The 143,240-nt window shown below is 40.3% G+C and overlaps 6 protein-coding genes and 3 non-coding genes across 10 annotated transcripts; 5 read left to right on the top strand and 4 right to left on the bottom strand.

The window, feature by feature from the left end:
• Nucleotides 1-18,095: 18,095 nt before the first annotated feature.
• On the bottom strand, nt 18,096-22,118 carry RPS12 (ribosomal protein S12). Of its 2 annotated transcripts, XM_030945733.1 has the most exons (6): nt 22,023-22,118; nt 21,832-21,883; nt 21,299-21,415; nt 19,507-19,609; nt 18,944-19,045; nt 18,096-18,190 (listed from the first exon to the last, which is right to left on the bottom strand). In XM_030945733.1, exons 2-6 carry the CDS (start codon nt 21,843-21,845, stop codon nt 18,128-18,130), a joined length of 399 nt encoding a protein of 132 aa, XP_030801593.1. In that variant the 5' UTR covers nt 21,846-21,883; nt 22,023-22,118; the 3' UTR covers nt 18,096-18,127. The 2 variants fall into 2 exon arrangements, with proteins under 2 accessions (XP_030801593.1, XP_030801594.1); XM_030945734.1 differs by lacking the exon at nt 21,832-21,883 and having other exon boundaries at nt 22,023-22,057.
• On the bottom strand, nt 18,534-18,668 carry LOC115902865. Its single transcript, XR_004060658.1, has one exon. It is a non-coding gene; the product is annotated as a small nucleolar RNA SNORA33 (small nucleolar RNA).
• LOC115902866 lies at nt 19,112-19,198 on the bottom strand. The gene has a single exon (XR_004060659.1). It is a non-coding gene; the product is annotated as a small nucleolar RNA SNORD100 (small nucleolar RNA).
• Nucleotides 20,492-20,566, bottom strand: LOC115902856. The gene has a single exon (XR_004060650.1). It is a non-coding gene; the product is annotated as a small nucleolar RNA SNORD101 (small nucleolar RNA).
• Nucleotides 22,119-28,295: 6,177 nt separating the features above from the next.
• SLC18B1 (solute carrier family 18 member B1) lies at nt 28,296-44,875 on the top strand. Its single transcript, XM_030945709.1, has 14 exons — nt 28,296-28,407; nt 28,794-28,933; nt 30,011-30,106; nt 31,782-31,855; nt 32,611-32,758; nt 35,541-35,697; nt 37,177-37,313; nt 38,799-38,900; nt 39,762-39,853; nt 40,863-40,958; nt 41,546-41,620; nt 43,314-43,407; nt 43,505-43,551; nt 44,357-44,875. The coding sequence occupies exons 1-14, from the start codon at nt 28,371-28,373 to the stop codon at nt 44,427-44,429; spliced, it is 1,368 nt and encodes a 455-aa protein (XP_030801569.1). The 5' UTR covers nt 28,296-28,370; the 3' UTR covers nt 44,430-44,875.
• Nucleotides 44,876-48,175: 3,300 nt separating this feature from the next.
• LOC115902006 (pantetheinase-like) lies at nt 48,176-59,233 on the top strand. Its single transcript, XM_030945162.1, has 8 exons — nt 48,176-48,552; nt 50,252-50,493; nt 50,598-50,728; nt 52,481-52,673; nt 54,117-54,408; nt 55,567-55,940; nt 58,469-58,639; nt 59,001-59,233. Exons 2-8 carry the CDS (start codon nt 50,281-50,283, stop codon nt 59,118-59,120), a joined length of 1,494 nt encoding a protein of 497 aa, XP_030801022.1. The 5' UTR covers nt 48,176-48,552; nt 50,252-50,280; the 3' UTR covers nt 59,121-59,233.
• Nucleotides 59,234-67,313: 8,080 nt separating this feature from the next.
• On the top strand, nt 67,314-73,086 carry LOC115902007 (pantetheinase-like). The gene is made up of 7 exons (XM_030945163.1): nt 67,314-67,431; nt 67,536-67,666; nt 68,719-68,911; nt 69,518-69,809; nt 71,007-71,380; nt 71,537-71,707; nt 72,967-73,086. Exons 1-7 carry the CDS (start codon nt 67,378-67,380, stop codon nt 73,084-73,086), a joined length of 1,335 nt encoding a protein of 444 aa, XP_030801023.1. The 5' UTR covers nt 67,314-67,377.
• A 13,173-nt stretch (nt 73,087-86,259) lies between these two features.
• On the top strand, nt 86,260-87,330 carry LOC115902588 (trace amine-associated receptor 1-like). The gene is given in 1 exon segment (XM_030946216.1): nt 86,260-87,330. A coding segment is annotated over 1 exon segment (1,071 nt).
• A 16,157-nt stretch (nt 87,331-103,487) lies between these two features.
• Nucleotides 103,488-134,792, top strand: STX7 (syntaxin 7). Its single transcript, XM_030946239.1, has 10 exons — nt 103,488-103,591; nt 109,886-110,026; nt 124,350-124,419; nt 125,956-126,046; nt 127,677-127,814; nt 128,470-128,522; nt 129,197-129,287; nt 129,926-129,998; nt 130,747-130,829; nt 133,383-134,792. The coding sequence occupies exons 2-10, from the start codon at nt 109,945-109,947 to the stop codon at nt 133,473-133,475; spliced, it is 774 nt and encodes a 257-aa protein (XP_030802099.1). The 5' UTR covers nt 103,488-103,591; nt 109,886-109,944; the 3' UTR covers nt 133,476-134,792.
• Nucleotides 134,793-143,240: the final 8,448 nt, after the last annotated feature.

Consider the following 143,240-nt stretch of genomic DNA (forward strand, 5'->3'; position numbering starts at 1 on the left):
TTCTCATGAATGGTCTGATAATATGGTATTAAAAATTATATTTATGTTATTACCTGAGTTGCTAGTCTAGTTTTTTTTTAAGATTCCTCATTTCAGGCAATGAAAATACTTTAGTTGGATTTAATTATATCTATGCTGTGGGACCAAAGCATTTCCCTTGCAATTTTGTGGCATCACTACTTTTATAGGATATGAAAGCCAGAACATTGCATTGCCCATGAAGAAAAGTGAACCAGACAAGTCTAGTAATTTCATAGTCTAAACCAAGTCATACAGATACAAATAGGGAAAACTGCAGGTTTACATTTTTTCCTGTAATTCCCAGTCACTAGCAGTGATAGCAGTGGCAGTGCTAAGGGTGGTTTAAAAACCCTGTGAAAAGTAGCATTTTCCTTCAATTCTATTGTAATTAATAGATCAGCCAATCCATGTATGCATTCCCCTGAAAATGAAGCTTATGTTAAGACTCACTTCCCTCTTGTCCTCAAGTAAATGCATTAAAACCTGTGTGAAAAGGAGCTTTCATTCTTCTGCACTTTACTCCCAGTTTGTCTGGATCACCATGGGTTTTAAAAATTTCAGTCATGCAGCCCATTTCTAGCATGGCTTCGCTCTGCTAACTGGTATTTAGTTCACAATGAAATAACTGCACTTAATGACTTCAGCAAAGCCCAGATGCTCTAGGCTGGATGAAAGGGAAATATTTCTGATATGAACTCTTCCACTTACACAAACCACTGGAATGGCCAACACTGCCTGATAGATGACTGGAGGCACTGTCACATCTGATGTCCTTCTGCTTCTGTCCATTGTTCCCTGTGGAAAGGTTATTATCTGCAATACCCCCTGCACTAGATTTTCAGATTTCACTTTTTGCACCAAGCACCACCAGCAGGAAAATCTCAGGGATCTACTGGGTCACAGTAACCCACAGGCACAGGGCACATGGGACAGAAAGCAGCTGCATTCATTGGACTGGATGAACTTTAAAAGTCCCTTCCAACACAAACCATTCTATAATTCCTCCCCTTCCTACTGCTGGCTTTACTGAGTTGCTGCTCACTCAGCACCCACACATCAGCCTCAGGTGCCTTGCTGCTGCTCCCAGACATCCACTCTGTTCACACACAGGAACTCTTGAACGCTGCAAGAGAGTGGATACACACACACACCATCTCCAGTCAGCAAAATTGGGGAAAGAAACTAGGGGATAAAACTGCCCAAAGAGTCAGTGGAAATTGTTCTGAATAATTCTGCTGAAGCCTGCACACTAAGTCATTGTCTGGAGGCTCTGCAGGTGATGAGGATCTACCAGGCACAGGAAGTATTTACAGAGCATCTGCTCTAAAGGCTAAGCTTCCATTTAAAGTGTTAGGAGATGCTGGGGTACATTTGCCTGTTTATCCCCATTTCATGCAGTTTCAGACTCCACTACAGACTAGGAAAACTGAAGTTTCACTTTCAACATAATGGCACTTCCACCCTGTGGCTAGAACCTTCTCCATAGTTCAAAATCTTTGCACACATAGCTTCCACAACGAACTCTGTGAAGATGTGGTGCGTACTGGCAAGAGATGTTTGCTAGCAGTGTTTAAACCAGCTACCCACACGACAGAAGGTAAACCTCTCAACAGAGCATTTTGCTTCTATAAGAACATAGACCAGAACTGATGGTTTAATTAATGCATGTTTCCTTTCTTCTCTTCTGATGCTCTTAGATGACAAGGCTGTATATGCAAAATGTTTGAATGCAGACAAACCTACTTCTTCTGGGGAAGCCACACAACGGCCAGCAAACAGTTCCAGTATTGATGGGAGAGTGGAGGGGGCTGAAGCACTAGAGCTGTGACATGTGGTGAAGCAGCCTTCTCCTGGATCCTGGGCAACACCCAACAGCAACACACAAATCTCTGGGGTGGGATTTAGGGTTGAAGGTTGCTCCTACAGAAATTCTCTGGAGATAGGGTGGAAGGAAACAGAAGGAAACAGAAGGCAATCACCAATGAATCTAGTTTTGCAGTGATTTAAGATGCCTAAATCTTTTCACTCAACATGTGTACTAAATTCTCATTAGTCTTAAAATACAACAATGATCAGAAAAGATTAGTATATGGTTCCTTCCCACCAGGCTGTGTCTTTCTCATCCAGATATATCTCCACATTTGGCCAAACAATACAGATTTTTCCTCTGTTAACAGTCTAAAATTACAGCAATTCCTGTGAGGGCAAGATAGAAAGGGAGGAAGGCTTGAAGGGCCAGTCTTCATGCCCTCTTGCACATCATTAATAACACTGTCAGTGAAATAATGAAGTCATCCTCATTATAAATGCAACAGAGAAAAACCAAAATTATTTAAGGTGGGATCAGTGAATGACACCATCAGTTTTAAAAAATAATATTTAAGGTAGGCAAATTTGATCTGAAACCATTGAAAGAAAACTTTGGGAGACCACAAGGTCATTTTTACAGTACTCCTTTTGTCAATGTAAAGGCACTTTGCCATAGGTTAGGATAGGATGGAGTTAATTTTCTCCTCAGTAGCTGGAAGGGTGCTGTGTCTTGGATTCAGGATGAGAACAATGTTGGTGACACTCTGATGTTCGAGTTGTTGCTGTGCAGTGCTCACTCCAAGTCAGGGAGCATCTGGGGGGCAGCTGGAGTTAAACCACGACACACATTAATGGAAGTTACACTACATACCCATGTAAAAGAGTCAAAATTAGTGTATGCAAGTTATGATACTGTTTTCTGATGAGTACTGAAAAATTCCTGGAAAAACACTTGATAACTATTTAACGGTTTATAATACTTTCAGCTGAGTGATTTCCTGCTCTAAGGGGAAACATGGCCCTGCAATTAATTTCACTGGGCTTGGAGAAAAAGCCATAGAGAAGATTTGTGGTATTTGTTTTTGAAGCTTAGTTTCATCCTAGGATGAGGAACCCTAAGCATTTTTACAATAGCTGAACAAGGAATGTGCCAGACATCATTGGTCGCAACACTATGGGTAATGCAGCTACTAATCATTTATTTGCTTCAGGAGTCACAAATTAAATAATCCAGAAAAAATTAATCAGGGAGCAGAAAGCTAAGACTGAGTAACTCAGGTTCTAGGGCAGGCATAGTATATCTATCAGGATTTTTAGGCCATTTGCAGCTGGAGCTGCCAAGAACAACTAGAAGGTGGTGTCCCGTGGAAGGGGTACAGCCATTCAGCAAACCCCCTTCAGCTCCTTCCTCCTTCTGTCCTTCATGATCAGAGCTGCATCTTCCCCATACGGTGCTGATCTTGGCACTGATCTGGAGGGGAAAGAGTTTAAAGCTTATCTGTTTCACATTTTGTAGAGTCACTTTGTTTCCAACATTTTGCAAAAGCAAAATTTTGTGTCTTTTTTTGGGTTAGACACATTTGTGGTTTTGCCCATATTATATATTGCTATGGCTAGATACAATGCCAAGTCCCAGCAGCTGGTTTGTACAAGGGATAGGGATGTGATTCTGATTCCTTATTATGAAGGAGGGAAGAAATACATGTCTCTATGTCTTTCAGAGTCATTTAGAGGGAAGGAAACACCTTAACAATGACTTTTTAAAATGTACTATTCTAAATAGACATGCTGTGGAGAAGATGGCAAGGATCTTCTCTTGTGTTAGATGTTTCTACTCCAAATAAAATTATTTCTAGGACTTCATAATCTCCAGACCTGATTTAACAGTTTCCACATCACCTTCCACTGAAACCCATAAGAACAAAGGGCCCAAGTGTGTATTTACTAATTCTTCCTTTAAAAATAGAGGCAGCCACAGTGTGTTCACATTTACTCACAGTTATTAAGCTGACTTTCAGCATTGCCAACTGGACACATGGATTTTGCAGTCTCATGGACTGCAATCTGAGCTTTGAGATATATTCAGGTTGCACACTGAGAGCAGAACTGCAGCTTTGGACAGTTTTTAGATGGCTGTGCTCAGGGTAAAGCAGCCATTTGGTACTGTGTACACACTATTTTTAAGCACTGACCTTGCCTTTGATTTCCTTCCAATGCCTACCCCCACATACAGCCCACTAACCAAGCACAATCCACTTCTTTCTGTGTGGTGATTCCTGAGGTTTTGTTGCTGGTCTGCTAGGGGGTTTTTTTGGAGTTTTTTTGGAAGGGAGATTCTCTCTATTCTTACCAAATTTGGAGAACAGATAAATACTAGTGGCTGCTAGTCAGATTCCAGCAGACAAAACCACGGAGGAAGGAAACAAAAGGTTGTTCAACTCAGGCTTTTCCTGTAAAATATTAAGCCAGGCCTACTTAACTGAGGTACTCTGACTTAGCACTGGCCTGAGGTGTCTTTGTTCACAGTACCATGAGGGTCCATGCACAAGAGGCATGCAGGCACCTGGACCAGTCTTCAAGAGCTCCCCTTGCAGATCTGGAGGAGTGGATGCTTCATTTCACTCATCATTTAAATATCTGCTTTAAGATGAGATAAAGTGACCCCATTTGTGTTTTCCATCGGCCACAAGGAGAGTCAGGGGTGCTTACTGTACCTTGTAGAGGTTTGGTAAACCAGTCTTGAAGTCATAAACAGAGACACCAAGGGAGAGATGAGGGACCTTACCAGAGGAATCTCAATAGCCTTCCTGGTATTCTGTCCCATGGACTGCTTCTGCATTTTACTTTAGAGAGTTATTTAAAAACAAATGCAAACAAAGTCTCAAGAAATTACTGGGACATAAAGGACCAAACTTTTCTCCCTATTCCCAGTCCAGGATTGTACACATTAAACTACAGATCTCCAGGCCACCCCTCCTTCTTGCTTCAAGATTTCAACGTTTACACTGCACAGGTCCAGCTTCAGCAGGACTGGGGAGACGCAGCCTACACAGATGGATAGAAAAGGCTGGATTAGTTCAGAAGATAAAGCAGTTAAAATCACTATTACAGAAACTTTCTAACACAGGAAAAATAATAGAATGGATATTTATTTGCTGGAATAAAAATATACCAAATTAAGATACTGTACTACACATCTTAAAGTACTTAAAGATTTCATATTTTTAAGCACAAGGGAGTGTGAAACTCTGACATCATTATTATTAAAGTCAAGAAAGAGGTCGGTAGAGATAATATGAATGTTTGCAAGTACATTACCTTCTTGTAAGAGGGAAAGGTGTATGCACATCTGCACTTATATGTGTGCAAAACATATATAAGTGCAGATGGGGGGGAGTGGGGGAGTTAGGAAAGGAAACAATTTAATTTTTCTAGACTCACCAGAAAAAAAAAATTAGATTATGGTGTATTTTTCCTAAAAAAAAAAAATTAAAAGCTGTAAAATAACAACGGAGAAATTTCTTCTTTGCATCGGCACAGATTTCTAAAGGCTAACTATAGGCTATAGTTTATAATACGATGAATTTGTAAATGTTTTCATGAGTAAAACAAAGAATATTATCTTAATTAATTGGAAAAAAATTAAACTACAGCTAAAAGCAAATATTACCTGCTTGATGCAAATGGCAGCAGTTGGCATGACTTTATGCATAGCTCATATTTAAAAATTAGCTCGTATTTAAAGCTTTAAGGATCTGTTTGTGTTTCTCATAGCCCTCCTGATTGCCTTAATGTTATTCTACCACATCGTTCTAAATATGGGAAGTTTACTTGGAAATGTTTATTTCTTTTTTTCAGTTCACCACAATTTCTTGAGATAATTGTTTTAACATTGCCTTTATGGGTGGGCTGTTCCAAGGTCAGTGTGGCACATCAGAATTTTCTTGAGAGAACCTGTTGAATTTCTTTGTGACTTTTCTCCCAGGGCCCAAAACTTTAAAAATTATGTTCTTTTCTTCCCTGAGGTTAGAAATGAGAGCAATGAAAGCTACTGGCCTTCTATGCAATCTAGTCACAGCTTCTTCAAGGCATTTTCTTTCCCTGTGTTCTTTGTTTTATGAGTTTTCTCTTAGCTACCCAAATAATTTTCAAAAAGTTTCAGCACAATTTCACTAGTAACTGCTCAATAACTATCAGTGAGTGGACTTTAGGTTTTCCAGACCTTTCAGATGGCGCAAACTGCCTTCAGATCCAGGAACCATTGCAGCCAGAAAAAACTGTCTCCTTGGAGATGGAGGCTGTGAGAGAACACAGGGCTTCCTACAGGGACCAGGGAGACATTGCTTGGATAAATTTTTGTAGGTCTGAAGAAAATTAATTCATAATCCAGTTATAAATGAGCTCACCATCTACATAAACCTGCTCAAGGAAACCAGAGTTAGCACACACTGACACTCTCCTAAACCCAGACACTGCAGCAGTCACAACCATGAATCATCAAAACCATGAACCTCTTGTTGGCACATCATATGACTATCAAAGTACAGGATGATGGCAAAGTTGTTTGGAGGTCAATTTATCAAATATTCTGATTAAATTAAATGAAACTTCTGCTCTATTATTAGCAGTAGATGGTGACTTTGTGTACAAATTTTTGATCCATGATACATAAATCTAACACAACATAGTCTGTGTCCTAAAGGTATGTAGAAGAAACCCACCAGAGAAATAAAAAGCCACAATGCCCTCACTACCCTTTGGAGCTGGTGATTTGAGGGACTGATTTTCTCTACACTTCATAGCAGTCACTGGCAAAGCTGGGAAACGATTCAAGACCTGTGTCCTAGCCATAAAACCAGCTTGCTCTCCTGACATGGAAAGAAACAGGAACATGCCAGAGATGCAAAGCAAATGCCAAGTTGTAGAATGGGCCCCTGATGTATTTTTCTCCCTGGAGAGAGATTAAAGCCTTGCAGTACTTATAAACACCTGCCTAATGATGACAGAATTGAATTTATTGCTTCTAGCAGCAAAAATGCCTCAGAAATAAGATACTAGATGCCCTATTGAGATCATCCAAACAGCATGTGTTGTAGTTATCACAAACTTCAGGTGATAGCCCGAGACATCTGCTGCACATGTACAATTTGGTGAACGCTAAGGCACAGCTTGTAGAACTCTGCCTGCAACTCTCCGGAGACTGTAAAGTAGCTGAGACATGATAAGACTTGAAAGAACACCTCACTTCATGATCCTCCATCACTACCCCTGCACAGCAGCTCCAGTGGAAGCACTGCCAAATGCCTAAGCTGTGCACCTTCTCCTTCAGTTTATCACACTCTTAGGTTAGTGAAAACACATTTCTGAGGCTGGGATAATCAGTTTGAACAGTGATCTTAACACAGAACTGCTGCACCTTTTCCTTTGGGAATCAACTGTCCTCCAAAAGCACTTATGCCACAAAGTATTTCTAAAAGAAGGCTGGGCTTCAAAAATGTTAATCAAATGCAACATTTTAAACAAAACTTTCTAATCCCTCTTGACACATGTACAAGGTCAAAAACCAAAGCTGTGCCATAACCAGCATCCATAAGAACAAGTAATATCACACCTATACAAAAAAACTTTCCATCTCTACCATGTGTAAAATTGGTATGAGTAAAGGCAATATCCATTAAACTAAATTTGACAGCGATGTTAAAGGTGAGGAACTATAATTTATATATTGCCTATAACACGGTCAAATTCCTGGTAGAAATGGCAAAACAATCTAAACCACAGCCACCCGATATTGTTGGATTTCTTTTCTCTTATTAGAAAAAAAAGTTTTCATGACTTTTTATTGATAGAAGATGTAATCAAAATGGTCCCTTTTGACTGGAGAGATTTAATCATGCAGGTTGAGGAGCAACCCTCTTTGCAGGTCATAAATTATGTGAAAAAGATCCATGTTTATTTATTTTCATTTCTTCTCCTCTGGACAAAAATCCCTATTTTATTATCTGGAACAACTGGCAAATATTTTAAAATATGGTCCTTACAAATTTAGCTTAATTCCTCAGATGTCAGGCCAACAACAGCTAAAAGAAAAAACCAAATAAATTCTTGCCCCGTTCACCCTTTCACCACCTTCACAATCCTGTTCCTCTCAGGAAAACTTAAGAGAACTGGTGAACATTGCAGTGTGCCAGAGAAGTCAGTACACACAGGCTATTTTAGATCAAAGGGAGAAATGCCTTCTGAAGTGCCAAGAGCTTCCTTGCTATTATACCAAACAGAAGTACCAGTTCATCTTTTCTAATGGATTAAATACTATGGAGAGAGAATGTATCTAATAAGGGCAGAGCTGGGTGACTAAAGACATTATGGGCTGGACAAATACAACTTTCAACTCCTTTTGGAAATAGCCCATCCTGGTGCATGAAAGTGACATATTTGCAGGGCAATAGAGAGCACATGCCAACTTCAGCCCTGGATCAACTTCAGCCGGTAGAAGAAAAGTAGATCCAAAAACGATGTAATTCCCAGGATAACATTGTCACAGAAGGTGCATCCACTACAAAACCAGAGCAAGCTCAGAAAGTAAGAAGCTCAAGGACATTTTAACACAATTTCCCACAAATAAAGATAGAAAGATAATTGCATAGATATATTCATGGTTCTCATATTTTTAATTCAAATGTTAACAAAAAAAGGTTTTTTACTTCTTTTACTTCTGAGCCACCCTCAGTCTGCTAGACTGCACCTTTGAGCTGTTTGCTAATCAAACAGATTCCTAAAAAGTCTTGCTCCCTGACTTCCAAAGGATTGTAACAGCTACCTCCTCTTGACTTGCTTTCTCTGCAAGTACTGGTTTCTTTTGTACCTTTTTAAGTCTGTGGCCTTGAAACCAGAGGCTTTAGGCAGCAATTTGAGCTCTTTTAGCACTCCAAGGGCATGCCCATCTGATCTTTTTCTATCAGAAATGCTCCATGTGGTGAGACCAATGTCCATCACCCAGGCTTCTGTCTCCCACAGTGGCTGTTGCAGAGGTGGCTTAGGGAGAGCACATGAAAAAAGCCACTATCTGAAATCTAACCCTCATGCTCCTTCTGCATCCTGCTGTTAGATTTCAGGTGTTAGAGGGAATATCACTGCCTTCCCAATAGGATCTGGTTTGCACCTTTTATCCATTAATTTGTCTAATCTGTTTTGAAACTCTTGATATGTTCTGACTTCACACTTTCTTGCAGCAGCCAGTTTTAGGAGTTTATTACAGGCTTTGAAGAAAGGCACTTTTAAAAACCTGTTTTAAATTACATCCGATCAGTTTCAATACATGTTCCCTGATCCAGTACTGTAGGATTTGGTAAACAAGTTTAGCACTCATCTTCTGTACTGCCTTCTTGATGATGTAAATCAGCTTCATCCCTCTTCAGCTTTCTCTCCAAACTGAAGTGAAACCATAAGCCTATTACTTTTTTTGCAGCAAATTTAGATGCCCTTTCTTTTATTTTTTGGTTTTTTTTGAGAAAAAATATGCCCTTCTTGAGATGCAGAGACCAATTGTAGGTGATACTCAAGGTGTGAAGGCACAAAGATTTTCTACATTGGCAAAACATACTCTTTGGTCTTGCTCTCAGCACCATTCCTGATATGGGCAATTTTAGCTGCAGGTACACATTGAGACAATGCTGACAGAGAACTGCTAACTCAGCATGGCTTGGACTGTTCTAAACCACCACAGAATTGTTTTGGAGATGTTTAAATTAACTCCAAACAAGAGGCTAGATCACACAGCCAGACAGGGTAATGCCATGCAGAGGCGCTTGCTTAAGCCCTGGAAGATTTACAGCTGCACAAAGGCAGTTGCAAACTCCTCCTAGATTTGGTAGCAGCTTGTCCATCTAGGATGCCTACAATCACAGCACATCAGGTAGAGCAGGCAGGTCAACAGCCCTCCTGTGCATTTGAAATGTCTTCAGAACAGTACCTCTCTTTTTGGGAGCCTTCTCCTCTCTCCTCCCAAGCTCTGTATCCAATGTGAACAACATCTGCACTCCATGTACAACAGCGCTAATAATTACAAGAAAAAAATTACAGACTAGCAAATTCTCCACAATTTAAGACTTGTTTTCAGCCACCAAGAAACCTTACCAGTATCCCATCTGAAGGGCAAGGCATAGCTGTTATGTGATAGTGGAGGATGGAAAGTATGAACAACTTCCTCCTCACCCTGTGCTGCATGTCTTCTCCCTCCCTATGTATGCCACTGATGCACCTCAGAAAATATTTATGAGTTCTCGTTCAAATACTTCAGCTGATAAATTTAATATCATATTCCCTGGGGTAAGCAAAAAATAAAATATTGCATTGGCCTTCGCACATGTGGATATTATATTACTTTACAATGAAACCCAGCAAGCTGCACATTACAGTTTTTACCACAATCTCCTTGGTAGGAATGTTTCAAATACATTGCATATGTGTGAATACAATATAAGCATACTGAAACGCTTTGAACACTGTAATACATCAGACACTTGAGTCAGGGAGGGAAAAGAAAAAAAAAGAAAAAGCCTTCACCAATCTTGGCTCTTATCTCAAGTCTGTGCTGCTCCTATATGTGTTTGACAATGGGGTTCTTGGTCTGATGGATGGCGCTGCTTACAACACACAAAGTGAACTTCCAAACTGGATCCACATCCCCCAAACCTGCTAGCTTGTTCATCAAGCATCTCTGTGAAGGAAAGCAGACGAGAGTGCTTGCCCTGTGTGGTATAGCTCCCACAAAAACGGATTAAAGGTGTCGCAGCTGTACAACAAAGTCCTCGGGTTTAGCAAACACATTTCCACACACCCTAAAAGCCCCAACACCTGACGTGCTGGGGTTTTACAAGGCTGCAACGCTGGAAAGTAGGCATAGAAGCCGGCAGCATTCAAAGGCATTAAAGAGTCACATTCCACATGGGCTTCCTGCGCGGCGAGCCCGCCGGGATGAGCGCGGCCGGCACCTGCTCCCGCCGGCCCGGGCTCCCTCCCGGCCGGGGCTCGGCTGCCACCTCCTGCCCGGCCCGGGAAGCGCCGCCGGGCCCCGCCGATGTGCCCGACGCCAGCCAGCCCCAGCACGGGCACCCGGGACAAGCGGAACGGGGTCTGGGCTCCCCGGCCTCCCAAACGGGACTGCTTCTCCATTCTACACTTTGGGAAATTACAACTCATAAGCTACAAGCACCCGTCCACGCAGACCTCCCGGTCTGAGACTCTTCTAAACTCTGTTTTTCAGGAATAAAGCACTCTTGGTAGCTTTCTATGCTTAAAACATAGAAAGAAGTGAAAAATAGTAGATGTCCATATGTGTGAGCATTATTCATTCCTAAAGAACAAAGCAAAAAAGGCAAAGTTGGTGCATCCAAGGAATGAAAACACATGGTCAATGAACATTTCCAAATGGCTTACCAACCCCCACACAGGAGCTTGGTGGCACAAATATTCATCACCTTTTTTAACCATAAAAAACACAGTCTTTATTTGGGTTTGTTGGGGCTGGTTTTGAGCAGGGGGGTGGTTGTTTGGTGGTATTTCTAATTTTGTTGTTTGGTTTATTTTTATACACTGCAGATTTCATCCCAACAGAACCGTGGGTTGTTCTTAGGGTCTGCTGGTTTGCCTTCAAATTTCCTGATGCAACTGTAGAAAAAACAGCATATAACTGCATGTTTAAATAACACACACGCCAAGAGACTTTAATAGGATGGCACACACAGCCTTTCTTTCCCACCTAATACTATCTTGAGCCTCGTAATCTACCTTTAAAATGGCACACCCATGTGTCTGCATGCGCACATCTTTGCTCTTCCACTCTTCTTGACAGTTGTTCTCTCTATGCCTTGCCACTCATTTTACAGATTTTTATTGGCAAGAAATCAAGGGTGAGAGAGAGAGGGTTACCTCGAGGCTCACAGACAGATTGTCTCTGTCTCATTGACTTAGCCTCTTGCAATTGTTGCTCTGCCTCCACCTGCTACCAACCATGTTGACCAGTCTGCCTCTTCTTAATATAAGAAAAATCACTCAAAATACATGATCAAACAGTAGCTTTAGGGGTGTTTTCACACAATTACAAGTAGAAGAGGCACATATACTTCCAATAACTTTCGTCTGAAAAGGACATGAATGTGGTCTTGAGGGTCAGATAGAATGATGATGCTGTTCACAATGAACAAGAAAGGATCAAGATATACTGGTTTTAAAAGAAATTGTATAAACTGTCATGCTGAAAAACAAAGGGTAGATTACCATGAGGGAAGAGTCAGAACCAGCTGAGATTTTTATTTGGAGGAGTGGAAGTCAGCCTCTGCAGAAACAGGATTTGAATTTACATGGTTTTTTCAAGTACAGTAGCTTGCTAAATTCCGTGCTTGTAAAGGTACTTGTACATGTGCTGACAAACATTCTTTTTTGCTGCTCTGAAAACAGCAAAGCTGAAAGGTCTTACTTGAATTTTGTCCATTCAAATACATGGATGAAAAGGAATACATACCATAGCTCTATTGACATATGAACACTTTTATATATATGGATATCTAAGGGTGTTTCATTTTTTTTGTGGAGGGGTTCTACAAAACATGACCTCAATTCCTTAAACACATAGTCTTAAAACTAGAAATCTTTTGGTTTTTTTCCTCCATTTGCCTTCCTAAACCTGTCCTAAGCATCTGTATTATGTTATCCAACACACTGGCTGCTAACAATACAATCAATACAAAAGGTTACGTAGGGGTCATGGATTTTTTTCTGCCCTCAAAATACAAAGCTTATTTTAACAGGGATTTGACTGCTTTCACTGCAGAAAATGTCTTAGAACCACTCAGGTGAGAAGGAAAAATAAAGCATACTGGAAGTATGATTTTTTTTTAATATGAAAAGAGGTAATTTAATAAACATTTTTCTGCACATCCACATAAAACACATTTTTTTAAGTTTCAAAACTTTATCATAAATTTTAAAGAGCAGGAACCTGGAATGCCAGGAACTGACATAAATACCTTTTTCATCACTTTTGGAAAATAGTATCTGTCTGCTTACACATTAGTGTATTTTAGAACACCAACATACTAACTCTATTGTTCTGCTTCAAAGTGTAAAACTCACCTTACCTCAGACCTTAGTCAGACTACAGCAATGATTCCTGACACTGACTGAGCTATAGGACAAGCTAGGTTAATTTGTACCTAAACATTTACTCCCTTGTAGATATATTTTTATATAACTGTTTTGTGCCTCTTAATCTTTCAGCAATAGGAAATACTAGATATCAATAAAAGAATTTTTAAACAAACCCATCAAGTACAGTCCTGTTGCAGCTTACCAATACAATCCAAATTGTGTCTGTATTGTAAATTTATTTTAAGTTTTTCAAAAGCATACTTGTTACTTTAAGTATCCCCATTTCATGTAATATTGTGTTGCTCAGAGGTCTCAGTGAAAATATTTTAAATACTTCTACTTACAAACTATAAAAAAATCCCTCCTAACTGTTTTTGAGTTGGAGAGGAGGGGAAAAGCTCCTTACAACAAAGTGATTTTCAGATTAGTTTGCATTAGTTCATAGAATATGACTCTGACACTTTCAGAATGGAAAGGAGGAAGCATGGTAACAAATGGCTGAAAGTTTAGATATTTGTATAGTGATTTACTTCTGTAAAAGATTGTATCATAATTTAGAGTAGATCATGTACATGAAGCAGTTGATGTCCATGGTTTTTGTGGGGGACTTTCATACAAAAATAATGCCAGTGCACCAAGAAATTATGAATGCATAATGTGGGATCATTACATACAACACATTCCATCTGCTAAATTTTTTAAAGAGAATCTCAAAACAAACATTTGTTTGCTGACCAATGGCTGAAAACATTTCTGTGTATTTACTTAAATGCCTAAAACCATTGAAAAAATAATTTGCCATTACTTCTGCTTTCCTTAAGGCTGAAAAATACAAACCACATCTGATTTCACCTAACATCTGCTATCTGGTTCAATGGTCTTGATGCCTAAGACTTTTAGCTGTTTGTATTTTTCATATATTTGTAGCTTTGTAGATTGCTAATGCATGGCTGTAGCTCCTAGTAATTTTCCTGTTCTCTTTCCCTACATTTAGGAGCAATAAGCTAACCTCCTAAACACATTCCTAAAATATTGTTTAGTCTTATTCCAATAAGAGAATCAACTACAAGGATGTTCTGTTATACAACCAGAATCTGGACTAGAGATAACAGAACTGGGGCAAAGAAGCAGTGGGCTGCATCCAGTGGGGCAGTACCCTAGGAATTATTAGCGAACCAACCAACCCTTTAACTGGACAATATGTGATAGGTACACTAATCAATTAACCTTATAAAAATAATAGAATTACTGTGCCATGTTCAGTTTTTGCCATATCATGTACTTGAAAGCTTTTAAGTAAAGGTTTGCTTTTATGTTATCACTCTAAAGGTGTTAGGGAAGATTTGTGCTATTTTCCAGGCAACAGTCTAACACAAATTACAAATCTTACTAAGGCTTCACATCCCAAACATATAATGTCCAAGAGATCTTCAAGGCTGACAAATAGATATATGTTTAGAATTCCTTCACATCCTTGGATGAGAGACCTTTGTAAAGTCTTCAGGAAAGGGAGCAGGCTTCAGGGACAATGCTTGCATCAGATTCAGGAACACAGACACCTCAGGAACACTGGCTTGCAGCTTTTTCAAAATGAACAAGGAACAAAATCAGACAGGTAGAGGCAATTCTTAACCAGAAATGTTATTAAACAGAAAATATTGGGGCCTATGCCTAATTTTTAAAGGATATTTTGTGGCTTATTATTAAATATATATGTGGGATTAATTCTCACCCTTCATAAAGTACTTAATGCATTAAATAAGACAGGAACATCACTTAGCAAAGCAAACAATGCTCTCCAGATTAATGGCTGAAGCTCACAAAAGTGCTTGTGCAGCAGCAGATTTGCAGCTGACAAGCCCTGATGACCCACCACTTGTGCTACTGCAAAGCACACCAGCACATTGTGAACAAGCTGTCCTAAAACAAGATTACCTTCAAGTGAGCTCTCAGGCTCACACATCAGAAGCACACACATCCTTTTAACCAGAAGCAGCAGAGCAGCAGTGCCATTATCCCAGACTCCAAGGGACTGCAACAGCGACATATACACTGTCATGGAAACAGGGGAGGTCAAGTATAACCTATTCTCCCTACGGGAGCTGCAGTCAGGCCCCTGACTCCATCAAAGCAGGAACTGTGCAAATGTGGAGCCACTGCTGCTGTACAGATACTCGAGCTTTTGTGATCTACAGCAAAACACACAGACAGAAAATACTAGTGGTCCGGATGACACAGGTGGTTCTAAAAGAAAATGAGCTTAAATGGTTTCAAGACTTTTATGATCATAAAGGATGTTCTCAAATGCTCTCTGGGAGTCTGTTGACACCTTCACAATGACTTACCAGAATTTCTTCAAAGGACTTAATTGGCTTTCTACTTCATGGTGAAACATATTTTAGGCCTGTAAACACCTACCCTTCCATACAAAACCACCCAAGCCTGCTATTTCAGTTCAGAAAACAAAAGATAATTCTGATGCTTTTGCCAACCAAAAGCCACAAAGCATACATCATTGAGCAAACCGTTCTGTGTTATTCCAGTTTCAAAAGGAAAACATTGGGAGTGACATTAAATATGATGAACAGAGGAAAAGTCAGGATCAGACCTGGAACCCTAACTCTGAAGTCTTTATCTTCCATTACTATGTTTAGTGCTGTCCAACCACATCTATTCTGGAGATCATCAATGTACCCCTTTGGGCAGGGGGGTGCAACCTCAAGTAGAATCCCAAAGCCTACTCCTCCAAAATCTTACCTGAAATCCTGCAGCACATATAAAAATCAGTACATCTTCTACAGTTAAACAAAAAATACTCTTTATCAAGAAGGCATGAAGATATTGGCTCTCTTTAGTCTACAAAGCAGAGGCCTCAGAGAAGCATTTAATAAGTGAAGGACTTGCAATCACTTCTTTGCCTCAGCCAGTTTAGAAAAATAAAACATTTATTAAATATCAAGATGAACCAAAACCCTTGGGTGGAATTCCAACCTCAGGAAATTTCTGAAAATAAACCAAACCCTAGGGATAATTTTAAGTAAAAAGCATGAAGCAAACTTAATCAGTTCTCCAATGCTTACTGTGCATAAGTTCCAGGGTCACTTGTAACACTTAATTTCCTGAAAAAGTCCTAATTTGAAACCTAAGCATTTTGATAAGAAAATTTAGATTTCAACCTAAATCCTTCTTTAAAAAAAATTAGGAAGTGTTGATTCTATTCCAATGAAAAAAAATTGGCGTGAAACGAATGAATACTAGGCCATTCCCTAGTATTAACATTCATTGCTATGTAAAATGGTATGGAAACACTAAAATATATAACATTCCTGAATGTTTGCTGAGGTGTCATTCCACTGCAAGAAAAGAAACACTGCCTAACAAACTTGCTTGTAAACTGCAGCTCCCCTTACCTGAATCCCTTCACAGCAATTAAGAGGAAATGCAATAATCAGCTAGCACTAATGTTACCATTACACTGGTATAAATCAAGCACAAAACAACATTTTGATGTTACTTTTTTCACACCAAGTTAAAACATGTTAAATGAGTATTTTGCAAACCCAAATAGTTTTTGTGTTCGCTGGACTCTTCTCAACTTGGTTGCAGGCTTAACACATATGATTTAAATAATGGAACAAATTATGTTGGAAATGATCAAACCATGTTCTCACGTGTCACATCTACAGGGGTTATAACTGCCTTAAAGACTACTGATTCCATTTCCCTGGCATTTTCCAATGCCTGACTGTATTTCCTAATACCTCACCAGGCCATTGTCTCTTAACCTGTAACTTGCTACTTCAGAGACAAGACTCCCACCTCATTACAACCTTTCAGATGGCTGTAGAGTGGCATGGGGTCTCCCAAGCCTCCTCCAGGCTAAATAACCTGCTTCCTAACTGGCCCCAGACCCTTCACAAGATTTGCCATCCTCCTTTGAACAAACTAAAGTATCTTGAGAACATGCATTAGTTTAGCAGGATACAGACCTCACATATTTGATCAGGTGACCTTATTGAGTACACCTGAAAATGTTACTATAGAAACTTTCTCAACAACCCAAGTCACCCAGAACTAGCTACTACAAAGTAGTAGACAGAGCCAAATCTAAAGAGACCCTTCAAGAGCCTACAGAAGAGCTGTAAGAAAAGTGCATCTGAGCCCAGCTGGAGAAGATGCCTGCCTTCACTCTCACACTTATGACTAAGGGTATCAAGAGGGGTTATACACTATAGTAAAAAATCTAAGCTTAAGAGCCTGAAAACAGATAAACATTCCCATCTCCTCAGCCACAGGTGCTCAGTCCCAGATACTCACATTCATATCTTACAAATCAGCATAATCAGCAATTCCTTATGACTCACTCCACTTATGAGCTATTCGGCAGAAAATTTATGACACATGAAACAACTTGCAGGAGGGTAACAAAACACACCAGTCCGAATCCCTTCCTTCCAAAAAACACAAGTTCTGAACTACAGAAACCAAAACACTGGGCAAGTTAGGAGGTTAACACTGCCTAATTTGAGCAAATGAGAAATTAATTACTTGGCTACCCTACCTATTGAGAACTACAGAATCAGATCTACAAGTGCATGACATACTAGTTAGAAGATGCTATCATCCACAATTTGAGGCAGAGGAACAAGTAAAACACATTGTGTCCATTAACTTCCTTGGAGGAATTAAGAAAGCATTTATAGAAATCCTGCAACATCTTAGAAGAATTGGGAAACATTTAAGGCTGTTCTTCTCATTTGTCTTGGTAGGAGGACCCAAATTTTTGTCACAGAGGCAGCAATACTTTAGATAAGTTACTCAAAATCCTAAAAATACAGACCAAAGCACCACCAGGCAAAGACAGTATTAAACTATCTGCATTATTGCAACTTGAATCTGTGCCATGTTCTAGCTGGTAACTTCTGGAGTAGAAAGAGAAAACAAAATTATCCTAAAACAGGAATAGTGGCAGGGATCCCCATGATCTTTTTAGCAAACTGACTTAGTTAAAATACTAATAAATCACACCAACAAATGCAAAGTTTTTTGCATCTTCTGACGCTACCCTTTGCAACTCAAAAGAACTGTTCCACAGACACCAAATCATTAATCACACATACACTAGACTGGTTCAAAATTTATTTGCCATTCATTTCTTGCACTTGAAGTACTCTTCGATGACATCTTTGGCCTGAGATTCCTTGCCATAGTCCTGTAACACAAAACAACCCACTGTTAATGTAAAGACAGACCCATCCTAAATTTCACAAACTGTTTTTTGTAAGGACAAATGGGATTCTGACACTTTTTTAAAAGAAATTTCCAAAATTCCACACAAGTAAGCTCAAGTAACCTGCCAGTTTTCCCCCTGCTCTTTAATAAGACTATTCTAATAAAGTACAGCTCTATTTCATGCAAATGAATGAATGAAATTTAACATTGACGTCCATTGACAGGAATGCAAACATCTTTTCTGCTTAAGGAAACTAAGTAAAGCATGTGAAAAAATACATAACTATGAAAATGCATGCAGAAGGCACTAGTCTTCATTGTGAAGATGTAGCCATCTCTTGGGACCTCAGAGACCACAAAGTCTTCAAGGCTCGTACTGTGGCTTTACTTTGCCAGTGTAATTGTGAATTAAGCTCCGCAAAACATTTTCAAGTTGAGCGGACACACTGAACTGGCTTTTCTGTCTAAAGCAAAGCTTCCTGTCTTCTAGGTAGGCTCTCCTTTTAATGATTACTGGCAGGTAGGCATAGATACTTTGAGGACACAACAATTAACTTGCAAAATGTACATTAGTAAATAAACATGACAGGGACTATGGTACTGGAAAGCAGCTTCTGTTCACTATCAACAAAAAAAATTGGGAGCTGTATTCAACAATTCCTTATCTAAAGCAACTTCTGGTTTACTACTTATTTTCAGAAGTCAAGAAATAAAACATAATTAGCAATCTTACTTTGACAACCACACAACTGCAGCCCACCACTTTGCGAGGTTTTCCTTCTCTGTCGATCTTGCAGAGACCCACCCATTCGCCCAGCTTCTTGTTGTCATCAACCTGCGCAGAGCACCACACCACATTAGAACTTCCCATTTCTGGCACAGCTGGCTCAGCCCAGAAGCTGCTGTACTGTCAGAAGCATTGGGTAACGGATGGCTGCTTTCCTCACAGGCATCAGCAGAGGGAGCCAAAGTATCATCATCGTACAGCGCGAGCCTCCCTGGAGCCACAGGAATGCTCCTCCCACCCTCCACTCCCAGCAGTAATTTTACTTATTATACAGGACATCAGAATTCATTTTATCTGTGCAAAATAACCAATCCACATCCCTTACCATTTACATCCACAGGTTTTCTACTGTGGAAAAATGACAATCACATAGAACTAGAACAATCTGCTGCTAAGTTCTGCCTAGGCAAGCCACACACAGAATTACAGTAGTGTTCTGAAGGTTCAGCTCTCTACATGCTGAAACAAGCAGCATAACTGTTCCAAACTTTTGTCTCAAGTTCACTCACCTTTATTAAGTTGATCTGATGTTCTGCACACAGTGCTTCAACTAATTTTACATATGTGGGTTCATCACAGTTTGAAGCCAGAACACAGAGATGGGCTTGGCGTCTGAAAAAAAATGAGAACTGACAGATGTAACTATAAGCACTAATTAAAATTTCTTGACAATCAAAACCAAAAATAATTGCATTCAGCACATGCATTTCTAGAGAACCACTTCCTATGCTTTAACTTTTGGTTATGAGACATCATAAGCTTTTAAAATACTAAATATACTCTTGAAGTGATTTGTCACTTTTAATGTTACATATATATACGTTACAGGCTATTCATATATTGTTGGCTTTATCCTCAGATTCTATTCCTGTTTTGAAAGCTTCTAAAAATCCCACTAAATAAATTCTCAGCCATTGAAAAATTCTGATGAGTGCATAAACACCAGGTCCCCCATAGAACTGTCACTATTACAAAGCAACCAAGTTACAAGTCACTTTTTCTTATTTACCACAGATTATAGTAATGTAACAATAAAATTTTAATTACTAAAAGCTTGAATTTTCACACAAAGGTGTTTTTAAGTTCTTCAGAACAATCTTTACTACTTACGTTCAGAGAAGCTGTAATGACAGGGCCCCAATTCTAATTAGGATCTTTGTATACTGTGGTACAATGTTAAGATACCAAAGGGATACCTGACAACAGAGAGAGCTGAGTAGGTCTTCTATGCTTAACCTAATGAAATGTGACCTCTGCAAACAAGGTCAGTTTTCCCTAAAAAGAGCTTCTTTATCAGGAGTGTCACCAGAAACCTTCCCATGCAAGAACCATTGCACACAAATGTGTAGAAGCCTCACACACACATTATCTTAAAACACAGCTTATAAGCAGGAGCTGAACTCAGAAGAACCCACACAAACCAGTTTGTGAGTCACCTAAGCTGCATTCCTCTGCCCCTGTTTAGTGCCTTGTCCCCGAGGTTTCTGCATACAGGTTTGTCAGACAGCAGTTATCACTCACAGGACGAGTGAAGGGGTATCCGACTAACTGAGAAGTCATCACCCAAACACTGCAGCTTTACATTTACACACATTTTTCTTGCAAGGCAAGTACAGATTAGCATATAAACACACACACACACACACACAGGTGTGTATGTATACCTGTATATACAGATATACTTTGCCCTAGAAAAGACCATAACTGATTACCCAGTGACTGGCACATAAGTTCAACATTGTCTTGACATTGCACCTTGACAATTTACTTACTGTTGCAACATACAAAAAAAAGTCAGCAAAAAAAGTACAAGAAAGCCATGAATTTAAGGCTTTTTCCTAAAAACGAAATGAACTCTTCCAGGAAAAGTCTGAAATACATATTAACCCGATTAAAACCATATTAAGTTTTGAGAATAATTACTTCTTAAAATATAAGGCTCTTGAAACCTAGATTTTCATAGCCATATACAGCAAGCACCATTAAATTTGCTTCACAAAACCCATACACCCACAGGAACACCCAGTGGCACTGAGGCCACAAAATGACAGAAACTAATACACCAGATGCGGCTGTTCTTAAATAATCGAGTTTAGCTTTTATATTTTAAGAATCCACTTTTAAGGCCCCAAACCAGAAGTTACAAAAGACAAAAATTACTAGCAGAAAGCTATAATCTTGCAAAAGTTTCAAACTGAACGCCTGAACAAAATGGCCACTGCAGGTGTTCAACACACCTCATCACAAGGTCTCACCCAGTTTTACTATTCACAGCAGAGAAACTGGTGACACCACACTTACTTGTCCAAGGCTTTGGCTGCTTCACGGATACCGCGAGCAAGGCCATCGTGGATAAGCGCGGTCTTCAGCACTTCTTGCAGAGCGGTGTTAACATCCATTACACCTCCAGCAGTAATGCTAAAGAGAAGACACACAATGTTCTGAGCGGGCCTACAACTTTCAACTAAAAGCAAAAGCTTCCCGTTCAACTGCAAGCATCCGGCCGTTAAAAAAGTACAGAAAAAAGCAAGTTAAAGCACTATGCCACAGGAAAACCAGACGAAGGACGAACTTGAGAGAAGCTAAGGCATTAAATCCTCCTGGCGAGCCACCGGGCCATGCTGCCTCCATGCTCCTTTGGGGAGGAGAGGACGCCATGCGCACAGCGGCCCTGCCAGGCGGACCCCGCGCCCATCTCCCGGCCTGCAGGAAGCACGCAGCAGCACCGCGCCGGGGCCTCCACACACGGCACAGCCAGAGCTCCCGAGCCGGACGCGCCACGGAGCGACCCGGCCCCTCCACCCGCCGCCCCCGACGGCCCCGGCCCTGCTCACCCTTCCTCGGCCATGGCGCTCTCGGTGGGTGCGGTCCCCGCCTGGGTTCCTACTGCAAATACAGACACAGGCCGCCCCGGTGAGCGGCGCCGGCCGCCCCGGGGCCCCCGCCCGGCCCGTTCCCGCCGCGATGCCCCGAGGGCCGGGGGGATCCCGCCCGGCCGGGCCCCGGCGCCATCGCTGACACTCACCCGGCACCGCCGCGCGCCGCTGCACAGAGAGGGGGGGCGGTCGCCGCCTCGCGCTCTTATAGCACCACAGGACCCCGGCCTAGGTGCGCGCGTGCGCGGGCCGGGGCTGCCCGCCGCGGTGCCTGATTTTCGGCTTGCCCGCCTCGTGTCCGCGGCAGAGGGAGATTTGTGCAGGTTTGAAACCAAGAGCTGGGAAGTGGTTTGAAACAGAAATTAAAGGATGAAACTGAGTAGCTGTAAGCAATAACTGCAAGGTGGCTTTGTCAAACAAATAATCTATGGGAGATACCTCTGCTGTTACCAATGGCTGACCCCAGCAGTCACAGCAGAGGCCCTTCCTCAATGAGGATTAAATAAAGCCTCACAAGAAACTCGACTTGCTCTTTTCTTGTAGGGAAGGAACGGTGCAAATTAAGTCTCCGAAGGAAAACTATCACCCAAGAGATTCCATAAAAAGGAACTTTGTTCTTTTAATGAAAAAACAACTTTTAAGTGCCTAAAGTATCCATTTGATTTGGAGGAGCAGCCTCTGGGGGGAGCCCCAGCCGGGCAGGGGTCACCTCGGGGTGGGTCACCGGCCAGGGCTCACCTGGGCTGCTTCCCTCGGCAGGACGGGCACCCGGTGCTGCCAAAGCCGTCTGGCCTCACTGACAGCGTCCCTCTGTCGCTGGCAGCCAAGAAATAGGGAACATGGAGAAAACACCCTAATTTCCCTCTCTGCCAGCAGGTCACAACACTGAGCTGTAGATTGGAAGCCTCATAAGTGCGACTGCTCAGCCCTGTTCCTGTCACACATGCACAGGTGGTTCAGCTGATGGCGAGTGCAGCACGGCCACTGCACTGCAATGTGTTCCTTGCTCGGGTGCTGTCAGTCTGACACAGGGCTTTGTCCATCCCAACTGCCTCAGATGGATGACTTGACTGTTGGGTACTCTACATATCACCATCTTTGTGAAAAGTACATAGTGATAAAATGTAAGAGAAGTAGGTAACAAATATTGATAGCCATGGTTTGTGACTAGTGCAATCAAACACATTTGTCACCAGCGCTATCAGCCACCTGTTCCACAATATGTTCTTCCTTGGTCTTCCTGGTGTTGCCAAACAACAGGATGTAGGCTAAATACAGCTAGGGAAGAGACACTGTGCACAAAGCAATTCACTGGAGCTGGTCAGGGCAGAGGGGGACAGAGGGGAAAAGTGGAACCTGCTCAGCTATCTTGGAGCTGCCCCACATGCCCCCAGCTCAGCCTGCACAGCTTCTCAGAGCCTGCCTGGGGAAAGGCCTGGCTGGAGGCTGAAGCACTTCCAAGCTGTATCACTGTGTGATACAGCTCATGTCAACTCTGAGGCAGTCACCTACATTTACACTACAGAGATCTAGAAAGGGCAGAAGGCAACATCTGAGCAAGTCATGGAGAGAGAAGCACAGTATGGGGGCTGTCCTCTCCCACAAGCTGAGCTACCAAGGACAAAGTGGGTAGAAATGACACTGCCCACTGCTAACACAGCAGCCTCTGAGATACATTTGGCACCTCCAGTGCTGCCATGTATTGCTTGAAACTCTGAACTGCAACTCCTGTTGCCATACCCCAGTGTGTTGCAACCACTGCAGTCCCAACATAGATATTCTAATTTAGCAGCTCTTGTGAGACATGTGGTCCTGACTTCTTCCCTCCTTCCTCCACAAGAAGTAGGAACATGTAATTTCCTTTGCCCTGCTCAGAAAGCATGCAAGCACAGCACACACAAATAATACTGCTTGCTTTTTTCCCATCTCTTCAGGGGAGAATATTTTTCCCTATATCCACCCATCACTTAGTCATCCTATACCTTTGAAAAGCCTCAAAGGCACCTAATCTACAGAGTAGTTTTTGTACTGAGTGGAACAATATACCATTATCTCCCCTAAAGGTCTTGAAAGGATAAGAAGTCTTTATGCAGCCTTCAACACATCAATATCTCCAGGAAGTGCTATATACATTCAGCCCAGGAGATGGAAGTATGCACATCTGAAAGCTTTGTATTACAGCAAAAATGATAATAACAGCCAAAGTGTAGTCCAATATTCTAGCAGCCAAACACTAAAAAGCAGTTTTCCTAGAACAGTTGCAAGAAAACAAAGCTGTGCTGAGATAAAAGTTATGTATTTGTAGAGAGGAGGTTTTCATTGGCACTGAACTCTGTGTGGAAATGTTGGTATAGCCTAGTAGGAGTCTGTTATTTTTGTCTAATAACTGATGAAAGCGTGTGATCCTGTTGGAAGGTCTGCTTCATTGCAGTGTGAGCTCAGCATTCATGTGGGTGTTCTGCATGCTGTTGGTACTACTCTACCTGCTCCACCTTTCTGTCCATATTCCTAGTAGCAGTAGCTAATTTCTTAAGCTCTGCATTTTCCCTTGGAGCACCCTGCAGTTCAAATGCTGGCACACAGCCATGGGGAATGACCTGTTTAAACCAAGGATTGCAGTCCTGTGCTAAAAGTACTTCCACTGCACTTGAGGCTGGGTGAGTGGTGTAATATGAGTGCTATAAAATGAGGAGCTGCCAGACGCAGGGTTCTAAAGGGCTGAGGTGGTGTCAGTGCAGATGCTGACCTGCAGCTTCCCTGAGCAGCCAGCCCCAGCAGAGGAACTCGGTCCTCTCAAAATTTGGTTATCTTACAAACAGCATAACATGCTGCCTATAAACTTGGATTTGGGGAGAGGAAGATGAGCTGCTGTCCCATGGCATTCAAGAATTTTTTTTCTCTCCAGCCTGCTGTTCTGAGTGAGCCATTTGGACTCACCATCTTGATGAATATATTTAAAAACCCTTTGGTTATAGCTACTACTCTTTGTGCTTGCCATTCAGTTCCTTGACTCTCCCTGACTGTCTCCCTTTCCAGGCTGGCAGCCTTCCTTTCTTTTTCCACTCTGATCAAAATGGGAATTGAACTTGGGGACTTTTTCAGACGAGCAGTACTGCAGTGAGACTATAATGGTTCACTCTTGTCTCAGCCATCCTCTTCCTGCTCCTTTTCCCCATTATCTCTCCTTGTCTCTTGCTCTGGTAACATTTATCTTCCCCTTGTATTCACCCTGGCAGCCACACCCCATGTCTTCTTCAAAATGTCAGACTACAGGGATGGTTTAAGTGCCATATTGTAAACTGGAGACTCAGGAACTGAATAATGAGCAATTTAGACAGTGGCACAGTGTGGTGAGGCAGCCACATAGGCAGATGAAAGTATCAGGTATTGCAAACTCCCAAGAGGTCCATGGCACTGCTAAATTCTGCACAATAAGTTCTGAATTTCAGTTCTGAACAATCCTTGCAAAAACTTACTTTCATCTCACATCTGTCTCTAGAAACACAAAACACAGGCATGTGTAATAAATAAATGTCATAGGATATCTCATTTTCCTTGCAAAACAGAAATTATTTCTCAGTCCTGTGGAAAGTCAAGCTGGAAGCCTTCTTGTTCTATATCCACAGAAGTTCTGCTCACCAGCCCTGAGGGAGAGGTGTATTTCTCCAGATGTAGAAAAGAACAGCCACCCACGTGCAAGAGATCTCTGTATCAAGTTTCAAGTGCTTGAAGAAATGATGGAAAGGTCGTTCTGGAGTTTCAGAGAGAGGACAAGCTATGGTATTTCAATACCAATTTGAAATTAACTAAGGCCTTGATTCATCATAACTGCACAAAACAGTTTGCTGGTTTCTGTTGCCTTCTACAGATTTTGCATGAGACACTAAAAGGATGTGGTTATCATGTGGTCACATTAGAGTAATTTTAAACTACTTCTCAATAGCATTGTGCAGCTGCTGACAAAAAAAATAATATGATATAAATATGCACTAAGGATTTTCTTGATTGCAATGCAAGTCTTTCTAAGATCTCTACAACTATACAGAGCAATAATAAGGAATATGTATTTCCACATGTGCTGAGCATTTTATAATGTCCTGGATATCTATGAAGGAAGCTACTCTTAATGCAATTGTCCTTCATATGTTTTTACCTTGTGGACTTAAGCCATGAATTTGACTCTATGTCTAGTATTTATAGAGAACTAGTGCTCTAAACCTTGAATTCTACATCCAATTTGGGATCTGAAAGAAAAAAAATACATGTCAATAAAGTTGTTGCAGATGTGACATAACCAAGAAAGGCTTGTATGCTTTGAATATATATATATTTTTATTAGACTTGATAAACTGTTGTAATAGGCTGGTAACAGGTCCTGGTTCAAAGGTTAGCAAGTATTTGTAGCTCTACTGGTTTTGGCTGGGGTAGTGTTATTTGTCATCGCAGTAGCTAGTATGGGGCTGTGTTTTGGATTTGTGCTCTAAACAGTATTGATAACACTGGGATGTTTTAGTTTCTGCTGAGTAGTTCTTGCACAGAGCCAAGGCCTTTTCTGCTTCTCAGCCCACTACAACAGTGAGGAAGCTGGGAATGCACAAGGAGCTGGGAGGGGATTCATCCAGGACAGCTGACCCCAATTGACCACAGGGATATCCCATACTGTATGATGTCATGCTCACCATATGCAGAACTGGGAAAAGAAGAAGAAATGATGTGGATGTGATGGCATTTGTCTTCCCAAGTAATGCTTACATGTGATGGAGCCCTGCTTTCCCTGAGATTGCTGAACACCAATTCCCTGCCTGCCCATGGGAATTGGTGAAGAAATTCCTTGTTTTGCTTTGCTTGCATGCATGGCTCTTCCTTCACCAGTTAAACTGTCTTCATCTCAATGCATAGGATTTCTTAGTTTTGCTCTTCTGATCCTTTGCCCTATCCCACTGGGAGGGAGTGAATGAGAGTTTGTGTGGGGCTGAGTTGCTGGCTGGTGTTAAACCACAATGAAAGCTTACTGAGAATATGTGAAGAATTAACCAACATGTTCTATTAACAAATTTCTTTTGGCAATAATGAGCAGTGCATAAGCAAGGACCTTCATAGGCATGTTTCACTATTGGAGTCATGTATCACTGCTACTCACACTTCAGCCTTCTGTGCACACTGACTTTGTGGAAATCTGACTCTATAGTTGGGTTACTCATGTGTAATTAGTAATGAAAGGGCAATTGGGGTTTGAAAATAGTTGGAAGCTGTGGAGTTAAGAGTCTAGACTCGAAAGAGCAAGTAGTTGGAGTAAGAATTGTTTCATCTCCTGAAGAAAATTTGCTGCATCTCCAGCCACAAAAATGAATGCTTTATTCTCTTGCCACAATTTTATTCTTTCTCTGTAAGTTTCTCCTATTCACTCTACTTGTGTGTCATACTTTGAATATATCATGTTTTTATTATTATGCTTTTGTGAACTCATGATGACTTGCAAGTGCTCTTCCTTTTTTTTTTTTTTTTTGTTTTTTTTTTTTTTTTTCTTTTTTGTGGAGGGGGTAAAGCTGCTGAAGAGGCAATATCTATGGAAAGGATTTATGGTTATGTCTTTTTCTGGAAGCAGACAGGGAAAGTTCAAGGTATTCTTAGGGACTTTTCAACAGCCATAATACATGCCACACAAAATATATTCTCAAACTAGGCTCCAGCAAAGGAACATGTCGCTGGTTTTCTTTGTGGCTGCTAAATAGCTTTTAAGTTTTCTAATCTTGTGGTAAGAAAGTAGTTCTGCTTTTTCCTGTCATGTGGAGTGTGAGATTCTAAAGTTAGGTACATGGCAACGTTTGTTCTGAAATGTCCTTTCTAAGCATGTTAATATGGTAACTGGTGACTAGATGGAATACAGATAGCTTAGTTAAAATAGTTCTTTTAAGATGTGATTACTGGTTTTCCTCTCCAAGTAACAGGTGAACAACTGTCTCTTACTATGTTTGGAAGCTATCCTCAGCTCACACCTCATCTCCTTCCTCACTTTCTCCCCCTATGGATAGGACCTTGTGCCAAACGCAGTGGTTATACCACCTCTTCCTCATCTCCAGCTTGAATGTACTCCTGGCCAGTTTACAACTATAAATTCTTGCACCAACGCTGTCGTTAAGCCCTTGTGTCATGAATCGTGTAGCTTGCCGGAGGTTGTGTAATAATCGGCGATTTGCTCGGTCTACCAATCTTAGCAATGTATCGTGGGTGCCCTGGGCCAGGTGTGCAAGCCCTGGGCCCGGTGTGCATGCCCTGGGCCAGGTGCCCGTCGTACGCCGGCGCCGGCAGGTTGCCATGGGACCGCGGCGAGCCCGGTGCTCTCCCGGCCCGTGCGGGCAGTCCCGGCGGCGGCTCCGGGCGCGGCCGCTCCTCGGGCCGGGCATGCTCAGTGCCGGCGGCCGGGCTGGCGCTGGCCCCGGTGCTCGCGGAGCCCGCGGGCGCTGCCACACGTGCGGCGGAGGCGCCGCTGCGGCCCCATGGGCAGCCGGGCGGCGGGCGGCGAGCAGCCCCCAGGTGCGAGGCGGGGGCTCCCCGCGTTCCTCCTCCAGCACGGCCCGGGCCGGGGAAGCGGCTCCCCCGCGGGCTGCGGCCGGGCCGGGCCGGGCCGGGCCGGGAGCAGGGAGCGGGACGGGTCTCTCGGCGGGGCCGCGCCGGGAGCGCGGCGGGAGCTCCGGCCGCAGCCCAGCGCCTCCGGGGCGGGCTGAGGGGCGGCTGCCGGCGCCTGCAGCGCGGCCAGGTCTGTGCTCTGCACGGGGTAAAAGGCAGCACGGCTCGACTCCGGTCTGAGAGCCGGGAGGGTACAAGTTTAGTGTGGGTTTTAATTTTCCAACCTGGTTTGTAAATTGTTCCCCTCTGTCAGCTTATAATAATTTGTTATAATTTATATTTGGTATTTTTAGATGATGGCGTGTCAGAAGCAGTTGGTGAGGAATCAAGACGGCTTACCAGAGAACAGCTTTATACAATAGTTGCAGCAGCTTCTATAAATTTCAGTTCAATGATGTGCTACTCAATCCTGGGACCCTTTTTCCCTTCAGAGGTAAACACACAGTTTAGCTACTCTCTACATTACTTTTTTGCATGTTGAAACTTTTAGAAATATCTTGACCTCCATGGGACATTTATGGCTGGCTTTGAGCTCTGAGTTAAGACTTTTCAGTTGTGGGAATTCAGTGATGGCATGATGCTGGTATAGCTGCAGTGCATAAAATGGTGACCTGGATCTTGTCCATGGATTAATCTTCCCTATAACTGCAGAGGAGACAGCAAACTAATGAGATGAGATAGAAGTCAAAGTGGATTCTTGGAGAAGTGAAATAATTTTTTGCTCAGTGTTGCATAGTAGTTTTGTAGAGCTGAGATTAAACTCTGCCAATGTCCTGACTTGCATTTCTGTACCCTAGCTTCTCAATGACTTTTTATTTATAGATTCCTCTGTTAACTCATTCTGGGCCATCATTAACTGTGCTAACTTCCTGACCTAGGAAGGGGGAAAAAAAGAAAATCTCTGCTTATGTTGAATGAATACAACAAAGAAAAAGATGGTCATGGTGCCTTTGCGGCAGAAGTCCATTTCTCTAATGACTAAATTGTTACCAAGTATTTACAAAAAGAAATATTCTTTTTGTCTCAAGTATTTATAAAGAAATATTCTTTTTCTCTAAATATGCTTGTGTACTGCTGGTGCCCAAGTGAGTGTATTTGGCCAGCTAAATAAGTAAAAAATTGTCTAGTGCTTGTTATGGGGTGGCCTGTCACAGTGAAGATAACAGATCTCTCCATTTATTACCCTCTCACTGTGCAAGGGATCAAAGTTTTGTAGCTAGTGCCCTTGCACACCAGTTGAAGCTACCTTTATATAGTCCAGATGCCCGTTCAGCAAATAACACACTTTCATTCACTGACAAATTAACATTGCTTTTCCCTTGATGACATATTAGAAGTGCATGTCTTTTAATTGTGTTTTTACCTAATGAGCCCTTACTGCCTTTGAGAAAAGAAATTGCTTTCTAACTGCATTAATACACAATTAAATAGATTTAAATATACAAGGCATGAATGTTGTTCACCTCAAGAATTTGACTGAGTCTTTACATGATTGTGATCTTTTTTGCAGGCAGAAAAAAAAGGTGCCAGTAACACAATTGTTGGCCTGATTTTTGGATGTTTTGCTTTGGTCAATTTCTTGACTTCTTTAATATTGGGAAATTATGTAAGTATAATTGGAGCTGTAACTTTTTTCTGTGGTGACACAGGTTGGTACATGAAGGCAGTTCTGCAAGGCTGAGAAAAGAGACGTCTTTTCAGTAGCACTACTGCAATTTTCTGTCTGCAGTAACTGGAGTCTGACCAGTCAGTCTGAGTGTGATCTAAGTCTTGTCAGTACTTTTCTGTTGTTCCTGAGAGTAGCATAGGGCAACAGACATGTAACTGTTTTGTTTCTCTAGTTAACTTTGTTTTAGAGTAATTGGATCAATTCTGCTTCCTATGACCTCCTTTCTCCTACCCCCCCTTCTTCTTTGTGGCACTTATATATTCTGTTTGCCTTTGGCGACATTAAGGTGTTTTGTTTTTGTTTTGTTTCTTTCTTTAGTTAGCTGCACCTCTTCTTCTTTTCTGGTATGTTGTCTTTTTTTTTTTAACATTTGCTCCTGTTACGATTTTCTGCTGCTTAACTCAGTTTAAATTTCATTCTATATTAATATGAGATAAATGTCTCAAGTTCTTGTAACTTGAGCTTTCCCACAGATTCAGGATTTTTCTCGTGTTGAAGAAATCACAAATAAGGTATATAAATGTTTGTTTATGTGCTGCAGCACTGCTGTCTATGCAGTGTTTGCTAGGGCTGCTCAGGATCATTCCCTAAGCTGGGGCTGCTGCAGAGCAGCAGTTCAAAATCCTCTCTGTCTTTGACCAGGCAGCCTCTTTGTTGACCCTGTGCTGAGTGCTTTTCTCTGGTGCTGAGGTGGCTCATAAAGTGTCACATAAGTGCCATTACTAAGTCCAAGTCTTGGTGCCTGTGGTGGTATTCAGCTATGGCACAAGCCTCACCAAGTACTTTACAGGGGAGAGAGTGAATGTGCCATCCTCACTGCAGACAGCTGAAGTGCACATCAATAGACCTGGACAGTGCAGCAATCAGAGATCCCGAGGGTTTCAGTGAGACTCAGCAAAATATGGGCTTTAATAATAATGGCTGAAAGGCAGGGACTTTGTTCAGGCCTGAACAAAAAAAGGGCCTGAAACACTACTGTCCTTAGGGGAAGTTGCAGTCTGGAATTAGAAGCTCGGCTGTACTTTGTTGCAGGATCGAGTTTGCTTTATGGTATGCCTCCTGTCATCCTTCACTCTGGTGAGAGAGTCTGAAATGAAGAAAGATGGGGTCCTTCTCTGGTGGTGAATGGGGAGGCCTGAAAGTACCATACTTCCCATGCCGAAGCTTTGTGCTGTTAAGGATTGTCATAAATTTGCTTAAAAATCAGCTTGCATTGACTCTCAGTAGCCAGATACGTGATGGGTATTGCTGGCCTTGCCTCAGTCAGTGATAGTGCTGCAGGGGAGGTTTGGAAACAAACTTTCGGCTTGTTTATAATGAGGAACGCTGCTGTAACCTGCTGCTCTGCAGAAGCTCCAGCATGCTGCTGTGAAATAGTTAACTGCAGCATTGTCTTACATTTCTAAAATTGGTTTAAGTCACTTAACCTTCAGAGTATTTTTAGGTTCGTTATTGAATGAAGGCACACCAGCAGAAGCAATGTTTCCCAATCTTTTAGTTACAGGTGCTATAAAGTTCCCATAATTTTTTGATTTCTCAACAGTAACTTATATTGGAAATTTTTAATCTTTCCTTGAAATACTAACATGTAAAAATGGTATTTAATTTACAGCTTTCACAAATTGGAGCAAAATTCATGTTTGTGTCAGGGATGTTTGTTTCAGGATGTGTGACCATTCTGTTTGGGTAAGTAATTTCTGTTGCTTGGTTTTGTTGCATTTATCTTCTGATCATTTTCATCCATATGAAAAGATGGACACAAAATTAGAAACTCTTGGGCATCTTAGGTCGTCTAACTTCTTGCATCCTTAATTTTTGTTACCTCTTGTAAAGCAGAATGAACACTTCTCCCTTTCAGTAGGTTTCAGTCTGTTTACTACTTTGAAATTAGAGGAGGTGGGTTCTGTCTATTTAAGTAGTAGTTCACAGACAGTGAGAAGCCTGACAAAGGTGCAGCAATAAGAAAACTATTTCTGCATAATGTTTTAATTATTCTTTCCTTAAAAATATTTGGCTTAAATGGGAAGCTTTGCTGTCAGGTGGAGATGCTAAGTCACTAATTTTAGCAAAATAAATGTTTTATTATCAATGAAGGAATCTCTTATTAGTTAATTCTAACACATTGCATCAGACTTCTTGCACAGGTGCTTGGAAAAGCTATGGAATGCAGCAAAGGTGGCATTTGAGTTTTTCACAGGTTACGGTTTTCATGCTCTATTCACTGCCAAGTAAAGGGGAAAAGGAGAAAGCTGCCAGAAATAGTTTGGTAGAGTTTGAATAATTTCACTGATGTGGTTCAAAGATAAGTGGTAATAGAAAGCATTGAGTGTCTTGTAACTGTGTCTTTTAATGAGCAAGAAATTATGCTCTAGGGCCTTTAGTAGATTGCTTCTTCCATCCTGAGAGAGATCTAATTTACTGTTGGGATTTTTCTTTTCCAGAATGCTCGACAAGGTGCCAAGTGGACCAATGTTCATCGGTTTTTGCTTTTTAGTAAGAGCAATGGATGCAATAAGCTTTGCAGCAGCAATTACAGCGTCATTCTCAATCCTTGCAAAGGCATTTCCCACTAATATAGCTACTGTCCTGGTAAGTTCAGAAAGCAGCGTTACAGCTGAGTTCCAGCAGTAAGACAAATTGCCAGTGGGCAGCCTAAAATCAGGAGAAAATTTGTTGTCTCGTATGCAGGCTTATTTGAAATCATCATGTAATGTTTTGTTTGTAATCTAGAATCACAATCCTGTTACAAGTTCAGACCTTAGCATAACTCTGGTTAGATATAAATTAAGCAGTATATATTAGTTGCTTGTGCTTTGAAGACAGCTGACCATTAGTGGCAGTAGTTATCTCTTCAGTGAAAATCAAGACAAAATACTAATAAAATACTAGTACAGCTTTTAGTGACTACTTCTGCCTGGATAGTAAGGATCCTATATGAATTGATTAAAAAATGGTAAATTAATTCAAATGGTGTTGATTTAAATGACTGAAAGATGCAAAACGGAAACAATTTTGGTTTAATTTTTCTAATCTGTTGATAAAAGTTATGTATGAAAAGATAAGAGCTAGAATTTCTTGAAATCTGGAGAGCAGTATTTCTGATCATGAACAATTCATTTCAAACAGAGATATTACCCTTTTTCAGTTGGAGTTTTAAAGTGTTAAAGAAAAGTTTTGTGTTTAATAAATACTGTTTTCTCTGTCTATTCTTCAATACATTCTGGTTTTTAGTTCAAATATATTCTGTCAGAAATAACTGAGTTAAATATTAGTGAGCAAATGTTGAGAACTTATTTAAGAACATTAAATAAAATTAGAAAAATTTCTGCTTTTATTAATATTTTTGTTAAGCTGTTTAGTTACGTCTATAAATATATATCTGTAAGAATATGTCTATAACTCAAAAGAAACCTACTAAGTTGTATCAGCAGTGATTAGCTGACCTTTTCATTGGAGCAATTTATATATTGTAATCATGTTTTGGATTTATTCAGTCAATAAGTTTAAGGTTTCCTGTTTGCAAATTTTAAAACATAATTTAAATAGGTGAGTGAAGTAATGTTGACTTAAAGGGACTTAATTACCCTTTTTATAATCAGAATTAAAAAGAAAAGAAATTCTGTTATGACAGCACAGTAACTATAATGCATGGCTGAAAATGATACGTAGTGGCGAAGGTAATCTCAAGACCAGAATCAGAAATGCTACACAGCTGTGGCTTGGTACCTACCTTTGTTTAAAATCTAGAAAGGGTGCTATAAAAAGACAGATGACTTCTAAATGTTTGTCTTTTTACCATATTGTGTACTCTAGTGTCTTGCTCTGCGTGAGAATAAAACCTCTTCATGTTTATTCATGTAGATTTAGTATCCTTAAATGGGCATGATGGAGAGTTCTTGTTACTGTGAGCTCTGAGGCAGGAAGCAGAAGAAAGAGCTGTTTGTTTGAGCAAGGTGCATCCTAGGGTAAAATTGAGGCCTGAAGGAATGGATGAGGCTTTTTTAGCCTTGCTCTCTATTGTCCTCCTTGACAGTGCTAGATGCTGAAAAGCACCTTTCATCTCCTTGCCATTTTGGTACAAGTTTTCAGCCTTCCTTTTACTTGTTGGGTACCCTAGAGGGTATATGGGGAAGTTATTAAATATAGGCACATTAGCCTTGTTGGAGTGGGAAGTTGAGCATTTGTCAACGTGATCCCTCTGTGGACTTCAGAACATAAGCAATCTCACTTCTCTTACAGTATCAGGTTTATCTTATCCTCTGATCTGTACTACTGCAATGTCTCAGCTTCCCCCCCCATGCCCTCCCCATTTCATTAACTTAGAAGGGCTAAATGATGTACAGCCCCAAATAATGTAAATTATTTGAACCAAAGTCTCACAAATCAAATGTTTTTTATGGGTGGTGAGCAACAAAAGTGAAAGCATCATCTGGATGCAGTGATATTAATGGTCATGCCTAGTTATTTTCTTTGTTAGGAAGGAAAAAGGTTGCAACCCTAGACTGACCTGGGATAATGAACTTGGCTTTTGCTGACTGTTTTCAGGACATTTGACTACTCTGATTTGTATCAGTAAAACTAAAGATGAGGATTATTCCCTGGAGTTATCTTTCTGGGTTCTGGAATTTATCAAAACTTTTATCTGTAAGCAGTTATTACCACCAGCTCTTCCTGGTGGTCTAAGCATTCATTAACCAAGTGTTGAGGCAAATGTTGACAGTGGTGACTATGACATTGTAGCACAAGATGTATCTGTATTACTGTCCTTTTACAAATTAGCATTTTATAAAACATACCAGATTAATAAATTATATCCAAAACAATCTGAGTTGTCCCCATTGCAGTTTCATTATTTTTTCCTATCCCTAGGGAGTGAGTCCAAACAGTTGTTTTATGGAGAGAAAGCTTTAACTTGGCACATATACTTCATCCCATGAGATAATGACCCATCTGAGTAGGTGTGTTTAGATCCTTTCCCTCAGGCTGGTGTGTAATGGCAGGTGGGAGAGGCGATCCCTTCAGCCTGAGGTGTCCTGTGGATGCTTTCTGCTACTGGAGCATTTGCCTTATATCAAGACTGATATCTGTTAGGTGACAGCAGAGTTGTGAATGCTGTACAGGAACCAGTACAGGTGGTTCGCTGTAGAGAAGCAAAAGAGGTCGTGGCTGTCACACACATAACTGTGGAATTCCTTTTGCTGTCCCACCCTGTGAAGGTCACTACTAGCTCTTGTCTTGGCAATACATTGTCTTATTTTTCACTACCCTGGATATGTTGTACTGCTCCTCAGGCACATGGCTTGCTTTGTATTGTTGCATTGTATTTTCTCAACATACTGACTTCATTTCTGCTTGCTTTTTCATGCTTTAGGGCAGCCTTGAGATTTTTTCAGGACTTGGACTGGTGCTGGGCCCACCTTTGGGTGGCTTTTTGTATCAATCATTTGGTTATGAGGTCCCTTTCATCACACTGGGATGCATAGTGCTGGCCTTGGTGCCTGTGAATATGTGCATATTGCCAAGATATGGTAAGCATCCTTCTGCCTGCTTCCTTCACTCACCTTAACTTCTCATGTACTTAAGTGTCTTTAAAAAAGTGTTGGCTTCTGGAGTCTGATCCAAGTCAGAGGGCAAAACTCCACTTGAATTAGCTTATCATCTTGATAAGGCTCATGTTTAATGCTAACCTAAATTCATGAGATGGCCCGGAGTTAACACAAATTCTCATGCCAATGTCTGCAAACAGTAGGAACTTTGTGTGGAAGTGAACTGATATATTTTTGTTTTCTTTTGTCTTAGATTTAGGGCTTGTAAAGGATCAGCTGTGTCTGCTTCCTATAGGTTTGTCATTGCAGCTAGTTGAAAAAAAGCTGGAGACAGATTTTGCCTAAAACAGGAGAACTCAGCACGTTTCAGGAGTTAACTGTGGAGAGGAAAACTAATTATAGGGAGAAAAAAAAGTGTTTATTTGTACTGAACAGTGCAGGATCTGATAAACATGAAAGAATGTTAAAGTTAATAAAGGAGGGGTTTAATGAAGTGTTGGAGGTCATATAAATTTATTAAATTTTAGATGATCCTGCTTGGACAGAAAACTAGCTTAAAGATAAGTCCTCATGCAAGACTATAATTGTAAGGTTACAGTTCTGTTATTCTTTTCTACAGAAGAAGAAGCTAGTAACTTTGAAATGCTTCTTTAATTTTTTTTTATCCTTTAATATGAAAACCATGGAGAATAACTTCAAGTATATTGGCTTTTAGAAAAAACTTAAAATGATTAACCATGTGTTGCTACTGCTGACTTTCCCCCCTGACCTCCCCAAGCTCTGAAATTGTCATGATATTGCTGCCAGTTTGGAAGTATGTTACATAAATGTTAGTTCTGAGCTGATGCATGCTAATGCTTGAACTTTCAGTTCTTTGTATACTTTGAGACCACATTCAGGTATTATAGGAGAAACACCATCAGGAAGAGGGCCTGACTTAAAATTCCCACATAACCATGACATCTGAAAAAAGTTTCTTGGAGTACAAATTGAACATGTTGGAGTTCAATTAGTTGTTTAAAAACTTGGATAGATCTCAATTGATAAATAGCAATCTTACTCTCAAAGCATGTTTCTTTTATTAGATATGAATTGTTCATATATGTGTTCAAGTATCAAGCTGAGACATAACCTTGAAGATTTCATTGTATAACCGCTAGCAGAGAAGCAAATACTTTCTTCGCATAATTGGAGTAATACATGCTTTAGTTCTTTTCAAGTAGGGGATTTTCAGTGTTGGAATCTAAATTGTATGCTTTTCTTCTTCATCTATTGAATTTTAGTTTTTACTATAAAAATAGTATAGCATGTAATAATCAACTATTGACTTTCATCTGTTGTGCAACAGGAGTAAGAAGACTAAAAATGGCAAATACTTTTTCTTTTCTAAAGCAAGAAGATCAATCATGAGCTTATGCTGCTGAAAATAATGCAGTTTCCCCCCCTCTTCTATTGAAACAGATTCAACTCCTAGGAAGGAATCATTTTGGAAGCTCATTCTTCTGCCAAAAGTCCTAATACTCTGTCTCACTATATTTTCTCTAAGTGCATGCTTGGGTTTTTTTGATCCCACAATATCTCTATTTATCTTAAAGAAGGTAAGTCCTGCTAAACGTGCAGTGAAGTCTTGACTTAATAAATATTGAGTAACTGGCTCTAAATGTAAATATCCTAAACAAAATTGAGCTTCATCCAATTAACACTGCTTTAGTTAACTGTTAGTTGTATGAATTCCAAATAACTTGATTTACACAGTACTGATTTACACAGTCAATACCTATTGCACCATCTCTTCCTGCTGGGTCTTGGTAACTTTGAGAATGAGAACTGTAAGGTCTTTCAAAATGGGCTTTCTCCACTTAAATGTCTTTCAGCTGCAAAGTACTCTCTCTGAATAGGGCATAGAAACTGCTTTCGTAAAAAAGGCATTTTTTCTTCCTTCCTGAAATCAAATTCTTGAAAGCTGCTGCAGCCACTGGCAATGTTACCTCTCTTGATGTGAACCCCTTTAAGATTCTGTTCCTAGATAAAATTAAGCAATGGTCTTTGAGTGCTTTATTTATAAATTGTTTTTCCAAGGGGTAATGTTTCACAGATGGCTGTGCTACTTTCTGTCGGCCTAATCTGTACTTGGAGTACTTGTTCAGGGTGGTGGGGACTTGATGCTAAGTTCTTTGATCAGTGGAGATGTGAATGTACATCTTCCATCTCCCAGGAGGGATTTGAAATTATCTCACTGTAGATTCTGTGTGTTTCTATGGCTCTTCTGCTTTCCCTCTGCTCTGTGCTCACAGATACTTGCTGTGAAAGGGCTGTGGCCCTCTTGGCAGGTATTCTAACTGCTAAATTAGAGTTATTATCATGTATTTGCATATGACAAGGAAATTGTGAATATTTATATAGTCTATACCATATGAAACATCTTGGAATACCTTCTAACTCTTAGTTAAGGCACTTATTTGAGAAACTAAGGTGCTTTTGATTCATTACATATTTTGTTTCAATGCAGAAATATGTGTCTGGATTAGGAAAATGTGGGCCTCAGGGTGTCAGCAAAAACCTCTTATTCCTTCCCATAAAAATCATCCTTTGGTTGGAAAGTTGGAGTTGAGTTTTATGGCACTGCTTACTTTTAAGATGTGCTGATTAACAATGGATGAATACAGTACTTATTTTTTCTTATGCAAATAAAACTAAAGATTTGAGAGGTAGAGACTGAATCCATTGAAATTGCAGTATATGAAGTGTCTTCTTTCAAGTGATTGTAATGTTGGAATCCAGTGTGCTTGTGTAGGGGACATAGCATAATGTTTCCTCCTGACATTATTTAGCCTTTATATGAGTACAGTTGTGTCAGGTGTCTCTACCACTCCACCATGCTTAAAAAGTATTGGTGAAAGCAATGAAACTGAAGCTCTGTGGATGATTTCAAATACATGAAAAACCTCTGTAGGGTATCAGTAAAATACTTAAGTTGCACATTTCAGTATTTTGACTTAATATATAATTCTTAGATTGTCCTTAATGAATGTAGCATATATGGTTTGTCTTAGTTTTTGTTTTATTGATCTTCCTTTCCATAGTTCACGCTGCCAGCAGGTTATGTGGGCTTGGTGTTCCTTGGTTTGGCACTCTCGTACTCCCTGTCTTCTCCCCTCCTGGGACTTGTAAGCGACAAACTGCCGGTGAGTCCTACCCTGCCGTGTGTGCAGCGTGACTAAAGCACTCCATGCATTTGCTTAGAGGTGGCGAACAGTGGATGAAACAAAGGATCTAGGCCTGGTCTTGTAAAGGTCTCTTTTGCAAGATCTAGGGTAATTTAAGAATGTCCAAGTCAGTAAAGGAAATTGGACAAGGAGCTGAAGTGTGCTGAGCTTTTCTAGTGGACTAAGCACAATCTTTTTCAAAGCAATATGGAATAGAGAGTAGGAAAATATGTCCCAGTTATCCATGCTTTTAACCACATCTAATTCTATTAGCTTTTGAGAAATGGAGTAATGATGTTCTGGTTAGCTGTATTGACTTTATTTCATAAAAAGTGTAATATTCAAATTAGATCAGCACAGTGGGCTGCCTATCCTTTAGCCTCGTCCTGTAGCTCTTAACAGCACCATAGAAAGAGACTTTGACAGTGGTACACCTAAAACTGCCTTTTTGACAGCCAGTGCTAATTGATCAAGGAAACCTACACTTTGAATACTATGCCTGAAGGACAGTGACAATATTCTGATGCTTTTTTCCTGACACAAACTAGTTTGTGTCAGGAAAATTCTGAGAATTACACAGAATCATAGAATGGCCTGGGTTGGAAGGAACTTAAAGATCATCATAAAATGATACTGGGTGTTTCTTATATTAAAGAAGACTAAGACCTAAAATACTTCACTAATCGAGAAGAATCATTGCTCAGTATCCTGAAATCTCTGTACTAAGCCACTGCTGCCAGTGGATTGCATCTGGAGTGAGGGAACAAGAATTTGTTGTTTTTTGATGTACATGACAAATTCCCAATTTGAAATTGCATAGCTTTTCCTTTTCTTACACAGTACATCAGGAAGTGGCTGCTGATATTTGGAGACTTAATGACAGCAGTGTGCCTTTTCATGCTAGGACCTGCTCCTGTACTGCACATTGAAAGGTACTGCCTCTACCCGAACCTGTCCCATTATGTGATGTTTTCAACTATAGTCGTGTATGTCCATAAGTCTGTAATTAGCAGCTCTGACCATGAAACAGATTTGGTTTTTAACTTCCACTTTGGACCATGAAATGTGGTTGTTTTTCGATATTGTAGCATGAGACTGAAGCTGTGAAATCATCTGACAACTGAGATTTTAGCTTCATAAAATAGATCCTTTTCTTTTGCTTTTTAGTGTTACTTTGTTCATGATAATGTATATGGTAGGAAGAATGTTGCTTTTTATTTTCCTTCCCTCACAGTTTTGTGGCATTTCCTGTTCAGCAAAACAAAGTTCTCGTTTTCTCTTATTTTCCAAATTTTTCTGTTTCATCAATGTTTTTAAACTGTAGGGTTTATTTGCATGGCTGTGCAGCAGTACTGATTTTACTTCTCTCTGTATATAGCCTGCTGAGAAAAGTGACAGGTTATAGCTTTGTTTTCACTAGCAAAGACAATGTTTGTTGTACTTGAATGCTGTAATGTCATATTTCTCAAGTTAATTCACAGCAAAACACTGCTACATTAACAAAACAACTACACAATCCTTTTGTCCTAGGTTAGATGCTGTGTTAAAGTAATAGACTTGTTAATGCATAGAACTCCTCCTAGGTTGCTAATTTTTAAATATCAAAAATTTTCAAAATCCTTCACTTCTGCAACAAACCAAGTCTGGTGCTTGCACACAGGCTCAGTTAACCTCATCTGTATAACTCTTCCCTATATGCATGTCATAAAATGAACTGCATTTGATAAGAAAATATATAATTTGAGCACAAGCTTTTCATATTCTTTTACAAAGTCTTTTTTCTAAAGTATAGAACTGGATTTTTCAAGTATTAGTATTGGCTTCAAGACACATAGTTTGCTGATCAGTCAGGGAGAGCTGATACAACAGCCTTCAGTGAAATGGAGTCCTTACTGAAAAGAGTCTTCAGGAGCTAACTTCTTGTAAATGCCTCTCTTTCAGTCAGCTGTGGATGTTTGTGCTAGTGCTGGTTTTGATTGGCTTTTCCCTTGGCATGAGTGCTATCCCAGTGTTTCCAGAGATCCTGCAATGTGCATAGTAAGTAACTGAGTCCAACACTTCTTTCATGTTACTGACACTAGGAATCTGCAACTGTCTTTCAGGGGTGAATATGAAGTGTGGCTTTTTTCCCCCTTTTTGAGGCAAAGGCAGATAGTAACACTTAAATGTTTCCACTACTCTATTGTCTTAGTTTTTTCTGACTGAGCACCCCAGTCATTATCCTCCCAATATAACTTTGTGAATGCATACTTCAGTAATGACCTAGAAGGGCCTTGATTTACTTTTATTAGTATGTTCCTTTTGGAACAAGTCTTTGCTTCTAAAAAGCCACCTGTCACAGTTTTACACTTGCCATATGAAACATGGGGAATTGGTGTGATGGTGTGATCTTAACTTGGGAGAAAACAGATGAAGAATGGCACTGCAATCCATCAGAGGGGCAGTAAAGAAGAAAGTACTGGGTAAACAGGAATTCTACTGTACACTTCTGCTTGTTGACTATTTATGTGGTGTGCAAATTAAAAGGAGGGGGGAAAAGTCTATAGGGAGTCTACTTGTGTCTCAGTCTACAAACTGAGACATAGTATGTATTGTACTACTCCAACTGGTCTGTCTTTCTGCAGTGAGAATGGATTTGAAGAAGGTCTGAGTCTTCTGGGACTGGTGTCTGGGCTCTTCAATGCCATGTGGTCCCTTGGGTAAGTGTACCCCTTTTTATAAGCTGTTCCACACTACTGCTGTTGTCATCTTATTGCAGAGGTTCCATACTGTTGTCTCTTTATCACAAAAGTTTCATACCTTCTTGGTGTTTCTCATGGGCAACTCCTCTGAGCACTGCCTCTTTCTTCTTCCCAAAATAGCCAACTGACTCCAGTTCCCTTCTCAACCAGCCACCCCACTCTTTTATAGCACTCTTCTTCTCATTGGTTACAGCTGTGGCCTGTTAAAGTCAGGCCTGTTCCTAATCTTTGCTAATTGGCCCAGCTGCAACTCCATAGGGGTAAGATTACTTTCTACACTATCTTTATTTTCTTACATTCTATCCCCCTACATACTGCCACATGGAAACCTGGCTGTCGCTGTGTTGATCTTGGTTCAAAAGTTTCTTGCTTGACAGGTGTCTGGTAGGCCTGTTAAAGCTTTTTACCCCCAAAAAAGGTAAAACTTTTGTTTTGACAATGCTCTGAACTTGTCTTTCTTGAAACGTATTGCTCTGCATATCAAAAAACTGCAGTGATTAAAGTGGATGTTTGCTTGCACTTTTGTGTGGTCATTTTTCCTTTCACTAAAATATCTAATGCTCAATACAGAGAGATGTGGACTTTAATTTTTTACAAAACTAAGTCCACCCAGGTGGAGTGAGTTAGATGTCTGCTCCTGACTAATTCTGTTTTCCTTTTTCCATTTTCCTGGGACAGCTTAAGGTAGAATCTTCTTTTTAAGCCACAAAAATTCTTTAAGATCTATGCTTGTATAGCTTAGCAGAGTGTGTCTGTAACTCTATATAGTCAGGGTCATCATCCCAGAAATAAGTGAAAGGTGCTACTGGCTGAGTGGCTCTTCAGAGCTGTCACTCAGTGGGAAGTGACAGAATGCCCCTATTGGTAGTCATTTACAGGATATTTTTATCTGTCCTTGTAATCCTCTGTGTCTGCAGGTGTGTTTCAGTGGCACAAATTTGCACCATTTTTTCCAAGATCTAGCTGTCTAGCAGTCCTGTTTATTTGGTATAGGGTTTAGTACAGACACAGGTTTATGCTGCTATCAAGCCTGGTTTTATAATGTAACTTGCTTCCAGGAAGTCTCTCTAGTTTTACATAGTTTTTTCCTTTTCTGTCATGAGAGACCATATAATGTAAGACCTTTCTAAAGAGACAGCAGCTGCATAACCTTTATAACCTGCATTTTTAGACAGGCATAAAGGTGCAGGGCAGTTAAACACAGCTGAACCTTGCAGTGACCATGTCTGTCACATTGTGCCTCCCCACCTGCTTATATTTATCACACCTTTGTCTTGAAGTTTAGAAACTTTTTGTTTTGAGGGATGCGACGTTGAATTTCTCTTATGATAGAATTGATCAGCATAGATGTTTTCTTAGAGCATGTTCCTTAATTGGGTCTCTCTACTGAAAAAGACTGCATTCAGCTTTCTGGGTGTGGATCCTATTTCCAGATGAGGAGGTAACTAGATTTACTGGGGCCTTGGCAAACAACAAATACATACTTATTGTGCATTTTAGGAAAGTTAGGTCTGTGGAAGAAAATCTCTTTGTTGTCAAAGGTAAGAGTCTTTGAAGAAAGGCCACAAAACCCAATAAAACAGTTCTCTGAGAATATGGTATGTTACCCTTTATGTTTGGGATGCCAATACCTGATTTTGATTTGTTGCAGGGCATTTGTAGGTCCAATTCTGGGAGGATTTCTAAATGAAGAACTAGGTTTTGAATGGGCTGCAGCCATCCAAGGAGGATGGCCACTGTTAAGTGTAAGTAATTACACATTTTTTAATATCTTTTGCAGTTATGAGCTATTGTATAAGTTTGTTATAATTACTACAATTGTAACTGGCTGTTTCTTCAAAGGGTCTTGCAACTGGAATATTTTATATCATTGAGGCAACAAGGAAAAGGTATGCTGAGATATTTATTCTTTATTCTGCTTGCAATCATATAAAGCAAACCTTTGAAATCTGTGCTTGCATTTTTTCCTCACTACCAACCTAATAATGAATGATAAGATGAGCAATAAAAACATTGCTTAAATAATTTGTCTGTATGGTTTCCTAAATCCCTACTGACCTAAACTGACACCTAAACCAGGCTATGTCTATTCTATACAAGCAGCAAGACCGTGGCATTAATGAGCAAAGCCTTCTGATGGTTCCTCCATCAGAAAGGTGTCTGTGAGCTGGAAATGTTTGGATGGTCACATGCAGAGAGCAGTGGTCAATGGCTCAATGTCCAGACACAGACTAGTGACGAGTCGTGTCCCTCAGGGGTCTGCCTTGGGACCAGTACTGTTTAGTATCCTCACCAACAACTAAAAGAAGGTAGATTCAGACGAGATATGAGGAAAAAATTTTTACAATGAGGGTAATGAAACACTGGACCAGGTTGCCCAGAGAGGTAGTGGATGTCTCATCCATGGAAACATTCAGGCCCAGGGTGGGCATGGCTCTGAGCAACCTGGTCTAGTTTAAGATGTTTCTACTCATGGCAGGGTATCTGACCTTTAAAGGTCCCTTTCAGTCTGATCCACTGTATGATCACGGGAATGAACAGTGCATGGTTCTGTGCAGTAGTAAGGAACCCAGTGATCCATGTAGTTCTTTGCATGTAATGTGCTTCTTTGCATATTATGTTGATATCATGTAGAAGTATCTAGAGAATATAAAAGCTGTGTTATCTCTTCTGTTCTTTTCCTTATGCGAACAGTTCCAGTTCCGGCCTGCAAAATCCTCCTGGTGATAATGAAGAAAGGACTCATCTAATGGGCAATGAAACATAGCCAGGCATACTTTCAATTCTCTGTTTGCTGTTGTGGCTTAACCTAGTATTGAGGTGACTGGCCTTAACAGTGCTTCATTATTCTGGAGCTGGGACATGATCCCTTAGTGAACAACCAGTTGTGGTTTAATTGTAGAGGCATTACTGTTTTGAAACACTAAACACTGACTGCCTTTCTTTTGGAAGTTCTCCTAAATGATGAGTAACACTCAGCTGTCAGCCTATTTAATTGTGTTCCATGTACAGTGCACCACTGTATATGAAAAGATGTGTTCTCAAATGTCTGGTTTCCACGCTTGTGTGTGCTGTGCATTATTCTTGGGTAAAGCTACTGTTTTGCTACCATGATTTTCTGTACTTTTTTTAAAGCAAATTCAATATCTTGTAAAAACAGAATTTGAAATTATAAAGGACCAAGCACAATATTGTTTTCAATAAAGCAACTTTTTCCCTAAGTTTTGTACATTTTCTTAGACAACAAGAGTCTAAGATACTTCTTGTCTACCAGCACTTGTGTTATCTTGTGAGTGCCTGAAAATGAGATGCAAAAATAATGAAAATTTGCCGTATCTACACAATAAAAACTGATCTTCAGTCCTTGAAGAGGGAAGACTTGGCATCTGGTATATACATTTATATACATACACAAAAGATAAATGCATGTTTGTATTATATGTGAAGACTCAGCTTGGTGATTGTGAGATTTATTTTACTAATAAATGCTAGCTAGAATGTTTGTACTTACTGCTTCTGCAACAGCAAATCTCTAAGGACTCTAGGGCTGCTCTGGAGAAGAAAACCCAACATTTCCTCACCTCTTCCAGATGCTCAGCTAAAGATATTCAAGGGGAACTGAGACAAGGACACTCCTGACAAACTCACACTAGACTTCTTGACCTTGGTTGTGGCAAAAGTCTTTTAATTTATCATGGAGCCCATAACTGGCTTCTAGAAGGGCTTCTCTGTCGTGGCTCTTTTACCATAAATAAGAAAAGTGGTCTGTCCTAGCAACCTCCAGTCGGTTTCTTCTGTGAATAGTTCCTGGATTTTACATAAGAAATACTTCTTTCTCTGCCACAGCTCTTTTGGCCTAGAAAGAAAACTGCTGTGGTAGCCAAATGAGCTGTAAAACTTCAGGGTACCAAAGGGCAGACTTCCCCATGGAACATCTTGTTAATAGCTTCCTTTCCATTTTGTATCAGAAATTAGACTATACTGAAATCAGGAATGTACACCTCAGCTTACTAGGAAATGCTGACCATGCTAGTGCTGATGATAAGCCAAGTGAGAAGGAGCTAAGAGGACTAGAGTTGGATGCAAGATATTGTCTAATATATTATTTTCTTAATCTTTTTTTTTTCTTTTCCATGAGCAGTGCAACCTTTTTGTGACAGAGAAACCATTTAATTACCTCAAGGATCCAGGATTTGTGACTTTCAATACATCCTTTGGCTACTTTGGTATTTTCACTTGTGCAAACATACTCTACCATGACCTAGCTGTGGTCTTGGCAAGCAGATTTCAGATTGACACCATTCTGTTCCTAACTGCTTGGGTGAACACCCTTCCACTGTTGTCAGCCATCAGTTTCACTCAGCGTGGGCCTTGGGAATGGAGGTCAACTTCCTTTCAGCAAAAACACACAACTCCACTTTAGATATGACAGGTGATGTGACAGTGCTCTGATTGATCCTCGTTCTCATGGGCAACATTTGTATCTGTGTAGTGCAGCTGACCTGAGCAGAAATTCCCATCAGCTTTAAGCATGCATACATATGTCAACAGGCCAAAGACATGAGAACTTGTGAAGTTCTTGATATAAAGGAAATAAAAATGTGCTATGCAAGAACTTGGAAATTCTTAATTTGACTACAGCACCTGTAGTCTTTGTTAAATAATAAGTCCTGGAAGTTTATGAGTGTTATTTTCATCTTCTGACCCTGGTGTTTTATTGGTATTTTGGCCATGTAAAGACCCAAACTTCATTTTCTCCACTAGATGGAACCCTAACTCTGAGAAATGTTCTTGTGAGTTCTGAAAATAGTAGTTCTGGGCTGGAGACTTTGTGTCACATTTTCTTTGTAGGCTTTGTTTTCACTGTATATTTTTGCTGAGCAGATGCTAGAAGTCAAGCACCATTGTGTGTGCATGTGTTTGCAGAATTGAGAGTTCGACGTAAGGGGACATTCTTGTGATTTGTCAGACATTAGCAGTCAAAAAGCCACTACAAAAGCAACTTAGTTGTTACCAGAGTCCTCTGTACTCTGCCTTGAGTTCAAGGCAGCTTTATTTCTGCCTGATTTTCCTGGTTGTATTCAAACAGTAAGTCCACCTTGCCAATTCTCTTTTGCCCTGTTCCCCTAAATCTTCTAGAACCAGATCACCCTCAAAACAGAAATGTAGTTTTTCTCAGCCTTCCTGCTCCAGTCTCAATTGGAGCTCTTTTGACTAGATCAACATTACTGAATGTATGATTTTTTGTTTGCCATACAATAGTACTGCTTTGATGATGCTCCTGCTTATTTTGCTTTTTCATAACCAGGTGCTGGCTGATGGACGTCTGATAAATCTGAATACTACATCAAAGCCAGTTTTGAGTGTAACACTCTTTGGGAGGTGGTATGAAAAGGACCCTCCATCCACGGATCAAGCTTCAGCATGATTTCACTGCAGATCCTTCAAGCTTTCATCTGCTTGTTTCTGTAATGCTAATTAGTCACAAATAATGGTAATTAATAGTAATATTCATAATTAAAATGACATTCTATTTTTCTAGTTGCCTTATCTAATGGCATAGTTACTGCACTTTGATTTATTGACTTTATTGAGCAAAAATCAATACATTGCTGGAATGTTGTGGATGAATTTTTATATGGTAGATTTGGTTGGCATAGGCTTGGCCTGTGAACAATAGAAACACTGGGAACAATAGAAAATTAATTCCTCTGAATTTACTAGTGTACGATTCAGTGGGTTGTGCCCCAATAAAAAACAGTTTTTAATTATTTGAAATTTTTGTCGGAATATTCAAAGCCATTTCCACAGCACTGTTCCCACCCCATTTCTGAACAGCCACTTTTGTAAACAAGAGATTACCAGAACCTTTGAAAATTTTAATTTCCTTGGAAAAGGAAAAATAGTCTCAAAAATATGTTCCTTCAAGGAACAGTTATTCAGCTCAGCACACTGCAGTGTGTTATCATACCATGGCCTAACTCACAGTTGGATAAGTCTACTTTAATCTTTCTGGCCACATTTTTAGGATGTGGAAAATCTCCCTAGCACAGAATTTTAGACAACAGTTTGTGTCACAAATGTTCAAAACAAGCAATTTCTCAGGAGCATGTCTGTGTTCCCATGGAATGGTTGCTCCTGCCGGTGCTAGGGAGAGCCGGGACTGCGCCAGCAGGTGTTGGGTAAGGGGAATGAACAGCTGGTGCAGCTGGGACAGGCTGGCACGTGTGAGGATGTGGGCCCTGCAGACTGTGTTTCTTAGGCAGGTGGACTGGATTACTTTGTGACTGCCAGCTAAGATTTCTATCTGTGCCCAATTCTGTTGCTTGTTGTGCAGGTTTGCTTTGAAGTACAAGCATTACATTTAATCTAACAGCATTAAAAATAGACTTGCAGGAGTTTGGGTATTGTTTGTTTGTTTGTTTGTTTGTTGTTTTTTCTGACAAGGGAATGTCTTAGATTGTATTCTGTAAAAGTATCCAACTGGATGCCTCTACAATCCATGTAGTGGAAGTTATGGGAAACATTCTATTGTTCGGGGAGGCACAGCACTGTATCTTTAATTTTGTACCCGCGCCCTGGGAGCAGCTGTCCTGTTAGGGCACAAGTAACAAAACTACGTGCTGCTGGCAGAAGTGAGCGCCTTCTGACTTCCCGACTCCTGCTCACGTGTGCTCAGCGCTCGGCAGGGATTGCGTGGCTGCCGAGTGCCCTTTCACACAGCCTCCTCCAGGCAGGCTTAACCCTTGGAATGCGCACTTGTCTTCCTCACGCTCTCCTCTCGCTAAGCTCAAGAAAAGAAGCCGGAGCACAGTCTGACGGCAGACTCCCTCTACAGCTAAGCTGATTTAGCAGCACATTGCATCCTGCTTCACAAAGTCAATCCTCAGGTAGCCCCCACCATCAGGCGGTGGCAGCGATGGGGACGGGTGCAGTACAGGGGTGGGAAGGGTGCATTGGCTGTGGAAAGTAGGCGGATCCTCTAGCTAAGTTTCCCTTTACAGTGTCCACAGGCACGGAGAGCCCGGATCGCTGCACTTTTCTTCAGTTTATTCGGTGGATTTGTTTGTTTGCCTGGTGTCAGTTCCTTGCTCCTGGGCGAGCTCCCAGCTCCGCAGGAAATGGGGAGCGGTGCCTGCTGGTACCGAGGCAAACAGGGATAACTCCACTGCACTTGTGCCGGCAGTGGGACTGGAATTCTGCGGGGCATTCCCCTGGCACTGCGCTTGTAAATATTTCTGCTCAGCCCTGGCAGGGCAGTCACCTTTCTGGCTGATGTTCTCACTCGTGCTAAACAAGGGAGCACTTGCTGCTTCCTTCTTCACACTGATGTCTGATTGTGCTTAATGTGCCTCAGCCTATATTCCATTTGGTAAAAAAGTGAGGCAGAGAGGGAGGGAGGCTTTCAAGCTACATTAGTTCTAGTAATGTAACCGAGATCTCTCCTGCAGCCTTTAAAAGGTTGTATTTCAGGCTCCTGAATGAGCATGCTGGATCTAGGAATGTGTGTAGAGAAATACTTAGGGATGAAAATCACCAGATAAAAATCAAAGTTCCTAATGATTGAAAGCCTCAGTCAGCACTACTCTGTGAGAGAACTCTGTGGTATCTGCATTCATCAGCGTGTCTGTATTTTCTGAACCAGCCCTACAGTGACAGTCTGCTGTAGCTGAAAGCAGCCAGCCTGCTCTGATTCCCAGTGCTCAGATAGCCTTTTTCAAATGAGAATACTGCAGATACTAAAAAGTCAAAAAATGGAAAATGTCATTGGAACAAATGTATTTGAAATGAATTGAAGACTAAAATGAAGGCTTCTCAATACACTGCAGCTTCCTGTGTACAGAAGGGTGTGCAGAGCAGCAGGCATGCTACTGCACCTGGTGAACTAGCCTGCTCTTTTGCTTCAGGCTAGCGAGAGACAGGCAATGAGTTACTTACACGTCTTATTTCAGATGAAAAATTCTATCCAGATTAGTATTTTCTGGTGGAAGGCTGTTGGAAAGTGATGCCCAGCTAAACAGAAGTGGGAGAGACACTGGGACAAACTCAAGGGACACTTATGCTGCTGGCCTGTTGGGTGCATGACAGTGAGATGTTAATGCAATTTCTGTGGTCCAGAGAAACTCAGAAGCAAGCTGCACATACTGACACAGAGCATAGGAATTGAGGAATATGAAGATACTAGAATGAAGAAGTTTTTTTTAGTGTGAGTTTTGCCACTCAAAATTCACAGAAGACTAGATCTACTGGTGTCAATATCCACCTGGGTATCAGCTGAGCCCGCACAGAAAAAGTCTTGCTGTAATCAGTGATAGAGAAGAGTACAACAACAAAAAATGGCCTGTTCTTTCTAGATATGCTTTTAATGACTATTTTTTTACTGGCCCCATTAGTCTTGGCATTGCCCAGCATTTTTAGTTTGTTCAGTTGTGACATCCTTACTGTGTACTGCAATATTTCTTACATCTCACACTTCCAAGGTTCCAAGGTAACGCTTTAACAGACCTGCTGTTCGTTCCTCCCTCTTTCAAAGTAAACTTTGTCCTCCTTCTCTTTTCTGTGCATGTTGCCTTTGCACTGTTTGTCCAGAGTACTCCAAGAGCTGGGAGGCTGCAGCCATGCTCCCTTCCCAGGCTCTCCTGCCCGCTGTGGTGTTTGCACTCACAGCCATTCGGGCCCTTGCCTCCGACACCTTCCTGGCAGCCGTCTACGAGCACGCCGTCATCCTGCCACATCCCACCCAGGAGCCCGTTCCTGCCAGCGATGCTTCGGCCCTGATGAACAGAAACATGGATGTCTTGGAAGGGGCCATCAAGGAAGCTGCCCAGCAGGTACGAGGGCTGCCATGAGGGCTGTCCATCAGTGTTTTCTGCTCCTGCTGACCCTCCTGGTTGTCTGTTGATGGGTGCCCTTTAAACGGAGCCTGTTGTGACAGGGTGCCCACATCATTGTGACTCCTGAAGATGGCATCTATGGCTGGCAATTCACAAGAGAATCCATCTACCCCTACCTGGAGGATATCCCTGATCCAGCGGTGAATTGGATACCTTGCACTGACCCCTCAAGGTGATTCCTTCTGCAGTGGTTTTGGTGATTTCAGCCTGTTATCTCATGGAGTCTTGAGCAGCTCACATTAAATTACTGCTAACTGCTAACATCTCTGACATAAGTTTTAATTAAAATTAATTAATTATGAAGGTAGTTAAATGGTTAAATATATACCATGTCCATGACTAATTGATGAGGGAAACATTAGGTTTGTTTTTTTTTTAATTAAACACTTTAAATAGAAATTCAAACAACATACAGAATTTGGGTTACTAAAAGTTGAGGAAATCTCTTCTTTTGATGCCAGAAGATATCCTGCTTCTTGTTCTGCTTTCAATTTTTCCATACTATTTTGAATAGAACCAACTGTAAATTATTAACAGTAGTATTTCTTTGACTTTTTGGTTTGTTTGTCTTTTACAAATGACATGTTGAAACAAAAGCACACAAATCATTTTTGTGGACAGCCAGGAAGTAGTCTCTGAGCAGATAATAAGACATGACGATGTCAGTAATTAAAGTCCAAACTTCTAAATCATAAAAACCCAGGAACTTTTAATCTTGGTTTTCCACAGTTAAAGTAAGATAAAGTCTGAATTGCTAGAGTCTCTGTGCTGTAGAACATGATCTGTCATTCAAGCAGCATGTTTCAGCAGTGACAAACTAAGTTATAGCTGAGGACGGGAATTTAGACTCCTACAGCATGCAATACGTGTTCAGCAACGGAATTACAGCCATGGTCTGCCCTTTTCACCATGGCTTTCTGCACCTCCTTGATGAGGAGCAGGTTATTGTACCTGTGAGGAAATAATAATTCAGTGCTTCCAAGAAGAAGAGTCACAGTTGCACAGGGTGTGCAACTTTTTGCTGAGATATAAGTAGCTAAAGCATGCAGTCTTTCATTGAAGGTGGGGTGTGGGGTGGCAGCGTGTCTAAGCAGGTCTTTATTCTAGTGCATCACACAGGTTTAGCAGAGGTGATCCGAGTGCCTCCTCACTGTTCCAAATCAGGGGTTTCCCTAGCAGCTTTTGGGAATATAACATTTGCCATCAATGTCTGGCATGCCACATTCCTGGTGCTGTGTGTGTATCTTGCATGGAGGTCCTCCTTGTGTGGCCCACGCACACCTTGCAAAGCCATAGGCATTGCCACACTGCAAAGGGGAATGAATGGCTGCTCTCTTTATGGCCTGGCATGGATGCTTCAGAGGTGCTGCTAGTTTCTGGCACATGGACACTGTCATATCTCAAAATTAATAGCCCACTGCTCTTCATGCCATGGTTACAGGTTTGTGTGCGCCTGTCTATGGGAGGAAATGAACGCTGAATTGCCTTGACCATATCACCTGCATTATCCCACAGCTCAACCCTGCTTAGCGTGCTAAGGGCCCATAGCTGCAGCCCTCAGGTGTCAGTATGCCTGATGCTAAAATATTTGCTTGTATGACACCAAGCTAGTGTCTTCCTCTGCCCAAAGATCGTTGTCCTAGCCTTTCAGAGGATTATCTGTTTACTGCAGAGCATGTTCCAGGTGCTGAAAGAGACTGGCAGGCATGACTCTGCAGAGGCCAAAGAGAGGTCTCCAGGGCCTACCCCAAGGTGCAGGAAGCAATCTGAGGAAGCACTGCAGCAACTCAGTGTATCTGCCTACTCTGCCATGGCTGCAGGGTTGGAGATGCTGCTGGTGTGACCTCAAGTACTGTGGAAATAGACACCACTGACAGCACAGGATTTGTTAATTTTGTTTTTCTCCTTCCCTAAAATACATTAGATTTGGTCCAGCACCAGTGCAGGAACGACTCAGCTGCATGGCCAGAAATAACTCCATCTATGTGGTTGCAAATATTGGGGACAAGAAGCCATGTGACTCCAGTGATCCCAAGTGCCCCAGGGACGGTCGCTACCACTACAATACCGATGTTGTCTTTGATGCACAGGGGAAACTGGTGGCTCGCTACCATAAGGTAAACTGGCCTTGGAGAGACCGAAATTAATTTTCCCCTACTTCCAAAATGTCTAGGTTTGGGAAGAGAATTAGATGCCAGTCATTGTCAACTGTCAGAGTTTTGTTTTTCTTTATAATTTAAAAGAATATCTCTCTTGGTATGAAGCGTCGATGCCAAATTTGCATTTGCTGTCATGTTTCTCAAAACAGACTGGAATGAAAAATGATTGTTCTGCTGCAATTTAGTGGCATATGGTTTTGGTAGACTTCCTCAGTTCATTAGCTTGCTACTCCTGTAAATTCTGCTGCTTGAGAAGCTTCAGTTTTCAGTGCCAGCTTTTCACCAGACTACCACTTCATGTTCCAGGATTTCAATGTTCATGTCCATTTCATCGTAGATGAGCAGTCTGACTTCAGAGAGGCAGGACCTTTTTTTCTGATGCTGTTTTGGCACAGTTTTTGCACAATGGGAATTGTTTGGACATAGTAAAGCAAGTGAAAATGCCAGATGGGTATAAAAAGAGATGAGGGTATTGGGTCATTTGCACCAAATGGAAGTTCCTCTTTCAGTATTATATGCATACCTGCCAGTTCCATCAAAGCTGTTTATGAATCATGTGCCAGATAGCATGCCAGTGTGGGTAGAGTGAAGTGAGTTTATTTCATACACTTTGGGCCCAGTATTTCATCTAGTTGTTTAGAGAAAAGATGCCAAGATATCTATTTGTGAGCAAACTGGGTGAATGAAACACTGATAAAAGCAAGTCTGTTCCCCAGCCTGCTATGGCCCAGGTGCTGAATTACAAGTTAAGTAAACTTGAACTTCTTTTCTGGCATGGTGTCCATATTTACTTTCAGACCACCTGGACATTTATAAAGGACTCTTGATAAATATGTATGTGAAGGAAGAAGGAAAATGTTGGAAAGCTGAGGATGTCACAAACTTCCATTTTTCTGTTGGCTGAGATCATCTGCCTTTCCCCCATCAGTACAGCCTTTGTCTTCTACTCTGCAGTGTCCCAAATACTGTCCTGTGCTTCATGCTGGTGCTCTGTACTTCCAGTGTTTCTGGGTATTTCCACACAAAAGTCACCGGTTTTGTCTCTTGGCACCAGATCCCCCATGCTTCCCTTACATTACTATTTCTCTTCTGGTTGCATTTGGGTTGCCAGAAATATAAACTAGGTGGGGGGAGTGGATAGATTATTGTTATGCAGATGACTCCAATAGACCTGAAGGCAGCTGGCTGCTTTCCTAGCTAGATCCCAGGGCAGTATGTAATATGTGTTCCATATTTTGGGTATGATGATCATATAATTTTAGCCTGATTTCCTACCTGTGAGGGCTTCCAACACAGGTCAAAAATTTTCTCTAGTCATTCTGAACAGCTTTAGGGAATGACTCCAAGACACATGGTTAGTAAGTGCCTCTAACTGGTTTCTATATTTTCCTTCCCCTACAGTATAATCTCTTTCTAGGAGAAACTCAGTTTGATTATCCAAAAGAGCCAGAAGCTGTCACCTTTGAGACTCCTTTTGGGAAGTTCGGCATTTTCACTTGCTTTGACATCCTTTTCTATGAGCCTGCCGTGGTCCTGGTGAGCAAGATGCAGGTGGACACCGTGCTCTTCCCAACAGCTTGGATGAATGTCCTGCCCTTTCTGACTGCAATTGAGTTTCACTCTGCCTGGGCTATGGGCATGGGTGTCAACGTCTTAGCTGCCAATACTCACAACACCAGCATGGAAATGACAGGTAACTTCATTTTCACTCTGTGGAAGAATCTTTATAACCACAAATCTCTTATTCCCCTTTCTACAAAGTGATTTTGCCAAGGACTATAATTTATTTCTCTGGAAGTTGAAGCATCTAGTCACCAAATTTTAAGGCTGATAAATCCTGTTCCTGTTGGTTTTATAAAGACTCAACAAAACTTGTAGTGTTTTATTTTCTCTAGCTTCTTAGGATTATCTTTTCTTTTAACGGCTCTAAATAAGTAGTAGGTCACTGCCCTTATACCTGAACAGAAATTTTGGTGTTTTTTAAGGCTCTTTTCCTCTCCACTTATAAGTCTATGATTGAATGCCAAACTGTAAATATACTGGTAAACCAGAAATGTGGCTACATTTATTCTGCCAAATGAGATATTTATTTTTATAGCTGTATTTAACACTGCTTCAGAAAACCATTAAAAACACATGTTCAGGCCAGTTGTAGTAACACTGCTAAGAAGCCCACATCTTCATTTTAAAATGTAGCATTGGTTTTTTTTTTAGACCTCAATTTATGGAATAGTATATTTCAATTAGACTAGTATCTTCACTGAGCTGTGCAACCAGAGTATTGTTTTGGGGCTTTTCATTTGAAATGCCTGTCAGGCTTCTGCAGTGATGGGTATGACAGACCTTTGATTTCCCTCTGTTGCTTGGTGCTGGTCAGATGTGAATCCCCCATGACAGGAGGAGGTCTCAGTCAGTGTAAAGGGGGCTGGACAGTTGCTATATCTCCTGTTCATGGGCAGGCCTGTGATACTTGCCTGTGTTGTGTTTTGGATTGTCTCAGTCAGTAGCTGGTCCTTTCACATCAATCAGCTGAGAAAAAAGGAATTATCAGCTCTATTGCACACAGGGGAAAAGAGAACTGACTAGGCCATAAATATAATCCTAAAATAACATAAAAAACCAGACATCCTCTGCCTTTGGCTACACTGAGCAGACATTATCTAGGGGAATAAATGCTATTCTTTGCCAATATTCTATGAGCTCCATGTACTGAGTTGCTAATGGTCACCTTTGTTGAGACTAAAATTACTGTAATCTGTGTAGAATAGTGGATAAGCTATCAGTAGAGACAATTAGAAGGACAACATGGTTTTTTAAATTCTTCTTGGACTGACTATTGTGCTCTCCTCAGGGAGTGGCATTTATGCACCAGCTGGAGCCAAAACATACTCCTACAACATGAAAACTGAAGATGGTCACCTCCTCATTGCTGAATTAAATGCACACCCTCGTCTTTCTCCTGCCTCCCCACCTGCTGTCAGCTGGAACTCATATGCTTTGAGTGTTGAAAGATTCTCACAGAATGACCATGAATTCACAGGAATCATCTTTGAAGATCCCTTCACTTTCACAGACCTCACTAAGCCTGGGGGGAATCTCACTGTCTGCCAAAAAGACCTCTGCTGTCACTTGAGCTACAAGATGGCAGAGAAAAGAGATGATGAAGTTTATGTGCTGGGTGCTTTTGATGGCCTTCATGTTTTTGAAGGACAGTACTATCTGCAGGTAATTCTTTGGAGGGGTTATTTAGGAAGCTTATTTACAGGGAGAAACCTTAAGCTCTGTGGTGGAAAAAGAGAAGACAATGACTCTCTTCTATGCTGGAGTCCTAGTGCACCTTTTGTTAGTAATGGAAAGAAGTTGCTAAAACTTCCAAGCCTATTTGCCTTCAAATCCAACAAATGCAGTAGAGAGGTCTCTAAACCCCTTCTAAATGCCCAGAGTGCACTCATTATTTTTGGGGTATGTAATATTAGCTAAATTTAGGTTCTCTTCTGTGCATATCTGCAGTAAGCATTCTGAATCTCCTCTGTATCACAGAATACTTGGGATTGAAAGGGACATCTGAAGATCACATAGTCCAATCCCTCTGCCCAGGCAAGGTCACCTAGAGCAGATTACACAGAAACACATCAGGGTGGCTTTTGAGTGTCCAGAGAGGGAGTATCCAAGACCTCCCTTGTTATCATCTTATTGCAAAAGTCCCATACCTTCTTGGTGATTTCTCATGGACATCTCCTCACAGCACAACCAACAAACTCCAACTCCCTTCTCACCCAGCTAACCCACTCTTTTGTAGTACTCGTGTTCTTATTGGACACAGCTGTGGCCTATTACAGGCAGGCCTGTTTCTAATCTTTGGTGATTAGTACAGCTGCAACTCCTCAGGGGTGAGATTACCTTCTGCACTATTTTCTTACATTCTCTCCCCCCTTACTCCCTCGGCAGCCTGTCCTGATGCTCTGCCACCCTAAATGTAAAAAAGTTCTTCTTCCTCATGTTGAGGTGAAACTTCTTGTGTTTTTATGGCTATTGCTCCTCTTCCTGTTGCTGGGCACCACTGAGAAAAGCCTGGCACCATCTTCTTGGCACACACCTTTGAGATATTTGTATGTGTTTATGAGACATCTCTCACTCCTCTCTAGACTTAACAGGCCCAGCTCTCACAGTCTTTGCTCATAAGAGAGAAGCTCCTCATTCCTAATCATCTTTGTGGCCTCAGCTGGACACTCTCCAGTAGCTCCTTTTCTTTCTTGTGCTGGAAAGAAAGAGGAGCCTGGGCCGAGTACTCCAGATGTGGTCTCACTGTATTTTCATCAAAGAGTTGCTGTTAAAAATCAGTTGATCATAGCTATCTTTATGAGATGCTCTGATAAGTTAGGATCACAGAGATGTTAATTTTTTGGTCACTATCCAAATCATAGCAATGAAGCTTACTTAAATGGCTTACGACTTTTAGTGGAAATATCCTCTCTTCCTCTCTTTTAATCAAATATTTGGAAAGACAGTGAGCTACATCCTGGTTGAATTTGCTTAAAGCCATATTTGAAAACATCCTTTGCCTTCATAATTAAGTTATTGTGCCAGCAGATTATACTTTTTTTTAGTTACTTCTGTCTGTCAGCATCACTATTTTGTACCAGCTGGTACAGACTCTGGGATATGAGGGGAGGTGTTATCCAGCAAACAGCTCATCTAATACCAGGAAGGTAACTTGAATAAATTCAGTTCTTGGTGAGCTTGGTTGTAAAATTTATTTCAGTGGTTGTGGAAGTTGCCAGATACTCTCTGCCAGAAATGAAAGTTCCGCAGAATACAGGAATTTCTACTCTTCATTTTCCCCCTCAATATTTTTTTTCATTTCCTCGGAATATTTTCCTTATTTCTCTTATTTGCATTTCAACACAAAACCATATTTGCTGATGAATAATACTTCTGATTTTTTGCAAATGTGCTTCTATCCCCAATACCAGACATGTAGAAAAACTCCATCACCTATCAGCAAAACCAGACAACATCCTTCAAATCATTCCTGAATCAGATGAGTGCTAGCCCTATTTCATATTTCCGCATGAAGACAATAAACACTTATCAGCTGGATAATTAACTCTCAAGACAAAAGGGAAACGTTATTCCTACTTTACTGTGCTTCAACTACTAAAACAAAACTGTAACAAAAGATGCTAACTTCATCTCCTTGGCCTATATTAACTAGGATTTGGACGGGGAACATCAAATTCAGACCTCCCAAGGACTACCAGGCCATCTAATAAAGTGTCATTAGCAACATACACAATTAGCAGTAAGGGGACCTGGATGTGCACTTGTACAATGTACCTATGTGGAAGACTTTTTTTTGTTTGCCTAAAATTTCCATTCACAAACTCATCTTACTAAGACATGTGGGAAAGAAACCTTCAAATAAGACAATTGTCGATTGAAAGAGTTAATGAAAGGGACAGAATCGGGCTTCAGAGATGAAATAAGGTGCTTTGGCTGCACTTATGTCAAAACCAATTTATTTATAAAATTATAAGACTAAGACAGTTTATTTGTAAAATTATAAGACTAAGGTCTGGAATACACCCAATCAGATCAAGGGGTAAAAAAATAAGCTACAACTGAAAAGGAGTCACCCAAGAATTATGAAGAAGATCCTGTGACTATCACCTGCTCTGATGCACATTAGCTTTGATGACACAAGGCACCAGTATTACCATCCTGCTTACATTGTTGTCTCCTCCTCCCCACAGATCTGCACTCTGCTCAAGTGTCCCAGCACAAACCTGAGCACATGTGGGCAGCCCGTGGAGATGGCTCAGACCAAGTTTGAGATGTTCTCCCTCAGTGGCACGTTTGGCACCAGCTACATCTTCCCAGAAGTCCTGTACAGCGGGGTGCAGCTGGCCCCTGGGGAGTTCAAGGTAACGGGATACCCTTGTGATTTGTCAGACATCAGTGGTCAAAAAGCCACTGCAAGAGCAACCTAGTTGTTACCAGTCCTCTGTCCTCTGCCTTCAGTTCAAGGCAGCATTATTTCTGCCTGATTTTCCTGGTTGTATTCAAACAGTAACAGACAATTCTCTTCTGCCTTGTTCCCCAAATCCTCTAGAACAAGATCTCCCTCAAAACAGAAATGTAGTTTTTCTCAGCCTTCCTGCTAGCTCCAGTTGAGATTGGAGCTCTCTCAACTAGATCAACATTACTGAATGTATGATTTTGTGTTTGCCATACAATAGTACTGCTTTGATGATGCTCCTGCTTATTTTGCTTTTTCATAACCAGGTGCTGGCTGATGGACGTCTGATAAATCTGAATACTACATCAAAGCCAGTTTTGAGTGTAACACTCTTTGGGAGGTGGTATGAAAAGGACCCTCCATCCACGGATCAAGCTTCAGCATGATTTCACTGCAGATCCTTCAAGCTTTCATCTGCTTGTTTCTGTAATGCTAATTAGTCACAAATAATGGTAATTAATAGTAATATTCATAATTAAAATGACATTCTATTTTTCTAGTTGCCTTATCTAATGGCATAGTTACTGCACTTTGATTTATTGACTTGATTTTTAAGCAAAAATCAATACATTGCTGGAATGTTGTGGATGAATTTTTATATGGTAGATTTGGTTGGCATAGGCTTGGCCTGTGAACAATAGAAACACTGGGAACAACAGAAAATAAATTCTTCTGACTTTACTGGTGTACGATTCAGTGGGTTGTGCCCCAATGAAAAAGAATTTTTAATTATTCGAAATTTTTGTTGGAATATTCAAAGCCATTTCCACAGCACTGTTCCCACCCCATTTCTGAACAGCCACTTTTGTAAACAAGAGATTACCAGAACCTTTGAAAATTTTAATTTCCTTGGAAAAGGAAAAATAGTCTCAAAAATATGTTCCTTCAAGGAACAGTTATTCAGCTCAGCACACTGCAGTGTGTTATCATACCATGGCCTAACTCACAGTTGGATAAGTCTACTTTTAATCTTTCTGGCCACATTTTTAGGATGTGGAAAATCTCCCTAGCACAGAATTGTAGACAACAGTTTGTGTCACAAATGCTCAAAACAAGCAATTTCTCAGGAGCATGTCTGTGTTCCCATGGAATGGTTGCTCCTGCCGGTGCTAGGGAGAGCCGGGACTGCGCCAGCAGGTGTTGGGTAAGGGGAATGAACAGCTGGTGCAGCTGGGACAGGCTGGCACGTGTGAGGATGTGGGCCCTGCAGACTGTGTTTCTTAGGCAGGTGGACTGGATTACTTTGTGACTGCCAGCTAAGATTTCTATCTGTGCCCAATTCTGTTGCTTGTTGTGCAGGTTTGCTTTGAAGTACAAGCATTACATTTAATCTAACAGCATTAAAAATAGACTTGCAGGAGTTTGGGTATTGTTTGTTTGTTTGTTTGTTTGTTGTTTTTTCTGACAAGGGAATGTCTTAGATTGTATTCTGTAAAAGTATCCAACTGGATGCCTCTACAATCCATGTAGTGGAAGTTATGGGAAACATTCTATTGTTCGGGGAGGCACAGCACTGTATCTTTAATTTTGTACCCGCGCCCTGGGAGCAGCTGTCCTGTTAGGGCACAAGTAACAAAACTACGTGCTGCTGGCAGAAGTGAGCGCCTTCTGACTTCCCGACTCCTGCTCACGTGTGCTCAGCGCTCGGCAGGGATTGCGTGGCTGCCGAGTGCCCTTTCACACAGCCTCCTCCAGGCAGGCTAAACCCTTGGAGTGCGCACTTGTCTTCCTCACGCTCTCCTCTCGCTAAGCTCAAGAAAAGAAGCCGGAGCACAGTCTGACGGCAGACTCCCTCTACAGCTAAGCTGATTTAGCAGCACATTGCATCCTGCTTCGCAAAGTCAATCCTCAGGTAGCCCCCACCATCAGGCGGTGGCAGCGATGGGAACGGGTGCTGTACAGGGGTGGGAAGGGTGCATTGGCTGTGGAAAGTAGGCGGATCCTCTAGCTAAGTTTCCCCTTACAGTGTCCGCAGGCACGGAGAGCCCCGATCGCTGCACTTTTCTTCAGTTTATTCGGTGGATTTGTTTGTTTGCCTGGTGTCAGTTCCTTGCTCCTGGGCGAGCTCCCAGCTCCGCAGGAAATGGGGAGCGGTGCCTGCTGGTACCGAGGCAAACAGGGATAACTCCACTGCACTTGTGCCGGCAGTGGGACTGGAATTCTGCGGGGCATTCCCCTGGCACTGCGCTTGTAAATATTTCTGCTCAGCCCTGGCAGGGCAGTCACCTTTCTGGCTGATGTTCTCACTCGTGCTAAACAAGGGAGCACTTGCTGCTTCCTTCTTCACACTGATGTCTGATTGTGCTTAATGTGCCTCAGCCTATATTCCATTTGGTAAAAAAGTGAGGCAGAGAGGGAGGGAGGCTTCCAAGCTGCATTAGTTCAAGTATCACTGAGATCTCTCCTGCAGCCTTTAAAAGGTTGTATTTCAGGCTCCTGAATGAGCATGCTGGATCTAGGAATGGGTGTAGAGAAATACTTAGGAATGAAAATCACCAGATAAAAATCAAAGTTCCTAATGATTGAAAGCCTCAGTCAGCACTACTCTGTGAGAGAACTCTGTGGTATCTGCATTCATCAGCGTGTCTGTATTTTCTGAACCAGCCCTACAGTGACAGTCTGCTGTAGCTGAAAGCAGCCAGCCTGTTCTGATTCCCAGTGCTCAGATAGCCTTTTTCAAATGAGAATACTGCAGATACTAAAAAGTCAAAAAATGGAAAATGTCATTGGAACAAATAGTTTTGAAGTGAGTTGAAGATTAAAATGAAGGCCTCTCAATACACAGCAGCTTCCTGTGTACAGAAAGATGTGCAGAGCAGCAGGCATGCTACTGCACCTGGTGAACTAGCCTGCTCTTTTGCTTCAGGCTAGCGAGAGACAGGCAATGAGTTACTTACATGCCGATGAAAAATTCTATCCAGATTAGTATTTTCTGGTGGAAGGCTGTTGGAAAGTGATGCCCAGCTAAACAGAAGTGACTGGGAGAGACACTGGGATAAACTCAAGGGACAGTTCTGCTGCTGGCCTACTGGGTGCATGACATCTTGCGTACAGTGAGATGTTAATGCAATTTCTGTGGTCTAGAGAAACTCAGAAGCAAGCTGCACATACTGAGACATAGCACAGGAATTGAGAAATATGAAGATACTAGAATGAAGAAATTTTTAAGACAGCCTGTAGCTGTGTCCTGCTAAGCCCTCTGCAGGACAGCAATGGAATAAACTGTCTCAAAGCAGTCACAGTGAATTTGCTCATAGTGATTAATCAGACCTATTAAACACATTTTAATTTAATCATTAGTTTCAGTGAGAGATATGGTGTGATGTATCTTCTTCCTGTTTTGTCACATTTTTCTGAGCTCTTGGTGTGTTCATATGGGTACTCTTCTAATAAACTCCTTGTTTCACATTTATCAGTCATGTCCTGAATGATGGATGCTTGATAAGTAAAAAAACAACCCCAACTTAATCAGTCATTACTGTAATGCTATTTAGACGGTTGTGTGAAAGGGATCATCTGAAACAAGACTCACAACCAACATGCCTCCCCGTGATATTTCTGTAATTGAAGCTCTACACTGTTATGTCCAAATGGGATACAGCATCATCTACAACAACCATCCTGATTATGTTTCTCATTTCCAGTTGCAAAAACTCATCAATGTGTTTTGTTTAACAATAATGTGGAAATATTGTGTTATTACTACCATTTTTTGAGAAGAATCTATTTCTATGTCAAGATTGCTAATATTTTATTGTTCAAAACAGCAGTTGTTTTTCTCTGTTTGTTGGATTTTTATTTTTCTAATCATCAGAAAGCCTGAATTGTAGTCCAGACTACATGACTAAACATTCTTATTAAAACAGCAATTGCATATTTTTTCATTGCAGATTATTATGGGACCAGTAAATAAAGCAGTGAAAGATGTGATTTGTGGCAGGTCTATACATATGCTCAATATTTCTTTGTCTCTGGAATATGGCTTGTGCTGACTTATGCCAGTCTACTCTTTTACCACAATTAGACCTTTTTTCCCCCTATTTGTGTTGCTTTGGTTTTATATCCTTTATGCCATTGGTGCCTGTCATGTAGGAAATGGCAACAGAGTGCATCATGGAAGCTGAATGAGGACTGCAGTCAAAGAGCTCCTCCTGAAACAAAATGTGCCACCACTTTTTGGTCAGAACATGATTTGAATCATTATTTGTATGAAACCTCTGTTGAAATAAAACTTGGAATTGAAACCTCAAATTATTCTGGTTGTCAGTTCTGAAAAACAGCTTGATGACGCCTCCTGACTGCACTGGATGCTATTCAGTGACAGAATTTTTACTGCAACCAGTAAAGAACTCACTGAGTGACCTGGTATCTCATAGCAGCTCCTCCCTCCCATCTTCTCTGCTTCCTTCTGGTCATGTAACACCAATGGATGTGAAATAAGCTTTTCCCTTTTTCTCCTTGCTAATGATGGGTGGTGCTGCCCTGCAGGTGAATTTTCTGTAGGAATTTGGGGATTTATAGTTTTGTTTCAGACCATCTAGTCCCGGTGAGATGGCACTGTTCACATTTTTGTTTTCTCTTCTCCCCAGTGACCTGTGTTTTGTTGATGCTGCTGGACCTTAGTGGCCTTCTTCCAGCACATCAGTGTATAAAGATGTGCATGTTCTGGGGCTGTGTCCTTTAAGAGTGGTCAGAGATCTCTGTTTGTGTAATTTCTCCTTCCTTTTCCCCACATTGCTACCATTGCTGGTCTCATGATAGAATAATAGAATTTTCAGGGTTGGAAGAGACCTTTGAGATCATCCAGTCCAGCTGTAAACTTGGCACCGCCACTGTAACTCCTAAACCATTAAACCATCATGAAGTGCCATATCCAGACCCCTCTTAAACATGTCTGGGGCTCAACCACTTCCCTGCACAACTTATTCCAATGCCTGACCAACTGTACAGTGAAAAAATTCTTTTCTAATGTCTAACCTGAATCTCCTCTGTCCCAGTTTAAGGCCATTACCTCTAGTCCTCTCATTGCAGGCACAGCAGGAGAGACTGGCCCTCACCTCACTGCAAACTCCTTTCAGGGAGTTATAGTGATGAAGTCTCCCGTGAGCTTCCTCTTCTCTAGGCTAAACAAATCCAGCTTCCTCAGCTGTTCCTCATAATGCATGTTTTCTAGACCTTTCAGGAGCCTTGTTGCCCTTCTCTGGACAGGCTCCATCACTTCAATGCCCTTGTTAGAGTTCCAGAATGAAACACAGCACCAAAGTGCAGCCTCACCAGTGCTAAGTACAGTGGGTGATCACTTCCCTTGTCCTGCTGGCCGCACTGTTGTTGATACAGGCCCAGATGCCATTGATCTTCTTGCCCACCTGGGCACACTGGTGGCTCATACTGAGCCAGCTGTCAGCCAGCGCTCCCATGTCCATTTCTGCCAAACAGCTCTTTAGCCGCTCCTCTCCCAGCCTGTAGCACTGCCTGGGGTTGCTGTGACCCAAGGGTAGGATCTGGCACCTCCCTTTCTTGAACCTCCTGCAATTGTCCTTAGTCCATTGGTCAAGTCTGTCCAGCTCTCACTGTAGACCCTTCCTATCCTTACACAGATCAGCACTTACACCCAACTCAGTGTCATCTAGCCATTTTTTTACCCATCCAAGATTTTTACCATGATCCTTTCAAGGTCCTCAATCCCATATTCTGGAGCTGGTGAGACAATGGGAGTTCAAATATTCTCCAAACTCCAGCACTGATTACCGCTGCTGTGTGCCATATGACCATTTTGTTTCCAAATGTAAATAGTCACATGTGATGTAACAGTGACACGTCTCACATAATGACATGTTTATCAAAAGCCCCAGACAATGTGCTCTGATTCATGGAAGCTCAACATTATTGCTGCTAAAGCCACACTGTCTTAAAACATTGTTCACTGTTTGAGTCAGTTACTGTGTGACCACAGACTGATCTCAGTCCAGCAAGGGTTTATCCAGTGTGGTCCTCTTCCCATGGGTACAAACTCTGCAGACACTGTACTTGTCCCCAGGGAACCTGGGTGATAGCACAACTCTCTCCCAAAGAAAGGATCTGGATTTAAGAGAAGTTATGGCACCTGGGAAGGTCTCACCTTGCAGAAAGGATTCAGCCGGAGTGTGTGGCCAGTCTCAAAGCTGAGAGGTGGCTTCTTCAGGTTTGTTCACTGCTGATACCAGTCCTCTGGATAATGGAATGTGTGTGCAGGTGATGTAGGATCCCAGCCCTGAATGTGGTGAGTATCTTGAATCCAGGATTTTGTTCAAGCCATTGTGGTTTGGTTAAGGTATGTTGAGTATTTTCCTACAGAAGACTGGCAGAAGCCATAATGACACTGAATTCTTTTTGCTGCAGAGATTGCATAACACTTATCATTGTGAAATGTGTTATTGTGAGAAGTGAGTCAAGAATACAGAAAGTAATCCTGTGCAAGTCCACCCGTCACCCACATACCAACTCCCTCTGTATAAAAACAAGGCTGCGTGTAACCACCGATAACAATAAACACTTCTTCGAGGGTAGTGCAGAAAAAACCCTTTCGTTACCTGACTGCTGAGTCAGAACCACAGAAGGTAAGAAACTTGGGTGCCAGATACAAGTGATTTTTGTGCACATGCAGCTTTAGCTTCAAGATTTCTGCTGGAGTGACCTGTAGATATAAGAAAGCACATTGCAATAAGCAAAATCTAGAAATAGTGTGTCCTATTCATGACGGTCTTCCTACAGAGATTTTTTGGGACCAGAGATCTTTGGGGCTTTGTTATTGAGCGGTGGGTGTGCTGATGGTTCTGCTCAGACAACCAGCCTTCCTTGCAGCTCCTCCCTAGGATATGCAGCAGCCCCCAAAGTCCCTGCTACTCCGGCCTGTGCTGTGCTGAGCTGGGGTGGCACAGGTATTACCCATGCTGGGGTACCTACGTCTCCCAGCACCTCATGCCCTTGAGTTTGAGCAGGAGTGTGTTCACCCTGGTCTCTGCTGAGATTTCCCAAAGTTGTTTTCCTTCTGGGACTCAGGGTTGCTTAAACTGTGTTACTAAAGCAATACTATGCCTGATTTTTTGGTATATCTGGTAAGTAACGTGTTTTTTCAGCTGCATCACAGTGGTGGCTTCTGAGTGACTTCCCTGTGTTGCTGTGAGGCAGAATTGCTCAATGCTGGCCGCTCTCTTGCCTTTGATGCTGAGTCTTTCCGGACAGGGTGATTACATGGGTGTCATCTTTTAGCTACCCTGGGGAATTCCCAGCTTTTGTGCAAGACTTCCTCTTTTTAAAGCCCACTGCCTTTACCTGCCTGCCACATCCCCTTGGGTGACTTCCAGGCTCCAGACATGGGGCTTCCTAGCACTTGTGCCTCTGCTGTGCTTTTGGTGCTATCTGCTCTGGAGCCCTGTGCCCCGAACACAGATGTTGCAGCCATCTGTGAGCACAATGACATTTTAGAATCATAGACTTGATGAAGTGTTGGCTTCTCCTGAGGAGGCCTTGGTGCTGATGGAGAAAGATCATTCTTTTGGGTGACACTACATAGGGAATAGGAAGATTTTGCAAGGAGGAAGAAGGGGTTTTTATAAAATTTCTTCTATGTGGTAAATGACAAGTCAGGTTACATTCCTTTACCCTCACTAAAGTACCACAGGTCCTAATTAAGGTTTTTCTAGGGATCATCTAAAACTATAGTAGCAATATTCTATTTACAAAATACTATGCTAAAAATTTATTTCCATGAGAAAAAATGGTGCTTTCCATGAGTAATTTCAAGTTGCTTATTGTACAAAAACTTCATTTTCTTTTCATCGTAAAGAACAAAATGTGTTGTCAAATTCTTTCTCACAAAACAAGCAAGTCTGTTAGCTCTAGGCAGAGAGGTCAGCACAATTCAGGGGGTAGTTTATACTGCAGTGTGATCCCAGTGGGGAGGACACTCACAAGGCACCCACTTGAACTGTAATAAGCCATTGGACAAAAGCAGGAGGTATGGCAGGACCATGTCTCATAAACATCACTGAATTGTCTGCACCCTGGAGCAAGAGGGCTGCACTCCACACAGGTGGGCTGTCTTCAGTCGTGGCTGAAGTTTCCACTGATGGCAGCCATGTGCAGTAAGGTGATAGGGAGTAGTGTGTCCTAACCAGGGGAGTCTGGGCTTTCCCTGAGATGGGTTCAAAAGCATGGAGAGGGATGTGCAAGTGAAATGTGCAAGTGCTCCTTCCAATGAACCCCTTGTAGATTAACATGGCTTCTGACAAGCTCTCTTAGCCTTTTGTTCTACTTTTTATTTAAAACCTTTCATATTGGAAACAAGATCAAATTCCGAGAAAAGCTTCTTTGACTTTTTGCCAGAAATCTCTCAGATTACTCAACAGAAGATTATTGCCAAAGCAAACCTATTAGTCGTTACTCCTCCTCTTTCTCTCCAGTTTATATTCCCCATGCTGACCCAGGAGCTGGGAGGCTGCAGCCATGCTCCCTTCCCAGGCTCTCCTGCCCGCTGTGGTGTTTGCACTCGCAGCCCTTCGGGCCCTTGCCTCTGACACCTTCCTGGCAGCCGTCTACGAGCACGCCGTCATCCTGCCACATCCCACCCAGGAGCCCGTTCCTGCCAGCGATGCTTTGGCCCTGATGAACAGAAACATGGATGTCTTGGAAGGGGCCATCAAGGAAGCTGCCCAGCAGGTACGAGGGCTGCCATGAGGGCTGTCCATCAGTGTTTTCTGCTCCTGCTGACCCTCCTGTTTGTCTGTTGATGGGTGCCCTTTAAACGGAGCCTGTTGTGACAGGGTGCCCACATCATTGTGACTCCTGAAGATGGCATCTATGGCTGGCAATTCACAAGAGAATCCATCTACCCCTACCTGGAGGATATCCCTGATCCAGCGGTGAATTGGATACCTTGCACTGACCCCTCAAGGTGATTCCTTCTGCAGTGGTTTTGGTGATTTCAGCCTGTTATCTCATGGAGTCTTGAGCAGCTCACATTAAATGACTAAGATCTGCTAATTCTTTAATCTATAAAAATTCACAAGTACTGTAGAAATGAGATGAATCAAAAAGAGTTCTTAATTAAATAGTAATGGGAATATGTCAGGTAAAAGCATTGAGACAGTTTTACTTGCAAAAGGACAAAAATGAGAATGTTTTAGGCAAAATGATTATTTTAAAAACATGCACAAATTTATTGATTCAGATCACTTGTGAAAACCTTCTGTAAGTGGAAGCTATTTTATTATCATGTAGCTGCATGGATCAGACGAGCTGATTCAGTCCTCAGTTCAGGTGGCCGAGTGATTTCTAAACCAAATTGCACAAAATATTAATCTAGATCTGAAAGAAATATCTTTTGGAAATCCAGCCACTTGCACACCTGCTGTGTTAGGCATAGAGGTGGTCTCAACGTGTGCGGCTTGGGACACTGAAAAGACCAAGTTCATGTCTAAGCTAACCTTTTATTTTCTCTTTTGAGGCTTTATGGAGCTAGATTTCAGGAGTCCTCAGCTCTGTAAATGCTGTGCCCACTTTTTACTAAAGGCATACAGACAACAATTATTTAAAAAGGCTAAAATTTTCTTCTGAATCAGGGCTTACAGCTGCTTGATAATTTGCTTTTTAAGCTATTTAAGATTTATGTCTCTGTACTGATTTATTCTTGTCTTTGCTTTGTGAAGCTCTTCACATCTTTGTATGCATGTTAGCTGGAAATTCTATCCACACAGAAAATAACATTGTAAAGGATACAGGAAAGAAGAGCACAGGGAGGCCATTTTTTAAAGATAAAAGAGACTGGCAATTTAAAATGATGCTATGAACAGAGAAGAAAATGAACAAAACCTATGATTTGATCTATTGCTTTTTCAGCATCTGGGGATGGGCAGTAAATGGAGTAGTAATTCTGAATGCATTACTTTTACGTGGGGCACTTAAAATTCTATAAGACTTTTTTTTCCTTCACTAAAAATGCAATAGATTTGGTCCAGCACCAGTACAGGAACGACTCAGCTGCATGGCCAGAAATAACTCCATCTATGTGGTTGCAAATATTGGGGACAAGAAGCCATGTAACTCCAGTGACCTCAGCTGCCCCAGGGACAGTCGGTACCAGTACAATACGGATGTTGTCTTTGACACACAGGGCAAACTGGTGGCTCGGTACCATAAGGTAAGGAAATGCTTCAGCATCAACCTCTAATTTATTATCAATTAATTTTTCAGCTCTCTGACACCAGTTTCAGATAGTTTATACAGTAATTTTACATTACTATAAAGTGACAACCAGTCCGGGATGATTTGATGATCTTATGGCCAGAAGAAAAACTCTAAGTAATTGCTTGACCAGTCAGGCAAATTATTCTCAGGAGCACTGCAGCTGCAGAGTGCATGCCAGCTGCCAAACACTTAAGGGCTACATTTATGACAGTAAATGTTAAGAAAACAGTGACAGAATTTTCCATACTCAATAAACATTAGCTTTTCCTTGATACATTTGTAGCCAACCTAGACAGTGCTTTCGCAGGGGACATCTTGGCCCTTGATCTTAGAGTTAAGCAGCTAATACTGGATGGGCCTTGCTGTCAGGAGGTAGATCGGGCACAGCCACCCCATTTTTTGTGGGGGGGAGGGTCAGCTGGATGGATACAAACCAGCTGTGCTAGCCAGCTCGGTACCTCCACTCCCAGTTCTGTATTAAAGCTTGTCTCAGATGCAAAAGCTGTTCATAATCTTGCCTTATTTTCAGTTTCTAATATGCCATTTTCATCATCTGCAGTACAATCTGTTTAGAAGTGAAACTCAGTTTGATTATCCAAAAGAGCCAGAACCTGTCACCTTTGAGACTCCTTTTGGGAAGTTCGGCGTTTTCACTTGCTTTGACATCCTTTTCTATGAGCCTGCCGTGGTCCTGGTGAGCAAGATGCAGGTGGACACCGTGCTCTTCCCAACAGCTTGGATGAATGTCCTGCCCTTTCTGACTGCAATTGAATTTCACTCTGCTTGGGCTATGGGCATGGGTGTTAACTTACTTTCTGCAAATACTCACAACACCACCAAGGCAATGACAGGTGAGTTGCATTCAGGAAGAGGGAAATTGTTCCCAGATTCAGAAGCAGGCAGTTTTAAACATAGTGAAGTCTCTAAAAAACAGTGTTTTAATTGGACTAAAGATCTTTGAGATTTGGTACTGAATGCAACAAACAACTTCAGGTAAAAGAATGTTGAATGTTCTGAAAAAGGTAAAAATAGGAAAAAATAAACATTAAGACATTAGACATTTCTAAAAATAGAAAAATAGGCATTAAGTTTTGATAACTTAAAAGTGAAATTTTATTTCAGAAAATAGCACAAAGTTTCACTTAAATTTTCAGTCTCTCATCTAGAGGCAGCATTTTCTGTATAAAATTCAATCATCAGTTAAATGGAGAAAAAAATGTTTTAATCAGAACCTAGTAGTGTAAAACCAAAAGGAGAATTCCACTCGTATACTGAATAAAACATTCTCTTTTTTCTTGTGGCTGCTGAAGACTTAGAGATATTATGTTTTGCTTTGCTCTGAAAAGATAATTAGTTCTGCGGGGGGATAGAATGTAAGAGAAGTGCAGAAGGTAATCTCACCCCTGAGGAGTTGCAGCTGTACTAATCACCAAAGATTAGGAACAGGCCTGCCCTTAACAGGCCACAGCTGTGTCCAATAAGAAGAGTGCTACAAAAGAGTGGGTTAGCTGGGTGAGAAGGGAGTTGGAGTTTGTTGGTTGTGCTGTGAAGAAGAAGGAGTTAGTGCTGTGAGGAGCTGCACATGAGAAATCACTAAGAAGGTATGGGACTTTTGCAATAAGATGATAACATACTGTCTTTTTTTTTCTTTACGGAGAAAAGGATTTAGCTGCATCTGTTACTCTTCCCTGAATCAAAGTGAAAACTAAAAAGGAGCATTTTGGCCTGCCCTAAATAGACTGAGTTTAGGCCATAGCCCTGTGTGTCCTTCAGTGAAGCATAACTCTCCCCATCACTGCCTCCTTTGTCCAATATGCCTCACTGAGATCTATGATTTATTTTTAGATGAACCTAAGTTTTAACGCTAGGGTGGGTGGTTCAGCTTTTCGGTGCTTTAAAATTATCCCAAAACCTCTTAGTACTGTATTGAATGAACAGAGTATCACTACAAAGCAATGCCAGTGTGGTGTGGGGAGTGACTGGCACCCCAGCCAAGCCGTGCTGTGTGGTGCTGCTGGCTAACGGGGGGCTGGTGGTGTCCTTGGCAGGCAGTGGGCTGTTCACACCAGAGGGACCTGCTGCCTACCACTACGACAGTGGCACCGAGGAGGGACGTCTCCTGCTAGCAGAGTTGAGTGCACACCCCCGTCTTTCCCCCACCTACCCCCCTGCCATCAACTGGAGTTTGTATGCCGCGACCATCAAGAAGTTTCCTGGAGAAAATGACACTTTCTCAGGAGCTGTCCGGAAGGATATATTCACTTTCAGAGAACTCAGGCGCAAGGATGGAAATTACACTGTTTGCCAAGGAGACCTTTGCTGTCATCTGGTCTACCAGATGTCAAACAAGAGCAGAGATGAAGTTTATGTCCTGGGTGCATTTGATGGGCTTCACGGTTCTCTCATAAAATACCATTGGCAGGTAATTGCATGTTTAGAGGTGAGTGTGGCCACATGACAACCACCTAAAAGCATTTGTCCGTTACTGTATCCTGGGAACTTCGCTTGCTACCAAATCCAGCTTGTGGTTGCTGAAAGCTCAGTGGTGTTTTGCCTTTCTGCCTCCTCCTCCTCACAGATCTGCACTCTGCTCAAGTGCCCCAGCACAAACCTGAGCACATGTGGGCAGCCTGTGGAGACGGCTCAGACAAAGTTTGAGATGTTCTCCCTCAGCGGCACGTTTGGCACTAGCTACGTCTTCCCAGAAGTGCTGTACAGCGGGGTGCAGCTGGCCCCTGGGGAGTTTGAGGTAATGGGACACCCTGGAGCTGTTTGTTTCAAGGTTTCTCACACTGTGGGGTTGAAAATTGATCTGGCAGCAAAGTCCCGTCCAAGAACTGCTTTCTTTGGTTCTGCTGACCGTAACCCAAGGGGACAGATTTAAACAGGGGGATTGAATCAATCCAGCAAATCTGCTTTCCCACTTCAGATTGTAAATGAAGAAACCACAGCTTTCAGTGAGCTATTTTCTACAGATTTCTCATAATGGTCATTTATGAGAAAAAGAAATAAAATACTCTGAGAAATTGTCCAAACAAGAAAAATTACTTAGGAGTATCATGTGTAAGAGCAGAGATTCTATGCAGTAAAGAATGTTAAAAGTGCTTTTTGAGGGATTTGTGGTGTTTATTTTTTTTTATTTGGTGGTTCATATTTTATTTCTTCCAAAAGATGTTTTCATTCATAAACCTTAGATTAGTTTTATGCAATAGGCTAGATGAAATCCTAATTGATTTCAAAGAAGTATTTAACAGCTTACAAGAGACAATGAAGACAGCAAGAAAGACCTGAAATATTTTAGGGGAAACAAGAGTGATTTTTTTTACCAAGTAGGAAGTTGAAAAGCATCATTCACCCTTCATACTTGCTTTGGAATGAGACTTCTGTAAAAGTAGGCACATCACAGAATTTATTGGTATGCTAAAAATATGATGGTGGTCTAATTTTAAAATGGTAGGCTGTATTTTCTTAACAAATACATGCTTACCTTTTGTCACCGGGGCAGAAAAAAGTTGTTATGGGTGTTCACAGTTGCTGAACAATGATTTCAAATTGATACATAAAAAGGAACTAAGAAAAGCTAAATATGGCCAGTAGCTTGAAATTATCTTTTTCCATCTGGAAATTGTTCTGGGGCCCACAAATCAAAAAAATATTTCAAATATATCCTAGACGTGCATATAACTTTTGTTACCTTGTATGAGTAGAGAGAATGTAACAAATTAGTTATTCTCACTCTCACCTTCTTACGAGGTGGAGAAAATGGTCTTTATTTCCAAAGACAGAGGAAGGTTTAAGGATTTCTGGGTCCAAGGAAATGTGGGAAGGCTATAATGGGGAGGCTGTGGCAGACCTAGAGAGAACTCTGTGTTTTTTTTTCACTACCATGACTGTTTTTAAAAGTGTTGCATCAAAATATTCAGCATCTAAGACCTATTCTTTCTGTACAATGCAGTATTGCCACTCTGTTAGTTGACTATTAGTGCCATTCTTTCCCTTTTCCACTAGGTGCTACGTGACGGCCGTTTGAAAAGCAAGCGTGGCGCGTCGAAACCGCTTGTAACAGTGACACTTTTTGGAAGGCTTTATGAGAAGGACCAGCCACATCCTCTGCGAATTTCCCTGTAAAGCGTCTCCTTAGGAGTTACACACTCACCAGAGACAGGAAGGGAATTTCCTCCTGAGCCATAGCAGTTACCTTGTATGATTCCTGTTCTGCAATACTGCACTTCTCCTCGGCACCTGTGGCAGTTGGGCTTATTTGGGAGAAAGTGATGTGGCCACCCTGCTGTGCGTGCCTTTTTAACAGGGCTTGAGCCAGTGCAATTATTTTTCAGTATGCCTGATCTGTCACATGAACCTTTTAATCATAAATTTTGTTTCCCCCAAGATTTCATATAGATTGATAGGATTACAATAGAAAGAAGACTGATAACAAAATCTATGAGATGTGGTTCGTCATTTTATTGGAGAATAAATTTTCGCCAAGAAAGCCTTTCTGTTCCTTTTGGTCCTTCCTGTTTTTCACTTTGTAGAATCATTAAGTTTCTGCTTTTTTCAGCCTTACAGCCCAATCAACAGGGCCTACTTAATAATCAATGAGCCTTGGCCCCATTCTGACCAAGGCACTGTACAATAAAGAGAAAACCAGATTTGAAATTATCTTGGGTGCAATCTTAGAGAAAGCGGTCCTCCACAACCCACCCAGGTGTTGGGTCTGGCTAAGATAAGATAAAGCACATCCAATTCTGCAGTCCCTCTGATCTTTCACCTCTTTGTGCATAGCAGATGGGTGTTGGGTCCAGGGCACTTCGCGTCCAACTTACCATATGCAACACAGTACTCCAACACCTTCTCCTGGGTATATGGATAATTTCTTCAAAACTGTTAAGATAGATGAAATAGGTGATCTTTTAGCACCTGAAACACATTTCATCCTGTAGTGTGTGAAATAGGCCTTATTTTGGATTTCTAGCAATGATGTATCAAACTTGGCAGCCCTGGGCCTCATTTCTGCCTATCATGTTATGGAGCAAATGAGCTTTGTTTGCATCCAATGTTCCTTGGACTGGTCCCTGTCTCCACACTTATCCCTAGCACTTTGCATCTACTGCCATTCTTAGAGCCGGCACCAAGGTTAGTACTGAGCTGTGCTAAATGTGGCATGTAAGAAACACTCTGTGACTTCCCACCCCACACACACCTACGTATGTTATCCAGAAGTTGTTGAAATCACAGGATTTCTGTTTTTCCCTGTGCTGCAGCTTCCTAGCATGCAACCTTAGGGGCTCTCTCTGGGAGTGTTTTCATGCTGGAAATAAAACACTTGAACTTTCACTCAGTGGGGGAACTGTACCACTTGGCAGCAGTTACTCCAAACAGACAGGGATTCTAAGTTGTGCTTGCTGATTCCTTGTTCAGCACCTCACAAGTGAACACAAAAATCTCTCACATATTGCTTGCTGGCATTTCTGAAGTTTTGGGTACTTCCCAGGTAGATGCAGAGCTGACTGTCTTGGGTTGTCAGAGCTTGACACAGTTAGGATACAATAAATATTGCTATTCCTGATACAGGATATCAGGGAAGGATTCTTGTATCTCATCCATTAGCAGAATACAGAAGTCCAGGACTCCTTGAAAATTACACTAAAAGCAAATTTGAAGAATGGCTCACCTGCAGTTTTTGAGATGTGCTGCACAACTTTCCTCTCCCTGAGAGGGTTCCAAGGGTGCCATATGATGAACCGCTGAGGAGTTTATTCAACTCTTTCCCATTTCTGAGGACAAAGCAAGAATTTGGACAAGCGGAGGATGAAGTTGCATGGACTGTTGCAACAGCCTCAGAATACCTCCACCCTTTCAATACACAAGAACAATGAACCCTACTTTTGGGAGAGGATCCCCTGAAGGAATTGCAAAAACCAACCAGATCTTCACCTCACTGACTGGTGGTCACAAGTGTCTAGACAAAGTTCAGATAATGAAATATGAAGTTTTGTAATAAAAGGAAATTTCAAATGATGCAAATTACAGAAACATTCAGAATAGAGAAGCAGAGAGGTAATGAATGCCCGATGCAACAAATGACATTTATCTTTAACAGCAGCAGTATTTACTGACTCTGGGACAGATCTGCCAGAGTAGAAAAGTCAAATTAATTTATAAGTAATTCACATCAATGACCCCACCCCAAAAGCTACTACAGATGGTATCTTAATGAGACCCATCCCTCTCTAAGCTGGAAAAGCATGCTTTTCATATATCAATATTTCTTCCTTACACTTTGATGCTGGCCAAAGCAAACAAGACCCACCTGTCCACAGTGTTTCTAACCACACAGAAAGAAAAACAAGTTCATAATAGATTTTATTGATGCAAGGCTTCAAAAATACTCCATTTAAACAAATATGATCCAAACCTTGCAGCTACCTTAAGTAAAACTAGTGACAATTTTGGGGAAACTTTGAGTAAAATCTAATGTACTTTATTTTACATATTGAGTTAAAGTAAGGAGGCCTTTGGAAAAAATAGAGAAACAAAATCTTAATAATCTGGAGTTTTAAAGAGAGAAGGACTCTTCAGCCATGTCCTTACACATATATTTAAGTCATCGTGACCTCAAGTTATGCACAAAATAATGTGGTGCAGTGAGGTACAATCAGAGGTCATGCGACTTTTAGGCCAAGTAATTCAAAGCTAAGCATATATGAACAACTTACATTATCATGGGTGAATTACTGACAGTATAGGACACCATTCCTGGGTACATTGAATCAGTGCACTTTTAGTGAGTGACAGACAGAATGACAATGACCTGAATTTGAGCTGCAGAATTTCTAATTAACCAAAAATTGAATTAGAACCCCACTTCATCCAGATGGTGTTTGCAATGCCAATGTCCACCATCAGGGCAACAAAGTTGAAAAAGAGAAATAACTTGCATAGGTCAATAAAGAGAGCAGCAGTTATTATAAGATTTACCACAGCTAATACAGGAATGCTTCTCTGTGCCTTGTGATGGACCATGAAATGTCATGAAGCCCCAACAGAGAAATAATTATAGTACACCTTCCAAAAATTAGCCTTTTAACACTGTAGACAAACACCATCTCCTACTGAAGCCACAGATGAGCATGACAACATTGCCAAGTATTGTTTATCTGTGAATCAGACACAGCTGATTGGTGAAAGAGAAACTTTGCATACTGACAACACTATGTTATTTTCTCTTTCAGTCTGAAAAAAAAAAGTAGCTGTGAAAGTATTAAAATATTTATTGTAGCCACTCATTACTATAAAGCTTTAAGGGAAATAATCTACCTTCTGTTCAAATATTCTCATGGCAGCAGGGAGTTTCTACTACAAATATGTACAATATAGGAAATGCATTGTAACTGCATAATTTTAATTTTGTCTATCCATCTTCATTTGCTACTTCCAATGTTAAAGTTAATTGATAACCTCATAGTCTGGGAGCTGCAATGGTGTCAGGATGCAAGATTAACAAGGAGTATACAAAGCAGGGATAGATTTTAATGTCAAAAATACAGTCAATCTTTAGGAAATCCCCTTTCAGAAAAATGGGAGAATGAATATTTGCATACAGTTGGTCAGCTAGCTTATGTATTGCAAAACATAATATCATAAAACTAAAAAAAAATAATTTGAATACCTTTGAGAGAGTCTTCAAGATCAATGGATGACTTTTGTAACAGCAATTTTGAACATTTACTTCTAAATGAACATTAGGAGTATGAGACACTTGAACTTACCGAAGTCAAATACATGGAAACATTAAGGTAAGTTTTTTTTAAGATGGTTATTTTTCTATTTTGCAATTCACCTTGATGTATTTCCAGCCAACTGAGACTGATTTTTGTAAAGTGAAAAAGGTCTATTCAGTTCTAGTTAAGGGCTCTCTAAGGAAAATTCATTGTGGAGGGGAGAGGGGACAGTTCAGGCAAGACTTTCTTGTCAAATTTATGGGTGAGTTTGAAAAAATCTAACCTTTATTCTGCAACATTTATGAAATTCTTAGACAAAATGTAGTGCTACCAGACAGTTTCCATTAAGTTGAGCAAAGAAAGTACACTGAAATCTAGGCCAATGCCATTGCCATGTTACTTATAGACTCTTTAGGATACACTCTCCCATGCTTTTTAGAGACCTTTCTAAGTTTTCCGTATAGCATTTATTCCTGTTCTGGCTAAGTGCTGCTATATAACACCTAAAGCTCTCCTTTCCTTTCATTTTGTCTCCACTAGGAGCCAGAAATATTGACGTAATGCTCTTTTCAATGAGGTCCAATAAAGTCAAATTGGGGCAGTGAGTTTGCTATACTATCACTAAAATCAGTGGTGGTTACATTCAGTTTGCATCTACTGATTGTGCATCTGCAGAAACAGAGCTGTTCTACATTTAGCTTTGAATTCAAACAGTCATAATCTGTGGGTTTTTTCAGTTTCCTCTGCATGGAGGGTCCACACAACTTGACTGGGTTTGGTTGTGGTTGGAAGTCATCAACGCTGACCCAAAGAATTCAGAGACAGTGACTGATACAGCTTTCATCCTGACAAAAGTTAGGTGCAGTGATCCTGTGACATTCCCAGTACCTTAGTTTATCACCCAGCTGACAAAGAGTACAAAAATTGATGAAAAAATGTACAAGCCTTTATTTTCTTCCTATCCCCTTCTTGTAAAGTAGTTGTCTTCTCCAATTTTCTCAGAGATGTTCTTATGCCAAGTTGGCTGCAACAACTACCATAAAAAAATGGTGAAAACACATTGTAATTCATTCATGGGAACATTTATTTAAAAAGAATTATTCTTGTCTAAGAAGAAATAAAATATATCTGACACTGATTAACAGGAGGGAAGAGCAAACTGTAAAAACATGGTCATTAATAAATAATGAGGTCCTTCCTGGTAGCTAGGCTGAAAGGCAGGAAGCTTTTGGCAGGTGTGAGTAAAAAAATATGTGTGGCCTTTTCATAACTAGTGTAAATTAGCTGGACCTTAAGAGTATCAGATGGCTGTACGTATGAGGATTGTGTATATATAAAAGCTTAAGTTTAATCAATCATCATTACCTAGAAGCAGACTTAAACATTTATTTTGTTGAAGAGTTTATGAGACTATCTTTAGTGTTACACTAGGCCTTTTAGTTGTTTATTCATGTTAACATTAACCTCTGTTTGCAGGAATTTGTCCAAGCTCAGCATTAGACTAATCAAAACCAGAAACCTCTTGCACTTGAGGGTTGTGTAACACTTAATGTAACCACTCCTGTATTTTGCCAAGGGAGTTTTACAATGCCAGTTGTTTTCTGCTGAGCCTTTTCTTATAGATTGTTGTCCCTTCTGTCGCCAAGGACGTGACCGGTATTCCTCCCTGATTTGCCAAGGCTCATCATTAGATCTTCATGACTTACAAACATTTGCAAGTAGAAGGGAGAACTGCAGATAAGAACAAAATGATCTACAGGGGGTGAAAAAGGAAGGCAGGAGAAGAGAGATGCTTTCTCTTCACCAGTCCTCACCTGCATGAACAAAAACGTACACAAGATGGTAGAGGAACATTTAAACAGCTGAACCTCCTGTTGCCATCTGTTCCCTCTAAGTGTCTTGTATATTGGCAGGAGCTAACTAGTCAGTAAGAACTCAATAACAACTCATAAATCAAGTTCAAATCGACTTCAGTACACTCTTACCTCTTCTTCAGTGACCTGGTATTCAACTGAAATACTGCTCTAAATAAAGCACAAGATAAAAAAACCTTTTCTGGTGAAAAAAATGGGCTGCTCAGGCATGTCTTCCTGAGCAGAGGGTCAGCATGAAAGGGTACAGCCTCTGGCATGGCAATTTCTGTACTAGTTGTGTTGATGCTTCTGCAGTGCCATGATACTGCTGATGTTCGTGCACAGCATCACTGCTTCCTACACCAAGAAATGGCTGCAGAAGGAAAAGATGGCCCTGGAATGTTGCCCCCTTGAAAATGGCCCATGGTGCATTAGCACTGGCACCTGTTGGGCTTGCAAATGGACTACTAGAAACAGTCAGATTCAATATTTCTAGGAAAATAACATGTGTCTACTGTAGTCAAATCCAGCATTTGTGAAAGGAACAGAGAATAGTCCATTAGAAGGCAAGCTAGAGGGCATAATTTATTGACATATAAATCTTTATTAGCAATTTTAGCTCTCAGTGGCTTCCAGTAGAGTAGACACACTTCCAGACCAGAATGTGACATTTCAAGACTTTCATTTCACCATCAGTTGTCCTTCTTGTTCAGCCTTACATCCTTTGTGCCCCCTTGCCAGTGCCATACTTTCCTAAGTCCCAAGCTTATTTCAACACCAAATGTCCAGGGGAGACGTTGCAGCCTGAGCCCCACAGGTCCTGCTACAGGCACAGAGAATCCTCTGGGGAGCAGGAGCTGAAAGGCCTGGCTCTCCACCAATGCAGCCCACCAAATGACACACACAAACTGACCCAAAGTGGATCAGTTCTTTTCTCTGGGGTTACTTTTTTTCCTGGAAGGATGCTCCTTCTTGGGTTCCACAGCAATACTAAAAGTATTGTTTGAGGATGGGGGATGCTGTCATTGAGCTGCATGTACAGTTCTCTGGTACGGTAGAAGTATGTAAATAGGAAAGCAGCAGCTCTTAAGTCCCTGCTACAAAGCATATCATATAAACACCTGAGCATCATAAATAAACAGCTAGCAAAATTTTTCATTAGAAGGAAACAATATCATTTAATCAGTCTTATTATCAGACACTGTCAAAGTATTGTGCTTAGAGCTTTGGGAAATATCCACTCTGGGATAAGCAATTCAAATTTTTAAAGATAACTGAAAGCGTTAAAGTTTGTCAACATCACACAAAACTGAAAGGAGGAAGTGAAATATTGGGCAATCTTAAAAACCGTTCAGTGCTATTAGCTTCATCTAATGTGTGTTCCTTGACCACAATAAACATTTCCTTCACTTTGAATGCTTATTTTCATAAAAGAAGCCTGGCTTTAGCTTGCTTCAAATTGATTCATCTTTGCATATGCTAGTGGCACAAGCCACTATTACATGTTTATCTTTTCTGGATATTTAAGATTTACGTCATCCTGTTGATGAGATTTTCCCAGCAGGCTGTGAACCAGTCAGACCAAGCATGCAGCCACTTAGCTGGGAGAATTGGTGTGGGATGAGTCAGTTCCATGGTGTATCTGCAGCCTGTGCTGGTTGGTGATGAGGAAGTGACTCCTGTGCCGTATCATCTCCGAGGCATGCAGTCCAGAATACGGTGAGCTGCTGACTTGCTAGTCTGGGATGTAATTTTCTTTCAAAGATGAATCTCCTACGGTTAGCTCTGAAGATAATGGTTGTTATTCTGCACAGTTCTTTCTGCAGTGAGCAGCAATAGCACCAACAGCAGTAAGTATGATTTAAAGAATGATTTAAAAAGCCATTCATTCCCAATGGCTGAAAGAAAAACATAGCTGGGGCAAAGCTCTTTTCACACACAGCTATGAATTCAGAGTAAGGCTCTTTCCTTTCTGTGAAGATATTAGAGAGCCATAAGGATGCAGAATGGGATTGGACCTTTTCACTGTTTGGTGCTTCCCTCCTCTGTGTTTGCCTTCTTTTTGGAGGAGGTGTTCAGAGGCCAGCAAATACCAACAAAGCAGTTACAGCCAGTAACTGCAGTTTGTTCCTGTTGGGTTGATGGGTGCAGAGAAGCATTGGCAAGGCACAAGGGACCTGCCCTGCTGTGCCTCTGCTCTGTGCAGCAGCTGCAAGGATCACTTGCCCTGCTGGAGTGAGAGGCAAGGGGCTCCTCCTGCCCTCGGGAGTCCTGAGAGAAGCTTTTGCTGCAGAGTGAAGGCAATGGACCACATTATGGCATTACTTACTGAAACTACCAAATATGTAGAACTCCTCACCCTGTGCAGAGATAGTTTCTTGGCTTTGGATGGATTTGTTTTGCTTTGCTATTAAAACATTATTTTCTTGGAATCTCTTACTCCTCTGTGCATTTCAGAGATTTGCATTTATGTTGGAGTTTGGGTTGATAGTCCTTAGCCTAAGCACTATACTTGCAGAAGGAGCACAAACATTGCTTTACTCTGTATAAACAGCTGGCTTTACTTGACAAGGAAAAATGATGTTTTCTACTGAAAACTAGGAATAGGAACCGTGGGAAAATGTTTACAGCTCAGTCATCTCATCTGTTGTCCAAATTCCTCTGGTACAAATCTGGGCTAATTTCAGACTCTCTTCAGTGGAACTGCACCGGGTTTGCAGAAGAAGCATTCGGATTAGTAGTTGCAAGATCTTCTTGTTTAACACCTATAAAGAAATAATTATTTTGTACTACTAGCTTGTTAGGAATTTGAGCATTTCCTCCTAGATTTCAAGCACGTAAAAGGAAATTTAGGAAGATTTTTTTTTTAAATTGTGCTCTTTTTTTTTTCCTAATAAATGCATACAAGATGAGTGGAGTCATACACTTTCAAAACTCCTCTTCAGCCACAAGGTCATCTTACAGCCTCCATGGTTCCCCTAACAGAGAAACAGTTTTTAAAATGAATTGTGTGAAAATGAGAAACTTTCTGCTGATTCACCACAGAAATGCAAGCTAAATGAATCACAGAAGAAACCTGTGCTTTCCTGACATTTTTTTCATAGTAACAGTTCTCATTTTCAAGTCCTTTTTTGTTCTTTCCCACTTCCAATGTTCCTTCCACAGTTTTGTGTAAGAAGGGCAAGATAACTTTTCAACACATTTTTCAAATGTTTTAATGTCTGAAAAAAGTGCTATTTCCATGCCCTTCTGTGCTGTTTTCCATTTTAATTACTTTATGTTTTAAAGACAAACAAACAAGGGGAATAGATCACCCACAGTATTCTAGATATTGCGACATCTCTCTTTCTTGGTTTTCCAGAATTCTGAAGCTACTTATTGCAGAAATATAGCTTTTCTTCAGGAAAAAAAAAAAAGCCACAGGAACAATTTTGTAGAAAAGTTTTTATTTTGAATTTTGATGTATAACTGCTTTACTAAACTACAGATTCAAAAGACTGCTAAACACTGGCAATTTGTAAGTGCTTTGAGTTTTCACACAAACAGAGTTTGGCATGTTTCTCTTTGATATTTTAAGGAGCAAGTCTGAGAATATTTTCATGACATAAATATTTTCATGACATGAATATTTGGAATATTTTTTCCACATCAGCATTAAGGCACAAGAAAATGTCTGTTAGAAGCGTCTGCACCAACAGAGTGAAAGCTTGTTACCACAGTGTTCCTTCTCATTCTAAATTAGTTGACAATTTGGCCTGCTTAATTACTTAATTATCTTGATATACCAAAACATCCTGCTTTTACATTCATTTCAGCCAACACACAGTTAAATATCACCGTTCCCATGCTCACAGCTCCCCCTAGATCTGTGGTTCACGCCTGCTCAGGGCAGGGGAAGGCTCCCCAGCCCCTAGGGTTCCCCCAGAGGTTTGCAGGTTGCTGCCAGGGAGCTGCCTCCAGAACCAACACTTGAAGCAGAGCTGCCGTTCCAGAAAATGCCCTTGAGTTTTGGCCCTGTGTTACTCAAGGGACAGAGCGTGGAACACGGTGGGAGAGCCCTGTGTGCATGCATGGATGGCCTAGGACTGAGTGCCCATAATGAGCTGGCTGCCAGACTTCTTTAGAACAATGAGTTGTACACAGTCATGTTAACATGGGTTTGTTCCCCTAAATTTTACCTTCCTATAAAATGCATGTGTGTCAAGACAGTAGTTACCAAGGCCTGAACCTTCACTCCTCAAAGAGAAGTGCCTGGCTCCAAGGCAGCACACAGCATCTCAGAAGGATGAAGGCCTCTTTCACAGACTGGTATTTGGGACCTAATACGACTTTTTCACTTTTCCCCAGCACTGAAGAATTGGACCTGACTACTCTCCTAAACACATCCCCTCAACGCTCTCCAGTGATCTCTCTCTCAGCCTGATCATTGTTTCTGCACTTTTTTAGTTGTCAAACTCTTTTTTTATAGCAAAGAGAACCTTGTAGTGCAAAATGTCAGTCTGTATACGAGAACAGCCTCAAAAAAAAAAAAAAAAGAAAGAACTGAGTTGTATGTACCCATTTTGATTTTTGTGCACACAACATAATAAGGTAGCTAACCCAGGTCATCAAAAGAATTTGCAAGAAGTAGTATCTTAACCCACCTTGTTGTATATGCCTTCGAGGCACCCAGCTTAGCTGGGCTTTAGCTGATGGTCATCTCAATAACACTTTTTTACATTCAGCAGTATCACTGTTTTAAAAGGCTGCATGATCCTTTGTGGAGCAAATAATTGATGCTTCTCGTCTGTGACTCTGGTACAGCCAATAGAAGGTGTTTACTTAAAACACTTTTTCAATAGTTGTATCTTGCAAATAGCTGTTAGCTGGTGAGCTGATAGATTAAACCTGTTTGTTCAGTAATCATAGCTAGGCTGGTAGATACACAACGTGTCACTCTGTCTACATTATACCTTTTCAAGGAAATCTTACAAGCTTCTGTAACCAACCTATACTTATGTATTTTGCTATATTTTAAAAGCTTACAGGAGGTAGACTACATAGTGTTTTTTGCTCTTTGATTAGATAATACTGTACACTCACAATATGATTGTAACATTTAATCAAACATGTAAACATACTTCAAATAAATTCAATTTACCCATAAATAAGGCCCATTAAACCAGTATGAGAGCTACAGCCACAATTTTGCTGTCTATGTGGGTGACAAAATAAACAGTTTGAGCTACTATTCACATCAACAGCTGCTACTGAGTCAAATGGCCCAGAATGCTGCTCATCACACCAGCACGCCCCAGTAACACACAGGGGTTCCTGGAGGTTCCTCCAGCTGTGGATTAAAAGCCTGTTTTCTCAAAATTTGTGTTACCCAGGACTGTAATGGTGGTGAAGAGGATCAGCTGCCTTCTGAGATGGTCTTTAAAAAGAAGAAGTGCCGCTCAACCAGCAGAAAACAAATGAGTGTCAAGAGCAGACTTCTACCCAGCATGAAGTGACAAAGGTAAGAGAAGAGGTTTTTAAGGGCATGTTTCTTTGTATTTCCATTTTGTTACATTTTAACCTTTGTGACTATAGATGGAAGGAAAGCATTCTGCTTTCTTCTTGAAAACTTCTTCAGAGTTCAGCTCACTTGAACAGTTTGCCACACGTGTTTTGATTTAATTAGTTTCCATGTAATGCAAAGCCACACACTTGATCTCCGTTTTCTCCATCCTTTGGCTGGAGTTTCTACTTCCTTTTATTAAAAAAAAGAATTTTAAAAAAATCCCTGTTTTGGTTTTTTGTTGTTTTTTTTTTTTTTTTTTTTTTTTTTTGGTTTAAGCAAACCTGTTTTCAGGGCAGATAATATTTCTATAGTCTAAAAAGTTTTTCTATCACAAAACACAGAGAAATTATCAATCTTGTAAATCTTAAAGGAAAACTAGAGCAAGTATGTTAATTATTTTTGATTGGCTTCATAGAGAGTTTTACCGCAATTATTTAATTTATTTATACTTTTATACAGAACAAACTAAGTTCAAAATCTGTGTGACACATTTACAATCTTATTGGGCTTAAAGTCTTTATAATGATGCCCAGTAGATACAGTTAAATTGGTGTTTAATTCTTTCTATTGTGAAAATTGAAAATTTGAGTTAATAAATATTCATCTGGCTTGGGTGTAAATGTGGTGAAAGAAGGAATGACAGGCAGGAAAAGAAACATGAAGAGACTGACAAAAATGGAAGGAAAAGGTATATGAAGTGATAATTAAATTGAGGTGAAAAGAGCAGAGATGGTGTTAAATATTAGTAGGCAGAAAAAAGGAAGTGAAAAGCACCCCAAATAGTACATAAATGTACTCACACTCCATATGTTCCCCACTCCTGAGAGTGATTTTGGGTGAAACTAATTCCTGGCACTTGGGTGCCACTGCCTGGCCCTACTTGCAAAATCCATCTGTATAACACAGGCTGTTTGCTAGCTGTAGCTGTCAAGTTCTTGCTAGCTATTGTTTTTTGCCTATATTCATTCCCTTTCCAGTGCCATGGTGTGCTTGTAATAACATTTGGTTTAATATGGGAAAGAATTTTTTTTTTATTATGTTCTATCCAGAATAACCAGAGGCAACTAAATCCCAAAGCAAGTGGGTTAAATCAGTACTGGCTGAATTGGCTGTCAGTATTTTTCTGACAACCATTTTATACCATAACGATAGTGCTACTGAACAACATATGCTAATGATCTCTATTTTTCACAATAACACTATCTTTCTATTATTTAAAAGAAAGACAGATTTTTAAAAAATAAATATTGCTTGCCAAGTGCTTAAGTACTTTCATTAAAAGTTTTCATAAAAAGAGTGATTTGCAAAAGGGACATGCTACTGCCTACTCAAGAGGACAGTGGTGTTTGTGTCCTTGGATGCAAACTAAACCTATGTTCTGAAAATGTTTCTCTCCATGTTTGTGCCTTAGTTAAAAAACAGATTAATATAATCAATAATCATAGTAGTGCTAAATGCCTAGCACTGAAAAAAACTAGAGTTCAACAGAAAAAATCCATTTGCTTATACAGCAGATAATGTTTTAGATTAGTCAGATTCTTCCATTTTATTTTGTCAGCAAAAGGGCAGAAAAGCTTTTTTCTTTTCTGAGATCTTTTCCTTGCATCTCTACTTACAGCTAGAGCCTGCAAGGATTTTCCAGTAAAACTTGATCTGTCCAGTCATCACTATCAAGGCAGGACTGGAGGAGAGGTCAGGCATGGACTCCTCATCTTCTCTTTTAGACTGGTAGGTTTTAGACTTCTGTATCCAAAAAGAAGCTGAGGGAGCTTCAGAATTTAAAATTACTGATTTTCAAGAGCAAAGTGGAGATACAGTACTCCAGCTAATACTGATGGAGAAGACGAGGACCGAAAACAGAAACAGGAAATATTGAAAAGGGCTTCTCATCTGCCCACTGGACAAGGCACTGCCCAGGGCAGGCCCCTCAGAGTCACTGCCGTCCTGGTGTGAGGACAAGCTGTTATGCAGTTTATTTTATCAAAGGAGATTCCCATTTCCAGGGAAGCCAGATGATGAAAGTGTCATTCTGCTAAATGTAATTACAAAATATTTTTATACTTCATAACTAATGAAATGTGAATTTCCTACACATCCAACCAAATGAAGATGTTTACAATGCCCTTTTTTTTTCCTCTCTACAGCTCTTTCTATCTAGAAAGTAGAAAACCAGTTGTAAATGTACCTTAGAATTGGGAAAAACAGTACCTGTGCTACATAGCTACGTGGATTTGAGACCCCAGTAAGGATGCAATTGTGCTGTGAATCCGTAAATGGCTCTTGCATAAGGAGCAGCTGGTCAAACAGCGTCCGTATTTCCATGTACATCTTCATGGTTTGCATTATTCTGGCTACAGTGGTTGGAAATCTGACCGTTATCATCTCAATATCACATTTCAAGCAGCTCCACACGCCTACAAATTTCCTGATAATTTCAATGGCTACGGTAGACTTCCTGCTGGGATTCTTCATCATGCCTTGCAGCATGGTGCGCTCTGTTGAGCGCTGCTGGTATTTTGGGGAGTTCTTCTGCAAGATCCACTCGAGCATGGACATCATGCTGAGCACAGCTTCTATCTTCCATCTTTCCTTCATATCCATCGATCGTTACTATTCTGTGTGTGACCCTTTAAGATACAAATCAAAGATAAATACTTTTGTCATCGTGGTCATGGTGTGTATAAGCTGGATGGTCCCTGCTGCTTTTGGTTTTGGGATGATCTTTCTAGACCTAAATATGAGAGGGGCAGAAAAGATTTATAATCATGTCCACTGTGCAGGAGGATGCTTTCTCCTTTTTAGTGAAACTTCAGGTATTGTGGCCTCCATAGTGTCTTTTTACATCCCTGGATTTGTTATGCTGTGCATCTATAGGAAAATATACTCTGTAGCCAAGAAGCAGGCAAGATCCATCAATGCAATTAGCAGAAAAAAAATGCAATTTGAAATGAAGCATCGCATTTCATTCTGCAGAGAAAGGAAAGCTGCTAAGACTTTAGGCATCATAATGGGAGTGTTTCTCATCTGCTGGTCTCCATTCTTCTTCTTTACAGCTACCAATCCATTTATGAATTACGTGATTTCTCCTGTTCTCATTGATGCTTTGGTTTGGTTTGGCTATTTAAATTCTACACTTAACCCAATTGTTTATGCTTTTTTTTACATGTGGTTTCGCAGGGCATTAAAGATTATTCTGTTAGGAAAAGTTTTTCAACAGGACTCTTCCAGGACTCATTTGTTCTCAGACTAATGTGCTTTAAATGGTTGGATGCATGGCTTTGAACTTTTGCCTGGAGGCTGAACTCCCAGATGTAAGAGCTGGGAAGGAAGGAAATTTCTCCCAAAATTTGTTTGCCTATTTACCACATATAGTTCAAGCAGATAAGCAACCACTGTGCTTTACGTATTCTTTCATTACAGATTGGGTTTTTTTGGTGATGTTTTGATTATACCTATTTATTTCCAATGCACAGAAGAGCAAGAGCTCCATTTAAAAAACTTATAGCAGTTTATATCCCGGATCTTCATAATTAAAAAAATATTCTGACACAACAGATTAATTTCTTGAACAAGTATGTTTATAATACAATATTTATGTTCATTTGTGTTCTCCTCTAGAAGGAGCAGAGAAACCTTTTCCTTTGGATTTCTTGGCATCTTTGGCTAATAACCCAAAGCTCTCTAAGTTTTGTCTTTCCCCTTCCACATGTGTGCAGAGCTCAAAACAGACCAATAACCAGCCATACCCTCACACTCCATGGAGGGAAGGTGAGACAGAGAAAGGTTGTGCTGCTCTTTCTGTTTCCATTTCAACTAGTACTTGTCACTTATGAGTTTGCCACTTAAAGGCTTTGAAGCTTAATGAGATCAAAGCATGCTTAACAAGATCAAAGACAAGGAAAAAATATGAAGTTTGAAGTGAAAAGCAATTGCAAAAAAGTTGCATTGCACCCAAGAATGACAGAAAATGATATGATTGTTTAGATGTAAAACATTATTTGCTATGTTGCATCTTAGAGACCTTTTTTTTAGCTTGGACATGTTATTTTGTCTCATGGCAATGCTGTAAGAGCTTTCAAGGAAAGCATATAGAGAATTGTGAAGAAATCCTGTGGTTGAACTCAGCTGAATCATGAAGGAACAGCATTGGGAGTGGGCAGGAAATGATCAGTATCTGAGAAAAGACCATGGAGAGAAATTGATGACTCTGTACTAAAATAAGAGCTACACTCAGCAGTATGTCCTCCATTCATGTTCCTTGTAAAAGTGCATCATATCTGTATCTTGTCTTTGTTTTGTGTGCTTTATGGAGTACTGAAGCACTCTATGCTGAAAAGATTGAAAGTTGAATGATGATACATTTCAGCAGGGCAAAGTATCAGGATCTGAAATTGTGTATATTACTGTTTCATTGCCATCTCGTAAAGTTTGCCCTCCTAAAAATGACATAAAAAGGAGCAATGAAATGTATGCCACATCAGTGCTTCTACTATGGATCCTTTCTAATGACAATATGACTACTTTAATACTTAATCTCACAAAAATAAAGCAAGATAATTTTTTAAAATCTCTCTCTGATAAATAATGGGTAATTATTTTCTTCCTTCATCTTCAGTGAGTCTGGCCCTGCTGTAGTTAACATTCTCACCCTCACAGTGTTACTTTCTGAAATAAAATGTGTGATCACTTGGACACTTTGATCTCTCTTGAAGTAACAATTTCAGAAGTGCTGCCAGGTGATACCTCCTTTTGTCTGGTCATAATTTAGATTGAAGGAAAGATAGATCCTCTATGACAAATGCAATCTAAGGCATTTTAAAGTATATTTAGTAAGATCAGCACAAGTTAATGCAGTCCCTTCAGGAAGTTAACGAAGCTGTTTCTTTCCCTTTCTTTATAACCCTATCTCCCTGAAAATCTGGAAATATTACTGTGTTTCCAGACAATTCCAGCTGCACCAGAGCTTACAGTTGGTAATTTTCTTTTCATAACTTGTTGTAGTATCTCTCAGACATTGTTTTCTGGTTGCAGGAGGAGTTTATGAACAAGTAGGATCCCAACTTGTTTGTAGGGCAGGCTGTAGTTCAAATAGAGCATGTGCCTGAAGACAGTGCCTGAACCCAACTGCAAAGCTATTTCTTAATAAACCATAGAAACCAGAGTCAGATTCCTGAAATGAGAAAAATTGCTGATAAAGACAGTCTAATAGGTAGTGCAAAAGCCATGCATGCAAGTAAAGCAAATTAAGGAATTAATCACTACTTCCCACCCACAAAGCAGATCTAGATTAATTTCAAGGAAAGCATGTAATGGTTATTTGGGGAAAAACCATTGTAACTCCCAACACTCCAGTTCCTCCTTCTTCCCCCAAGGTTTTTATTGCTGAGCACATCATATGGTGTGGAGTATCTCTCTGGTCAGCTGGGTTCAGACGTCCCCTCCCAAACTGTTGTGCACCCCCGGGCTACTCAAAGAGAAGGCCTTAATATTGTGCAAGCACGGCTCAGTCTTAGCTTAAATGGGGATTGTTTGTGTGTTTTCAACACTACTTTCATCACAAATCCAAAACACAACACCACACAAACTACTAAAAAGAAAATTAACCATTTCCCAGCCAAAACCAGTAGAGAGGGCATCAAAACATTGTGGCTACGTAAGACCCTTACTTAGTGTAAGGGGAAATAGTAAAAGAAATTTTCAGTGTACAGATGAAAAACTGTCTGGGCAAGGCAGTCTAGCCAAGGTGTCACCAATATTTATTCTCTGCAGAAGAAGGTGTTTCCACATACAGATTGCTGGTATGCTTCACCTATCCCTAGAAGGGTGTCTTCTTTGTTCTTAATAAACTAAAATATAAGCCAGCTTTGTGCATGGCCCAAGTCAGAAAATTTCAGAAATACCTTTTTCCTCTGGTGTCCTCTTACCTAAAGGTGGCACTTTCCCAAAGAGCCTCCTTGCATTCTATTTACAGAGAGCCTTGTCTGGCACAGTGACTGTAATGAAGTCCCAGGTTACTTTCTCTCATTATCTCTAATCACAGACTGGATAAGGCTATTTCCCAGCAGGAGGGTGATGTGCAAATTAGATGTGTTAATGAGGCCACAGGGACTCTATTTGAACCCAAGACATGAATAAATTAGGAAAGCATAAAATACCTGATGCTGTTGTCCAAATCAGATTATGAGTTAGGTCTGGTGGAGCAGAATACACCTTACTGCAGTCTCAAAGGATCATAGTGCAAATGGAGTGCAAAGGGTATTGTCAAATTCCCTATCAACACATTTAATTTGTGACCGTGGTAAACACTTTCCAGATGGCTACCTTTTGCAAAACAAATTATTCCCCTGTGGGTGATTTCAAATATTTTAACTTCTGCACAAACTTGTGCAAAGCGATTATTCCAGAAAGGCTCTGTTTCGCCAGTAAACTTTCATCTGTTCCTTTTGTCACCAGTGAGGACCATTTGCAATGTCACCTTCTTTCCACACTTTGTACAAAACTGGGCAGCAACTTTCAGAGTCCTGAACTGCTGCCTGTATCCTGCCTTAGTGTCTCAAGTTTTGATGTAGCACCTCACGGATGGTGGTGCCTCCTGTGTCAAACTCTCATGGTCCATCAGATACCAGAGGCAGGAGGATGGGAAAAGAGGATTGAAAAAGAGGAGAAGCACCAACTGTCCAAGCAGGACCCTTCCAGAAACCTCAGAAAGGAAAGAGTCACTCCAATATGGAGTATTTTAAACTCCTAGATAAAAAATATTAGTGCAGTCTTCAAACAGAAAAAATGAGCTGTCAAAATGTGTAAATATTGCTAAGTGTATGGCTTTTCTTAAATCATTAACTCATCTAGGCAGTGCGCACTGTGCACTCTCTGTCCTCTACAATGCATTAATATCCATTCAACGAGGGAGAAAATACTGGATGCAGTCAAACATTAGACACAATATTCTATGACATTCTATTTCTGCAGATTTTCTGATCATCTTCATTATCTGTGATGCTACTTCCATACATTGCACTTGAAGACTTAATTCAGAAAAAAAACTATGTCTGCCTGTAAGCACTTTTTGACTAATCTGTTTTCATTAGACAAAGACTAAAGTTTATTAACTTCTATGATGAAATTACTGGTCTGGTAGATAAAGGAAAAGCCCTTGTTATTATCTAAAATTATTATCCCTTCTGTTAGTTGCATGTGCTACATAAATGTTAGGTGTCTAAGTCTCTAAAAAAACATTTAGGTATTTCTGAAAGCTCTTGTAAGTATTAAATGTCTAGCCGGTGACACAAATGCAATTGGAGATATTTAAGTAATGATAAAATTACTTCATTAATATACAGCATAAATAATTCAGAGTCAACCCTGTACATTATATTTCCTACAGTGACAACTTTTTTCCTAGACAGCACATCTTCAGGGAATAATATTGACCTGTCTGTGAGGTTTCAGTGTGTCACGTCCTTCTGTGTGTTCAAGGTATGCCCTTGGATGTTAAAGGAGCATTAGCTAGTTTTGCTAAACAATTTGCAACCTGTCAGTAGGTCTTTAGTACTTCTTCTGGCCAAGGGCTCTTACAGATCTGTCAGATGATGTAATTTGGCTCTAGAATGACTTTGTGGCATTCCATGTTGTTCTCCCTGCTATTAAGCTTGATGCTGCTGCTAAACTAGCTGCTAAAAAATACCCCACTGCTTGGCAGAAAACCTATTGCATCAGAATAAAAGTTTTGGGGTTTTTTTTCCTGTGGACCACACCTGCTGGTACACAGGGGAGCAAAAGTGTCTGTGTCAATTTTTTTTATTTTGGTGGGTTTCTTTGGGAGGTTGGGTTTTTTTTTTCCCTGAAAAATATTATCATACATTAATCTATTTTTTCACACTACACAGTGGACTGTTTTAGAAGAATTCTGGTCTTTATCAAATACAGACAGTGTTCTTATTCCTCAGGGAATCAGCCAGGATGTTTAGGATGTCTTGATTCCAGTAAGAATTGACGTTGCCCTCAGAGGAAGGACAATTCTGGTTTCAGAAGGACGTTCAAGCTTCCACATCCAGGCAAGGGCCTCAGTCTAGGAGCACTTTCATGGTCCTTTTCTTTTCTGGTACATCCAAGTTTGAACATACAGGACAGCCAGATGTGATTAAGAGTATCCCACCCACAAAATCTGCCCTCAGCCTCCCTGTTGCAATGCCTCAAACAGCAACATTTAGAGTTCTCTTCAAAGACAATGATTTTTATTCAGAAAAGTGCTATATTTTTACCCTCAAATGATTTGCAGATCAGGAACTCACAGGTATTTCTGCAGCGCCTGCCTGTGGTCAGAATAGTTAAATTCTGTTTTATTATTTTAATCTTTTCTGTCACAGCCTAAACATTCAGGAAGGATTTCCTACCCTCTTGTGGAGTCCACAGGCAAAAACAGCTCTAACAAAAAGTGTCAGCAACACATTATATTAAGATAGTGGCAAAAAAAAAAAAAAAAAAAAGCAAAATCTTTGAGTTGCAAAAACACCATCTAAAAACTTCAAGAAATAGACTGGTTTAATTTTTGCAAGCTCTGTGTTGATCTTCCAGCATAAAGTTTCAAAATTAATTCTTCAAAATTTAAATTAAAAATTTTGTTTACAGGCATTAATTTTTCTCTCAAAACTAAAATATGCCAAAGAAGTCAGATAAGTTCAGGTAAATTAGTGCTTAATAGCATCCATTTTTCAGCTACAATGCTTTTTAACAAAAAAACCCTACAACATTTAATCAGCTTTAGTGAAAATTAGGTAAATGAGGGTAACTGTTTCAAGAAATTCCTGACAAATGGGCATATACAGCTTTAACAGTAATACATTACAGTAATTTATTTGTTGTTCTGTTTACAGAACCTAATCAAATTGTCTTCTTTCTGGATCAGTTGCGTGTCAGCTTTAATGGCTGCAACAGAAACAGAGCTGAAGCATTACAGCAAACACTGACATTAGAAAGGATGTGCAGTTTCTCAAAAGACAGCCATGAATATTTTTAGCTGTATATAAACCAAGAACTTTCCAGTTTTTCCTGTAAGAAAGGAAGAATGTTTTCACTTTTATTTTTAATTACCCATTTTATTTTTAATTGCCCATTTCCACCAAAATGCAGAATGGAGAAAAAAGACTCAAAGAAGGGATTGTGTACTAAAGGACATCTTTTTCCGTAAAATACTTTCGCCAAGAGATCTTTTTCTTCAATGTGTAAGTAAGTATTTTTTAAATCTGTTTTTCTTCCTCTGGACTGACTGTGTTGCAATACTTTGTTGAATACCTCAAGTTGCCAACTCATTACTTCATCCAGGCTCTGGAGCTCACATCTGGTGTAGTATTGGTCTGAGTTCGTTAAGATTTCAGGGCCTAGAAATGCAAATTGTGGGCTTTGCCCTGTGCTACATGCATATACAGGTGTAGAACCATCCTGTCCAAAATGGTGGGAAATATATCTGTGAGTGCTTCAATCCATCATCTCTAGAAATTCACTCTCCCAGCAAGAGAGTGAATTCTGGTCTGCTCCATGGTCAAAACTGACATTTCCCCAGTGTCACACTGTGGCCCACAGCACAGCCAGCTCCATGAAATCATGCCAGTACCTTGGGGCTCCCTCCTACAAACCCTGCACATCTTGTGATGCAGTTGTGTGTAGCACCTCACCTTCCTCTTGGATTTCTCTCTCTTGACACTAATTATACCATCTTCCATCCATTTCCTTAGATCACCAGAATCACCATCCCCGTGAAAGAAGCAATTTTCTCAGATAGATTTTCAATTTTATTCTTGTTTACCTTTAGCTTGGTTTTCTCAGGGTTAAATACTAGCTGACTTGTGCAATTTTGGTTTGGCTTTTTTGCTGTTGTTGTTGGTTCAATGGTTGGGTTTTTTGTCGTTCTTGACTACTTTTCTCCAATAGTTGATATTTTTGCTAACTTCTCAGCACCTAAGGACTTGTTCAATGACACCTTCTGGATGGATTATTTCAGTTCTGCCTACAGGTCTATAATTTATGCTATATCATTTGATTAAGAACATTTTGAAAATAGTCACTGCAGTTGCAATACTCAGACTACTATTTTCAGTGTACTCTACTGCCTTCCAGTTCTATTCTTTATAAATTAATTAGCAAGTCCTGGAATTCCTTTCAGAAAACTTTGCAAATACTTATATAGGTTCCTTTATCTTTTTGGTATTTGCATTTACTGTCACATACAGTAACAGGTAACCTATGAGTGGACGTAGATCCAGCAAGACAATACAATAACCTAAGAAATGTTGTGCCAGATTCTGGGAAATGACCCAGCACACTGAAACATGTACAGGATACATTATCCAGATTCTCTGCTGTGTGTACACTGTCACAAGTTACATGGCCAAGACATTGGAAAACCTTTGTATCCATGAGTCAGTGGAAGCACTCATGCTTAAACCACAGGAGGTAGTTATTTAGATATCATTGTCTGAAAATTAGCACCCTAGTTACACCAATCTTTCCAAATGAGTAGGGGATGAGAACAGAGCTAAAACTTTTTCCAACTGAAAACACTCCCATCATTTTTACCTACTCACAGGACTGCAGACACAGTAAACCAATCTCAGCCTGATTTTATAAAAGTAATTTTTCATTCTGTAGCTGAAAAATATTTTAAATGTGGGTTTATTTACAGTATGATAGCCTACTTTTGGAAAAATTGCCTGCCTTTCCATGTGCTACACTGCATTCCTTATGAAAATAAGTTATCATTTAGGAAGGTGGGTACATTCCCTCAGGGAAATTAAAGGTTAGATTTTTCAGCAAGGGAATAAATGAAATATAAATAAAAACCATATAATATTTGTTAAAGATTGCATGAGCAAAACTTCAGTGATGTCTCCCCAGTGGTCACTGCACTGCACCCCTTTCCACAGACTGGACACCACAGTGATGGCTGGGTGCTGTTATGCAGCTATTTTAGTGTGTGAGTACAGATGGAAGATGACACTATTTGGTGATGTAAAACATTATGGTGCATCGGGTTTTTCTAATTTTATGGGCTGATAATTTTTTTTTTTATTTCTCGCTGTGACAATTTAGCAGAAATCAGTATCTCATTCAAGCAACATGAGTTGCAACAGTGCAACATGGCCCACTCAGAAAGGAGGAAAATGTGTTTCTACAGACTTTGAAAATTATGTTTAAAGTCTATGGAGCAGTCCTGGATGAGAGCATCACCTCTAATCCTGCAGATTCATCACTGGGCAAGCAGGGAAGGAATTGCAGGCAATTATATTGGCCATTTCTGCTTCCTTTGGTGGAAATTGCAGGTCGTGCATGGTATCTGCACAGCCTGGGACCGGCAGTCTGGCTGCAGATCAGAGTGGTGCCTGGAACCAGCAGAACATGGGGGTTGTGGAGGTCTGCTTTGACCTGGCTTGCTCTCTCCTACCCTTTGCCCAGGCCAGTTCAGACACCTCAGCCCTTTTTGTACCACTAATATATTGCTCAGTGTGAAAAGGCAGCTTTAGATGGGCCATATTCAGGTGGTTGAAGGTCATTTGGTGTTTTCCACAGGCTGGACTAATTGGCGGCTTGTATTTCAGTATATTAATTAATTCTTCATTTATTTTGTTCTGCCTGTGCTGTGAAGCACACCACCTTACCCTCCCCTCTCCCTTCCTTTTCTATCAGCTTAAAATAGCCTAAGTTTCTAATTTTTCTTCTGAAATGTGAATTAACAAGTCCTGGTAACACCTTGCTTGTTTTGGTTAGATTATTCCCAGATGACTTGTGCTTTGCTCACTGCAAACAACAGCAAAGGGAATTGGCAACTCTGGAGAAGGGCTGTATTGGTTGTACCTGAAGAACTCCTGTGCAGTTTAGGGATTACTTTTAACACCTCTTATTAATTGTTCTGCAGGGAACTGCAGAAGGTCTTCTGCATTGACCCAAAGACTGTCACATTCAAGTATTCAGCTCTTTTCTATGTGTGTTTTGACATTGACTGTCAATATTTTGCAATTTCTCTACTGCATCAATAATCACTAAAAACTGTACTTTGGGATCACAATCAGAAAAAAAAGTTTGGACAGAAAAAATTATGAAAAATAATGTTTTGAATATGATGAACTATTGGTATTTTTCATTTTATATGAGATAAATATCTGCAAATTTTCTTAAATGAAAAAAAGAGAAAAAGGATAACAAGATCAATAAATTGAAAGAAAGAACATTTTCTTTGGTATTGAGACAATCCTAGAGTGAAGTAAATATACGAGTTGTTAATTTCAAAGATACGAGACAAATATCTTTTTATAGACTTTATGAACTAAATTGTCCTTTTTTAAAATCCTTCTCTACAGTTGACTAATCTGGACAAAGATGCTACAATTAGAGAAAGCAGTGATTTCTTTTCTCTCCATATTCACTTTTAACATGGTTTTAGTTGCTTACAGAGGTACTGCTTCTAAAGCTGATCATATAGCTGTGTCCTACATGAGCAGATCAACAGATCAATATAACTAAAACCAGGAAAACATAAAAGCAAAAGTTACATAGAAATAGGATGCAGCAAGCAGAGGAATTTACTGCAAGTGCTTTAGACTAGAATTTTCCAGCTGAAAAGCTTAGGGTCAAATCTTTACATTTGTACAAGAAATATGAAATTACATACCATATCCTATGGGGACCCCCTGTCTGGGAGATGGGGTGTGCTACACCTAGGAGGATCTTAAAAGGAACTGAGGGATTATTTACTCTACACACATCCCCACCACTCTGCATTAATGATAAAACACTCAACCAACTTCTTCAGAGGTGGTCACTACTCACGACTAAGGGAGAGCAAAAGCCAGCACTATGGGCTGTAATACATGTGATAGACAATTTGAGATATGAGTGTTCTAGCTCTGTGTAGGTCATTTCAGTAAGCCCAGAGCTTTCTCAAACTGTTATATTCAATTTAAAGATCCCAGACTGGCTCTTTTGGTAGCTGTAAGGAAAAAATTTCACAGCAAAGGGGCACCGACAATGGCCCTTTTAGAAAATCAATAATCCTCTGAAATTGTCTTCTTCTATTTTAAGAAACTGAGATTCAGATGTTACTTGGAGGTATTTAGATCTTAGAGGTTATGTGTGGCAGTTTCAATAAAAAAAGACACTGGCTAGGCCTGACTTCACTGCAGATTGAACCATATCAGATAGCTCACTCATCCTATTTTTTTGGGTTTGCCTATGGATTGCTGGGCTGCATAGCACATTCAACAAAAGTTCAGTTTGAGACCAAACCCAGAAATTTCGTCTGAAGAAGGAAGAGAAGGAACAGTACGATGGGCATCTTTAAATTTTGTGATAGCATTCTTAACATTGTAAGTTAATACATCATAAAAATCTCTACTTGTTCCAAATTAGAAAGATGTGAATTGTCATTATTTCACTCTTCTCTTAATTGTGAACTGGTCACTTTTTCCATGATCAGATGAGAAGAGAGGGGGAAAAGTACAAATGCTAGAAGAAAAAAAAACAGCTGTAGGAGGCATGCAGCTAACAGCAAGAGACCAGCAGATGTCTGACAGCCTGTTGAAAAGTGTTAAGTTTTTCACAACGTGCAGCAGGCAATTGAATCAGGCCCTACATATGTAAGAACTAGAAAAAGGAATAGCACAGTAGACATTCCACAGGACATCAGTGCAATACAGTGATTGTTGTAGCTACTACAGGTTGTAGCTATATTGCAAGAGTTCTACTGTCATTACATTACAAGGGTTCCATATTGCTAGAATTTCATACCTCCTTGATATTTCTTGTAAGCAGCCCCTCTAGGTACTGACTCTTCCTTGTCCTCACAGCAGCCAACTGAGTCCAGTTCCCCCTAACCAACCAATCCACTCTTTTATAACACTCTTCTGATTGGTTACAGGTGTGGCATGTTAATATCAGGCCTGCTCCTAATACTTAATAATTGGCTCAGCTGCAACTCTTTAGGGGGTAAGATTACATTCTATACCACCTTTATTTACTTATATTCTATTCCCCTACATATTTTAATATGTGCAGTAAAATAAATGGTAAAGCTTTATTCCCTCTGTTTTATCTAATCATTATTATCTTTTTAATGTCAAGAACACTTTCCTTTCTTAGTACAAGTTAGTTACAACTTTGAGATGATGTAATCTGTTTTGACACCTGTTTATTTCAAATCCTTTTTGGTATTGTCCATAAGGTTAAGACTCTAGTCAGATAAAAAATATTGGTATTCAAAATATTTGAAATTAGGAATGAGATGATGAAGAGGGCCTATGTGATATTTTTGGGATTTCCTGAATAGAGAGTAATCATAAAATTTTGGTGGTTTTAAACTGTGTCTTACAGGAGGCCTTGTGCTTGGAGTTGGAGTGTAATTCAATCTTACTTCATTCTCCCAGTGTGTGATGTCCCCTCATTTTGCCAGATTAATATTCATTGTTTCTGGGAACAGAAGCCAAAGCTGCCTCTACTGTTCCTCTGTCTATTCATGCTATAGCAGAAGGTAAAAACCTGTCCCATACTGCCCGTAGTTGCAGATTTTCTATAATAAGGTTACCAAATCCACAGCATCAGGCTGAAGAGTGAAGGGCATAATAGAATTTTTATAAAAATTCTGGTGCCAAATTGCCACAGAAAAAAAACCAGGAAAGCTGTGGTACACACTGGAAGACCTAGACTGTGGGATGAGTTTTGAGACTAAGACTCTTAAATTTATAAGTAGGTGTTTATAATTCTGGTAAGTGTCTAAAGTCCTGATTATAGCTACAGTTGGAATGGCTGTTTAAGTTCCAGTTCTAGTGGTCGGTGGCTATTCAGAAAATATGAATAATTTGCCAAATGTCACATAAGGTGTAATAGGGAACCTGAGATGCCTACACAGTAGCTGAGAGCTAGGTGAGACACATCTGGGAATCTGAAATGGCACAAGATGCTTCTCTGTGGGGCATTAGGCTTAAGCAAAGCACATAACAGAAGTTTTGACATTTAGCTGTGCAGAAATCTGCAAGCCTCAAACTGAGTCATGTCCTGGGGGCAACTTAACAACATTGACACCTTTAATAACTTACGTGGACATCTTTTGCTCTGAACTCACTGCAGCCAAGGCTATAGAGAAAGGGAGTGTTCACAAAGTTGCTAATCAGTTTTTGAGATATTTTCTACCAGTCCTCAACAGATTACAGAGGGTTTATGCCAAGAATGCAGTCAATTAGTCACTCTGGTTGGTTGGTTTTTTTTTGTTTGTTTTTTTTTTTTTTTTTTGTTTTTTTTTGTTTTTGTTTTGGTTTTTTTTTTTGAGTCCCTTTGCATAATTTGCTTTTACAGTTTTCTTCTGTGGAAGTGGACAAGATTTAGTCCCTTGGTGGGTGACCACCATCTATGCTGCTATGTGAGAATTGTGCCATAATATCTTGTGATTGTTGCTAGATCTCATTTTTGGCTAAACTGCAGGCTGGAATGATGGAGAAAGGGAAAAGCAGAACCCAGAGTACTGATACATACAGTAGAAATGGCAGAGCAGGTAAGTGAGGAGGAAATGCTGATCGAATTCTGGGAGAAGCCAAGATTTCCTGGTTTTCTGACACTACATTTTGGAAATATCATTAAACAACATTTTCCTAACGTTTATAGCTCTGCCATGTGTACCCTTATCTTTGATATCTGTTTGATTTACCAAGTTCTGTCAGGATTCCTTTATGTAAGTTTCTTCTTTTACTTTGCATGGTTTCTGAAAGCAATTAAGGTAACTGTGAATTGAAAATGAAGAGGAGGACAAAGATGATGATGAGCTGTAAAATAATGAATATTGGTTGCTTAACAGTGACCTCATTTTCCAAATGAAGACCTATCAGATTCTATCAGAGGTAGTTGCTGAACTTGCAGTCCATAGATTCTTTAATTTTTAATATTTTTTTTCTTCTCTAGGGTTGTATTTCTCTATCTGAACAAAGCAATGCTGTTTCATTTTATGCCTTTTGTAAATGTTAATTGTTTCAAAATGGTCTGTCTGAAGTGAGAGAAATTATGTATTTTCAGGTACTACTTAATTAAACATTGGGCTTTGAAATATTAATGTCAGCTCATTTCACTACTGCAGATGAAACTATAACATGTCTTTGAAAATTAAACTGTTAGGCAAAGAAAGATTTGAAAATAAGTTGGTAGTGATTTTTTCTTTTTTTTTTAAGGAAACATTATCAATATTGGGAATAAAATTCTCTGTTTATTTAAAACATATGCTACTATGTTAATTACTGTTGCTGGAGAGCAAGTGCCAGCCTAAATAACATGCAAATGGTCAATGCTTTTTTTTTTAAATAGGTTTTACAGGTCATTCTGCAGTATAATTAACCCATAAATCTGTTCAAGCTGGAAACCATCATCCATCACAATTATGTACAGGCCTGGGTATAATAGGAACTTAATCTCATTTCAGGTTCTGGAGTGGATATTTTGATTAAATTAGCAAACAGAGATGACAATGATAATAACAGGAATTCATGCTGATGGTGGAATGCATCAGTAACAACTGTCTGGGAAGCTCTGCCAGACTCTTTGCCAAATACTGAAAACATTACTCTTCCTATGTAAAGCTAGAGGTGTGCAAGTGAGATGTGATAGCAGAGAATGAAGTTGGCCCGTGCAGTAAATTACACACTGCTTAGGCACTGCTCAGGCACTGCTCATGCCTTGGAAAGAGGACACTCATCAGGAACATGAGGCCAGGGCTGGGCTGCTCCCCTTCATCTCACCATGCATTGTGTTGGCCCCGGGAGCTGCATGGAAATGAATGCCTCATTTCTGTGTCACTGGTGGCCCTGGAGCTTGTGCCACCCATGCTGCCGGGCCTGTGTGTCTGCTCATTAGGGGCCAGGGCAGCAGCAGGAAGTGGGAGGCAGAAATAGAGTCAGGAAGGTGGGTTTAATTTGGATACTGGGCTAGGAAGAAGGTGTGCTTTTTCCAAATCACACCATGGTGGTGTGGCTTAACTTTCATCTCTTTCAGACATTATACTGGGCATGGATCCCCAAAGAGGACATTCTTTCATTTTCATTTTACACACATGACAAGGATATAAATAGCAAACACTCTGACCTTCAGTCAGTAAATATCCAGAGCATCTTCCATGGTATGCAGTGACTGTGCATAGCAGGGGCTCAACATTTCCCCATTTAATTCAGTCATCTGAAATCTGATTTTGTTCCACAAGAAACAGGAAAGGTAGGTGAATGATGATTCTTAATTCAATCCCCAGGTAATGCTGGTGTGAGAGCCCTAGAGACAAGCCAATGAAATGCATTTAGAGGCACAAATGCATCAGCATCTCTGATAACACTTAGGCATGGCTTCTTTACAGCCCCTGTCTGTGCACCATTGCTAGAATTGGAAACTGAGGGAATCTTCTTGTTTTATTTAAAAGGGTGAAACAGGACATGTTCTCCCAGTCAAGGGCTTTTCTATAGGAGTTAACAAAAATATTCAGAGGGCATACCATGCTCTTAGCAGTTCTGATCAATATATATGATCAATAGTCTAGTAACTGTACATTCATAATTATTTTATGATTCTATTGCAAAGGCTATTTAGGTATTTTTATATTCAGACATTTCATTGAAAAGCTTATTTTATAATCCATTTTTCCCCTCTCAGGCTTTTATATTATTCTTCAACTGGTCATTTAAATAATAATGACTTTGAGATATTTAGCAGTAAAATGTGGATGCTTATGATGTGAGCTAACAGCAGGTGAGGAGCAGGATTTTCTTCATAAAGCACACAGCTTCACTAGGAAAGCATTTGGATACCTTGTTTCTGTAGGATGAGAATGAACATTGATCAGCAATGACTAGGTCTTACCTCTAAGCCTAAAAAAAATGTACTCAAATGGCAGGAAAAGTATTCTCACTGATGAAGGGTCACATTTTAAGGAGAAATGCATTTTTTAAATCATAAAGTAAAAGATGTACTGTTTTCTGGAGGAAAACTGACAGTGATCTCTGCTGAAGTTTTACAAAGCCGGAGTGACTGGGTAAATCAATCGAGTTTATATGACAGAAATAATAATCGAGGCAGGCCCTTAATTTGGAAGGAACGTGCATTATACTCTCATTAGTGCACCATCTAGTGGGATCTTGGAGGAAACACCCGCACATGTAGCAAAGCTAAAATCATCACTAATAAAATAGCCTGGTAAAAATAGATTGGCTATGTATGTCGCATTCCTGCAGCAAAAAGACATATCAGAATGGCTTTTTTCCTTAGTAACTTCAATTCTTGAAAGGGATAAAATGACACTTCCAACCATCAATTAACGTCAGAACTCTATATAGATATGCAAGTCTCGGAGACCGTGTTGTCTCTCCTTTCAGCATGCTTTGAGACCCAGCAAGAACCAGCCATGTAAGGTAAAGGGTAGTCTTGCCTATTTCAGGCCTTTAACTTAACACTCCATCGTGTTTGCATTTTATTAGACTTCTCTGTTATTATTGGGTTAGGATGCCTAGTATGTTTTTCACTGCATCAGCTATTTCTAAATCTTAGCAACGACCAAGATCTATGATGAAGCAGAATTAAGCTTGCAGTTCCCAGTTCGTGCAGCTCTTCTTCAGGCGAGGCTGGGCTGTGTGGAGGAGGCAGCATTCCCAGCAATCGGGGCTGCGGGCTGTTTGCTTTGTGCTACTTAATGCGCACAGGGGTATCCTGCAGAGGAAGCAGCTCAGCCCCGGGGCTCTGGGGAGCGTCTGGCCCTGCCATTGTCCCTCTGAAGAAGTGGGGAGGATGCAGAAATCCTCCAATATTGTGCGAGCCTGGGGGCTCGCCTGTCACTTCTCAGGTAGCTGGGCCGGGAGGAGCCCTGGTGCTGTGGCTATCGCATCCTCCTTGTCCTCCCGAGCCCGGTGCCGGCAGCCGTGTGAATGCATCCTTCATTTTTCCTGCTCCTGGCATCGCTTGGCCCTAATCCCAGCTGTATATTGTGTATCTCTGCATTCAAAGGCACCTTTAAAGAGATCTACAATTTACCACGCACTCTCTTTGAATTGTCCATTCCCCTTTAGAGAAGAAATAACCCAAGCGGAGGGCAGGGCGGGCAAAGCAGGCTATCAACAAAGTAACGTCGTATTTTTCACTGTAACATTATATCCTTGCCCATGTTTTCGCCTTGTTCCTGATGCAACAGCAACCATGCAACACCCTGAATGACACTCCACCCTTCACCCTCACTTTTTCCAGTAGCATAGGGCTGCGGCTGCCGGGGTGGCCCCGCTCCCCTCAGCAGCCCCCGGGACCCGTCAGCACCAGGGTCCCCCCGCAGGCCCGGGCGGAGCCGCCCCTCAGGGACGGCCCGGCCCCGCTCTCGCAGCCGCCCGGGCGGGGCCGCGCCTCCCCCCGCCTTCCCCGTCACGGCAGGGCGGGCCGGGCCGGGGCCTGCCCGCCCCTCCACGCCCTGCACCGCCGCCGCCCCCCAGCCGCACCCCTGGGAGCGGGTTCGCCGGGGCCGGGTAAGAGCCGCGGGAGCTCCGCTGGGGCGCCGGGGGTGCCGCCTGCCGCAGGCAGGGGGGATCCGGGCGGCGTTCGGCCAGCCGGGAAGGGGCTGTCAGGCGCGGGGAGCCTGTCGGAGGGCAGCGGGAAGGGCCTCGCTAGAGCCGGGGCCGCGCCCCCGTGCCCCCGTGCCCGGCCGTGGGGCGAGCAGGGCGGCTGTGGGCGAGGCGGGGGTGGCGGGGCCGGGCCGTGCCGGGGGTGCGGTGTTGGAGCGCGGTCGGTCGTGTCAGCAGCAGCTCCTTTCCCCGCACCCTTCCCTGTGACACCCACGGTACCAGGGCTTTGGGCTTGGCGATGCTTTCGGGGGAGGGTCGGGGCCTACAGTGGGTGTTTTATAGCAGCTAGTGTGGAACTGTAGGATGGGACGGGCACCCCCGCCTTGTGGAAATGCTCCCCTTGCTGTTGCAGGTCCGAGGTGAGCATGTCAGCGGGAGGAGGGGACATTATAAAAGTGGCCGATGTAAATAGTGAGCCCGGGCCTGGCGCCCGGCGTTATCACTGTTTTCCTGGTGAATCACTCGGCGCTGCATCAGAAACTCAGGCTTCTTCAAACTCAGCAAGTCAGTGGAAGGTTTCACTCCGCTTTGCATGCAGTGCAGGGCACTACACCTTAATTGAAGACGGCCGGTGTTAAAGTACACAGCAATGTGCTCCTGTGCTGTGATCACCTCCGCAAGCCATTCAAAGGCAGAGGGCTGTGCCAGCAGGGCGAGTGGAGCTCTCCTGACGACTTGTGCTTTGCCGGCAGTGCAGCCCTTCTGCTTGGAGCCTGGGGATTGTGCAATTGCTCTTAATGGAAAAGAAGGAAAAGGGGACCAAAAAAAAAAAAAAGAGTTAAAATATGTAAAAATTAGAAGAAAGTGGTGCTCAGTGTTGGCATTGTTATAATCTGTGTCTGTGTTTGCTTCATGATGATGCCTTTTGTAGTCTTTGGAAGAATATGAGGTAGCACTCTTCTTGGTGGCTTACACTGAAGTGAAACTCTTGAGAGAGGAGAAGAAAAGAGACCATGAGCTATATGTAGTCATTAGCACCCGGGTAGGCCTCAGAGAGACTTGGCACGCGTTGCAATCAGATTTTGTGCAAAGGTAACTTATCTCTTGGTATGCTTGATCTGTTCACTTGGTAGCCAACAAGCTACCATGACGGAGAATTGGGCGAGAGCAAACAGCGCACCGCATATATCAGGCTTCTCATCCATCTTCTTTTTCCCATGAGATATTGTTTGCCAACCAGCTGCACAAGAAACTGGGCACTTTGAAATGGTCATCAGGTCCATTTTCAGACTTTCCATTCCCTCTTTTCCCCCACAGTTCCAGTCCCCAGTGTTCGTTTTCCTATTTCTTGCTTTGTCGTAAGGCTTTTAAATGCCTTGTGCGCTCCTAGGAAACATAATTCTCTTACTTAAGGCATTTTGCCAAACATTAATATGTTCTCTTAGGCTTGTGAAAGCTATGCACTTCCTTCACCTAGTTCATCATAAATATCAGTGTGGATGAATCAGACAATTGTAAGGGTGGTAATTTTTATCCATATATACTAAGCGTTGGTGATGCATTAGGCCAAGTAGAATTTCAGGCTTCTGTAATTTAGTTTTTCATGCTGAGCAGCTTAAATGTCGCTGCTTTAAATTGCATCTTTATTCGACAGAATGATTTTCAGGAAAAATGACTAAAGCACTGATCAGTGGCACAATCTAATAATTATTTCAAAAACCCCCAAACATAGAGCTATTAGATGATGTGAACTTTGTCTTGTTAGGTTTCAGCATCAGTAATGTGGCAAGGCTAAGGGAATCATGCAGAGTAGCTAGGCAGTTACCTTTTGACATCTCTTCTGTTAGTGTTGATGCAGTTTTAAATAAACTTTGCTTTTTCCTACCATATATGGATTTAAGTTTGGCTTCTAACTGAAAGTAGAGGATAAAAAATAATCTGGCAACTTTCAAGAAGGCAAGAAGAATTTAATTTTACTGCTAGTTTGTTTGCCTATTTGTTATGCTCCATGGTAGGTTTTGTATTATGGGGGCCTACAGGCTGCCTGTGGACCAGGATTTCAGCTGCTGTAAAAGCAGAAAGTGGGAAATGTAATATTAGCCTCTAAATATTTTAACTGAAGTATAAAGGAAAAAGAGACATAAGTCCAGGAAAAAATTAAACCTCCCTCATCCCTTAGCGAAATAATGACAGATTTAATGCTCACCTGTATCATATTAATTCAGTTGCTAAAAGTATGTTATGAGAATCCCTCAGATGCTGTAGCAGGAGGTCTTTATCTTTTCTGTAGCAAATATTGTGACTTGCTGAAATTTTCACCCAAGTTTTTCAGCAGTTCATCACTTTTGGCTGTGTTTTCACCCTGCTTGAAGAATTTTGACCTTTTTTTTGGGAGGGGTAGTTCGTAAAGGAAGCCACATATTGTTTAGGAGAAGCTTTGTTACTGTGACCTTTATTTAGGAAAATAATATCCTGTAAGGAAAGCGCCACGACTTATTTCTGGATACTTAAAGGCAGAAAATCAGATCAGATTTAAATTTTCAAGTGTCCTATGGAATGTAGTATGTACTTTTTGCTTTCTGAAAGTTAAGGGTCCATGTAAACATTCTAGGTCCTAATGCTATAATATTGCTCAAACAGTAAAACTATTGCTTAAGGGTTCTTATCCTAATGTATCTGGACTAGACTTCCACGAGAAGGAGAATTCTTCAAATATCTAAATGAGAAAATACAAAATAGATTAGGTGCTTATTAACTGTAGCTTACTGGAGTCTGCAAAATATTCGTGTGATTGCTGGGAAATCTGACATGTGCAGTGCTTGTCACATCACTTCCTTTTGTCCTGATGGAGCTTCAGGAATGACATCGGGGAGCTGCTTAGATGGGGAGACTTTCTTGTCTCTACATTCATAGCCAATGGAAAAGTGGATTTTTTCTTATGCCTGATAAACACCATTTTGGAAGATATGTTGGTACTAAGGTTCATTTTTTGTTTTGGTATGAAGTGAACAAATGATGTAGGAACTAGTTTATGCAGAAATTATGGAAAATATATTCAGTCCTTTGAGTTCTTTAAACCTCAATGTACAGTGAGATCCTGCTTCAGTTAGTGGTAATAAAATGTTCTGATTTTTCATTTAATTTGTGCCTGTCAACTCAGTTCCTTGGAATTTCTACAGTAGCTTGACCATCTGAATTGGCACTAGGTATACTCCCATTCAGAGGCAGTGATGTTGAGCAGAAGATAAAATGTACAATCAGAAACTCACACCTGACTGAAACTTTTAGAGGAACTGAAGACTACCACAAGTGCAGCTCAGTTCCAGTCTGAAGGCAAAGCATACTTCCTGCAACTGCAGCAGGCCTTTAACTTCCCTGTTTTGTAAGTTGTGCAGCCAGTCATACCAAATACATCACAACAGAGTACTTAAATGCTGTGAAAGTGAAAAGGGGTAATTTCTATGGAAATGCAGTGTCTTGAAGAATGCTCCTGTCACCCTGGATGGAAAGAAGTGCTTGGTGCAGCATGCCTGTTTTTTTTCCTGGTGGTTGAAACCCTGACCTTGTCTAGGTCATTAGCAGTTGACTTTCCAAGGGCTCAGCTTATCTGTGTTTTCAGAGGAGTTTGAATAACTCAGCACTCACAAGTGAAGGGGTTGTGAGTGGAAGTAGGGTGTTCATCAGGTTCAGATGCCCATGTTACTGTGAGAACTAGAGGGACAAAATGTGGTGAAGATTTGGTGTAGTGATGGCCGTCCTCTTACCTCTCTTTCTGTGTGTACCCCAGACAGGCACTTACTGTCACCTACCTGTATTATTGAAATACTCAGGAATAGCTCTGTTAGCAGAAGAATGTGCATGGAGTAAACCAGCTGTGAATGTACATGGCTATCCTACAAATTTGCTATAAGTCTCAATTCTTAAGTATGTGAATTGATAAAAAGAATTGTGTCAACAACTTGAGAGATCTACATGTGCAAATGAAAAGCTGAAGTATATCTTGTGGACTTTTTCATCTGAACATCTTGCTGTCTATTGTTTGGTTGTTGTAGAAAGTTGAAAATTTCTTAAGTCTTATGTATTGAACAATCTGTACACTTGTCAGTGTAGTGGAGTGTAACTTCTTTAAAGATATTTACAGTTGGCTGTAGAAATTTGCAAGACAAAAAAAAAAGCAGTAGCTGCTTTTGTCCAGACTTGGATAAAATATTCAGCGTATATCTCTTGATTGTAAAGGTAATCCTGACAACAGTGTTACAGGCAGTTGATTGGTGAATACAAATCTGAAAGAAGAAAAACCAATCATGAAATATTGTTTCAGTTAATTCTACACAAAGTAGCTGGGTCTTTTGCCATCTCTTCTCTTTAGCAGTGGCATTTTAGCATTACCATTAAACATAAAAGTTAAACAACTTTTAACATTAACTATAATATTTAACTAAAAAGTTTTTGAGTCAGTAGCATTATAGTTAGCATGTTAGTGGTATCTAGAAATAGTAGTAACTTTTAAAAAAACCTGTCAGCAGTTCTGAGAAATCTTTTTCAAACTTAGTTTTTAGGTGGTTTCTTTGGATTTTATGCCTATTATTGTATTTTTCACTGAATTGGTAGATTTCCTTACTTAGTCAATACACCAAGGTATAGAGCCATTTATTTGCTGGAAAGGTTGTGTGGGTTTGGTCTTGCAATACAAATTCGGTGCAAAGTTGCCTGGAATTTCCAAAAATATCAAGGGTTGTAATTCCAGCCTTGGTCCAGATTAGTGGGATTTAGGGTGGCTGGCTGACTGACTCCAGACTTTAGTCAAAATAACTTGAATCTGCATGTGGTACAGACAAAGGAAACGGCGCTGCAGACAGTTATCATGACTCTGGCAATGGTGCAGCAAGAAGAAGAGTGCAAATACACTCCCTGTGGCCTCGTCTGCAGTCAGGTTTTTCATTACTAGGGCCTGAAGGCTCCAGGCAGGGCTTGGGATCATAGTGAAGCAGACATTTTGAAATGAAGCAGAGTTTGTCTTCATGGTAGCAGCAGCTTTTTCATGGGGCACAGATAATGTCACCTGCAGGGTGGCAGGGATGGGCCTGACCTCTGTAGTTACATCCCTGGTGAAGTTTTGGTGGGATGTACAATGTCAGGACCAGTACATGTCTTGGCTGCACTAGACATCATTTCATATGACGGAGATATGCGATCAGTTGCGTTTTAAAACAGCCAGGGTATTGCTGCCTGTATTAATACAGGCATTTCCAACGTGGAAGGAAATATTTGGCAACAAGGACTGTTAATTATTTGTATTTAAAAAAAGGTTTTAAGGACTTGAGTTTGCAAATTGTAGCACAGCTGCTGTCATAGTTGACAAATCAGTTGGCCTTTTCATTTCTTTTCACACAGTAAATTTGCTTTATTTTTCTCTATACCTGAAACTGAGTTTTAGTAGTGTCTCTTAACCAGAAACTGATGGTCAAGGAGGAGAGGACAATGTTTGGAAGGCACATGGTTTGGATTGAACAGTGAAAATGCAAGAAAGTGGTGAAGTTAAAATGTTCAACCTGTGAAGGTGATGTGCAGCAGCGCACAGCCTTGATGAAATTGTGTTATTGTGTTGGATGTGTTGTGCTTGATTATTCTGCATTCTTACTGCAGAACAGATAAACCACCAGTTTTGATTTGCACAGGTATTGTAATTTAGGTCTTGTTAATTTTGATTTAGGATATGTGCGCATGAGCTTGTGCTGAAATTTTATTTGTATGGATGGAAAAACACCCCTAAAAATGTGTTTGAATACTCAAGTTGTTGAAAAATGAATTCATATTGATAAACATAGCAGCTGAAACAGGATAAAGTGCTAATTCATAGAAATTATGTGGCACTTTGTTAAACTAAAACTGAAGTTGATACAAATGATTGGTATTTGGAGGAAACTGGTTGCTGCCTTTTTTCTGAAGTTTTTTTCCATTGGTTACTCATGCTGGATTTTATTGGTGGGATGGGTGATATATGGTATGTTTGGCAGTTTCAGATTAAACATACAGTTTTTTTTACTGGAATGGTAAATGCAATGAAAATTACACTCTTTGATTACAGTGTGGGAAAAACATAAGAAGTTTGACAAAAGATAAGCTCTGAAGTACAGCACCTTCAGGGAGGGTAAACATTAGTATATGGAGTTTTCTTTAATCTTCTCTCATGTATTCTTTGAGAAGATGAAGACCTTTATAAACCAATGACCAAAACATAACTATTGTTTTCTGTAGGTAGAGACTGTCTGTCATTTTCCTGTTGTGGATGACCGTGACAGCAGATCTGCTCAGCCATGTCGTATGGACCAGGTTTTGGGGATCCTAATCAACTAGCCCAGCGCATAACTTCTAACATCCAGAAGATCACACAATGCTGTAAGTTACATTTGTGCATATTTTGTGTAAAATTTTAGTAATGGTAGTGGCCCCACTCGAGGTGAGTGTCTCAGATTCATTCATGGGTATTAACTCTGACTCTGCCTGCTCATTTGGTAGGTTTGTGGCACCCCACACAGTGTGACCATTCCTTCCTTCATGTGTATTGTTAGCAGTGATCTGCCATGGCAAGTACAGATAGTATCACTCTGTATTCACCAGTTTTGTCCTGGTAGTTGAAGGACACTTTAAGATGGTAGGTTGAGGTGTTTGCTGAGCAAGGATTGCATCAAGTATTCACTGAAGCTTGAATTTTTTAGCAGGGACAGAAATCTGTGGCCTTGCAGCTTCCTCTTGTCCCTTGTTTGTCTTAAATATGTAAATAAGATTCTGCAAGTTTTAAAATACTAGAGCTTAGTTTCATGCTACTTAGTATTTTTTAGCCACCTAACTGGGATATTCAAGGTAGAGGTTAATTAGGCTGCTGGGATTGTCAATCCTTTTTCCCTTTTCCACTGTTTTCCATTTTTTTAAAATGTGTGTATACAAAGCCAATACAACTTGATTCACAAATTGTGTAAAGTATATGGTTCATTAGAAGGGAAATAGTCATGAACATGTGGATAGTTTTGGTACGTGTGTTTTATGTTGTGCAGGATGCAGAGTGCATGCAGAAATTAGTATTTTAATGTTAAAACTTCGAATGAATTCTGGACAGTAAAGTATGTCAGTTTTTATTAAAATTTTGATCTTTGTTTTGAAGACAAATTCTAGAAGTTGGTATTTGTGGCACAGGTTAGTAGCACAGACTGGGTTTTTTCCTGTTTTTTCAGTTACATTTTCTATTTTCTTCCAGCAAGAATTTCTTAAGATCACAACAGGCAGGAACAAAAATTGCAATTTTGCCTTATTGAAAAGTTTATGTACTTCAGGGTGGTATTTCCACAACCTGAAGTTAACAAACCAGCTCTGTAAAAGTCCTCATGCTTTATTTCTTAAAATCTACTCAGTGAACTCATTCAGTCTGATGACTCCTAACTTGGGTCTTCCAGAGGCAGCTGTCCACCTGTGATGGACACTGAGGCTCCAAGATGTAAAAAAAAGGGTTTTCTGTCAGATGAAAACATAAAGTCAGTGACTGAAACTGGAGTATTATGAAAGTTGCTGAACATAATGAACTGTCTTGTGTCGGACTCAGTGATTCCTTAATCTCATCTTTCCCTTTCTGTCCCTTCTCTTCCTCCTTATGTGTCTCCTCCCCAAGGCATGCTAACAGCAAGCTGCCCATGCATAGATAGGAGATGTGCCAGAAGAGTTATCTGCAGTCCTGCTGTTTGTTTCTTGAAATTTAGATGTCTAAAGCCTGAGCAATAGATAGGTGCTACTGCCATGCCAAGACCCAAGTGCAAATGTCTCTTAGCCCCACTCCTGCATGGCTTCAGAAACAGGAGCTTTGCTCTGAAAACAGCAGCCAAAAACTTTTCTAGTCCTGGTAGGGACACAGCTGGATTCCATCCCTTGCTCTTGTGTAGATCTGACTGAATTGTAACCACTCAGTTACTCTTGCAGTCCGTAGATTTTTATGAGGGTCTGGATCCTATGTGTTTCCTGAATGGAGGTCTCTAAGGACTTATGGACTTTTCTAGCTTTTCTTTTTTTCCAGTGTGTGTAATATCCATGCAGCTTTCTATTGGGGTGTGTGAGTTGCAGGAACTTCCAGGTCAGATGGAAGAAACCTGCAAGCTTAGGCACCTATAGTGCTAGTGAGATGCTGAACATGTCTCTTAGACTGCAGTTTATCATCTTGTTAGGAAGGAAGGGGGAGAGACAGGAATCTTGACCCTAAATGCATGGGTTTCCATCTAAGCAGTTGACTTGGTTTTGCACTTCTGCCCAGAAACACTAAGCATTTGTGAGAGGCATCAACACATTTGAATTCTTCTTGGTAAACCTCGAGGTGTGTAGATGCTCTGGTTTTCAGAGTGAGATTAATAGAAGAAGTGAATTTCATTTCAGATCACCAGGCTATTTCAGGAGGTACCTCCAAAACTAGTTCACACTTCTGCTAACATGCAAACAAAGTGGGGATACTACTACAGAGATGGAGATGAGATACAGATTAGTTGAAAAGAAACTGGCCCTTTGAGCTACAAGCTGGCCCTTTAACTTGTTGGGGAAATACAGAACTTCCTATATTAGATAACATTGTGCAGCCACGATTTCATAATACACCAGAGTTTATAGGAATTAGCATGGGTGAGAAAACAATCTTTAACATGTCTTCAAGGTTGAATTATTACATCCTCACCTTCCAAGTAATAAAATTGATCTGCTTCAAGATAAAATACATATATTAATTACCTCACTCATAATGCATGGGCAGGATGCTGATGTTGTATTAATACTCTCATTTCTTTCCTACTTCATCTAGCCCACTGTTACTGATTGGCTAGGAAAGCTCCTCTCTATGCTGGTTTAACACACTGCTTCAATAATTGTATCAGTTGCAAGATAGTATTCTTTTTGGTTTGGGTTAATGGAAGGACCTACACTTGTGTTTGGTAACATCTTGGTTAGCCTTTTAACTTTGAAGAGCAGATTTTTTTATCTGTTGATGCAATCATGCCATTGATTGTTTTGTTGAAGGTGTGTTGAGGGCTATAAATTGCTTCTGCCTTGTACAAACCTTTGTTCAACTACTGCAGTAAATGCTATCTGTACTGGACTGTTTGAGTTTCTTTGGAGGACAAGGTGTTGGTGAGTCCTTTTTAGAGCCTTGAAGATTGACATTGAGTTAGCTAATGGGAAGTAGCATATGCTTCTGTGTGTACTGTGAGTTCTCTTACACCTGCCTGGTTTTGAGATCCCCAACCCCAGAGCATTCTGTGTATAGAAACTTCTCTCAGGGGTTCCATAAAGAAGGATGTGCTTTGTTTCACTTTTCCAGCATTTCTGCAGAAATAAATGCGTATAACATCACTTAACAATATCTAGAGAACAGTTGCTTTGTTCAGCCTGAAACTCACATGTTGTCAGTGACATCTCTGAGCTGAGATTTAGGGAACTAGTCCATGGGGTATTTCTCTATTACTTTTGTCACAACTGTTTCACTGAGAAGCTGGAGTTGCAAAACTTAAGGCTGCTCTTGACATCCAGAGAAAGTGGCGGGCCTCAGGCAGAAGAGAGAGACTTAGGCTCTCAGACCCACTCCTGGAGTTTTAGAATATCCATGTGACTCTCAGCAGTGCTCTGAAGTCTGGGGAGTCTGAATCACATGTGCTCAAATGAGCTGCAGTGTTGTTGCTGAACCTCGGTGAGGGCAGCAATGCCTGCAAGCCATGTCTCACTGGTTTGGTTTCGGGTCTGTGTTAACAGTGATGAGAAGCAGATCTGCAAACAGCTAAGGGAACTTCAGATTCAAATAATAAAGTCAAAGAAGTATATAATGAGCTAGACATGGATAGCTGCTAAATTTCTATCTTACTAGAAAACAACTGGTAGTTAAGGTTTAATGGTCTGTCTGGGTGCTAGCCTAAAGTAACTGTAATTCTCATTTCAGGCTTATATTATATCTGTTTATAAAATCTAGGTGACCTACATTTCATGTTTTAAAAGTCCAGTGCATTTAAAGGTGGTTGAGGTTTGTCCTTGAATATGAAGAACAAGAATAGGGAGGAGAAAATACGTGGAAGAATATATGTAGGATCTAAAGCTCCAACCTGTCTGGCCTTTGCAGACAGAGAACCTATTATCAAGGTGGTTTAATCAGTTTACTGAAGGAGCAGTTGTTCTAGAACTGGATTTCACAGGTAGTACACTCACCTATTTGTAAGCTTAATGGCAGTGCTATTAACTTGAGACAAATCTAAATGCCTCCCTTCAATATTTCCTTGAAATATTTCCTCTTGTCTACAGCAACTGGATAGACAAGGAATGAGTGTGATGCACAGATACAAGATGAGTTATCAAAATATATTTCTCTGTGACAAAACAAATTCTGCCTGCTTACAAAACTGTATTTCTACCAGGCATCTTCATTTACCCTACTGAGATATGCCTGGGAGGATGAGCACATGTGATTGTTTTTTTCCTTTTTCTTTTTCTTTTGTTTTCCCTCTCCCTCTCTTCTGGAAGGGCATACAATTGTATAAATCTGATCTTCCAACAAGTGGACAGATGAAAATAGATTAAATGAAACACACAAAAAGCCTAATTTAAAGACTTTAAAATATGTAATTTTCAGACTTCTCACAACTGAAGATGAGGGGGAGCAGTTCTTTGAAATCTGACCATTTTCTGCATTTTAAAGAACTGATTCTCTTTGTGTGGCTAAAACAGGGAAAGCATTTTATTTAAAAAGATGTTCCCAAGAGGGAGAAAAATGAGGGTTGCATTCCTCTACATGAACAACTTCATAGTTATAAATGTAGGAAGGATACAGTTAGAGGAGGTGACTCTTCTGCTCAGCTGGAAAGATTTGACTCATGTCTCTGACAGGAACAGTGCGAGAAGTAGCCAGCCATGCTTTTTCCTCCCCCCACATACAATAACTCTGCCATGTGTGGGGCACTGAGGAAGCAGGCTAGTATGCCTTTGTTTTGCTTTGTAGTTAATATTTTATTTGTAGCTACCAAATATGTTACTTGGAGCAGTCCCTGAAAAAAGCGAGAATGATGCAGGCTAGATATTTAACTATCAAGTCTCCACTGGCATCTTGAGCTGGGCTTTGGAGCTGCCCATTTAGAAGCAGTTTATAATGCTGCCTTTTGCTTGGGAACACAGAACAAAGCCTGATATTGGTAAAATATACCCAGTCTTTGGGTTTTAAAACACTTCTTTTAAAGCACTTTTTTTTGTTTGCAAACAGTAATCAAGCTAGAGAACCTACACTAACTGTAGTAATGGATTCATATTCCTTCCCTACCAAACCCTTCCTTCACTTCCCAACTCCTCCAGGTAGTGTCAGCCTTTTGTACAGAGTTGGTTGAGAAGCCAGTAAGAATGGCATAATCTAGCCTTGCTCAGTATTGGCATGGTAGGTCACTGATAAAGTATTTGACTTGTTCATTCACACTGAAGACCAGCCCAGCTCAAAAAACACATACTCTGCATGCTGCAAGGTAATAAAAATAAAATAAAAAAAATACATTTCAGTAGCCACAATCCACATATGGTTGGAGAGGGTCTGGCTGACTTTGAGAGATACTTTCTCATAGGGACTTCTGCTTTCTGCTGATGTCCTTTGCTGTTTGTTAATGCAGCACAAGTATCAATTTATATAGAGCACATTCCTGGAAGGTCAGCTTAAGCCAGCAGAGATCCCTCTGCCGTGTGATACCTGTCCTGTGACAGCAATTTGATTCAATTTCTTTTGCATCTCAAGTTTTGTATAAGCTACTATTCTCAGGGAATGTCATTAAGATGGGAGTTAAGTTAGATCAGTCATATGACTTCCTCTATAACTTTATCTGACTGTTGAAAATAATAAATATAGATTAAACCCTGAAAAATATTAACACTTTCAATGGATGCCTTTATGTTGTGGTTTAAGCCCAGTAGGTAGTTAAAATTTTCTGCTAAAAAGGCTAAACATTCATGAAAATCTCTATCTGTCACTATGTTTGAAACACCAGCAGGTTCGCATGATTACTCTTGGCTAAAGAAGAACACAGATGGGCACATGAAAAGTAAATGAGATCACTGAGGTGTTGAAATCACAGCCTGTATGAAAAGAAAATTCTGTTTTGTCTATATATAAAAAGTGTGGTTTTGTACAGGTGTGTTTCTAAAGAAAACAGCCTCCCAGTAGAGCTTGTTGAGGCTTCTAAAAGTGGTATTGTCAGAAATTTCCAATTAGCTGCAGTTAACCAGATTAAAATTTGTGGGAACATACCAGCTGAAACAATTTTTATATTATTGTTGCTGTTGTCCAGAAAGTTTCTTGGATAGAGAGTGAAGTTTCTATAAAACCTGGAAAAGGCTGTTTATTTAGGGATTTTAAGAACCATTATATCCTTCCACATTTCATTTTGTGGACTTCTTCCAAGGCTGAGGAATTGAGGAGAAAGTTAGCTAATTTGAGTCTTTCTAAATGCTTGTCTTTGCAATGAGGTGAAGTTAAGAAGCTTACAGTTCTTTTAGAAATAAATTATTTCTCAAAATAGAAGTAGAAAACTTCAGGCCTGAATCATTTCTGTGCCATTCTTAAAGGGTTTTTTCTATGTAAAATAGCATATACGTTTAAGAAAGCATGCCTCACAGATTTGTCTATGAATCTGGGATTTTTTTTCATATTTTTTTGTGTTTTGTCTTGTCTTTGTCTTATTTGGATGACATTGCACAAGAGGGGCAGGGACTTATTTATGCTAGCACCAGAATAGATTGAAAAAATTAGTGTTCCATGTATGCCCCAGCACAGTATATGCAGAAAAGGGAGACTTTTTCCTTGACTGACACTGTGTTGCATGACAATTATTATAAGTAGCAAGGTGGCCAGTGAAGACATCCACAATTTTACTGCAACTGTTGCTTTTGTTGATGGAGCAAGTATAAATGGACTCACCTTGACAAGATAACTTTTGCAAAACAGCCTGGACTTGCAGCAGAGGAGAAGGGATGTGGCCAGAGTTCTCATGCTTCTTCCTGTCTCTAGAGAGTTCTATTTCAGATCCCTCTAAGGTGCTTAAAATGCCTGTTGCAGCTCAGCTTTGTTGGATTTACCTCCATATGGACAGGAGATTGCATAGCAGCTTGATTATACAGTGAGCCCTCTATCAAATCTGCTATAAAACTGCTGTGCTGGGGGCTGGACACCTGTCAGGGCTTAGAATAAGCCCAGGTCAGTGATTGTGAGTAGCAGTTACTTGCTTGTGTTGACCAGTCTGTGGTGTGTTGTGTCTCCTTTCATGTCAGCTCCTGAGGTGGCTGCAGTAGTGACCTGGCCTCTTAAAAACTAGACTTCCTTCATGGAAGTGGGTTGGGTTATGGTGTTTGTGCAGTTACTGTTTACTGAGGAACTATGCTTTATTTTCATAATTTAATAAGCTACTGGTATTCTTTAGAGAAATGCTCAAACTTCTGGTTTCAGAAAGTTACCAGGGACACTTTAGGATAAGAATATAAAGGGATTTGTTTAATGACTTCACCTTGCCTGAGCTATAATAATTGATTGCATGATCAGTTATTGTGCACTTTAACAATGTGTGTTTAGTATGTTCTACGCCCACATTAGAAGAACAGCCAATACTTCAATCCCCCCACTTCACTCAGTCCTTGAAAGACCATTATAGATGGGAGTACACTAGAATGAAATAATTACAACAGCACTGAAAGAAAATGAGGGCAGATCCTGAACTTCAGGCATTGTTGCTCGTGTTCCTGGTCACTCTGGGGCATGATTCTATTTAGAAATGCCAGAAGTTGTAACAAAATATAAAGAAAAGGTTACAAGACTGGATGTTTTCCCACTAGTCCAAGCATACTAAGTCTTTAGTCTTTAGAACTCAGGGGACAATCTTCAGGCCCATCCTCATTTTATTTTCTCCTTCCCGCACATGCATAATTTGCTGTTTTTCTGTGCTGATGCACTCTCTTGTTTTGGAATAATCAGTATTACATACTGAGTTAGACAGAATAAAGCAAATTAAACTTTAAACCAAATTACTGAAGTTTTTGGATGTTTGATTTCAATTAGGTGAGTTCCTGGAGGTGCTTTTTGGTGTAAATTGGTCTCTTTTGACTGGTGTCCTGGATTTGATTCCTTTGAGAAACTGTCACTCCTGTTTAAAGTAGGGCTAGCAAGACAGCATTGTGGCATTGTGATTTATGTAAAATTTGAGGGAGTGAACTGGATTAATATCTTTAAAGAGGGTCTTACACAGAACACTTACATCTGATGAAGATATTGCAACTAAGTCAGAATCACTGAGTCATATAAAGGCTTGGGTTGGAAGGGACCTTAGAGATATCTAGTTTCAACTCCCAGCCATGTGCAGGGATGCCACGCACTATATCATATTGCTCAAAGCCCCATCCAACTTGGATGTGAAGATTTCCAGAGATGGTGCATCCATAGCATCCATTGCTTCTCTGGGCAACCTCTTCCAGTCCCTCATCACCCTCACAGTAGAGAATTTTTTTCCTAAACCTGTTCTCTTTCAGACTGAAGCCAGTCCTCCTTGTCCAATCACTAGGTGCCCTTGTAAAATGTGTCTCTCTTAATTTTCCTTGATGTAGGAATGTTTTCTGCAGCATCTCTTCATCTTTAGTCAAGTATCCTCAGCTGAAGTGCAGAAAGAAAACACATCAAATTGGATTTGAATAAATTGAGGAAGTTTGTTGTCCCCAGGCAAAAGCAGTTTGAACTCGTGTAATTTTAACAAATAATTCTGTTGTTCCAATAACCTGCTCTGAAGGGACTCAGAAGTTTATTGAATTCCACACAAATTAATCTGTAACTGGATGTGCTGTTTGTTGACTCACTTGTTCAGCTGGGAAGAAGTAGGAGATTTCTTCATAGTTACCGAGCCGGTCGCAGCGCGTGTGAGGTATTTGACAAAGCATTTCTGCAAGGTGACTGTGCTGGTCCTGCTTATTTGCCTTATGAAGCCATAGTTGGAGCATAAGGTTCACATGGAGCAAATAAAATGTTGCATTTTGTGTACACAAAAGAACACTTTGCCGGTTCTGTTTATTCTCCTTGGGCTCAGGAATAAGGAAAATTACTGAAAAGCAATGTCTTTAAATACCTGTTGCTGTTTTAGCCCTGTGAACCTCAGACAGTTACTAAAATCCTGTCTGTCACTCTTTAAGTATAGGATGGTGACATAGGTGGAACCATTACAATTAACATTCAGGAGGAGCTGTTCTGCTCCTTCTTCCTGTGAGGTCCCAATCCTTGCTGTTTTGTCAGGCAGGTTTCATTGTGCTTGCCCTTCCTGCTTGTCTGGTTCTTGTTCTCTGCAGTGCCTCAGTGTTTGTTGCTCAGTGTTGCTGTTGGTGTTTCTTCCATGCACACCCAGTGAGTGCCACATTTTCTGTGGAAGCATTAGACCATAGCTTTATGAAACTGGGCAATGTGGTGGATCTGGCTGAAGGAAGCTGAAGGAAACAGCTGCTGGATGGCTATAAAGGAGTTTTGTGCGATCCAAGTAAGAAGTGAAGTTACTGCAGTGGAGTAATAAGCAGCACTCATTAAACATATTTGCCCTCAGTTTCATGCTTCTATATTGAGGTATATTTTTTAGAACTCTCCGTATTATGTTGTTGATACATGTCTTTCTTCAACTCATAAAGCTGCAACAAGCTTGGTCATGGCCACTTGGGGTTTTAAAGTTTGGTTTTCCAAATGTGAAATAGAAGAGAGTTTAAGGTAGGAAGACAGCTGATTGTGGGTAGCTTGAGAAAGCTTCTCTCCTGTAGCTGGAGTTGCTGGTAAACATTGCAAAGTAAGACCATCCTCAGTTTTCCTTTGTCTAATGCTGTAGATGAACATCAGTAAGAGTCTTGGACACTTCTCAGCTGTGCCAGAGAAGGTAGGTGACCTCCACTCTGTTCTTCATTTCCATTCTCTTAGTTGATCCATTGCCTTTCAAACACTAGGGTTTTATTGAAGGATTTGGGTGGGGATTTTTTTGCCTTTTCTACTGAAGCAATGCTGTGGTGTTACACCTTGTACAGTGATTACTAATTCACAGTTTGGAATTAAGATTATTTGCACCCACAATATTAGAGTAAAGAAGTTGTTTGCATTTTGGTCTTCATTGCAATAATTTATTTGTGCCTGTATTTTAATTTTAAAATTTCCTATGCCACCTTTTAAATGTTCTGATTTCAAGGACCGGAACCATCAGTTATGTCAACATGGATTTACTTGCAGTAATGAAACAGCCTTGCAAATCTGTCTGAAAAACAAGACAAGATGAGGAGAAAGAAGAGAAGCTTTCTTCTTTGCTTGCCAGCCTAAAGCAATGGTAGTTGTGTGATCCAATACATGAAGCATGGTTTTATTTATGAAAAAATTTTTATGTATTACAGATCAGTCAGGAACATGTTTCTCAAGTACTCCTACCTGTTCAACATTGTAAATATTTCCACTCCAACTATCTCTACTTCCATGACTCTTGTAGAGAAAAGGAAGTCTTTTATATCAGACTACTACTTTCCTTTTTATGTTCTCCTTAACTAGAGGAAGAGCCTTGCACTGACTAGAAATGGAACCACTGTTTGGCTTAGTAAAAATAAACATGAGCTGACTCCTGAATAATTTTCTCTGTAGGAATTCAGCTTAGGTCTTAATTGTTTCTCTGGCTCATCATTAACCATGTCTGACCTGTTTCTGAGCATGTGACCAGCCTTAGAGAAGCTGAGTAGCTTTTATCAGCTAGTAGTTGTGTATTGTGACATCTAGATCAGGAATGCTGCAAAGACAAATGAAAGTCTTCTTAATGTTATGGTATTGCTTCTTTTTAAGACAAGACTAATTTTCAGGTGAAAAAAATGGGATTCCTTTGCATGCAAGACAGCAGTTTCTTGGGAAAAAATGCATTTTGCTTGCATGCTGTCATGTACCCTACTTCCTGCTCTGCTCAGTTTCCAAAGTGGACTTGCTTTCTTATTTGCCAGCCCACAGCTGGCAAGGTGCTTGTCCTGCCAATGCAGTGTGAGCCGTGGCAGAGCTGTTGATTTCCATTCTATGCAAACATCTACCCGGATGAGCAGCGTGAAGTGGCTGCAGGAGTTTGCAGGCTGTTGCCATGCGCTGGTGACTTTGGTAAAGAGCGCCTGCGTGCACACATGGTATGTGCCCTTGTGCAGCTCCTGAGCAAAGTCCAGCAGCCACCTATGCGTGCCAAGGAGCCTAAGTGCTCACGTGAGCCAGTGTCTGACTTTGCACTGAAATGAATTAAAATCATGCACAAGATCCAGTCAGTCTCCGTGGCAGGATTGGTAATGTCCAGGAGAGGAGGGACCTTAGATTATTCCTGTCTTTTGGAACTCTCTGGGATGTTTGAAGAATTGGGAAATTGGAGAAGGGAAAGCCATAAAGAGTAAAGCAGCCTAGGAACCTGTCAAAGCTGTGCTGTGATTTTGGGTCCCTGATTGTTACCATTATGTTTGCAGTGCAGTGCTAGGGCTTTGTGAGCTAGGCCTAAGCCTTTGGCTCTCTGGGACACTTGAGCGTTACTGATGGACTGAGGGGACCTGAGCAGATGCTGTGATCTGCCAGCCTGAGCTCCCTACACAGGGCTGAAAACCTGGCTAAATGAAGGAAGGAAGCAGTACCCTTATAAATACATCAGCAGTGAAATCAGGAATTTAGGAACTTCAGTTTTCCAAAGAGTAATCCCAGGTTTTCAGCAGTTTCGCTCTCAATTGCCTGCTTGGTTCTTCTCCCTGCTTGTTTCACACATGGAGCAATGGCAGGAACAAGCAGAGGTATTTCTGCAGTCTAACCTTTAGTAGGAGACACTAAGGCTACCTGCTTTTCCCTTGAGGAAAGGAAAAGATATTGTCCTGTGATCTAAGGAGTTGCAAAGCTAGTTCTTTCTTTTAATCAATTTCTGTGAGACCTGTGTGAGCATGTGAGGGAAGAAGACCCTTTCCCTCTGTGATCCCCAGGGTAATACCTTTAATCACGTTAAAAAATTTTGTTCATGAAGCTATCACTATAAACTGAATGTCTATATTTTAGGTGGCTTTGTGATTATATCTATAATATTAGATCAAATATTTGAACGAGAAGTAGCTACAGTGAGAAATCAGTAAAAACAAGCCAAACCAAAAGAGTTAGAAGACTATAAAGAATGTATTTTTTAGTCTGTATACATGCCAGCATATTTATATTAATACAAAGGAGTACAAAGACTGGATTTCTTTAACTCATCAATCTATAGGTAAATACTGTAAATCAAGATTTCAGGAAAGTCACTTTCTCCACTTCCTTTGTTATGCTGGCCCTACCAACTTGTTTTTGGCTTTTTTATGAAGCATCTTCCAGAGTGCTGCTGAAGGCTATTGGCCAAAATTTACTTTTTCTGCTTTTTTTTTTCTATTTATTTACTCAAATAGGCATTTTCATTTTCCTATGAAAATATTTTTTGCTATACTTCCTATAAACAATAATTATTTTTTTCAATAATACCCATTACTTTAAAAGGTTAAAGTGGAAACTACTGAATTATAGAAAGCATAGAAAATGCTTCCTATAATAATAAAGTCCTTGGGATTTTTTTTCTAATTTTCCCCTTTGTGATTTGAAGTCCTATTAGAAATTTACTATTTTTACGCATACTTACAGACTTCATGGTAAAATGTGTTTTAATTTTATGCTAAATTTTTGAATCACAAGACCTAAACTGCCACGAACTCTGCCTTTGGAATTGTATATCTGACCAATTTTGCAGTGCTGACTTTTAATTTTCTCTCAATTATCTACTTGTGCTCAGCTTTAGAAGTAGCATGAATATGCAGTTAGCTTGGAATGCAAATATTTTAAGTGTAGGCCATGTTTCGGGGAATTCTTATTTAGAACAACACGAGCCTGCGTTTTCTTCACTTGCAGTTAAATAATGCACCTCTAGGTGGCGGTAGGACACACCGAGACTTCTCTGTTTCGGTTTCCTTCTTACTCTCCCTTTTCAAAGTACATACGAGTAACCGAGCTCCTCGGCTCTGGAGTCAGAAGGGAGAGCGCCTTGGAGCAAATACAGGATAACTAGTGTTCAATTTTCTAGATACTAAAACTCTATGTTCTTGAAGATAACACCAGCCAGTTATATTTTTGTTTGTTTTAAAACAATGCATTACACTGGCCATTAAAAAAGAAGCTTAATTACCCCGAGCTCGTGTTAATCAGTGTTTGTGAGCAGCTGCAGCTGCCTAGAAGTGCGGGCAGGCGGACACTGCCTTGCCCAGCAGGTAGGGGGCAGGGAAGGGCTGGTCCTTAGTAGCCAAAATCAAAAATCTTCGCTCTTGTTTTGCTGTTTTTCAGCTCAGTTAAAAAACAAGCCGCACGAAACCCATCTTACAGTGCTATTCCGCACAGAAATTCTGTTAGTAGTTTATGCCATTTAGTTATCTCAAAAACACTTGCCTGAAGTATTTGATTTTTTTACCTCATGTAAATCTAACTTTCCTGTTTTGTTGTATTCATTACGTGGGTGTGCACACAAAGTATTTGCTATAGCAGTTGTCCGCATTGGGATGTTTTGTAAAACAGTGCAGATAATCCAGTATCAACTATACAACATTCACTGGGGATTCACTGGAGATTTGTTATGAAGCAAAGATCAGAATTAATATTAATAATAAAAATGCTTTAAGGAATTGCAGTTTTATCTAACTGGTTAACATAACTCAGCTTATTTTCTTACCTGTAGTTCTGTTTCCAACAGATAACTTCTACAGTACATAGAAAAGTACTCTCTTTTTTAATATGTTTTTCTTCCTTATGTAGGGTTGTCACTTACTGCATTTTTAACTGTGTTCAGGGAAAAAAAATAGATAGTGAGCTAAGGAAGTGAGGATCCCACATAATATCATACCATATCTGTCTGTGTGGTACACCAGTCTGCTGGGGCGGGGGGCACAGAAATGCAGGGAAACTATAAGTTTTGCAGTGTGAAAAATTACCTATCCTTTAAGTTTCTGTCCATTTTTCTCCTTGCTTTCTCATAAGTCAGTAAAATATATTAGGCTGAAAATAAGGCTCAGACATTATGTCACTTCTTACAGTTCAAAACTAATAGGTTTAAAATCACTGGCAGTTTTGTATCCCAGACTTAAAAATATAAGATTCTTAAAATTTCAATTTAAACCTGGACACACCAGTTTTATTTCCTTTTTAATGTACTGTTAACCCATGAATGCTTTATTGCTGTTTCTTCATTGGTGCATGGATTCTGAAATGTTTGTGTAAGATAATGTTATAGAAGTCTTCCACATGGTTTTCCAAAATGATATATATAAAATAAACCAGAATAAGAATGGTACTGTTTATTTAAAAAATATAATAAAACCCCTGATTTAGACTTACTATAATGAAATCATTGACTAATCTTTAAATTGCCTGTTTCTACCTAAAGATTTTAATACATTCCTATCCTTCATAAGAAACCTCAGGTTTTGTCTTTGACATGGCAAATATCACTCAATAGTTGTTTTGGGACTTACAAATGGAATCTTTGTAGTAGGTTGAAAAACTCCTGCATATCCATTTCTGTCAATTTATTTATATGGCTTTAGAATTGTCAAGCAAAAATGCATTAAACTGAATAACAATTGTCTCTGCCCCATTCAAATTTTTCTTCCTCTTTACAAACAGCTGCTGAAATACAAAGAATACTCCATCAGCTTGGAACACCACAGGACACGCCTGAATTGAGGCAACAGCTGTGAGTACTTCACATCATAACACTTCATTTCATTGCATTGTAAACAATCTCCTCTTAGGTGATGAGGTGGGTTTCTTTTAGGCAGTGCTTGATTTCCCTGAGAAAGGTGAGCATAGAGAAAGATTTGAAACTTAGATGTTGAGATGTGCTTTATAAAGTAGGGTAGACTGTAAACTCGAATCTGCTGATTTGCCCATGCACATTGCCTGCAGTACCAGTGCATCTATAAAACCTGTGCTGTTTGTTAACAAAGTGGCACTAATAGAAAGCAGTATCACTCTCAAAAACATACCCCCACACCCCTCCACTCCAGTCAATGCTTCCAATCTGCTTGTAGAAGTGTCACAATGTAATGAATATATTGGGATGGGCTTTTTGTGAGGTGGAATACTGGGAGAGGAAGGGGAATATAATTTTTAGTGATGAAAGCTACAGTAAGGGGTGACATTATAGAATAAATACCTACCAGAAATAGTAACATAACAGAAGTGAAATCAGACTCCAAGGCAGATGCTCTGCTGGAGTTCAGTCACCTAAAGGTGGACTTTCTCTAGCATGCCTCTAGGAGAGACTGCAGCTGTTCTCTGCTTTTCTGCATGGTGTAATGAACCAGTATGATTTTTTCATTAAACTTCTTTACCACGTTAATCTCAGCATCACAAATGCTTGTAAGCAACATGTACACATCCTGGCATTTTTTGTGTGTTTCATGCTTTGTGTGGCCATTGACTAGTAGGAGGAGGTGTGTGTTGGACCAAAGTTGTGATGTTCATTTTGGTGAACAGCGAAATTTCTTCATAACAGCCTGAGTTTAGGGCCCATAACATTAGCCAGTTACAATCCACAGGGGATATTCTACTGGAGACTGAGAATAGGTGAAGAGCAACATACATACACAGTTGATGCAATAACCCAACAATATCTAAGCATAAATTCACACCTAAACAGCGCAGAAACTGTTGTTAAGGACATGCTTCAGACCCTTATTGGAATAATTTATGTATATATGTAAACTTGCTTGAGTTTTTATTGGTCTTTCACTTGTCTGAATATTTGGCCTTTCCAAGAGTTACTTGATTATTTTAAATATTGATGTGGATGTCTTGATAATAGCTTTCCAGATAACCCTTTTTATATAGACTGAGTGGGGAAGATACCAAAGCAGGTAAAGAATTTGAGTTGCTTCAGAACAAAATAAAAGTGAATATTGCTAAAGGATTGTGTGATAAAATCGGAAGTATATTTATGTATTCATAATGACTACAAATGTATTACTGCACATGAATAAAATAGAGGAAACCTAAGGGCAAAAAAAAAAGTGAGTAATTATTAATTATGTTGTCACACTGCAGAATACACCTTCTTCAACACCTGTCTTGCCTGGAATCCATGATTTCATGCCTTTACAGCAAACAACAGAATAAAGATGGCCTTGTGTGCTTCAGAGAAGGTTTTAGTACTGATGTTTTTTTGAGAATCAGTGAAATTAGCAAAGTAACCTGATGGTCTCTAATAAAAATTTGCATTTGGTTTTAGGCAACAGAAGCAGCAATACACCAACCAACTTGCCAAAGAAACTGACAAATACATTAAAGAGTTTGGATCTTTGCCTGCAACAAGTGAACAGGTATAAAACTAAAAAGCATGGCTTGTTTGACTATGTTGGCTCATGTAAAGTATTTGAGCCACTTAATTTCTTTATTCCTGTTTTCAAAGCACTGTTTCGTTAGTTAGTCAACATATTTGCACAATGCGGGAACACACTAAAATGTAAGAATATTTTGTTGCCATCCAGACTTGTCCCAAACTTGTTTTTATGTATCAGGAACGAAGTAGTGTGACTGAAGTAGTGGGAATCAAGGCGATGTTCTGTGCCTTTCTGCTTTTTCAGGTAGCTGGACACTTTGTAATCCATTGCAGCAATGCTGTGTCTGACTCTGCCAGCACTCTGACTGCTTCCAGAGTCAAGGAATTGTGTGCCAAAACACTGTTCACTCACTGTCTGAATAATTTGATTATCACAGTATGTCTGTTCTGCATCATTCAGATCAGCATATGCTATGTCTTGTCACAGGCTTTTCCTTTCTCAAGAGGACTAGACAGGAGCTGTTACTAAATCAATCTTCTTTCTGAGGTGTGTGTAAAATCTTTCAGTCAGAAATATGTGAAGTGGCTGTTGTGGTTAGCACACTCCTGTCTGCCCTCCTGTGGTTTCTTATCCTAGCAAAATCTGTCACTTAAATAAGGGAAGAACAACAGGATCCTAGAAAACATGGATTCAGATTATTGTCACTTAAACAACTAGCCTGGTCTGCGGGTAGTTAGTAAGGAGCCTTTGGAAAAGTGAATGGTCTTGAAACACTGAGTTCAAATGGCAGGCTTTGATCCATGTGTGCTCATCCTGTCAAGCTGTAAACTTCTAACAGCAGTGTTAGAACTTGATCTTGGTATATAACCTCTAGTTCAGGCAAAGTATCTTTAGTTTGTTGGGTTTTTTCTGTTTGCTTATCTGGAGTTGAAAAGTTCACAGTGAAATGTTTTACAGGTTAATTTTACCCTTTTATCAAAGCTATTTCTTAATGAAATGCATAAATAACAGATTCATGAATGGCAAATGACAACCTTTCAGAAAATTGTAAGGGTTGATGAATGCATATATTTAGGAAAATATGGTGGAGGCTCTCCTGAGTGCCCAATATTCCCCTTCCCCTCACTACATCTTGAAAAAAAAAACAAACCTGAAAGGATAGGACAAGTATTTCTGGATCTGTTTTAAAGGATTTAAGGGAGTATGTGAACCCACTGCTGGATTCAGTTCAATATGTATTTCCAGCATTTATGTAAAATACATATTAAGTGCTCTGTTCTTTCTTTTATGCACCCTTCCTCCCCTCTATATTCAGTCACCTCTGCATATTTTAGCATTCCTGGTGTCAAAATATTTCACAACAAAGCAGAACATTTTACAATCAGTGGATAGTAAGGAAGGTAGAAGCTTTCTTATCACTGCTCATTTACAGTTGTTAAATGAAAATAAATACATTGATTTCTTCTTTAAATACCTTAATTTGTGTGGTTATGTTATCCTAGAAGGAAAGAAAGCTTGTCCATGGAATTGCAAATGGTTTTGTTGACAGCCTTCCCTTACACCAGTTTAGAAGGAAGGATATATATGCCTTGGTATTTAGCAGACTGGAAATAGTAAAGCCTTGAAAAGCCTGAGCTCATTTGACTTGGTAAAACTTTTTCTCCTACAGCGTCAAAGAAAAATACAGAAAGACCGTCTTGTGGGAGAGTTCACCACAGCACTAACAAATTTCCAAAGACTCCAAAGGCAAGCTGCTGAGAAGGAAAAAGACTTTGTAGCCAGAGTAAGAGCCAGCTCAAGGGTGTCTGTAAGTATCAGAAAATGTGCCACTATATTCTTTACATTGGTGTTAGTGGTGTTCTGTGTCAGATTTGCCTCCACGGTGGTACTTAGCTTATAGCTGAGTCTACATGCTGCAGAACATGTGCTATATGATTTCATAGTAAAGGCTGCATTAAGTTGTAATACCCTCCCTGGACAACTGTTACTTTTTCCTTTCCTTTGTCACACAGAGGAATGAACTGCCCCTGTGTTCATGCTGTAATCTTGCAAAAGCAACTTCTAGTAGATTTTTAAATGCTTTTGCTCTACCTGTACATATCAACAGATTTTTTCTTTTGGGGAAGAATGAATTGCCAGATTTCAGTGGAGTATTAAGGTGGAGAAGTGCTGAATAGCCTCAGATTTTCCTTGTCAGTATATCAATTTTGCCTTTTCACTCTGTGCCAATACACATTCTATACTTGTAAGTTGTAGCAGGCAGTTAGTGAGCTGAATGCTTTTCCTCATATTTCAGCCTTATGCATGCATAAAGCAAAATCAGGATGAGAGAGAACATGTTGAATCATGTTTCAGTTTGACTTACCAGAAACCTCCCACTATTGACTCCTTATAGAAATGCTGCCAGTGCTCTTTTCAGGGGTATAATGTTTTATTTATATTTTTAAACACTGATCATGTAGGGTGGGGCTCCAGAAGATAACTACAAAGAAGGAACACTTGTCTCTTGGGACAGGTAGGTTGAATCACTTAATATGCCTTATCCTAGCTCAGAATAATGAACGGCCTGCAGGGAAGCAAGCTGGCCATGATTTTTTTTGGTGTTTAGCATAAAGAAGATACTTTGATGGCATACATGGGGAGAAAAAGAAGCAGTTCACATAATGTCCCTCCTTTTATCCTGATGCTTCAGCTGCAGACGTGTCCTTAAGCTCCCCTAAGCTGCATTTGGGTTCTCTGGGGCCCAAATTTAGGGAACAAGACTCCAAATTGAATAAAGTAAAACTTTTGTGATAAGGGCCCAGTGTTTACTGGGAACTCCCATTACTTCCATATTCTTTAAGAACTGTTTCTTAGTCTCAAATTCTTTTTTGTTACTCAGATAGATGTAAACTCTGCAGTTACTCTGATAATTTAGAAGGAACTTTGACCTTGTATTCATACTTAGAATTTCCAGTCAGTCCCCTGCTCTGTGCAGCACTGCTCCAGCAGCTCTGCTACACCACAGCTGTGATGGTTATACCATTTCTGTTAGCCAGGCACAGACAAGGGTAAAACCACACATTTTATTGACTGATAATGTAAAATGTGCTATGTACCTAACTGTAGTTTTATCCTTCTGAATAATTTCTCATTGTGTTTGTTCAATTCTGCATGGGTTTCGGTTTTGGGGTTTTTTTTGTGTGATAGTCAACCACAAACACAAGTGCAAGATGAAGAAATTACAGAAGATGACCTCCGTCTTATTGAGGAGAGGGAATCTTCCATTAGGCAGCTTGAAGTAAGTACAAGTGGTTTTACAGCAGAACATGTTTTTGATGTTCCAAAGAAATAGCATTTTTAAAAGTGCATGAACATTGATTGGTGGCATGAATCTTGAGTAGTTTGGATTTGTCTGTGGGTGTGGTTTTTCCCTTCAAACTGCAAATATTACCTTTAGATGTGAAATGTACATTTGAAATCTACTATATGAAAGCCATGTTTTGATATACTGTGTTTAACTTCAGTGGTTCTGCTGTGGAATAAGAGTGCTTATGTGATTGCAAGAAAAGATACATACAATTTTTTTCCAATATGGTCATAAAACAGAACTGTTTTAAACAGTGAACATAAATGTAGCAAAATTATACCTCTTGTCACACGTCTTTCCAATGTGTTGTTCATCGTGTTCATTTTTAAGTGGACTTTTTTGAACATTTCATTCTATTTCATTGAAACTCTTGTAAGTAAGGGCTTCATGAACTTGGTCTCAAAGTACGAGAAAAACTTTTAAAATAAGCACATTAAGGATTTTTTTTTCATCCTGTAGTATAAGGAGTCATGGATGCACATCCTGGAGGAGAAAGAACAGTATTTCTATCTAAATAATGTGCATAGATGCTTAAATGTGTGATGTACATTAATGATTTCATTTTGCAGGCTGATATTATGGACATCAATGAAATTTTCAAAGATCTAGGAATGATGATTCATGAACAAGGTGATGTAATAGGTAAGTCCAATTCAAATATTACCTGAAATTTTTTTATTCACTTTCTCTGGCGAGCTGCAGTGTAGAACTTCCTTTTGCTTGAAAAATTCCTTTAATGACACTATCAACGCTAAGGCAAATCAGATAGAACCTAATAATGGGTAGACTGGCTGAGATGACTGGGAATACAGTAAGAAAGAGTGCTTAAAATCTAGTTTAAAGCATGTAATTTTTCATGTGTATAAAATATCTCTAAAGTAGTTTTTAGAACTGTTTGTACATAAAATTGGAAAAAATACAATCTGTGTCAATATGATAGAACACCAAACTAGAATCATGCCTCTTGGGTATTGTTTGGTCCATCGCCTCTGTTTCATAAACCTTAGGACTTCTTTTAATCTGAGCAGAGAGTAGTCAGTAGCAAGTTGGAGGACAAGTAAAAGGTAATTTAAAAATGAAAAAAAAAGGTAGAAATACTGAAAAACTTCTGCCTTGGTTGGTATCGAAGTTTTAGCCTTGCATGCAGAACAGGAGAGCTGTTGCCTGACATGAATTCAGCCAATTATTGCCTGGGCAGTTCTGGAGTGAGCTCAGGCATAAGTGTAGGATGGATCAAGCTTTCATAATAGAAGGTACACTGATGAATACTGATGAAGACAACAGCATTTTGGGGTAGCTGTTTGTATGCTCTCAAGTGTATTTCAGCATTCCAAACCTTTGTCTGGGTTATGACTTAACAAAATTTGCAATCTTTCTTTTCAAAACAAAGACAGCATAGAAGCCAATGTGGAAAGTGCAGATGTACATGTGCAGCAAGCAAACCAGCAGCTGTCAAGAGCAGCGAACTACCAGGTAACACCAGTTGTGTGAAAATGTCCTCCAGTAGTCCTGACTTACACTTTCTTATGCACTTCAGATTTTGCCTAGCAAGTTGCCTTAAGTTTGGAGACTTAAAGGTTTATGTTAGACTACAATGGTATTTCTAGGTCAATATAAAATAAGTCAGTGACTTCTGAAAGCTTTGGGCTTCCTGTAAGGCTGTTTCCAGCCAGACTGTTTCAGTATTTTCTGAGATTCTATGAGAGTGCCTGGAGTTACACCTTTACTTAAAACAAACAAACAAAAATCCCAAAACCAACAAAAAAACCTTACACAAACAGACTCCTACTTTTATAATTCAAAAAGTTAAAGGTTCCTGTATATGGGAGAGCAAGCCTTTGGAGATCACTGGAGGAGTAGAGAAGATAGGCAGGAAAATCTTCTGAAAATGTGGCCAGTTATTACCAATTTTTGCTGTCTAAAATCTCCCTGAAGCTGTATATATCCAGCTTTTTTTACTTGCTACTTTGATGCTAAAAACATATTTTAAACTGTCAAACTTTTTTGAAAAGACCTTCAATAACTTTAAATGCCATTTCTTTGAAACATTTTTGGAACTTAATAGAAATAATCGTATTAGTAATTAATCTTCCCCTTTAAGTTAGAATTAGTCCTTAGACTTCTTTTTAAAAAAATCCTCTTATACGTGTTAGTAGTAGCTAGAGCAGTAAATGAGTGACAGAATGTCTGAAAGACTGCCTGCTGATTTCAGAAGTAGGAGAGGGGATGCATCCTTGAACTGTATTCTCAGTGGGACTTATTGTCACATTAAGTATGTTTGATGACTCCTATTTTGATACTTTAAAAATTCAGGAAAAAAATCATAGCAGCCAAAAATTTCAGTGGAAGGTATAAGTTTCCTGGTTGAAATTTAAAATTAAAAGCTTCATGATTTATTTTGAGGAGGAAAGGATCTTCTGATCTCAAAGGAAGGTTATCAATACTTGACAAGCTTCTGTTCAGTGGGTCTTGCAAGAGGCACCAAACACTGCAGAGTTGCTCTATGTTTGGATGAAAGGACTGTGTAGTTTGCTTTGGATCTGCTTTCCTTTCCTTGAAAACTTATCCTTGTTCCAAGGTGCTGAAAAATTTCAGCAACTGCTGTATCTGGCCTGACCCTCTCAAGGAAGTGTTAGAGGCCCAGGTATGCTGGGAGGGACAAGGCTGTTGATACTCCTACAGCTCCTTTTTGTGGTTAGGTGAGCTCTGTATCATCCATCTGCCCTGTGGAGTGCATTCACACAGCAGAGCAATATGGGCAAAGCCAGGCTGCTTCAGCACTTGTGGAAAGGATGATCAGTTGTATGTTGAAATTAAGTTTGCCATGCCTTGCTAAGTAGTATTACAGGGGAAATGTTTGACTTCAGTGAATTTCTGGTAAGAGGGGGGTCAGCCACATGCAGAAGGAAGAGATTGTGAGTGTAAGGAGATGATAATGGACAGAAGAGGAAGGTACTCCAGCAAGCTGATTGAGTTCTAGCAAATAAAACAATGACATGAAGAAATCTTAGCCTGATGGTGGGAGAAGTGGCAATGAGACAATAAAACTAGAAGAAGAGAATTGTTATGAAATGTGGTGGTCTGGCTATTACTGGTCAGAGAACTGACAGCTTCTATGAAGAACTGACACAGATGTTCTTCAGAGAGAAAAAATTAAAAAGCCCCAAAACATCAAAACCACCCAGGCAGAAGAACTTTTGCCAAGTACAGCACGGACTGTCTTTACTTCTGGGACTATGGCCTAGAATCCCAAGATCTGAGTTGTTATTCCTTGGCTATTAGCAAGAGTCTGAGAAACCCATTTGGTAATTTTCTTCTATCCTCTGAAGGAAACCTTCAGATTCTATACCCTTCAGGTAAAGGATGAAAGACTGCTGCTGCTATTGAGTGCTTTGGTATCTCAAGTTGTAGACCTGTATGGGAAATGTGAAAGTTTTCAACATGCTCATAGCTTGGACTTTATTTTAATGACATGTATTTAAGTGGTTCTCTAGTCATGTCTCTTTCGTTTGTGGTATTTTTTTTTTTTGTTTTCTTTGGGAGCAAGTTCTACCTAAAAAACTTGGCAAAAACACCTTTAAAATAACTGTGAATGGATACATAGCAGCCCAAAATTTTAATCTGTTGTTCCTTTCTGTATATACACTAATAGTCTTTTTTTTTCTAGCAGACCATTTCTACTTTCTCTGTTGTGCAACTGATTGTCCATTTTCCTCTCTATGCTGTCACCTCATGTTACTTGCCCCGGAGTTCTGATTACATCCATTCATTACATTACTGTGTTTTCTTTAATTAATTTATTATGTGTACCAGAAAATACCACTGAAATAATTCTGTTGAATAATATAGCCATAAAGTAATGTAGATAGGTTTTTTTTCCTTAAACATCTTTAGATGTCTTGATTGTCTTTATATGTAAGGACACAATTTAGTTAGAATGCGCAAGTAGTAGGACCATAAAAGCATCTGAATAGTTTTCTGATGTGGTACAGTTTTCAATCAACTTTGTTTTTTCTCTTTTGCCAGCAAAGATCTCGAAAGAAGATGTGCATACTCATTATTATACTTGCTGTTGGAGCATTGCTTGTTGGAGTCATCATATGGTTAATTGCAAGATAAGTCTCTGGAGAAAGCTTTGTGATTTGTATTTAAATTAGGAAATTCATAGTCATGGTTTGCTCATTGTGAAGCTGAGTAAAATAGTGGTTCTGTACTTCATCACACTTTTTTTATAAGACTTTTTGTTTTAAACTCAGAAATAATGTTCTCAGTACTGCCATCAGTATAGCTGCCTGGCCTCTCAGATGTGGGTGCTGTCATACCAGGAAAATAACAATCAAGATCATAAACTGTTCCGTTAACTTAAGCAAGAAACATCTTAAGGTTTAGGGGGCTAATCAAAGTAATGATAACTTGTGTTGACAGGGTGGGTAATTATCTTTTGGGGTATTGCTAAATATTGCTGCCAAAACAAACTCCTGAATTGTTGCTTGAGGCAACAAATTCACATCTCAGAATTTATTTTTAAGTTAGAAATATTTCTTCTCTCTTTCCCTTCCATCACATTCACCTACCCATTTGATATGGGTGGTTCAAACATAAAACATAGGTTGCTGAAGTTGATGTGATCTCTCTTTTATACCTGAAGCCTGTGAATTAAGCCTTCAGTTTGCTTGAAATCTTTTAAATGTTCCATTTATCTCTATATCTGGCATCAAGTATGGTTATGTCTGGAAGCCTCCTGCAAAGGTAGGGAGGTTGAATGATGTAGTTATGTGAATTTTTTGTTCCAGTCCTTGCATTAAGAAATACTGTGTTTTATTGCACACGTCTGGTATCTTTGCATCTGAAGTGTGCATGAGTGAATTTGGTTATACGAAAATATGCTCTAGTCTGTGACTTCATAGACTTACTGGGAAGAATAGAAATTCTCAACTTCCTAGCTGCACTTGAATGTCACTGTTCTGAAACTGCTGTGATTTAGTTTCCATGAACAGGTGCAAAGTTGTATGCGATGTCTATCACACAGCTTAAGAAAAGAAGATTACAAATTCAATTCCAAGTTCAACACTGGTATTTGAAATTAAGTTAAATCAGTTGAACTGACTGAAAGCATTTAAAAAGTTTGATGCTTATAGCCTTTAAAATGACCTTTTTTCCTTTTGTGCCATTTTGTACTAATATATTAAAAATGTAAAACCACTTTTTTGCCAATTAATCTATTTGCCTTTTTACTTAATCTTGATTAACTAATCTGAAAAGTGTACAGATAAAAAAGTCACTTAATCTGTATTTTATAAAGTTCTTCCATAGCAGAATGATAGAGAATACACTGTGTACATGGTGAGCTATGAAATATTATTTGGGAAGAATCTAACTGTAAGCATAAATGAATTGTAACCATGCAATCAAAATAAAGGTCTTTTAAAGAGTGCACTTTTCTACTAGTTGCTTTTTTTTTCAGAATCCATCTTTAAAAGTACAGCTGTTGTCTTTGCCTTTATGTGAATAATTGAAACTTCTCTGAAGAACTCCAGAGAATTTTAGCTCAGCTGGTGAGGTGGCCCCAGGAAATCTCTCTTCCTGTACTGTACTTCACATTGTTAATGAAAATACTTCTGGATCTTGCATTCCCAGCTAGTGATGCTAATGCTCTGGGATTTTTGGTTTCAGACTACACTAGTCTAAACTAGAACAGCAGTCAACATTTAACCGGGTAGCTTTCTTACCAATGAATTGTCTAAAACTGACTTTGGAAATTTCCTGGCTTTACTGTTTAACAAACTCTTTGTGCTACTGCAAACATGCACAGAAGGATGACCTAATCCTATTTGCCCTGGAGAATCTTTTCCCTGTTGCAATATGTCATATCTGTCTCTGTCAGTGACTGATTTCATTGACATGCTGAGGAATGAAAAGAGCTCTTTGGCAGCAGAACTTCACCTCTGACTCCTGACAGATCAGAAATTCTGTCTATGGTTGCTACTCATTACATTGCATTTGTTCTTGTTTGTTTTTCTATTAGGAGGATTCTCTACTAAAATGCATAGCACCTTGAAGAATATTGTTCTTAGGAAGAGATGGTATATTTACCATCTTGTTTGATTGTTTACCTTGTGAAGGGGTGAATACCCTCTTTACTGAGTTTGTCCAGTAATGACTGCAAGGTGGGATAGCCAGTACATAAAAGCTTCCACTATGAGGAGCTGGTGAGAATCAAGCTGGGGCAACAGCACGAAATAACTTGGAAATTCTGCAAGTTTCACAGCATTGCATTTCCCAAACCCCTGCCGCAACCTGCGGTCTCTGCTCTTCTGTGTCTGATTTGTGTGCATGTCTTTATTTCCCACATGGAATTGTCTCTTTATTTTCAGAGTCATGTGCCTGTTCAGCTGCTCTCTGGTGTTAGTGGTTGGGGGACTCTGAGGGAGAAGAATGCTGCTGAGAGTGCCCGTGGGTGCCTTGCTTTCTTTCATTCATGATTTATTGAAATAAAACCCTGTTTGTGGTGTGGGGGTGTCTCCCCCACATGCTCTCAGATGAAAGAATTCTTCCTTGAATCCTATGGAGGTGGGGTACTGGAGCTCTTTACCTCTGGATGAGACAATGGGCCAGTTTTCAGAAGTCACAAGGATGTTCTGCCAGGTATGGTGGTTGCTGCTGCCACCCCAGGAGCTGGTGGGAAGGTCAGTGCTGGAATGTTTACACACAAGCTCCTGTACCTGTTGGAGAGACCAGCCTGCAAGGCCCTAATTGCACATTAAGGATCTTGGTGCTGTTCATTTTCAAACTTGATTAGGCAGAAACAAAGTGCTGGGAGGGGTTGTATTTAGAGTGTCCATGTTGGGGGGCATAAATACTCCTTTCTGAGCTGCTCTTAATAGAGCTTCTCTTTATCGTTTCCCTCCCCTACGTGCATACACTCTTAAATGTATGAAATGCAACTTCCAAGTTTTTAAAGGAAGCTTTGATATCTATTAAGAATCCAATAAAACATCTGGGTGTAACATGTATGAGTCAATGTTTTTAGAACAAAGATTTTGGCTGTTCTGAATTATCCATCAATATCTGTCAGATTAGGAAGGCCAAAAAATGCAATCAAAGCACCCTTCATTTTACTGAAGGAACGTGCTAAGAATAGTTCCTTTGTAGTTATCTTAACCACACACCAGGGGTGTTTTTCTGTTCTTTCTTACTTTTTCAAAGGGCTGAAAATCACAGGGGCACACAGCTTTTTATAGATTTTTCTTTTTCCCTGCACCCTTTTAAATTGTTCTGGTAATCAGCAGGGTATGCAATACTAATCCAAGCTCACTTCGTACCTAGGAGCTTTCTTAAGTCACCCACCTGCACACTGTGTGTGTATTGTCAGCAAATATGTTTGGTGTCAGAGGAGTGGGCTAGATTTTGGATATCAGTAGTTTGAAACCATGGGAAAAAGGAGTAAGGAGCATAAAGGTGGGGGGAGGGAGGGAAAGAATGACATGATCTGTTAGTGAAGTTGAACCAATACCCTCATAGTTTATCACTGGCTTAGGATGTTTCAAGCACTGTGTTGTTGAGTATCACATGTGCAAGAAATTACTTGCTCGGCTTTTGTTTAATTCTGATTGAACCTCGTTGATGATTTCAAGAGCACCAGTGAGAGAGGAAAGTGCAGAGTTCTCCTTGCTGCTGGGGATCAACAGTTGATGACTTTCTGTTTCTTAGGGTACCTGTGGTGTAAAGTGGTACTTAAGTGGGTACCACACAGCTTTCCCTTTCAGTTTGCAATTAAGTCCAGAGCTCTCTCCCAAAGCTGTTGTGGAGTGAGGACTACTTATCCTCTGATGAGGTGCCCACCTGCAGAGTCATTCTAGATGCTATTGCAATATAAGGGTTGCAAGAATGAATATCTGAAAGCAATCAGCTTCCAGGCATCTTTGTCCTTGTAGGGGTCTCTGAGGGGGCCCCTGATGCTACAGGGGTTTTTGTAGCTCAAGAATGCAGATAACAAAGCATTTACTTAGCTTTGTGTATCCTGATACATGATATCCTTCTATGATAAAGGGAATTGTGTTTGCATAATACTAAAGAACTCTACAAATCCAGGAATAACCAGAAAAGTTAGCAAAATCTTCAGCTTTTGGAGGCAGACAGCAACAAATATTGCTGTAGCTTGCTTCTCAACTCATTCTCAACTTTTCATGTTGGCTGTATTGAATGTCTGGTGTTGAGCGCAGCTGTAGTGATTTGGTTTGCTCCTATCCCAGGTATCACTCAAAAAGGTACTCAAGTAGGGGAATGCATCCCACTTGTGGGTATGGTGCAGGCACAGAGGAGGGCCACAAAATGGCTGGAGCACCTTTTTTTCTGAGGTCTGAGACAGTTGAATTTGTTCAGCCTGGAGAAGAGTTCAGGAAAACTTAATTGTGGCCTTCCTGTACTTGAAGAAGTCCTCCAAGAGAACTGGAGAGGGACTTTTTACAAGGGTGTGTAGTGATAGGACAAGGGGGAATGGTTTTAAACTGAAAAGTGGGTAGGTTTAGATTAGATATGAGGAAGAAATTATTTACAATAAGAGTGGTGAAATGCTGACATAGGTTGCCCAGGACGGTGGTGGATGACCCAGCCCTGGAAGCATTCAAGACCAGGATGAACTGGGCTCTAAGTACTAATTACTGAGTAACCTAATCTAGTTGAAGATGTCACTGCACATCTCAGGAGGGCTGGACTAGTTTACTTTTAACGGGTCCTTCCAAACCAAACTATTCTATGATTCTGCATTTGCAAGAATATCCTAAGAAGAAATATTCAGTATAAAGGTCTGCTCTTTAATAGTCATATCTCCGTATATGAACACAACACTTCTTTGCTACTGCTGATAAAATATATATTTTTTATTTAAGACAAAAATAACCTAGATTAAAATGCTTGTTAGCACAATAAAAATAATAATTTTGAAGCTTTTTCTTTTTATTACTGTCACATCTCAAAATATGTCTTGCATATTTTAAAAATTGTAAAAGGGGAAAAGTAAAAATAAGCACAAAGAAAATTGGAAGTCACTAGCAGCACATTTCACCCCTCTTTCCTCCTTCAGGATTCATTCTGGGACTGAGTTGTAATTGTGTTTTTCCTTTAATGTTTATGCAGAAAATGTTTGGTCTTTGGCAGTACAGTTTGAAGTCTGAAGAGATAATAAGGGTGGGAAGGAGTAAGCACACTGTGTAATCCAGGCAGTATAAATTATAATCTACCTTCCCACATTTACTTATAAAAGCTGCTGGAGCTCCCTGTAGCTGCCAAGTTTGATCTTAGAAGGAAGGACTCCAAGACCCACGGGGAATTCCTCAGCAACAGCTTCAGCTACTCCCAAGTCCTGCGGGCTGGATGGACCTTTATCTAAAGGAGGTAAGCAGGGACAAGGAGAGGATCTTTTCCCCTCTAAAGGAGAACATCAGCCAGAAACCTGGGGAGAGGGTAGATAAATATACTCCTTGCCATCTTCACCATGTCTGCTCCCTTCCCACCCCCCCTCACCCCCACTGCCCTCTCCCCTATCCCCTCTTATAGACACAGATGTTCTCAATGCAGAGGAAACTGAAACCCCAAAATCGTGTCCTTCCTATCTTGTCTTCAAGAACTTCTCTGCCACGGTATTACTGAAATAGGGAGATTTCTTATTGTCTAATATTCTGTTCTCCAACAGATTTTCTTCAATTAGATAAAGAATAACTCTTATCTTGGAAATTAGCCACTGTGTTGTCAGGGAGAACTAGGCTGAAGAAGTTTGGGGGATCAGAAATGCTTATTAAAAAGTAGATTTGTACTGTCTTTGTAAGATGAAAAAAACAAATTGAGGCTTTCTTATAGTTTATCAGCCATAGTTTTGATGTCTTCAGCAAATCATTACTTAAAATAATCCGAGTACTTTAAATAGAGAAGCAAAGTAGACCATTTGTCTCTGATTTGCATTGTTTCTCTTAGTTTACAAAGTAGTCTGTAAATTCCCAAGCAGGGACTGCAAGGCTAGAAGCTCTAGGGAAGGGGATATGTCTGCAGCAGTGAGCCACTATCATTCATCTGCCCCACAGCAGCATCCCTGGAAAAGGACAATCAGGCACCTGAGTGGCCACACAAAAGAACAGGGCATCACTAATTTCAATTATCTCAGGTCCAGGGAGAAGTAAACAAAGCTGGGGGAGAAGAAGGTATCCACAAGGAAAGTAATTTCAGCAGCTGTCCTGAAAATCAGCTCTGTCTGTTTCGGGCAGGGGGAGGCCATAGTCCACAGACTCATTTGCCAAGGCCAGGTGTACACGCTCTCCTTCCAGCTGAGGGGAAGGAGGAGAGATTTGGGGGGTTTGGGGAGTTTTGGCTCAGTTGTACAGGAGGCAGCTCTCATGTCTTAGAAGGGGTCATAAATCATCAAAGACCCTCAGACTCATTCCTGAGGCCTTCCGCCAGAGGTCTGCTCCCTGCCAGGGAGGAGGTGTTTGGGCATTCCTGCATACACCTGAACATATAATAATCCATTGAACTCCATGTTTCCTGGGGCCCCCAATGGGAGCAGGGTGAAAAGGAGCAACAGAATGCCACTGGATCCATGGGGGTGGTGCCCGTCTTCCTACTTAATCTGTTTCTCACTCTCTCTTCTCTTCTATTTCTCTGTCTCTCTCCGCCTGATATTTACTTTTAAATAAAATCCGTACTATTGACTTTGGCACATGGTCTCACCTGCACTTTGTTTCGGGCAGAGGAATCTCTCTAATAAGCATAATCAGATCTTAACATTGTGTCAATTCACCCAAACAGGAAGTAATTTTTAAAAATAACAACACTGTATGACTTTTCCTGATCTTGCCTTTTGTACTGGCAACTTGTCCTCTGCTCCAGCCTTTGCCTGGCAGCCTGTACAGGCAGAACCAACTCTGCTTTAAGGCTGTGCTCACCCCATTGTGACGATTCTCTGCAAATAAGGTCAGTTAGTTTGGCTACATGATTGCTGTACAAGTCAGTAGTTCTAGGCTGGGAACAAACATTTTATTCACTCACTGTCAAAGGCATTGAGTCATGAAGCAATTTGACATCATCAATTCAGAAACTTCCATGAACTTCTCAACCAGTTATAGCCTTGATCTCAGCACACTCTTCTCAGTAAAGAGAAAAATTCAGATCATTTATTCTAGCAGATACTGGAGTGAGATTTTTTTGTTATTTAATCCCTGAAGTCCTAATTTTACGATGGAGCTGTGCCTGAAAAAAGGCAAGTGTCCAGTGAGCCAAGCATTTCCTTGCAAGACAACCCTCCTGTCGTCTCCTCTCCCCACCCCCAGTCTCAAATTTACTTCTGAGCATTGCCAGAACCATAGAAGTTTGACCTCAAGTTTCTTTCCTCTTGGACATAAGATATCCATAAACACTCTAGTTAAACTTCAACTTCTCTGCATTTTAGGTAGAAATTATTTCTCAAAAAAAAAAAAAAAAAGAAAATTATGAGGTTTATAATTCATCCATTTGCAAACACAGCTCTACCAAAAAAAAGAAAAAAAGGCTAAAGGGATATTTTGTAAGCCATGCACATAGACTAGAAGAGTTCTGAAAACCCAGAAATATTACAAAAAGACCACAAGACTAAATGAAAGTAAGAAAAATATTTGAGAGGAGAGGACAGGATGAGGAGGAGAGACAGAAAAGGATCTTTCTATAGCTTGTGCTACAGAGAAGGGCAGAAACAAATGTAACAACTGTAGGTCTGAGAAACTGGAAGTGACTGTGGAGGGTGGTACTGAATAACACTATGCATCTTTGTTCTGGGCAATAAATGGTGGCTGACTGTACAGATGTCTCAAATTTTGGAAATTACTCTTCTATGAATAGTCTTCTGAAGCTGGCCTTCTCTACAGCCAGAAAAACCATCTTTGCTGTTGTTGTTTTACGACTTTGGGAGGGAAAAAACAGAAGCTGTTCTGCATGTTGTGTTTCATTTGATTCCTGAGAATTCAGTAGTTTGGTGGAGTCATTTTGGCTATGACTCTAGGGAAGTGGTCAATTCCCTGAACTTTTATTGACTTGCCAGTTATTTTCTTGTTTTCTGGGAGGGCTGCATTTGGAGTAAAAATGCAAGGAGGGCTGGAGCCCTCCAGGACACTTTAGGAAGGTTTGCAAAAGGATTAAGATGATCAAAGTAGTGGCAGTACAGTAATATAAAGAAATTGAGATATACAGCCATAATTCAGTTTGGCTATGCATGAATTGTTATGAGACAAACATATATCAGTCTCAAAAACTTAAACACTTAACAAGTCAGATATTTTATTAAATTATATTTAAAATTTCAAGAAGGCATAAATATTTTTACCTTGATAACATCCTTGAGGTTGCAAAGTCAGAGGGTGTTGTATTTTAATTACTTTTTGTTCGTCATTACTTTTATGCCTCATCTCTTCTGCCAGGAAGGTGCTGTTGAAATATGAGATGTTCCCTATGCAAGTTTGTTCATTTGTGCTTTTCAACATGATTCCTTTGCACCAAAATCATATCTCCAATACTCCTGTTCCATTCTGTTGGGATGTTTCTAACAAGAACTCTGCCCCAAGCTGTGTTCTCTGCCTCTATGCAACAATTCCAATCCCCAAAGGAATGCAAGGACATGACTCTTCAAGACTGATATAATTTGAAAGGTGTGTACAAAATACTATGGCTGGTATGGAAGAGGTAGTAAAATGTTATGCTAATCTGACTTGCTGCTCTTTGATGCTAAGGACCTTGAATATTTTCATCAGGCAACTGAACTTTTTTCTTTTCTTTCCTTTCTTTCTTTTTTTTCTTTTTTTTCTTTTTTTTTTGAGACAAATTTGAGCTGGCCTTCAGAAATTGTTTCTAGAGGGAGAAGGGAGGAGGTTCCTCAGCTAAGTGCTGTGTCTTTCCTCATTAGGTTTTGCCATGTAGGTACACAGAGGATCTTTTGATGAGGTCCTTAACAAAATCAGACCAAAAGCTTTTAAGGAAGGCAAAAAGTACAACATTATCAAACGCTTTACCAGGAAACCATTTGTCTGATAAAATTTCCTTTATCTGACTGATGAAGAAAAAAACACTTATGAGGATTGTAAATCAAAATGAGAAAGGAGAAAGCAAATTGTTTAAAAATTGTTTAACCCAGTTCTAACACAAGCTCCTTTCAGGAGTTGCTTGTTTTGTTTTTTTCTACTTATGCAGGGTTGCAAAATTTTCCATGGATACTCATTACAGGATACTTCCCACTGTGCTGAGTGGTGCCTAATGACTATTAGTCATTATGGTGCTAACAGTACTGATTTGCTTTTAATGGGTGCCAAGGTAACTTGAGTGTTTATTCCATGAAAGATGCTGTGGGCAAGGGGAGGAAGAAGACTTTACAGGATGGCACAGGACTGGGGCTAGTCTGGGCTGCTGCATGGTAGTCATCTTGGATGAGAACAAGTATGTGACAACTGCACCTCTGAACTGTGCTGCTTCTGAGGTAGTGGCGGGGAAATCATTTATTTTAAAAATCCAACAAACCAACAAGGCAAATCAACAAACCCAGAGTGTCAGCTTGAAACTCAGGCAACAGCCTAGCAGTATAGTCTGAAGCCTGAGAGGCTGTGGCATTGCTACTTAGGCTGTCTTCTCCCTCAAGGAGGATCAGAACAACCTGGAAAATCTCCACACCAATCACTCTATTGATGGCTTTTTTTCCCACCAGATGTAAGAGCAAGGTTTGGTGACACACAGTGCAAGATCTGCAGATGTTATCTGAAAAACCCCAAAGACTTTTCTTTTAAATTATTAGTCCAGATGCAGGTTTTCTGGAAGAATAAACAGGTGACTGTGGATATCCCTTGAGCTGGCAGTGATGTACTTCACAGAGAAAACCCT

Source organism: Camarhynchus parvulus, chromosome 3, assembly GCF_901933205.1.
Source record: "Camarhynchus parvulus chromosome 3, STF_HiC, whole genome shotgun sequence".
Taxonomy (NCBI): domain Eukaryota; kingdom Metazoa; phylum Chordata; class Aves; order Passeriformes; family Thraupidae; genus Camarhynchus; species Camarhynchus parvulus.

What these genes read in the sequence shown, in the direction of transcription:
- RPS12 (XM_030945733.1), bottom strand. An exon ending in GCAGCCAAAGCCTTGGACAA is followed by an intron (nt 19,610 to 21,298) that starts GTAAGTGTGGTG and finishes ATTTTTTTTCAG; the next exon opens with ACGCCAAGCCCATCTCTGTG. An exon ending in GCAGTTGTGTGGTTGTCAAA is followed by an intron (nt 18,191 to 18,943) that starts GTAAGATTGCTA and finishes TTTGTGTTACAG; the next exon opens with GACTATGGCAAGGAATCTCA.
- STX7 (XM_030946239.1), top strand. Translation starts at nt 109,945, where the DNA reads ATGTCGTATGGACCAGGTTTTGGGGATCCTAATCAACTAGCCCAGCGC. An exon ending in TGCCTGCAACAAGTGAACAG is followed by an intron (nt 126,047 to 127,676) that starts GTATAAAACTAA and finishes TTTCTCCTACAG; the next exon opens with CGTCAAAGAAAAATACAGAA. An exon ending in GAGCCAGCTCAAGGGTGTCT is followed by an intron (nt 127,815 to 128,469) that starts GTAAGTATCAGA and finishes CTGATCATGTAG; the next exon opens with GGTGGGGCTCCAGAAGATAA.
- SLC18B1 (XM_030945709.1), top strand. Translation starts at nt 28,371, where the DNA reads ATGGGCAGCCGGGCGGCGGGCGGCGAGCAGCCCCCAG. An exon ending in GACCCTTTTTCCCTTCAGAG is followed by an intron (nt 28,934 to 30,010) that starts GTAAACACACAG and finishes TCTTTTTTGCAG; the next exon opens with GCAGAAAAAAAAGGTGCCAG. An exon ending in CTTTAATATTGGGAAATTAT is followed by an intron (nt 30,107 to 31,781) that starts GTAAGTATAATT and finishes TTTAATTTACAG; the next exon opens with CTTTCACAAATTGGAGCAAA.
- LOC115902007 (XM_030945163.1), top strand. Translation starts at nt 67,378, where the DNA reads ATGAACAGAAACATGGATGTCTTGGAAGGGGCCATCAAGGAAGCTGCC. An exon ending in TCAAGGAAGCTGCCCAGCAG is followed by an intron (nt 67,432 to 67,535) that starts GTACGAGGGCTG and finishes CTGTTGTGACAG; the next exon opens with GGTGCCCACATCATTGTGAC. An exon ending in TGGCCCCTGGGGAGTTTGAG is followed by an intron (nt 71,708 to 72,966) that starts GTAATGGGACAC and finishes CTTTTCCACTAG; the next exon opens with GTGCTACGTGACGGCCGTTT.
- LOC115902006 (XM_030945162.1), top strand. Translation starts at nt 50,281, where the DNA reads ATGCTCCCTTCCCAGGCTCTCCTGCCCGCTGTGGTGTTTGCACTCACA. An exon ending in TCAAGGAAGCTGCCCAGCAG is followed by an intron (nt 50,494 to 50,597) that starts GTACGAGGGCTG and finishes CTGTTGTGACAG; the next exon opens with GGTGCCCACATCATTGTGAC. An exon ending in AAGGACAGTACTATCTGCAG is followed by an intron (nt 55,941 to 58,468) that starts GTAATTCTTTGG and finishes TCCTCCCCACAG; the next exon opens with ATCTGCACTCTGCTCAAGTG.